General features: G+C 42.5%; 1 protein-coding gene across 1 annotated transcript; it reads left to right on the top strand.

Annotated features, from left to right (window-relative positions):
• The first annotated feature begins 59,803 nt into the window (after positions 1-59,803).
• Positions 59,804-107,538, top strand: LOC124545556. The gene is made up of 5 exons (XM_047124506.1): positions 59,804-59,938; positions 82,067-82,192; positions 88,720-88,890; positions 102,041-102,184; positions 107,190-107,538. The coding sequence occupies exons 1-5, from the start codon at positions 59,860-59,862 to the stop codon at positions 107,261-107,263; spliced, it is 594 nt and encodes a 197-aa protein (XP_046980462.1). The 5' UTR covers positions 59,804-59,859; the 3' UTR covers positions 107,264-107,538.
• Positions 107,539-128,610: the final 21,072 nt, after the last annotated feature.

Here is a 128,610-nt window from a genome sequence, read left to right on the forward strand (position 1 = left end):
ATGCTGTGGCAATTCATGAAGAGTGCTCACTGGAGAATGGTATGAAAAACTATACGCACTTCCTCAAGGCGTTTGTGGTGTACACGGCAGTGTGAGGTCTTGCATTATGCGGCTGAAATATGCTACTTGATACTCATGGAAGGTACTGCAAGAGAGTTTACCATTCTTGTCGCATGATCGCGAGCATTCAGTCTCCCATCAACGATTAGCAAAACAGTCCGGTTGCTATATCCAATGGCTTTCCATACCATGCTTCCAGCAGTTGGGGAGATATGGGTCTCGAGAACCGCTGCCTCTAGTGACCTATTACCAGGTCGTCTACGGACCCATTGACGTTGAACTGACCCCCGCAAACAAACAAACAGAAGAAATACTCAAGGCTGAACACCACTCAATGTCCCATTTGAAACTGGCTCTACACTGTGTAAGTCCGTGTTACCTGTAATGTGACGTCACGGTGAATGACGCATGGCTGCTCGAGACCTCAACGCAGCTTCCAATAATCTGTTCCCACCCGTTCATGGTAACAGTCTGCCTGTAACCTCAGCCCAGATTTTGAATTTTATCATCCATCTATTCGTCAAATTCAGTCGAACAACGCTACAATCTTCTCGTGGTGTAGTCCTTCTGAAGGGACCAGTGGTGGCTCCTGTTGCCACAGTGTTGTTCTGAGTCCATCTCGTCACCACTCGTTCCGCAGTCACTGCACTGCAGCCGATGGTGTGTGCTTTCTGTCGGCGCGATGCTCTCACGTCCCTCATATAAGAGAATCATCTTTTCCAAGCTCTGAAAGATAGCTCGAAACCTATGGGCATTCTGAGTTGCAAAAGCAGTCATTGTCTGTAGGGCGAACGAGTATAAAAGCTAAGTTTCTAAAACAGCCACTAGTCCACTTTGTATTTTTTATTTACCGGTTTCGATCTTCAAATGAATAAGCGAATCATCAGAGTATACAGTTTAAAGTTGTCTAACAGCTCTAAAGATTAAACTCGCTCTACTATAGTTCTTAAACTCACGTTTGTTTAAACTGCAGTAGTCACTGATGACATTGACAGCACCAAAGATGAAATTTTTGGCACTGTCGATGTCATCATTTATTATCGTACTTTAAACGTAGGTACTATAGTACAGCGAGTTTAACCTTCAGTGCTGTCAGTCATCTTTAAACTGTGTATTCTGATGAAGCCCTTGTTCATTTGAAGAACGAAACAGGTAAATAAAAAATACAAAGAGCGACTTGCGGCCGTTTTAGAAACTTAGTTCTGTGTTGCGATCTCGGCCTTAAAAGTTCCAGTAACGTTAGATACAACAAATCATCAAATAGGCGTCACCATACCAAGGACGTAGCAAGGATTTTGCCAAGAGGACCCTAAAAACACTTATGTTATTAATTTATTCTGGAAACAAATTTAATTTTTAATTTCATGTGCGTTATTTGCTATTCGGAGGCATCCGTACAAATAGTATTTGGTCTATAAATTTAAGCAAGAAACATTAAAAAAAAAAACAAGTATAATACACACACACACACACACACACACACACACACACACACACACACACATCAGGCACACTTAAATATTTATTTATTTGGTGATGTGATAACTTCACTCTGCTGCCAAACGAATTAACATTCCAATATGATGTATTACCTCTTTGCTAGTAAGAACACAGCTCAGTCTTCAAATATCTTTCTTCGACAACAGTCTTATATTTAAATTTGTTACTTATCTGAAACCAAGTCAGGGTTCCTTCAATACAACAAAGCATCGCAAGTTCCTCAATTAAATCTCAAATTTTATCAAAGTATCTTTCATTTCACTAAAACTCTTCAGTTTCCTCAAGCTATAAACAACTTTTTAAAAAATTATGTTTCAACAGTTGACGTGAAACTACAGCAACAATACCATGAGCTACAGTTTCGGGATCGTAACACTGATTCGCGCATTGATTTCAACTAGACTTCTAACGTACGCGACCTCATAAATCAGTTTGTATCTATCCATGATAATATGATTACACAGCCTTCATGTTAATAGAGCCCTCTACGATGCACAACATACATTTTCGTTTTTATGAGGTTTATTTACAAATATGAGTTGTGACGGTTAGACTTACTGTTCTAAGGATATTACAAATAAGAAATTTCACAGTAGAACATCTTGATTGCAGAAAAGCTTCAAAACATGAAACATAATTATGTCTCTGGAAGAGATTGTCGAGTCGCCTTCGATGCAACTCTTTTCATTTAAGCGTCTTTAAGGGTGTGGGCTGTAGCACGGGCATTTGCCTAAATTCAAAATGGGAAACCACAGGAAACCGTTTTCAAGATTGCCGGCGGACCTCGCCTTTAGCATAACAACAAAATATGGAATTCGAATATTGTATGTTTCATTTAATTGTGCATGTTTGGTCATTTGATGATTTATGAATGCACGCATAAAAATGGTTCAAATGGCTCTGAGCACTATGGGACTTAACTGCTGAGGTCATCAGTCCCCTAGAACTTAGAACTACTTAACCCTAACTAACCTAAGGACATCACACACATCCATGCCCGAGGCATGATTCGAACCTGCGACCGCAGCAGTCGCGCGGTTCCGGACTGTAGCGCCTAGAACCGCTCGGCCACTCCGGCCGGCTCGGAGGTGGCAGTCGGCTCGAATGAATTCAAGCAGCCAGCTGAAAAAAATCTTTTAGAAACGAATTTGAAGCCATTTTGACTATTTTTCGACCGTGACTGTATCAAGATGTAAAGTTTCCTTTTTTTTTTTTTTTTTTTTTTTTTTAAGTTACCGCTTCCAGTCACAAACTTTGTCAGCTATTGTATTACTTATTTATTTAGCGACATGTTGCGAGGTAAACCTCATCTTCAGACTAAATGGCATTACAAAAGCAACTTTAATATAAGGCTATACTGATGTTACATAGTCTTCTCGTAAATGCTGTGGTCATCTTTTTTCTTCTGGCGTGGCAGTCTCGTAGTGATGCGCTTGGGTGCCTCCATTTCCGTGCCTCTCCTGGTCACTGTTCACAAATTGTCACTAACATAGCTATAACCTGGAAACACGATCACAAACAAATCTGTAGTGCACTGTATTTGTTCACAATCTCTGCAACAGAGCTGGTAGATACCAGATTTTTTGTAATTGTCTGGTTTTGGTTGCAGATTTGGGATGAGCTTTTGTACTGAATTGTTTGTTTTGTAAGAAATGTTTATGTCTTTTTTGTAACATGCTACCTGTTTTACGTGTGAATTTATTATGGTAGGCAACTGTATGTCATTTTTTTGTGGTATTGCAGATTGTATGTGTAGTTGGTTAATTCTTTCATTTCATGGCTACACGAGTGAAGGATAGATCAGTGGTTTAAATGTATCTGAGACGATGCTTACTATCGGTAGCGCTTACCCCTTTTTAGTCATATGACTGAAAAACAAAATGTCTTTCAATTTCGCTACACGGCAGCTAGGTCGTCCGTAATTCCATTCAAGTGATGGGGAAGGGCGGAGGGCCCGGATGCCCTGGAAGCCCTTTTGGCTACATCCTTGACCGCACTCAAAACATTCTTCATCTGCATGAATCACTTTTTTCTGTACTGAAAATAACACGTTGCACAGAAGCTTCAATGTCGGTGCATATATTTAACTTGGAAGTAACACAGATAAATCTAAACAGACAAATTCACGGGGACTCTCTAAGCACCTGGAAACGCGAAGTCCAGGTCGTCATTAAAATTCAGCGTTAAGAACGTGATCGAGCACTATAAAAAAATGTAAGCGCAAAAAAAAAAAGACTTCAGCGTGACAGGCACTCCACAGAGTGTTGCTAAATACTCATGGAAATATATCTACACCTTGACATGTATACACGGGTAACGCTCGTTTCACAGGACTTCCCGCAAATTTGACGTCATTTTGGCGTTACGCGAAATATCGACAACCGCTTGATCAGCTATCGACTTTGTTACAAGGAAGAATAAGAATGTTATTGCTCCTCGATTCACTCGCAGCAATTTAAGCTGTCCTTTAAGGTGCCTGCTTAACCCCACACTCGGAAGTCGTTACATACTAGGAAATAAGGAGCCATAAATTTATGAGAAGAAAAAATAGGTATTTTACTGAAGCTCCTTTTAGTCACAGGCTTTAAAGCTGTGTGCTCTTAGTTTCTCGCCTAACCACACACTCGGGAATCGCTACATATTCGTAAGTAAACAACGAAATATTTGTGACATGGAAGAACATGAATTTTATTGATGCTCATTTCAGTCGCAGCAATTTAAGCTTTCCTCTTAGGTTTCTGGCTAATCATGTACCCGCAAATCGCTAAATATTTATTTCATCCTTCGTTCCCAAATCAGTCTGAATATAAAGAACACCGAATGTTGCAGGACACACTTGTATGACATTCGTTTAAGTCCCAGGACACGTTAAGAACTAACATGAAAAAAAAAAAACAAGAAAATTGCGTCTGACGGAATCAGAACACACAACTTTCGACTCCACGAGCCACGACGTTGTCCATTATGCTAGCGCTAACACGCTTTATATTTTTCTCCTGTCGTGGATGTCATATTCTCTCTTGAAGGCTTGTATCATTACTATGCTCTTAAGTGATATTTAATGATAAAGGCGACATGTTTGTGACAAATTTTAAGTGCTTCGTTACCTCGAAACAGCATACTGCAAATTATAAAACGAGATTGTTTCATGCTTAATTTGTAAATTATTGACGATTATAACTCACTCCTCAGAGAGCACTTTTATTTAAAGTGCTGCGCCAGGAAGGGGCGTTTGAAAAGTCCGTGCAAAGTCCGAATGATGGCACCACCGGTACGTATCGAGGTCATGTTTAGTTAGTAGCATCTTTTGAAAGAACGCACACCACGTTTCAGCCATATTGGTCTATTTCTTTGTGTTTGGCATTGGTGTGAATCAAGGAAGTCGAGTGACGTCAAAAAATGGACGAAAAAGAGTTACGTGTGGTGATTAAACATTACTTTATGAAAGGCAAACACCTCAGGAGACTAAAGCGAAGCTTGATAAACATTACGGTGACTCTGCACCTTCGATTAGAACCGTTTATAAGTGGCTTCAAAATTTTCGGAGTGGCCATGTGGGCACAAGTGATGCTGAACGTTCTGGGCGCCCTGTGAAGTTTACGACTCCAGAAATCATTGATAAAATCCATGATATGATGATGCATGACAGAAGAGTTAAGGTGCGTGAGATTGTTAGTGCTGTGGGCATCTCGAATGAACAGGCACATAATGTTTTACATAAGCATTTGGACATGAGAAAGCTATCTGCAAGATGGGTTCCGCGATTCCTCACGTTTGACCAGAAACGGCATCGTGTGAAGTGTTGCAAGGATGGTTTGCAGCTGTTCAGGAAGAATCCGCAGGACTTTAAACGCCGTTTCGTCACTGTGGATGAAACTTGGATACATTACTATACTCCTGGGACCAAACAACAATCCAAACAATGGGTTACCAAGTGAGAAGCTGCACCAAAAAAGGTGAAGACCATTCCTTCGGCCGGAAAGGTTATGGCGAATGTTTTTTGGGATTCGTAAGGGATAATCCTCAACGACTATTTGGAAAAGGGTAAAACTATTACAGGTGAATATTATTCATCGTTATTGGACCGTCTGAAAACCGTGCAACGCCAGTGATTGGACCGCAAAAAAGTCCTTTTCCATCACGGCAGTGCACCAGCACTCACCTCAGCAGTTGTGGTCGCAAAATTAATAGAAACAGGATTCTAACTCGTTTCGCATTCCCCCTATTCTCCAGACCTGGCTCCCTCGGACTACTATTTGCTCCCCAATTTGAAGAAATGGCTGGCGGGACGAAGATTTTAGTCCAACGAGGAGGTGATTGCAGCAACTAATAGCTATTTTGCAGACTTGCACAATTCCTATTATTCGGAAGGGATCAACAAATTAGAACAGAGTTGGACGAAGTGTGTAACTTTAAAAGGTGACTACGTCGAAAAATAAAAAAGGTTTACCCCAAATACTTAAGTAGTTTTTATTTTTCCACTGACTTTTCAAACGCCCCTCGTAGGTACAGGCGTGGATTTGGGGAATTCTTGTAAACATAGCGCAGCTATGGCTGGACGGAAGTAGTTAAAGGACCGATTGTCACATCGGAGGGCAGGCGCGGGCGCTGTTGATGTTTGGCAAACGGTTTTGCGAGGCACGTTTACGACACCGCTTGCAGGCGAGAAGGCACGGCCCGGCGGGCACGGGCACTGTGTACAAGTGTGAAGTAATCAGCACAGGGCACTGACGTACTGCGGCACTGGCGCTGACCCACGCACACACATATGCAGCGTGGCGCCTTCACCGGGATCAGCGAAAGGCCGGCTGTGTCCTTCGATGCAATAAAGTCAATGACACACTCTCCGGTGTTTCTCTGCCCCCCAAACCATACCTCTCGGTCGTTCTGACATGTTACAACCACTGAGCTGGATAAGGGGAGGGGGGGGGGTTATCACACAGAAGGCATTAATCGTCAATAAATCATAACGTGACATTTTATTATAGCAATAATTATAACAAATCATTCCAAGAATGACGTATTTTTGTAAATCTTCGGTACACGCACATTAGATCTTGTGAGACACATCCGTATGGAACGCTAATGAAAGTTGATAGCCAGTATACGGAGCCATAGAAAGCAAAAACTGTAGAGGAAGACAGAGATTGGAATACATCCAGCAGATAATTGAGGACGTAGGTTGCAAGTGCTACTCTGAGATGAAGAGGTTGGCACAGGAGAGGAATTCGTAGCGGGCCGCATCAAAACAGCCAAAAGGCTGATGACTCAAAAAAAAAAAAAAAAAGAGCTGGTAATTACGATGCACAATGATAACAACAAAATTCATATTTACAAATTGGCAACCAATAAACATATGCGTACATCGTGGATATCCGTGATCGACAGCGATAATTTCATTCCTAGCAAGTATTCCGCGGTACGTAAATTCCTTTCTGAGCATTTATTCATGTCATTACGTCAATGAAAGTATGTAACATTTCGATTCTCAGCACAGGTTTCAGCAGTGGAAGTGTGTCATATCTACATCTACATGGACACTCTGCAAATCACACTTAATTGCCTGGCAGAGGATTCACGGAATCACCTTCACAGTAATTCTCTGTTAATCCACTTCCGAACAGCGCGCGGGAAAACAGAGCACCAATACCTTCCAGTGCGAGCTTTGATTTCCTTTATTTTATTGTTATAATCGTTTCTCCCTATGTAGCTGTATGTTTATCCCTGTATAGCAAAATATTTTCGCATTCGGAGGAGAAAGTTGGTGATTGAAATCTTGTGAGAAGATCCATCAGCAACGAGAAACGCCTTCGTTTTAATGATATCTACCCCGAATCCTGTATCGTTTCAGTGACACTCTCCCCCCTAATTCTCGACAATACCAAACGTGCTGCCGTCTTTTAATTTTCTTGATGTTCTCCGTTATTCCTACTCAGTAAGGATCCCACACCGCGCAGCAGTACTCCAAAAGAGGCCAGACAAGCGTAGAGAAGGAAGTTTCTTTAGTAGATCTGCTACATCTTTTAGCGTTCTGTGAATAAAACATAACTTTTTCTATGTTTTTCTTTCCAATTGAAGTTATTCATAACTGTAATTTCTAGGTATTTAGTTGAATTTACTAGACGATAAACGACAGAATATCTGCAAACATCCTAAAACGGATGCTCAGATTGTCTCCTAAATCGTTTACATACGTAAGGAACAGAAGAGGTCCTATCACATCACCTTGGCCAACGCCAACAATAACTTGCATTTTACTCCATGACTTTCCGTCAGTTTCTACGAACTGTGACCTCTCTGACAGAAATCACAAATCCAGTTGCGTAACTCAGAAGATATTTCATAAGCACGCAATCTTATTTCAAGCCGCTTGTGAGGTACAGTGTCAAAAGCCTCCTGGAAATCTAGAAATACGGAATCAATCTGAAATCCTTTGTCGATAGCACTCAACACTTCTTGTGTTTCACAAGTACGTTCTCTTTGAGATAATTCATAATGTTCGAACTCAATATATGCTCCAAAATTCTGTTGCATATCGATTTTAATGATATGGTCCTGTAATTTGTTGAGTTACTCCCATTACCGTTCTTGAATGTTGGTGTGCCCTGTGCAATTTCCAGTCCTTGGGTACAGATCTTCCGTCGAGCGAGTGGTTGTATATGATTGTTAAGTATGGAGCTATTGCATCAGCATACTCCGAAAGAAATTTAACTGGTATACAGTCTAGGCCGGAAGACTTGCTTTTATTAAGTGAGTTTAATTGCTTCACTACTCCGAGGATATCTACTTCTAACTTACTTTTGTTCGCAGCTATTCTTGATTGGAGTTCTGTAATATTTACTTCATCTTCTTTGAAGGAATTTGGGAATGTTGTGTTTAGTAACCTTTCTTTCGCAAGACTATCGTCGATAGTGTTCCCATTGCTATCGTGCAGAGAAGGCATTGGTTGTGTCTTGCCGCTAGTATACCTTACATGCGAGCAGAATCTCTTTGGATTTTCTGCTAGTTTTCGAGACAAAGTTTTGTTGTGCAAACTATTATAAGTATCGCGCATTGAAGTCTGCGCTAAATTTCGAGCAACAGATCGCCAATCTTAGGGATTTTGCGGTCGTTTAAATTTGGCATGGTTTTTTCGTTGTTTCTGCAACCGTATTCTGCCCTGTTTTGTGTAACACCTCCGTCGTTTGTTAACTTATTTGATACAAATCTTTCTATTCATACTATTTCTTTGAATTCAAGCCACATCTGGTCTACACTTACACTGTAAATTTGGATGGAATTGAGACTGTCTCTCAGGTAGTCGTCAAGCGAATTTTTGTCTGGCTGTTTGAATGGATATATTTTTCGTTTATTTTTGGTGGAGTTACGACATTCAGTCACTCTACAACAACCCTGTGTTCAGTAATCCTTGTATCCGTTCTGATGCTCGTCATTAGTTCAGGATTATTGTCGCTAAGAGATCAAGAGTGTTTCCCCAACCGTTAATTATTCGAGTGGGCTCATGAAGTAATTGCTCGAAATAATTTTCACAGAATGCGTTTTACACAATTTCGGATGATGTTTTATGCGTGCCTCCGGATTTAAACATGTATTTTCGCCAGCATATCGAGGGTAAATTGGAGTAACTGTAAAAGCCAGCAACGTGTTCGATATTAGACTCAAGCAATTGTGTCATATAAGTTGGGATGTCGGCTACTTCTAACAGCAACAAACACGCCACCGCCAACATTATTTAGCCCATCCTTTCTCAACACCGTCAGGTCCTTCACAAAAATTTCGGCTGAACTTATCTCTAGCTTTAGCCAGCTATCAAATGCCTAAAACGATTTGTGCTTCAGTAGTTTCTAATAACACTTGGAGCCCTGGTATTTTCCCAACACATCTACGACAATTTGAAACTGTTCTGTTCGATCTACACCCTTCCTGTGTTCGATTTACACCCTTTGAGACTGAAGCCCTTCTTGTGTTTCCCCGAGACCCTATAACCTAAAAAAAAAAACGCCCTGTTCACGCCACACTGCCCCCGTCATTCGTGGTGCCGCCTCCTGTGTATAATAAACCCTGAACTATTTAGCAGAAACCGATACCCAACCAGCCTATGGCGCAAGTCGAAGTATCTGCAGCCTGCACGGTCGCAGAACCGTCTGAGCCTCTGATTCAGACTCTCCATTCATTTTTTATTTTTTTATTTATTTACTTATTTATTTATTTATTTATTGTTCCGTGGGACCAAATTAAGGAGAAGTCTCCATGGTCATGGAACGAGTCAATACCTGGAATTATAACACGATATTAGAAACAGATAAAATGAAATATAAAAAAAACATATTCATGTGACAAGTCGTAAGTTTAAATGAAGAAAACCAACAATGTAACACTGGAATTTGCTTAATTTTTTAGCTCTTCCAGGAGCTCTTCGACAGAATAGAAGGAGTGAGCCATGAGGAAACTCTTCAGTTTAGACTTAAAAGAGTTTGGGCTACTGCTAAGATTTTTGAGTTCTTGTGATAGCTTATTGAAAATGGATGCAGCAGAATACTGCACTTCTTTCTGCACAAGAGTCAAGGAAGTGCATTCTACATGCAGATTTGATTTCTTCCTAGTATAAACTGAGTGGAAGCTGCTAACTCTTGGGAATAGGCTAATATTGTTAACAACAAACGACATTAAAGAAAATATATACTGTGAGGGCAATGTCAGAATTCCCAGATTTTTGAATAGAGGTCGACAAGACGTTCTAGAACTTACACCACATATAACTCGAACAGCCCGTTTTTGAGCCATAAATACCCTTTTTGAATCAGAAGAATTACCCCAAAAAATAATACCACACGACATAAGCGTATGAAAATATGCGAAGGAGACTACTTTACGTGTTGAAGTGTCACTTATTTCAGATACTGTTCTAATGGTAAATAAAGCAGCATTTAGCTTCTGAACAAGATCCTGGACATAGGCTTTCCACAACAGCTTACTATCTATCCGAACGCCTAGGAACTTGAATTGTTCCGTCTCACTTATAATATGCCTATTCTGTCTGATCAAATTATCGGTTCTTGTTGAATTGTGAGTTAGAAACTGTAAAAACTGAGTCTTACTATGATTTAGCATCAAATTATTTTCCACAAGCCACGAACTTATTTCATGAACTACATTATTTGTTACTGTTTCAATATTACACACAAGATCCTTCACTATCAAGCTGGTGTCATCAGCAAACAGAAATATTTTTGAATCACTTGTAATACTACAGCCGGCCGGTGTGGCCGTGCGGTTCTAAGCGCGTCAGTTTGGAACCGCGTGACCGCTACGGTCGCAGGTTCGAATCCTGCCTCGGGCATGGATGTGTGTGATGTCCTTAGGTTAGTTAGGTTTAAGTAGTTCTAAGTTCTAGGGGACTGATGACCTCAGTAGTTAAGTCCCATAGTGCTCAGAGCCATTTTGTAATACTAGAAGCCATATCATTTACATAAATAAGAAACAGCAGTGGCCCCAGCACCGACCCTTGGGGAACCCCCCACTTAACAGTGCCCCATTGGGACTGAACATCACTATCATTCTCAATATTGCAGAGAATTGCCCTCTGCTTTCTGTTCTTAAAGTAAGAGGCGAACCAATTGTAAGCTACTTCCCTTACTCCATAATGGTCCAACTTCTGCAGTAATATTTTGTGGCCAAAACAGTCAAAAGCCTTCGTTAAATCAAAGAAAACACCTAGCGTTCGCAACCTTTTATTTAATCCGTCCAAAACCTCACAGAGAAAAGAGAATATAGCATTTTCAGTTGTTAAACCATTTCTAAAACCAAACTGAACATTTGACAGCAAATTAAGTGAATTTAAATGCTCCAGTAACCTTGTATATACAACCTTATCGATAACTTTAGCAAACACCGATGGCATAGAAATAGGTCTAAAATTGTCAACATTATCAGTGTCTCCCTTTTTATAAAGTGGCTTCACTACCGAGTACTTTAATCGGCCAGGAAACCGACCACTCCTAAAGGAAAAGTTACAGATATGGCTGAGAACTGGGCTAACATACATGGAACAATACTTCAGTATTCTGCTAGATATCCCGTCATATTCATGAGAGTTCTTGGTCTTTAGTGATTTAATTATTAACTCAATCTCCCTCTTGTCAGTATCATGGAGGAGCATTTCAGGTAACAGTTTCGGAACACTTTTTTCTAAGAGCGCTATATGATTCCCTGTTGGGACTAGGTTTATATTTAGTTCACCTGCTATATTCAGAAAGTGATTATTAAATACTGTACATATATGCGACTTATCAGTAACACGGACATTCCCACTACGCACTGATTCTATATCCTCGACCTGTCTCTGCAGACCAGCAACTTCCTTTACGACTGACCATATGGTTTTAATTTTATCCTGAGACTTTAGCTATTCTATCTGCATACCACATACTTGTTGCTCATGTTCCTAATAACATTTTTAAGCACCTTACCATACTGTTTGTAATGGGCTGCTGCATTTAGATTTTGACTGTTTCTAACGTTTTGATGTAATTGCCACTTTGTTCTACAAGATATTCTTATCCCTCTAGTCAGCCACCCAGGCTGCCTGTTTGTGCTAGTACCCTGTTTTAAACGTTCTAACGGAAAGCAACTTTCAAAGAGCATTAGAAAAGTCTTGAGAAAAGCATTATATTTATCGTCTACTGTATCAGCGCTATAAACATCTTGCCACTCTTGTTCCTTTGTAAGGTTTACAAAGGTCTCTACAGCAACTGGATCAGCTTTCCTGAACAGCTGATGACTATATTTAACACGTGTTGCAGCACAAAAATCTTTTAAAGTTAAAATTTGTGCATCATGATCTGAAAGGCCATTCACCTTTTTGCTAACAGATTGCCCTTCCAGTAATGAGGAATGAACAAAAATGTTGTCTATGGTTGTTCTACTGTTCCCTTGCACTCTCGTTGGAAAGAATACGGTTTGCATAAGATTATATGAATTAAAGAGGTCTACCAGCATCCTCTTCCTTGCACAATCACTTATACAATTAATATTGAAGTCACCACATATAACTAACTTTTTGTATTTCCTATAAAGTGAACCAAGAACCTCCTCTAGCTTTAACAAAAATGTTGTGAAATCGGAGTCTGGGGATCTATAAACAACAACAGTTAGAAGTTTAGCTCCGTTAAATTTAAGCACACCTGCACAACATTCAAACACCTTTTCAGTGCAGTACTTTGAAACATCAATTGACTCAAATGGGATGCCATTTTTCACATACATGGCTACTCCCCCACACCGCAGAGAACTCCTCGAAAAGCTGCCAGCCAACCTGTATCCTGGTAAAGGAAGCCTCTGAATTATCTCCTTATTTAAGAAGTGTTCAGATATACCAATACCTTTGTACCAGAGGTTCACAATAGGTCCTGCAGATGGTGAGCTCTGTTTTCATCTTGCAAGCAAGACTATCAGCCTTAACCATTTCAGATAGCCACTCGAAACCAGAGAGAATCTCTTCCGATCCAGAGCAGCACACATCGTTGGAATAGACGTGAACCACCACCTGCAGCTGACTGCACTCTTTGCTCTTCATGGCATCTGGAGGGACCCGTTTCACATCTAGAATGATTCCACATGGTATGTGCACGGAGTGCACACTGGCTTTCTTACCATCATTGGAGACTGTGTCCCTAAGGGACCACGTAACATTTGAGCTCCCAAATACCAGTAATCCCACCCCATGTGACTGCAGGCAGAGTAAGTTCCTCTGAAACAGGGCAGGAACACCATCTGGCTGAGGGACTGCGTCATCCACAGGCAATACATGGAATCTATTTGTGAAACTAACTGTGGAGATCTTACGTTAGACCCTCTGGGAAGTCTTTTGCAGCCTGCTATGTCCCGAGGCGACCTCGTACTCGCCCACAGGTGAAGAGTCAAACTGAATGCGAGCAGTAACTGGGCTGGCCACTGGTGCGGACCGGTCGGCAGACCCGTGAGACGTTCTTGACATGCGCTGGATCCCCACTCCCAGCCCACAACAGTGATGCTCATCCTCTGAAGCCTTCAGCTGTGTAACCGAAGCCAGGACAGCCTGGAGCTGAGAGCAAAGTGTCACGAATGCAGTTCGCATCTGCACGCAGGACTCACAGTCTCTATCTATACTAACGACTGTGGGAAACCACACTGCACAGACAAACAGACGACTATCGAAAGCTGCTGTGGAATTCCACTGTAGACACTGACGTAAACGCAAGAACTGTTCCTAATAAATTAGATTAACACACCGAAATTCAAAAACTAAACTGTCAAATCAAACAGGTGAGACTAAATAACTCACTCCTGGTTAGAAACTTGTAAAATGTCGCAAAATCGGTTCGCTTTCCGGCACAAACGATGACCCAACAACTGTGTCTATTAAATATTATTAAATTAACACACAGAAATGCAAAAACTAGACTACGAAAGCACACAGATAAAACTATGTAATTCGCTCCTGGTTAGGAACTCGTAAATTGTCACAAAATGGGTTACTTCCATGTTGCTGCTGTTTCTTAGCGGTGGCTGCTGCCTGAGTGACTGACTAATGCCGTTTCATTCATTTTGTAGATTTGCCTTTTGCATTTTTTCGCTATGCATGGAGAATTATACCTATGATAAGTACATCTATAAGCAAGCGACAATTGTGAAAAACTGCTTTACCCTGCAAAACTCCCAACTGCGCTTTGTATTCCTCCAGATCTTCCCCACATATGAGATACTAAGTACAAAAGTAATTACATTATGGTCAGTGATGAGTTTTAAATACAATGCTGTTTGATTCACTTGTAGAATTGTGGAAATTCACTGTATGCACATATGTCGACTGTGGTGTCACCGCCAGACACTACACTTGCTAGGTGGTAGCCTTTAAATCGGCCGCGGTCCGTTAGTATACGTCGGACCCGCGTGTCGCCACTATCAGTGATTGCAGACCGAGCGCCGCCACACGGCAGGTCTAGAGAGACTTCCTAGCACTCGCCCCAGTTGTACAGCCGACTTTGCTAGCGATGGTTCACTGACAAATTACGCTCTCATTTGCCGAGACGATAGTTAGCATAGCCTTCAGCTACGTCATTTGCTACGACCTAGCAAGGCGCCCTTATCATTTGCTATTTATCTTGTGATGCATGTACCGTCAGACCGATGTTCACCAATTATGGATTAAAGTTAAGTATTCCAGAAGCTACGTACCTATTTTGCTAGTCTCTATTCCTTTAACTGTTCCAGACCTCACGCCAGCCTGCGTGAGCTTAAAAGCATGCCCTTTCGGCTACCTCATAGTGGCTTGGCTGTCTCGCCAAGTCACAACATCGACATTTTGCTTAATAACTACTGTCAAATGGAAAGCGAAGAAATTGGAAATTTGTGGTAAGGTCTTATGGGACCAAACTGTTGAGGTCATCGGTCCCTAAGCTTACGCACTACTTAATCTAACTTAAAACAACTTACGCTAAGGACAACACAGATACTCACGCCTGAGGGAGGACTCGAACCTCACACCGGGACAGCCGCGGAAAGCGAAGAGGTGCAGAGATTATTTAAGAATATAAAATTAAAAAATATTATGTAAGGACAGCTTTTAAGCAGATAAACTAAACATAACTATACAGAATTTGAATTAGTAGAGTTTTCTACTTCCTGCAGTAAATTGACACTTTTATGTGTTCGCATTCGTTCGTCCTTAGCTCACAGAAATAAGAGCATGTACTGTAAGTTTGTTTGGGGGAAAGGTTTCAGCTTTGATCATCTGTGACCTGTACTGTACTGTAAGTTTGTTTGAGGGAAGGGTTTCATCATTGTCCATCTGTGATCCATTTTTTCCGAAATATGTTCAGTTCGTTTGAAAAAGATTTGGTTTTGTGTTAATGATGTAAGGTAGTTTTCCAGAAGAGTGAAGTGTCTATTATTACCATTTCTCATTATTTACGTGTGTGGTTATTTATTGTGATCGATAAAGTTCATCACAAGTTCTAATAATGCCAAATGCGTTGCACTTTATGTACTGACGTATTCCTTGTACAGTATGTCAGAAGTTGTGGTGACCACATCCAGATGAATGAATGTCTTGTATTTCTGATAGCTGGCTTGGCAGGCAACTACTGCGTGACTCAGAGAGTCTATCAGCTATACGAAAATTGAGGTTCATTTCCGAATACTCCACACACAGTGTCGACTTTGGGCTGTTAGGAGTTGGCTAGAATTGTGCGTTAATAAAATATACAGAAACACAAAGTAAAGGATAAATGAGTAATCTGATAATAAGGGTTCTATTGTAATGTCTTTAATTTATGTAGACGACAGAGAATTGTGCTGAATAATGTTTATTCAAGAAAGGATCTCTCAAATAAACAGGAAGTGGTTCTACAATATTCACTTAAAATACACACAGAAAATACGCTTACCAATTGCATTAAAGTTACGTTGGGAGCATTATGAGAATGGTAGCAAAATCCCCAAACTAAATAGGCATCGAAGATATGCGAAAACTAAGTCTATTTCGTAATCACAATACTGGCATAAAATAGTTCAGAGTGATTCGCACTCAAGTATTTCAAGGAATAAGAACTCATACACTGTCTGTTCTCAGTTCCGTGAATCAAGTGGCAAATGTTAGAGTCCTACTTTGCAGCACATTCACACCTCTCGAAATATAAAGTCCCTTGACAAGGTAAAGTATGATAGCGGCTGTTCATTGCCCGTAATCAAACACCCACCCGACCAAATCACACACGTTACACAGGCAGGTCTGTCTTGTTCCAGATCGAATATCAAAGTGAAGTCACAGTGTCTACTTGAATCCCATTGTGTTCCGCTACTGTCTGCGTTTCTACTGGCTGCAGGGTGTACCCACCAAAGTACATTATCTTTAAGTTCTACAGACATCATTTGACTCATCTTAACCACTTGCCCGACTAAACTAGAATATTACAACAATATTCAAATATAGAAATGTTGTAAATATTCGGTCACAATCAGATCATTCGAATAATTACGGATAAAGAATTGTTGATACATAAATGAGCTAGTATTCTTGCACAGTAACACTCAAATTAATTGACAACGAATTGTCGTTAAATATTGTTTAAACAATTATTTATACCTTCCCGACAGACGCGTCTATTGGTTCTCTTTTCAATTGTGGTGTCCACTAACATATGCGACTGAATCGTAAAATATTCGGCCACATTCAGATCATTCAAAGTAATTACAAATGAAGGGTTGTTTGTACATAAATTGGCTAGTATTCTTGCACAAGAATGCTCACATTAAAAGGCAACGAATTGTTGTTCATGTTATTTAAACAATTATTTATACGTTAATGACAGACGCATGCATTGATTTTCTTTCCTACTGTGATGTCCTCTAACACTTGCGATTGAACAATTTTAAATTAGCACAGTTTTCTTAATAGCACTTGCACTGGACGTTTAAATAAATTTATTGGCAAAATAATAAACTGTTTATTACATAAGAACAAAAGTATGATAAAATATGAAATATTAATGCAGTGTTAATTTGCTATGTAACTGTGGCAGAGTCCGCAGCTCGTGGTCGTCCGGTAGCGTTCTCGCTTCCCCCGCCCGGGTTCCCAGGTTCGATTCCTGGCGGGGTGAGGGATTTTCTCTGCCTCGTGATGACTGGGTGTTGTGTGATGTCCTTAGGTTATTTAGGTTTAAGTAGTTCTAAGTTCTAGGGGACTGATGACCATAGATGTTAAGTCCCATAGTGCTCAGAGCCATTTGAACCATTTTTTTGAACTGTGGCAGATACGATGTTCTGACAAACATCTGCATAACGAAACTCATGTAAAAGATATTGTAAATCAATAAATGAATGAGATACAGGTATGTAGCTTTCAGCGATGATAGTTACGGTGCAATCCTATCACCTGATATATCGTTTGTTGAAAGTGCCAGAAGCGATTAAAAGCTGTTAATTCAGAGGATCACTATGTAAATGTACATACGCTTTGAAATATTAACTTCTGCGGTTCTAAAGTTATTGAAATCATGGTTGTGTCATTTATCTGGGATTGCTGATGTATTCAGATTTGCATTAATACGTGATTGTAAATTATTACAAATTCTCAAAGAGCTGTATGAAGCCATCTTTCAGCTCGTATAATTCTCCGCCATTTCTTGGAGCATTGTCTCCTGCACAGCTGTCCAAATCCCAGCTTTTAGTTTTACCCATTTCCAGTGAGGCTGCTCGTTTCTGGACCTGGCTGGCCGAAACGGTCAACTACCCGGACTGCCCGCAGGGCGGCCTGTGCTCTGGGCCCGCTAGCGTTTAGCCGTGCAGCGAATTCATCTCTCCTCAATACCAGGCCTACGTGGACGAACAACTCACCCACATACTCGTAACGTTATACACCTCTTCTTCATGTGGGTCATTAACTCGCTAATTTGCACTTTACGTCGCAGCAAATTTTACATAACGCAATAAATAAATACATACGAACATAAATAGAGAACCCTACTTGCTTGTCAGAACAATAGCGTAGACACTTTTATGGTGGTGTATGAAACATGACGTACCTCCTAGGATATATCATATTATCAGCTTAAATTTTCTAAATCTCTAAAATGAAATGATTGCGTGACACTGATGGCTGGCAGGCGCCATCCGCGGAGTTCGGCCTCCGAGATGTAACTCTTACGTCACATGGGGCGACTTGCCTATCGGTGATGATGAGGACAACACAACACCCAGTTCACAAGCGGAGAAAACCTCCACAACCCGACCGGGAATCGAATCCGGGCCCACATCATGGTAAGCAAACACGATACCACTCAGCTAATCAGGCGGACACAGATCGTAACATTACGGCGTATTGGTAAATCCCAAAGAAACACATACATTTAAATAAACTCTCGAATCAGCTAGTTCTTTTCAAACGTTTTTTAGCGCTTTTGCGCTCGTTTGGTAGCACCTTTTGCTTTAACCACTATATCATAGCACTTCACCTTCACAGACACATTCCATGACTGGCGTTCTGGCATCAAAGCTTAGATTTTTTGCGGTCCAGCTACCTCTCCAGAATTTTATGATCTACTTGGCCACGTACTGCGCCGAGCACTCGTCGATCTGCAGTCACTGCCAGTGCTGAAGGACGATAGCTGTTGAAATACGACTGTGGTACGGTTGCCAATAATCATAAGGCTTCCCGAATCCGAATAGATTAGGCACTGAACACCCTCTCCAGTGGAATCAATACATTCACAGACAGAATAGCAAGCATGAACTGATTTATAGAGTAGGCAAAAAACATTTCATTCAGCTCGACATTTCAGACAATTTATCCAGGTTCCCACTAGAAAACACGATTTTTGTGTTATGAAATTTGTTCGACACAGTATATCAACTAACATTTTATCATTTCTCTACAGTTTTGCCTCATCCAACTAGAAACTTTAAAATTAATTCTACACTGTGCAGAAATCGCTCCTGTTCACTGTTACTTGTACTACAATATTATGAAAATGATAGTTGCTACTCATCACATAGCAGAGATGCTGAGTCGCATTGATAAGAACAACAAAAAGACTGTCAAACAAAGCTTTCGGTCAAACAGGCCTTCATCAAAATCATACAACAGAAGCACACACACACACACACACACACACACACACACACACACACTCCTTCACACAAACACAACTCACCCACGCATGACCACAGTCTGTAACTACCAAGGCCTGAGAATGTGGTTATGTGCGCCTGAGTTGCGTTTGCGTAAGTGAGTGTGTGTGTGTGTGTGTATGTGAGAGAGAGAGAGAGAGAGAGAGAGAGAGAGAGCGTCTGTTGTCTAATTTTGATGAAGGCCTATTTGACCGAAAGCTTTGTTTGACAGTCTTTTTGTTGTGCTTATCTGCGACTGAGCATCTCCACAACAACATGAGCAGCAACTATCCTTTTCATAATACAGTCCTTATTCCATCCTGGATTTTCCCTAGTTATATTTGCACTACAATAGGATTTATCTCCAGAATTTAATCTCATAATCATATGTCGAACTTGTCCCCTGGGTTTTACATTCATAAATCTATTCAAAACACTTCCAAAATAATAAAATGGGACTTAACTGCTGAGGTCATCAATCCCCTAGAACTTAGAACTACTTAAACCTGACTAACCTAAGGACATCACACACATCCATGCCCGAGACAGGATTCGAACCTGCGACCGTAGCGGTCGCGCGGTTCCAGACTGTAGCGCCTAGAAACGCTCGGCCCCTCCGGCCGGCCCAAAATAATATACATTGTATAATTACTCAACGAAATATACCCGCAAAACTCAGCTGAGACATCGCGCGCAACTACACGTTTTATTCCCACAAGCAATTAATATTTTATTGAGGTCTATTGACCTCCATGCACCAAATTTTGTGTGAACTACAGTTACAAATGAAATACATCTGGTACATGAGAAGCCTAGGCACAATACCACAAGTAAACGTAAATAACCCTTTGAAATATCTCCTCAAATCTTATGTAACGGCAATTCATATTTCTCTCTTACGTAAAAATTAATTATGTTCTGCCGACCTCTGCGCACCAAGAGTCTTGTGGGCATCTTCGACACTCCACTTGCTCTACCTTGTGCCTCTACACATCTTACATGTATCCTAAATTCAGCAAGTTTACCCTTTGCACCAAACAGAAATAGGCTCCAAAATTCTTATGTACAGCACACGAAAATGCGCTTATCTACAGGCTTATATTAATACACAGGTGGTTCTTCTTTTACAAAGTGCAACTCTGCCATCGCTGCCTCTTAAAGTATTCTTCTCGGCAGTGTGAGTACGGTTTGGATCTCATCTTTTTGCGTTTTTTGAACTGCCCAACTCAAGGCCTCTTTCATAGTTCATCAATCGACTCTTTAAGTTCACATACAAAATTTCAGACTACCACTGGGACACGATTTTTAGTTTAGAGAGACACACACTTTCTTCATCGACATCAATTCTACTTATAGGCTACACATTTTCAGTTTCACTGCTCAACGTACACTGCTCCCTCGAAAGATAATTTTCAATATCCGTTCCTTTCTCTTCCATGTTTGTGCTACACATTATAATTTGAGTACAATCCTAAGTCACATTATCCATTCCTAGATTATCCTGATCTGCCTCCAACTTATCTGTAGGATTTAAATCATCCTAAAAATCAGCCGTTTCATCATCATCCTAAACGTAAAATATGCTGTTCTCTTCCACTGAAGGTACAATATCAGCAGATGCAACATTCTCACAATTAACCACACAACTTAAACCTTTGTCTCCCTTACACCAAACCTCACTTGTTTCCGCCGAATTACAACAAACTTTACCGCAGTTAACTCCAGTAACATCCACATAAGACTCATTACTTAAAACATCGATTACATCCGTCGATACATTGTAGAAATCACGAACGAAATCAACCTCCTCCGATACACCACTCAAACTACCTTACTGCATCGTACCACATCAGAATTCACAGCATACTCGAGTTCTGCCAAATTCGTAACTACCCCAGTAACATTTTCTCTCCTCTCAGATTTCTCCGACATTTGCATTCTGATCCACTATCTAACACACTACTTTCACATTTATTCTTCCACATCCACCCAGAACTCATGTTTTCATCGAGAGTCATTGATTATCTTCCAACAGAATAAATACACAAACTCTTTTCTCCGAGATATCTAAATTAATAGCCTTAACTTTCGCAACTTCAGCCTCTAAAGCATCACCTTTCCTTTCCTTTAACAATAACTCACCCACTTCCGCCGATACTTAATAAAATTCATCACTAGCAGACGAAACTACTCCTACGCCGCCTTCACAAATACTTTCACATATTGCCTTCGATTTGCCACAAAATTCGTCTTCAGCAGACGAGCCTACAGTTTCGCTGTCTTCACATATCACTTCCCTTATTATCTCCGGCACAAAATTAGCTATATTACTTAGACCTTCATTACTATTACTGTTGCTACTGACTATTGCTTCATCAGCATTCGTCATACATTCCATCTCCGCCGATTTCAGGCGTACCTGTGCTACTCTTCTGATCACAGAATTCTCCGCCAAAGGTGTGATCAGTCTATCACTCACCTCCCTTTCACAAAATAAATTTTTCAGCGCCATGTCGTCATAATCACTTTTCTATACACATTTTATAATATTTCTTGAGCCCTCATTACGGTTGTGCCGCTTAAAATTATTCCTTACTTTATTCTTACTTCCTATAACCTCAATCTCCAACATTTGTGTCGTCTTTGCCGTGTTTTTGACACTCACAGAATTTTTAAAATAACGTGTCCTTTTCAATGCCGGTTCATTTCACCACCTCCGGACCTGAGATGCGGCGATCTCTAATTTCCCGAGCTCGTATTCTGGCCTGTGTGACGCCCAGATCAGATTAGAGGAAACGCAGATTCCAATTCAACACGCGAAGAACTGTAAGCAATTACTTATTTACATAAAAAACGTGACGTGAACTGCTTTGTAATCTAAAGATGACACATATCAGAACAAAACTGCATCGTTCTAGATCCCACTGAAGATGCTTTATCGAAAAAAAAAAAAAAAAAGAGAAAATAAATTACAGTGCAGCAAGAAAAGGCGGTTTTTATTTACAAAATATAAAGTAAATATTTGTTTTATTTGCAAGTCAGCTCCCATTATTAATCTTTTGTTTTCTTCCTAATAATAATAATTCTTTTTGAACAATGGTCAAATAAATGTTTTAAAAAATATTATAAATTCATAACGTGACTTACTTTGGTTGTATGTTTTAGTATTTCCAGCCGATTCAGTGATTCCATTGTGAGCAAAATGGAGCCTTTAATTCAGCTAGAATATCTAAAAGATAAGATAAGTAAGGTCAATATATCTTCACGAATAACGTCACTCGCTTTATTCGCTCACAAAAACTATAGAAATATGGAAATGCACATCTGATTTCAACGAATGAAGTCGCTCTGGAGTTCCAAGGAAGCGACTCAAAGAGCTACGTGGTCAGGTGGTCTCACGCGTCTGCCTTCTTACTCAATATGATTACATCACTCAACGGCGGCATTCCACACACGGTGACAGTACAACTCCGATAACACAATTACACTCGACTCATTCCGTACTTGGAAAACGGCGGTTACTGTGATGACATTCACGGACTCCTCGATCTTCCTCTCGCCACCCACTGTGATCCCTCAGTCTACATCGTCACTGCCTCCAGTTCTCAGAACACGCGCAGTGACTGAGACACAGGTGCCGCACTCTGGAGGAGCGGGCTTCAGAATCCCGTAGCGTAATTTTTCGAAATCACTGGGGGCAAATCTGACTTCCTTTCACAACCCAGCCGAAATTTTGTACCATCCATACCGATGACAAGTGTTCAATCTGTAAACGTACTTTGTATTATCCTTTCTCCCCCTCCCACGCAATGCCTCTATTGCCTTGCACCGATGACTCTCTTGGTAAAACACTCAACACCTAGTGTTTTGGCCGGCCGAAGTGGCCTCGCGGTTCTGGCGCTGCAGTCTGGAACCGCGAGACCGCTACGGTCGCAGGTTCGAATCCTGCCTCGGGCATGGATGTGTGTGATGTCCTTAGGTTAGTTAGGTTTAACTAGTTCTAAGTTCTAGGGGACTAATGACCTCAGCAGTTGAGTCCCATATTACTCAGAGCCATTTTTTGAATCTAGTGTTTTCGTTGTCTTTGAATACGCCACGAGATTTATCTGATATTACAGTAACAGTAACATACGCCACGAGATTTATCTGATATTACAGTAACAGTAACAATGTTGCCACCAACTGCAACGTTGTATCTTAACAGTGTCGTGAATTTCCCGATATTGGGCGTCACGTTTCCGCTACCATCCCGGGCTCCAAGAAATCCTCCTCTGCTTAAGACAGTACTACTACTCAGGGCAAATATTCGCTGAAAGCACCGATGATGGCTGTTAATCAGTTGCCGGCCGGGGTGTCCGAGCGGTTCTAGGCGCTACAGTCTGGAACCGCGTGACCGCTACGGTCGCAGGTTCGAATCCTGCCTCGGGCATGGACGTGTGTGATGTCCTTAGGTTAGTTAGGTTTAACTAGTTCTAAGTTCTAGGGGACTAATGACCTCAGCAGTTGAGTCCCATAGTGCTCAGAGCCATTTTTTGAATCTAGTGTTTTCGTTGTCTTTGAATACGCCACGAGATTTATCTGATATTACAGTAACAGTAACAATGTTGCCACCAACTGCAACGTTGTATCTTAACAGTGTCGTGAATTTCCCGATATTGGGCGTCACGTTTCCGCTACCATCCCGGGCTCCAAGAAATCCTCCTCTGCTTAAGACAGTACTACTACTCAGGGCAAATATTCGCTGAAAGCACCGATGATGGCTGTTAATCAGTTGCCGGCCGGGGTGTCCGAGCGGTTCTAGGCGCTACAGTCTGGAACCGCGTGACCGCTACGGTCGCAGGTTCGAATCCTGCCTCGGGCATGGACGTGTGTGATGTCCTTAGGTTAGTTAGGTTTAACTAGTTCTAAGTTCTAGGGGACTAATGACCTCAGCAGTTGAGTCCCATAGTGCTCAGAGCCATTTTTTGAATCTAGTGTTTTCGTTGTCTTTGAATACGCCACGAGATTTATCTGATATTACAGTAACAGTAACAATGTTGCCACCAACTGCAACGTTGTATCTTAACAGTGTCGTGAATTTCCCGATATTGGGCGTCACGTTTCCGCTACCATCCCGGGCTCCAAGAAATCCTCCTCTGCTTAAGACAGTACTACTACTCAGGGCAAATATTCGCTGAAAGCACCGATGATGGCTGTTAATCAGTTGCCGGCTGCGGTGTCCGAGCGGTTCTAGGCGCTACAGTCTGGAACCGCGTGACCGCTACGGTCGCAGGTTCGAATCCTGCCTCGGGCATGGACGTGTGTGATGTCCTTAGGTTAGTTAGGTTTAACTAGTTCTAAGTTCTAGGGGACTAATGACCTCAGCAGTTGAGTCCCATAGTGCTCAGAGCCATTTTTTGAATTTAGTGTTTTCGTTGTCTTTGAATACGCCACGAGATTTATCTGATATTACAGTAACAGTAACAATGTTGCCACCAACTGCAACGTTGTATCTTAACAGTGTCGTGAATTTCCCGATATTGGGCGTCACGTTTCCGCTACCATCCCGGGCTCCAAGAAATCCTCCTCTGCTTAAGACAGTACTACTACTCAGGGCAAATATTCGCTGAAAGCACCGATGATGGCTGTTAATCAGTTGCCGGCCGGGGTGTCCGAGCGGTTCTAGGCGCTACAGTCTGGAACCGCGTGACCGCTACGGTCGCAGGTTCGAATCCTGCCTCGGGCATGGACGTGTGTGATGTCCTTAGGTTAGTTAGGTTTAACTAGTTCTAAGTTCTAGGGGACTAATGACCTCAGCAGTTGAGTCCCATAGTGCTCAGAGCCATTTTTTGAATTTAGTGTTTTCGTTGTCTTTGAATACGCCACGAGATTTATCTGATATTACAGTAACAGTAACAATGTTGCCACCAACTGCAACGTTGTATCTTAACAGTGTCGTGAATTTCCCGATATTGGGCGTCACGTTTCCGCTACCATCCCGGGCTCCAAGAAATCCTCCTCTGCTTAAGACAGTACTACTACTCAGGGCAAATATTCGCTGAAAGCACCGATGATGGCTGTTAATCAGTTGCCGGCCGGGGTGTCCGAGCGGTTCTAGGCGCTACAGTCTGGAACCGCGTGACCGCTACGGTCGCAGGTTCGAATCCTGCCTCGGGCATGGACGTGTGTGATGTCCTTAGGTTAGTTAGGTTTAACTAGTTCTAAGTTCTAGGGGACTAATGACCTCAGCAGTTGAGTCCCATAGTGCTCAGAGCCATTTTTTGAATTTAGTGTTTTCGTTGTCTTTGAATACGCCACGAGATTTATCTGATATTACAGTAACAGTAACAATGTTGCCACCAACTGCAACGTTGTATCTTAACAGTGTCGTGAATTTCCCGATATTGGGCGTCACGTTTCCGCTACCATCCCGGGCTCCAAGAAATCCTCCTCTGCTTAAGACAGTACTACTACTCAGGGCAAATATTCGCTGAAAGCACCGATGATGGCTGTTAATCAGTTGCCGGCCGGGGTGTCCGAGCGGTTCTAGGCGCTACAGTCTGGAACCGCGTGACCGCTACGGTCGCAGGTTCGAATCCTGCCTCGGGCATGGACGTGTGTGATGTCCTTAGGTTAGTTAGGTTTAACTAGTTCTAAGTTCTAGGGGACTAATGACCTCAGCAGTTGAGTCCCATAGTGCTCAGAGCCATTTTTTGAATTTAGTGTTTTCGTTGTCTTTGAATACGCCACGAGATTTATCTGATATTACAGTAACAGTAACAATGTTGCCACCAACTGCAACGTTGTATCTTAACAGTGTCGTGAATTTCCCGATATTGGGCGTCACGTTTCCGCTACCATCCCGGGCTCCAAGAAATCCTCCTCTGCTTAAGACAGTACTACTACTCAGGGCAAATATTCGCTGAAAGCACCGATGATGGCTGTTAATCAGTTGCCGGCCGGGGTGTCCGAGCGGTTCTAGGCGCTACAGTCTGGAACCGCGTGACCGCTACGGTCGCAGGTTCGAATCCTGCCTCGGGCATGGACGTGTGTGATGTCCTTAGGTTAGTTAGGTTTAACTAGTTCTACGTTCTAGGGGACTAATGACCTCAGCAGTTGAGTCCCATAGTGCTCAGAGCCATTTTTTGAATTTAGTGTTTTCGTTGTCTTTGAATACGCCACGAGATTTATCTGATATTACAGTAACAGTAACAATGTTGCCACCAACTGCAACGTTGTATCTTAACAGTGTCGTGAATTTCCCGATATTGGGCGTCACGTTTCCGCTACCATCCCGGGCTCCAAGAAATCCTCCTCTGCTTAAGACAGTACTACTACTCAGGGCAAATATTCGCTGAAAGCACCGATGATGGCTGTTAATCAGTTGCCGGCCGGGGTGTCCGAGCGGTTCTAGGCGCTACAGTCTGGAACCGCGTGACCGCTACGGTCGCAGGTTCGAATCCTGCCTCGGGCATGGACGTGTGTGATGTCCTTAGGTTAGTTAGGTTTAACTAGTTCTAAGTTCTAGGGGACTAATGACCTCAGCAGTTGAGTCCCATAGTGCTCAGAGCCATTTTTTGAATTTAGTGTTTTCGTTGTCTTTGAATACGCCACGAGATTTATCTGATATTACAGTAACAGTAACAATGTTGCCACCAACTGCAACGTTGTATCTTAACAGTGTCGTGAATTTCCCGATATTGGGCGACACGTTTCCGCTACCATCCCGGGCTCCAAGAAATCCTCCTCTGCTTAAGACAGTACTACTACTCAGGGCAAATATTCGCTGAAAGCACCGATGATGGCTGTTAATCAGTTGCCGGCCGGGGTGTCCGAGCGGTTCTAGGCGCTACAGTCTGGAACCGCGTGACCGCTACGGTCGCAGGTTCGAATCCTGCCTCGGGCATGGACGTGTGTGATGTCCTTAGGTTAGTTAGGTTTAACTAGTTCTAAGTTCTAGGGGACTAATGACCTCAGCAGTTGAGTCCCATAGTGCTCAGAGCCATTTTTTGAATTTAGTGTTTTCGTTGTCTTTGAATACGCCACGAGATTTATCTGATATTACAGTAACAGTAACAATGTTGCCACCAACTGCAACGTTGTATCTTAACAGTGTCGTGAATTTCCCGATATTGGGCGTCACGTTTCCGCTACCATCCCGGGCTCCAAGAAATCCTCCTCTGCTTAAGACAGTACTACTACTCAGGGCAAATATTCGCTGAAAGCACCGATGATGGCTGTTAATCAGTTGCCGGCCGGGGTGTCCGAGCGGTTCTAGGCGCTACAGTCTGGAACCGCGTGACCGCTACGGTCGCAGGTTCGAATCCTGCCTCGGGCATGGACGTGTGTGATGTCCTTAGGTTAGTTAGGTTTAACTAGTTCTAAGTTCTAGGGGACTAATGACCTCAGCAGTTGAGTCCCATAGTGCTCAGAGCCATTTTTTGAATTTAGTGTTTTCGTTGTCTTTGAATACGCCACGAGATTTATCTGATATTACAGTAACAGTAACAATGTTGCCACCAACTGCAACGTTGTATCTTAACAGTGTCGTGAATTTCCCGATATTGGGCGTCACGTTTCCGCTACCATCCCGGGCTCCAAGAAATCCTCCTCTGCTTAAGACAGTACTACTACTCAGGGCAAATATTCGCTGAAAGCACCGATGATGGCTGTTAATCAGTTGCCGGCCTGGGTGTCCGAGCGGTTCTAGGCGCTACAGTCTGGAACCGCGTGACCGCTACGGTCGCAGGTTCGAATCCTGCCTCGGGCATGGACGTGTGTGATGTCCTTAGGTTAGTTAGGTTTAACTAGTTCTAAGTTCTAGGGGACTAATGACCTCAGCAGTTGAGTCCCATAGTGCTCAGAGCCATTTTTTGAATTTAGTGTTTTCGTTGTCTTTGAATACGCCACGAGATTTATCTGATATTACAGTAACAGTAACAATGTTGCCACCAACTGCAACGTTGTATCTTAACAGTGTCGTGAATTTCCCGATATTGGGCGTCACGTTTCCGCTACCATCCCGGGCTCCAAGAAATCCTCCTCTGCTTAAGACAGTACTACTACTCAGGGCAAATATTCGCTGAAAGCACCGATGATGGCTGTTAATCAGTTGCCGGCCGGGGTGTCCGAGCGGTTCTAGGCGCTACAGTCTGGAACCGCGTGACCGCTACGGTCGCAGGTTCGAATCCTGCCTCGGGCATGGACGTGTGTGACGTCCTTAGGTTAGTTAGGTTTAACTAGTTCTAAGTTCTAGGGGACTAATGACCTCAGCAGTTGAGTCCCATAGTGCTCAGAGCCATTTTTTGAATTTAGTGTTTTCGTTGTCTTTGAATACGCCACGAGATTTATCTGATATTACAGTAACAGTAACAATGTTGCCACCAACTGCAACGTTGTATCTTAACAGTGTCGTGAATTTCCCGATATTGGGCGTCACGTTTCCGCTACCATCCCGGGCTCCAAGAAATCCTCCTCTGCTTAAGACAGTACTACTACTCAGGGCAAATATTCGCTGAAAGCACCGATGATGGCTGTTAATCAGTTGCCGGCCTGGGTGTCCGAGCGGTTCTAGGCGCTACAGTCTGGAACCGCGTGACCGCTACGGTCGCAGGTTCGAATCCTGCCTCGGGCATGGACGTGTGTGATGTCCTTAGGTTAGTTAGGTTTAACTAGTTCTAAGTTCTAGGGGACTAATGACCTCAGCAGTTGAGTCCCATAGTGCTCAGAGCCATTTTTTGAATTTAGTGTTTTCGTTGTCTTTGAATACGCCACGAGATTTATCTGATATTACAGTAACAGTAACAATGTTGCCACCAACTGCAACGTTGTATCTTAACAGTGTCGTGAATTTCCCGATATTGGGCGTCACGTTTCCGCTACCATCCCGGGCTCCAAGAAATCCTCCTCTGCTTAAGACAGTACTACTACTCAGGGCAAATATTCGCTGAAAGCACCGATGATGGCTGTTAATCAGTTGCCGGCCGGGGTGTCCGAGCGGTTCTAGGCGCTACAGTCTGGAACCGCGTGACCGCTACGGTCGCAGGTTCGAATCCTGCCTCGGGCATGGACGTGTGTGATGTCCTTAGGTTAGTTAGGTTTAACTAGTTCTAAGTTCTAGGGGACTAATGACCTCAGCAGTTGAGTCCCATAGTGCTCAGAGCCATTTTTTGAATTTAGTGTTTTCGTTGTCTTTGAATACGCCACGAGATTTATCTGATATTACAGTAACAGTAACAATGTTGCCACCAACTGCAACGTTGTATCTTAACAGTGTCGTGAATTTCCCGATATTGGGCGTCACGTTTCCGCTACCATCCCGGGCTCCAAGAAATCCTCCTCTGCTTAAGACAGTACTACTACTCAGGGCAAATATTCGCTGAAAGCACCGATGATGGCTGTTAATCAGTTGCCGGCCGGGGTGTCCGAGCGGTTCTAGGCGCTACAGTCTGGAACCGCGTGACCGCTACGGTCGCAGGTTCGAATCCTGCCTCGGGCATGGACGTGTGTGATGTCCTTAGGTTAGTTAGGTTTAACTAGTTCTAAGTTCTAGGGGACTAATGACCTCAGCAGTTGAGTCCCATAGTGCTCAGAGCCATTTTTTGAATCTAGTGTTTTCGTTGTCTTTGAATACGCCACGAGATTTATCTGATATTACAGTAACAGTAACAATGTTGCCACCAACTGCAACGTTGTATCTTAACAGTGTCGTGAATTTCCCGATATTGGGCGTCACGTTTCCGCTACCATCCCGGGCTCCAAGAAATCCTCCTCTGCTTAAGACAGTACTACTACTCAGGGCAAATATTCGCTGAAAGCACCGATGATGGCTGTTAATCAGTTGCCGGCCTGGGTGTCCGAGCGGTTCTAGGCGCTACAGTCTGGAACCGCGTGACCGCTACGGTCGCAGGTTCGAATCCTGCCTCGGGCATGGACGTGTGTGATGTCCTTAGGTTAGTTAGGTTTAACTAGTTCTAAGTTCTAGGGGACTAATGACCTCAGCAGTTGAGTCCCATAGTGCTCAGAGCCATTTTTTGAATTTAGTGTTTTCGTTGTCTTTGAATACGCCACGAGATTTATCTGATATTACAGTAACAGTAACAATGTTGCCACCAACTGCAACGTTGTATCTTAACAGTGTCGTGAATTTCCCGATATTGGGCGTCACGTTTCCGCTACCATCCCGGGCTCCAAGAAATCCTCCTCTGCTTAAGACAGTACTACTACTCAGGGCAAATATTCGCTGAAAGCACCGATGATGGCTGTTAATCAGTTGCCGGCCGGGGTGTCCGAGCGGTTCTAGGCGCTACAGTCTGGAACCGCGTGACCGCTACGGTCGCAGGTTCGAATCCTGCCTCGGGCATGGACGTGTGTGATGTCCTTAGGTTAGTTAGGTTTAACTAGTTCTAAGTTCTAGGGGACTAATGACCTCAGCAGTTGAGTCCCATAGTGCTCAGAGCCATTTTTTGAATTTAGTGTTTTCGTTGTCTTTGAATACGCCACGAGATTTATCTGATATTACAGTAACAGTAACAATGTTGCCACCAACTGCAACGTTGTATCTTAACAGTGTCGTGAATTTCCCGATATTGGGCGTCACGTTTCCGCTACCATCCCGGGCTCCAAGAAATCCTCCTCTGCTTAAGACAGTACTACTACTCAGGGCAAATATTCGCTGAAAGCACCGATGATGGCTGTTAATCAGTTGCCGGCCGGGGTGTCCGAGCGGTTCTAGGCGCTACAGTCTGGAACCGCGTGACCGCTACGGTCGCAGGTTCGAATCCTGCCTCGGGCATGGACGTGTGTGATGTCCTTAGGTTAGTTAGGTTTAACTAGTTCTAAGTTCTAGGGGACTAATGACCTCAGCAGTTGAGTCCCATAGTGCTCAGAGCCATTTTTTGAATTTAGTGTTTTCGTTGTCTTTGAATACGCCACGAGATTTATCTGATATTACAGTAACAGTAACAATGTTGCCACCAACTGCAACGTTGTATCTTAACAGTGTCGTGAATTTCCCGATATTGGGCGTCACGTTTCCGCTACCATCCCGGGCTCCAAGAAATCCTCCTCTGCTTAAGACAGTACTACTACTCAGGGCAAATATTCGCTGAAAGCACCGATGATGGCTGTTAATCAGTTGCCGGCCGGGGTGTCCGAGCGGTTCTAGGCGCTACAGTCTGGAACCGCGTGACCGCTACGGTCGCAGGTTCGAATCCTGCCTCGGGCATGGACGTGTGTGATGTCCTTAGGTTAGTTAGGTTTAACTAGTTCTAAGTTCTAGGGGACTAATGACCTCAGCAGTTGAGTCCCATAGTGCTCAGAGCCATTTTTTGAATCTAGTGTTTTCGTTGTCTTTGAATACGCCACGAGATTTATCTGATATTACAGTAACAGTAACAATGTTGCCACCAACTGCAACGTTGTATCTTAACAGTGTCGTGAATTTCCCGATATTGGGCGTCACGTTTCCGCTACCATCCCGGGCTCCAAGAAATCCTCCTCTGCTTAAGACAGTACTACTACTCAGGGCAAATATTCGCTGAAAGCACCGATGATGGCTTTTAATCAGTTGCCGGCCGGGGTGTCCGAGCGGTTCTAGGCGCTACAGTCTGGAACCGCGTGACCGCTACGGTCGCAGGTTCGAATCCTGCCTCGGGCATGGACGTGTGTGATGTCCTTAGGTTAGTTAGGTTTAACTAGTTCTAAGTTCTAGGGGACTAATGACCTCAGCAGTTGAGTCCCATAGTGCTCAGAGCCATTTTTTGAATCTAGTGTTTTCGTTGTCTTTGAATACGCCACGAGATTTATCTGATATTACAGTAACAGTAACAATGTTGCCACCAACTGCAACGTTGTATCTTAACAGTGTCGTGAATTTCCCGATATTGGGCGTCACGTTTCCGCTACCATCCCGGGCTCCAAGAAATCCTCCTCTGCTTAAGACAGTACTACTACTCAGGGCAAATATTCGCTGAAAGCACCGATGATGGCTGTTAATCAGTTGCCGGCCGGGGTGTCCGAGCGGTTCTAGGCGCTACAGTCTGGAACCGCGTGACCGCTACGGTCGCAGGTTCGAATCCTGCCTCGGGCATGGACGTGTGTGATGTCCTTAGGTTAGTTAGGTTTAACTAGTTCTAAGTTCTAGGGGACTAATGACCTCAGCAGTTGAGTCCCATAGTGCTCAGAGCCATTTTTTGAATCTAGTGTTTTCGTTGTCTTTGAATACGCCACGAGATTTATCTGATATTACAGTAACAGTAACAATGTTGCCACCAACTGCAACGTTGTATCTTAACAGTGTCGTGAATTTCCCGATATTGGGCGTCACGTTTCCGCTACCATCCCGGGCTCCAAGAAATCCTCCTCTGCTTAAGACAGTACTACTACTCAGGGCAAATATTCGCTGAAAGCACCGATGATGGCTGTTAATCAGTTGCCGGCCGGGGTGTCCGAGCGGTTCTAGGCGCTACAGTCTGGAACCGCGTGACCGCTACGGTCGCAGGTTCGAATCCTGCCTCGGGCATGGACGTGTGTGATGTCCTTAGGTTAGTTAGGTTTAACTAGTTCTAAGTTCTAGGGGACTAATGACCTCAGCAGTTGAGTCCCATAGTGCTCAGAGCCATTTTTTGAATTTAGTGTTTTCGTTGTCTTTGAATACGCCACGAGATTTATCTGATATTACAGTAACAGTAACAATGTTGCCACCAACTGCAACGTTGTATCTTAACAGTGTCGTGAATTTCCCGATATTGGGCGTCACGTTTCCGCTACCATCCCGGGCTCCAAGAAATCCTCCTCTGCTTAAGACAGTACTACTACTCAGGGCAAATATTCGCTGAAAGCACCGATGATGGCTGTTAATCAGTTGCCGGCCGGGGTGTCCGAGCGGTTCTAGGCGCTACAGTCTGGAACCGCGTGACCGCTACGGTCGCAGGTTCGAATCCTGCCTCGGGCATGGACGTGTGTGATGTCCTTAGGTTAGTTAGGTTTAACTAGTTCTAAGTTCTAGGGGACTAATGACCTCAGCAGTTGAGTCCCATAGTGCTCAGAGCCATTTTTTGAATTTAGTGTTTTCGTTGTCTTTGAATACGCCACGAGATTTATCTGATATTACAGTAACAGTAACAATGTTGCCACCAACTGCAACGTTGTATCTTAACAGTGTCGTGAATTTCCCGATATTGGGCGTCACGTTTCCGCTACCATCCCGGGCTCCAAGAAATCCTCCTCTGCTTAAGACAGTACTACTACTCAGGGCAAATATTCGCTGAAAGCACCGATGATGGCTGTTAATCAGTTGCCGGCCGGGGTGTCCGAGCGGTTCTAGGCGCTACAGTCTGGAACCGCGTGACCGCTACGGTCGCAGGTTCGAATCCTGCCTCGGGCATGGACGTGTGTGATGTCCTTAGGTTAGTTAGGTTTAACTAGTTCTAAGTTCTAGGGGACTAATGACCTCAGCAGTTGAGTCCCATAGTGCTCAGAGCCATTTTTTGAATTTAGTGTTTTCGTTGTCTTTGAATACGCCACGAGATTTATCTGATATTACAGTAACAGTAACAATGTTGCCACCAACTGCAACGTTGTATCTTAACAGTGTCGTGAATTTCCCGATATTGGGCGTCACGTTTCCGCTACCATCCCGGGCTCCAAGAAATCCTCCTCTGCTTAAGACAGTACTACTACTCAGGGCAAATATTCGCTGAAAGCACCGATGATGGCTGTTAATCAGTTGCCGGCCGGGGTGTCCGAGCGGTTCTAGGCGCTACAGTCTGGAACCGCGTGACCGCTACGGTCGCAGGTTCGAATCCTGCCTCGGGCATGGACGTGTGTGATGTCCTTAGGTTAGTTAGGTTTAACTAGTTCTAAGTTCTAGGGGACTAATGACCTCAGCAGTTGAGTCCCATAGTGCTCAGAGCCATTTTTTGAATTTAGTGTTTTCGTTGTCTTTGAATACGCCACGAGATTTATCTGATATTACAGTAACAGTAACAATGTTGCCACCAACTGCAACGTTGTATCTTAACAGTGTCGTGAATTTCCCGATATTGGGCGTCACGTTTCCGCTACCATCCCGGGCTCCAAGAAATCCTCCTCTGCTTAAGACAGTACTACTACTCAGGGCAAATATTCGCTGAAAGCACCGATGATGGCTGTTAATCAGTTGCCGGCCGGGGTGTCCGAGCGGTTCTAGGCGCTACAGTCTGGAACCGCGTGACCGCTACGGTCGCAGGTTCGAATCCTGCCTCGGGCATGGACGTGTGTGATGTCCTTAGGTTAGTTAGGTTTAACTAGTTCTAAGTTCTAGGGGACTAATGACCTCAGCAGTTGAGTCCCATAGTGCTCAGAGCCATTTTTTGAATTTAGTGTTTTCGTTGTCTTTGAATACGCCACGAGATTTATCTGATATTACAGTAACAGTAACAATGTTGCCACCAACTGCAACGTTGTATCTTAACAGTGTCGTGAATTTCCCGATATTGGGCGTCACGTTTCCGCTACCATCCCGGGCTCCAAGAAATCCTCCTCTGCTTAAGACAGTACTACTACTCAGGGCAAATATTCGCTGAAAGCACCGATGATGGCTGTTAATCAGTTGCCGGCCGGGGTGTCCGAGCGGTTCTAGGCGCTACAGTCTGGAACCGCGTGACCGCTACGGTCGCAGGTTCGAATCCTGCCTCGGGCATGGACGTGTGTGATGTCCTTAGGTTAGTTAGGTTTAACTAGTTCTAAGTTCTAGGGGACTAATGACCTCAGCAGTTGAGTCCCATAGTGCTCAGAGCCATTTTTTGAATTTAGTGTTTTCGTTGTCTTTGAATACGCCACGAGATTTATCTGATATTACAGTAACAGTAACAATGTTGCCACCAACTGCAACGTTGTATCTTAACAGTGTCGTGAATTTCCCGATATTGGGCGTCACGTTTCCGCTACCATCCCGGGCTCCAAGAAATCCTCCTCTGCTTAAGACAGTACTACTACTCAGGGCAAATATTCGCTGAAAGCACCGATGATGGCTGTTAATCAGTTGCCGGCCGGGGTGTCCGAGCGGTTCTAGGCGCTACAGTCTGGAACCGCGTGACCGCTACGGTCGCAGGTTCGAATCCTGCCTCGGGCATGGACGTGTGTGATGTCCTTAGGTTAGTTAGGTTTAACTAGTTCTAAGTTCTAGGGGACTAATGACCTCAGCAGTTGAGTCCCATAGTGCTCAGAGCCATTTTTTGAATCTAGTGTTTTCGTTGTCTTTGAATACGCCACGAGATTTATCTGATATTACAGTAACAGTAACAATGTTGCCACCAACTGCAACGTTGTATCTTAACAGTGTCGTGAATTTCCCGATATTGGGCGTCACGTTTCCGCTACCATCCCGGGCTCCAAGAAATCCTCCTCTGCTTAAGACAGTACTACTACTCAGGGCAAATATTCGCTGAAAGCACCGATGATGGCTGTTAATCAGTTGCCGGCTGCGGTGTCCGAGCGGTTCTAGGCGCTACAGTCTGGAACCGCGTGACCGCTACGGTCGCAGGTTCGAATCCTGCCTCGGGCATGGACGTGTGTGATGTCCTTAGGTTAGTTAGGTTTAACTAGTTCTAAGTTCTAGGGGACTAATGACCTCAGCAGTTGAGTCCCATAGTGCTCAGAGCCATTTTTTGAATCTAGTGTTTTCGTTGTCTTTGAATACGCCACGAGATTTATCTGATATTACAGTAACAGTAACAATGTTGCCACCAACTGCAACGTTGTATCTTAACAGTGTCGTGAATTTCCCGATATTGGGCGTCACGTTTCCGCTACCATCCCGGGCTCCAAGAAATCCTCCTCTGCTTAAGACAGTACTACTACTCAGGGCAAATATTCGCTGAAAGCACCGATGATGGCTGTTAATCAGTTGCCGGCCGGGGTGTCCGAGCGGTTCTAGGCGCTACAGTCTGGAACCGCGTGACCGCTACGGTCGCAGGTTCGAATCCTGCCTCGGGCATGGACGTGTGTGATGTCCTTAGGTTAGTTAGGTTTAACTAGTTCTAAGTTCTAGGGGACTAATGACCTCAGCAGTTGAGTCCCATAGTGCTCAGAGCCATTTTTTGAATCTAGTGTTTTCGTTGTCTTTGAATACGCCACGAGATTTATCTGATATTACAGTAACAGTAACAATGTTGCCACCAACTGCAACGTTGTATCTTAACAGTGTCGTGAATTTCCCGATATTGGGCGTCACGTTTCCGCTACCATCCCGGGCTCCAAGAAATCCTCCTCTGCTTAAGACAGTACTACTACTCAGGGCAAATATTCGCTGAAAGCACCGATGATGGCTGTTAATCAGTTGCCGGCCGCGGTGTCCGAGCGGTTCTAGGCGCTACAGTCTGGAACCGCGTGACCGCTACGGTCGCAGGTTCGAATCCTGCCTCGGGCATGGACGTGTGTGATGTCCTTAGGTTAGTTAGGTTTAACTAGTTCTAAGTTCTAGGGGACTAATGACCTCAGCAGTTGAGTCCCATAGTGCTCAGAGCCATTTTTTGAATCTAGTGTTTTCGTTGTCTTTGAATACGCCACGAGATTTATCTGATATTACAGTAACAGTAACAATGTTGCCACCAACTGCAACGTTGTATCTTAACAGTGTCGTGAATTTCCCGATATTGGGCGTCACGTTTCCGCTACCATCCCGGGCTCCAAGAAATCCTCCTCTGCTTAAGACAGTACTACTACTCAGGGCAAATATTCGCTGAAAGCACCGATGATGGCTGTTAATCAGTTGCCGGCCGGGGTGTCCGAGCGGTTCTAGGCGCTACAGTCTGGAACCGCGTGACCGCTACGGTCGCAGGTTCGAATCCTGCCTCGGGCATGGACGTGTGTGATGTCCTTAGGTTAGTTAGGTTTAACTAGTTCTAAGTTCTAGGGGACTAATGACCTCAGCAGTTGAGTCCCATAGTGCTCAGAGCCATTTTTTGAATCTAGTGTTTTCGTTGTCTTTGAATACGCCACGAGATTTATCTGATATTACAGTAACAGTAACAATGTTGCCACCAACTGCAACGTTGTATCTTAACAGTGTCGTGAATTTCCCGATATTGGGCGTCACGTTTCCGCTACCATCCCGGGCTCCAAGAAATCCTCCTCTGCTTAAGACAGTACTACTACTCAGGGCAAATATTCGCTGAAAGCACCGATGATGGCTGTTAATCAGTTGCCGGCCGCGGTGTCCGAGCGGTTCTAGGCGCTACAGTCTGGAACCGCGTGACCGCTACGGTCGCAAGTTCGAATCCTGCCTCGGGCATGGACGTGTGTGATGTCCTTAGGTTAGTTAGGTTTAACTAGTTCTAAGTTCTAGGGGACTAATGACCTCAGCAGTTGAGTCCCATAGTGCTCAGAGCCATTTTTTGAATCTAGTGTTTTCGTTGTCTTTGAATACGCCACGAGATTTATCTGATATTACAGTAACAGTAACAATGTTGCCACCAACTGCAACGTTGTATCTTAACAGTGTCGTGAATTTCCCGATATTGGGCGTCACGTTTCCGCTACCATCCCGGGCTCCAAGAAATCCTCCTCTGCTTAAGACAGTACTACTACTCAGGGCAAATATTCGCTGAAAGCACCGATGATGGCTGTTAATCAGTTGCCGGCCGGGGTGTCCGAGCGGTTCTAGGCGCTACAGTCTGGAACCGCGTGACCGCTACGGTCGCAGGTTCGAATCCTGCCTCGGGCATGGACGTGTGTGATGTCCTTAGGTTAGTTAGGTTTAACTAGTTCTAAGTTCTAGGGGACTAATGACCTCAGCAGTTGAGTCCCATAGTGCTCAGAGCCATTTTTTGAATCTAGTGTTTTCGTTGTCTTTGAATACGCCACGAGATTTATCTGATATTACAGTAACAGTAACAATGTTGCCACCAACTGCAACGTTGTATCTTAACAGTGTCGTGAATTTCCCGATATTGGGCGTCACGTTTCCGCTACCATCCCGGGCTCCAAGAAATCCTCCTCTGCTTAAGACAGTACTACTACTCAGGGCAAATATTCGCTGAAAGCACCGATGATGGCTGTTAATCAGTTGCCGGCCGCGGTGTCCGAGCGGTTCTAGGCGCTACAGTCTGGAACCGCGTGACCGCTACGGTCGCAGGTTCGAATCCTGCCTCGGGCATGGACGTGTGTGATGTCCTTAGGTTAGTTAGGTTTAACTAGTTCTAAGTTCTAGGGGACTAATGACCTCAGCAGTTGAGTCCCATAGTGCTCAGAGCCATTTTTTGAATCTAGTGTTTTCGTTGTCTTTGAATACGCCACGAGATTTATCTGATATTACAGTAACAGTAACAATGTTGCCACCAACTGCAACGTTGTATCTTAACAGTGTCGTGAATTTCCCGATATTGGGCGTCACGTTTCCGCTACCATCCCGGGCTCCAAGAAATCCTCCTCTGCTTAAGACAGTACTACTACTCAGGGCAAATATTCGCTGAAAGCACCGATGATGGCTGTTAATCAGTTGCCGGCCGGGGTGTCCGAGCGGTTCTAGGCGCTACAGTCTGGAACCGCGTGACCGCTACGGTCGCAGGTTCGAATCCTGCCTCGGGCATGGACGTGTGTGATGTCCTTAGGTTAGTTAGGTTTAACTAGTTCTAAGTTCTAGGGGACTAATGACCTCAGCAGTTGAGTCCCATAGTGCTCAGAGCCATTTTTTGAATCTAGTGTTTTCGTTGTCTTTGAATACGCCACGAGATTTATCTGATATTACAGTAACAGTAACAATGTTGCCACCAACTGCAACGTTGTATCTTAACAGTGTCGTGAATTTCCCGATATTGGGCGTCACGTTTCCGCTACCATCCCGGGCTCCAAGAAATCCTCCTCTGCTTAAGACAGTACTACTACTCAGGGCAAATATTCGCTGAAAGCGCCGATGATGGCTGTTAATCAGTTGCCGGCCGGGGTGTCCGAGCGGTTCTAGGCGCTACAGTCTGGAACCGCGTGACCGCTACGGTCGCAGGTTCGAATCCTGCCTCGGGCATGGACGTGTGTGATGTCCTTAGGTTAGTTAGGTTTAACTAGTTCTAAGTTCTAGGGGACTAATGACCTCAGCAGTTGAGTCCCATAGTGCTCAGAGCCATTTTTTGAATCTAGTGTTTTCGTTGTCTTTGAATACGCCACGAGATTTATCTGATATTACAGTAACAGTAACAATGTTGCCACCAACTGCAACGTTGTATCTTAACAGTGTCGTGAATTTCCCGATATTGGGCGTCACGTTTCCGCTACCATCCCGGGCTCCAAGAAATCCTCCTCTGCTTAAGACAGTACTACTACTCAGGGCAAATATTCGCTGAAAGCACCGATGATGGCTGTTAATCAGTTGCCGGCCGCGGTGTCCGAGCGGTTCTAGGCGCTACAGTCTGGAACCGCGTGACCGCTACGGTCGCAGGTTCGAATCCTGCCTCGGGCATGGACGTGTGTGATGTCCTTAGGTTAGTTAGGTTTAACTAGTTCTAAGTTCTAGGGGACTAATGACCTCAGCAGTTGAGTCCCATAGTGCTCAGAGCCATTTTTTGAATCTAGTGTTTTCGTTGTCTTTGAATACGCCACGAGATTTATCTGATATTACAGTAACAGTAACAATGTTGCCACCAACTGCAACGTTGTATCTTAACAGTGTCGTGAATTTCCCGATATTGGACGCCAGGTCTCCGCTACCATCCCGGGCTCCTAGAAATACCTATGGGATATGAATGGCGGGCTCCATGTTGTTCCCAATTTGTGCAGCGACCGTAAACCATAAAATTACCAAATAAGCAGCAACCAGTCGCAAAATCATGTTTTATTTATTCACTTTTGCAAATCGATTTCAACTGATTAACAGCCATCATTGGTGCTTTCAACCAATATGTGCCCTGAGTAGTAATAGTGTCTTAAGCAGAGGTCAAACACGTCTTTGAATACGCCACGAGATTTATCTGATATTACAGTAACAGTAACAATGTTGCCACCAACTGCAACGTTGTATCTTAACAGTGTCGTGAATTTCCAGATATTGGGCGTCACGTTTCCGCTACCATCCCGGGCTCCAAGAAATCCTCCTCTGCTTAAGACAGTACTACTACTCAGGGCAAATATTCGCTGAAAGCGCCGATGATGGCTGTTAATCAGTTGCCGGCCGCGGTGGCCGAGCGGTTCTAGGCGCTACAGTCTGGAACCGCGTGACCGCTACGGTCGCAGGTTCGAATCCTGCCTCGGGCATGGATGTGTGTGATGTCCTTAGGTTAGTTAGGTTTAAGTAGTTCTAAGTTCTAGGGGACTGATGACCTCAGAAGTTAAGTCCCATAGTGCTCAGAGCCATTTGAACCATTTGTTAATCAGTTGAAATCGATTTGCAAAAGTGAGTAAATAAAACATGATTTTGAGACTGGTTGCTGCTTATTTGGTAATTTTAACCTATGGGATAACTTTGTTACTGCCACAGTTTCTCCTCTCACCATGCAACCCCCATTGCACACTCTTACTTTTTCAAAAATGTGTGGGAGTGAATCTCCATGCATCCGCAAGCCACCTTGTGGTGTGTGGCGTAAGGTACTTTGTGTGCGAACGTCACTTGCAGTGGCGAATGATTCGTGGGAAGAACGATTGTCGGTAAACCTCCATGTGAGCTTGAATCTCTCTAGCTTCGCGTTCACAGTTCTCTAGTGAGCAATTCGTACGAGGAAGCATATACTGGTTGAATGTTCTACAAACGGACGCTCTCAGAATTTTAACAGTAAACCACACAGTGACGCAAAACAAATCTCTCGCAGCATCGGCCGCTGCAGTTGGCTGAGCATCTCCACAACGCATTCGCACGTACTGTATGAACCTGTAACGAAATGCGCTGTCCTTCTTTGGATCTTCTACATATCCTCTATCGTTCCATCTGCTACGGATCTCAGACTGACGAGCAATATTCAGTGATTGGACGGAGGAAGTTTTTGTAAGCTATCTCCGTTGTGGATGGACTACATTTCCTGAGCAGCAACTATGGGTACTTCGCGACTGAAAAGAAAAAAAAAAAGAAAAAAATAAAGACAAGTCGTTCCTGTTTTCAAGATGGTTCGTAGGATATATACATATAATTATGAGTCCTATATCGGTGCTGTCAAATACTTGTAGAATTATGGACGTATTTTATGTCCACGTATTATGACGTTCTTAAATAACGAAACTATCCTCTATAAAAATCAACATGAAGTCCGCACACAGAGCTCTTGCCAAACTCAGCTCGCTCTGTTCCTCCTTGAGATTCATACCGCTGTTTCATATCAGTGGATGCCGTGTTCCTTGACTTCAGGAGCGCGTTTATACTGCCCCCTGCTCTCGTTTACTGGAAAAAGGGGTTGCAGAGTATCCTACCATATTTATAACCAGAAGCAAAAACTCAACACGTCGCTTTTAGCGGAACAATAACGGCAGTTGAGAAGTTAATTTCAGAGGCACCCCAGGGAAGCGTGACAAAACCGATCGTCTCTACAATGTATGTAAAAGCCCTAGTAAAAAGCGTCGGAAGCTTTTCAAGACTGTTCGCAGATGATGAGTTTGTCTAGAAGAAGATAGCAAAGTCAGGAACTATAGAGGATTGATGTATGATGCAGGCTCTTGCAGTTGATCTTAAACACAATGCATTCACGTTTGCATTCTTGCATTAACAATGAGGCGGTTATATCTTTATATATTCCCATAATTTCATTACTCTACATTATTTTTTGGTGTTGTGATGTTTTTTCGTCAGTGTATAACAGTACGAGAGCATACAACATGTTCCACAAGTCTACACTAGAGCAAGGACAGAGATACGGCCGTATGGTTTTGTGCGTCTGTCCAATTTACTGAAAGCTCTTATTATTAATGTTATTATTATTTTTGTTAGTTTCTAAATCACGCCAAGTGTTCTGCCTCATTTAATCATTCTTTCTGATTATCCAAGGTTCTCTCAATTTCTTCCTCATGGAGTTTCTTTCTATCCTCAGTCGACTTTCACCCAGGTTTCTTTGGTAGTTCATTCTCTGACCTAGACTTCCAGTTGTATATCTTGTCTCTGTATATGTTCTATCTTGAACTTCTATTGGATTGATTTCTGCTTTTTCTAGGTCAAGTTTAACTTGTGTGATTCATGGTATAGTTGACTTGGCCCACTGTGCGTATGTCAGAATTCTGTTCAAAAATAGTTCAAATGGCCCTGAGAGCTATGGGACTTAATATCTGAGGTCATCAGTCCCCTAGAACTTAGAACTACTTAAACCTAACCAACCTAAGGACATCACACTCACCCATGCCCGAGGCAGGATTCGAACCTGCGACCGTAGCGGTCGCGAGGTTCCAGACTGAAGCGCCTAGAACCGCTCGGCCCAGAATTCTGTTGGTGAGTCTTGCTGGTAGTCTTCTGATCTGCCCTTAGAATTTTAACCTTCTTTTTCTAACTTCTGCTGCTAGGTTTGACACCTTCTCTGTGGTTTTGCTAAAGTGTAATCTGTATCGCTCTTCTGTAAGCATTGGACCGAGAATTTTTCTCATGATTCTGCGTTCTTCCTTCAGTATACTTTCCATATAGCTTTTCTTGTGGAGTATTGTGTCTCACTTGCATACGGTAAAAGCTTTTATATATTTATATATATGGATTTCTAAATTTCTGACCTAACTTTCGGAGACAAAGTAGCATGAAAGTTAATAATCTCCAAAATGGTTCAAATGGCTCTGAGCACTATGGGACTTAACTCCTGAGGTCATCAGTTCCCTAGAACTTAGAACTACTTAAACCTAGCTAACATAAGGACATCACACACATCCATGCCCGAGGCAGGATTCGAACCTGCGACCGTAGCGGTCGCGCGGTTCCACACTGTAGCGCCTAGAACCGCTCGGTCACCCCGGCGGCGATCTCCAAAATGTCAAGGTTTCCAGAAAATTAGAAGTTACATCTTAAAAAGGATAGTTTCCAATTGTTTGCGTCCTGACGAGCCGCAGAAATGCGCCCATTCACGGGCTGAGCCTAATTGGTGCCAGTAACAAATCCGAGTCGTTTCTTGAGTCCAAAAAAGAGTCGGAAAAATCACTGGGTGTTAAGACAAAAACGGAAAAGCCTTACACTAATAGAAAAAAAACAAAGAATGCGGAAGGAAACGACTGGAAGAAACTGCATTCCTCTCGATTTACACACTCGCTCTGTCACAGTCTGCAGATCTATGCTCTGAATGGTAGTGCAAACTGAAATACTGATAACTATATACTGTGTAAATTATGAAGGTGTCAAAGTAGTGAAGTTTTCTGCAATTATAGTTCTTAGAATAACTGCATGACACAGACAATATTCAATTTTTCGGACTTATGATTTTCAAATAATGTCCTTGCCTGAATTGCAATTTCTTGAAAGTTATGTTACAGAGACATTCAAAGGACTGACCTAAACAAACTATTATTTTTACATAGTTGATATTTGCATCCATTCTTTCTCAGCTGCTACTTCAATCATGTTTGTCAAATGGTTCAATGGCTCTGAGCACTATGGGACTTAACATATACGGTCATCAGTACCCTAGAACTTAGAACTACTTAAACCTAACTAACCTAACTAACTTAAGGACAGCACACAACTCCCAGCCGTCACGAGGCAGAGAAAATCCCTGACCCCGCCGGGAATCGAACCCGGGAACCCGGGCGTGGGTAGCGAGAACGCTACCGCACGACCACGAGATGCGGCCAATCATGTTTATCACCCATTACGATCAATGAATTGATTCTGATCGTAGTGAATGATATTCTACATCAATTATAAACCACTTCCGGCGAACAAAAGTAGTTTCCCTGATGTCGATGATCTTGGAGCAGCGACTCAAGGGAGATATTTTGAAGATGTTGAAACCCACTTGATAGCCGCATTAAGAGAGTTGAATATCTATTATTCTAAGAAACAACTTCGTCCAAACTCAGCTAAAACCATTGTGGGTGTGTTTCATCTTAAGCACAATTTGCCATTTTTCGAACTTAACACCACGTGACAAGGGATACTGTTAGCAAATATGAACCATATCTGAGAGTCACTCTGAACCGTAGTATAGTATACAAAGAGCACTTCGAGAATATGAGAATGATGACGGAAACCAGAAATAATATCCACCGCAAGACAGCTGGAAGAACGTGCGTCTCTGGACCAAAAACCCTAAGAACGACGGCACTAGTGACATGTTACAGTATGTGTGCCCAGTGTGGCACAAATCTACTCACGCAAAACCAAACGAACTGTGTAGGCTTTTTACAGGATGTCTGAAATCTATGCCATTTGTAAAACTACCAGCTAGCAGGCATAGCGCCATCAGACATTCGTCGTGAAGTGGCTGATAATGTGAAGAGAACTAGTCAGGCTTATCAGGAGAACCGTTCATTTTACGGCCACATTCCAGCAGCACCAAGGCTGAGGTCCAGAAGAAGTTTCATCAGGACCTCTTCCGTGTTGCAAGGAAACAGCTGTGGATCTTTCAACTTGCGAATAACTCGATGTGGCCATCCCTTTTGGAAACAATCCTACCTGGGCATGAACTGAATGGCATCGTGTAGAGGTCACTCAACTGCCTTCAGTCTTCCGTTGGAAGACTCAAGGAGTAAATTCCAGAAATTGCACTTCGTTGAGGATGCCACCAACGGTGACTACGGAGAAGAACACACCATGTAGCACCTACTGGTCTGTGAGCTATGTTCTGCATCTTGCACAGAACATCTGCTCACGACTCCGAGCGTAACTGATGTTGCAAGATTTTGGGCAACAGTAGTGTAGCTTAATTTTTCCTTTGAGTTGTTTTTAGTTATATTGTACTGTATTTGCTTATGACTAGGATACATAATGATCTATTATGATGTTAACACACTTTATATACTTCAGTCTTGTTACAATTAAAATCATAAGTGTCAATGACGCATTAAAAGTGAGGATGACGTCACATTGTACTTACGGCCGAGGGTCAGTGCCCCCTCCCACCAGAAACCTACCGTGGATACTTGCTGACGTTGTCGTCGAGTCGCGGGTGTTTTTTGTATCGACAGCTGTGCGATATGGCATCGCCAAACAAAAAAATCTGGAAGTGAATGAAAGGGACGTTGCGGTTGCAGTGGTGGAAATTTACGACCGTCCCGACATGTACAGGGAGCCCCTCACAGCAGGATGCCTCTACACCGGGCCACCGTGCAGTTTAGCTTTTGGGAACTCAACAGGGAGCTGACCTCCTCTCCCAGGTGAGGCCAGGCCGAGATGGAAGTGTCGTGTATTTTTATGACCCCTTTTTCTTCAGATGGGGTTAGGAGGCGTTACAAGTGCGTCAACTGCTTTCAAATGTCTGGCGGCTGTAAAAATGAATGATGCGTATTCTCTGAGGCTTCAGCACTGGCAGCACAAAACTTGCGTCTGCTATCTTGTCTAGTTTTGTTGTTCACATAAGTTGCTTGTGCGATGATTTGGTCAAATGAAAATGTTATGTTGCTGATAGAAGACTATAGACATCATGCGTGCTTCTGGAATCCAAGAGATCGACAGCACAAACACAAAAGAAATGAAATGGGATTGGTAGGAAATTTCCGAAGCACTCAAAGGCCCAACTGGAGACATGAGAAAGACGATAAGTTCATTCGATGCTTACACTGAGTAGTAATTGAGTGACTAAGCACAACCTTTCTATTTTTTTATCAAAAAGGAAAAGCACAATAAATGTGTACCTATTATGCTGATTAAAAACACAAATATACGAAAACCTGATCATTCGCTTTGCTCACGTTCATTCTATCTGTAATTATACAGCTGATGTATCTCTGTTATGTTAGATACTTTTTATTACAAATAAAAATGATTTACCCAGGATCATGCTATCTGACCACTAGCAAATTATATTTTGCAAAGTAGCCTGCGTGAAATGTCGTATGTATATTTCACATTTCATTAATCATGTTGTACAGACATTATTTTCATTATATGTACTTTAATGTAATCACTGAAGTGCTTGGCATACGTCACTGCAGACATTAGAAACGTTTTGAGTTACAACAGCTATCGAAAAATGAGACAAATCACTAATGTAAACGTCTCCATTTGCTAATAAGCAGAATGTACGTATCAGCGTTTCTTCAGGTTCATTTGTTGTCGGTAATTAGTGGCTGCTATCAAATTTCCTCATCAATTGAAATAAGAAGTCAGCGAAAATCGTCAATCAACGTATGTGCAAAGCTGTGCACCTACGTTTATTGTCAAAAGTGCGATCACAGGGGGTATCAAGCGAAATTTACAACTGCAGTGAGAAGTTTTCGGTAGAGAGGACGTAGAAAGTTATCTCGGATGGAGATTCATCGGCAGATATTACTATACTAATAGTAACCTCAGATTTTTCGCAGATAATGCAGTTATGTACAATAAAGTACAGTCTGAAAGAAGCTCACAAATATTCTGTCAGATCTTGATAAGATTTCAAGCTGCTGCACATATTGGCAACTCGCTTTAAATATTCAGAAATGTAAAACCGTGCATTTCACGAAACGAAAGAACGCAGTGTCCTACGACCACGGGGTAAATGAATGAAAATTGGATCGCTAAACTCATACAAATACTTGGTGTAACACTTTGTCAGGATATGAAATAAAACGATCGCATATTAACAGAATGCTAGGGAAACGCAGTTAGTCCATAAACCCGTAAGAGTACGAGGGGTGGAGATCTCTCCTGAACAGGACATTGCAAGGCGTCCTAGATATCCTCAACAATGTTCATGTCTGGGAGTTTGGTGGCCAGCGGAAGTGTTTAAACTCAGAAGAGTGTTCCTGAAACCACTCTGTAGCAATTCTGGACGTGTGAGGTGTCGCATTGTCCTGCTGGAATTGCCCAAGTCCATCGGAATGCACAATGGACGTCAATGGATGCAGGTGATCAGACAGAATGCTTAGGTACGTCTCACCTGTCAGGGTCGTATCTAGGCGTATCAGTGGTCCTATGTAACTTCAACTGCACACGCCCCACACCATTACAGTGCCTCCACCAGCTTGGACAGTCCCCTGATGACACGCAGGGTCCATGGAGTCAATAGGTTGTTTCAATACTCCTACACGTCCATACGCTCTATACAATTTGAAACGAGACTCGTCCGACCAGACAACATGTTTCCAGTCATCAACAGTCCATTGTCAGTGTTGACGGGTCCAGGCGAGGTGTAGGGCTTTGTGTCGTGCAGTCATCAAAAGTACACGAGTGGGGCTTCGGCTCTGAAAGCCTATATCAATGATATTTCATTGGATATTTCGCACGCTGACGCTTGTTGATGACCCAGAATTGAAACCTGCAGCAATTTGCGGAAGGGTTGCACTTCTGTCATATTGAACGATTCTCTTCAGTCGTCGTTGGTCCCGTTCTTGCAGGATATTTTTCCGGCCGCAGCGATGTCGGTGAGTTGATATTTTACCGGATTCCTGATATTCACGGTACTCTCGTGAAATGGTCATACGGGAAAATCTCCACTTCATCGCTAGCTCAGAGATGCTATGTCCCACCGGTAGTGCACTGACCATAACACCACGTTCAAACTCACTTCAATCTTGATAACCTGGCATTGTAGCGGCAGTAATCGATCTAACAACTGCGCCAGACACTTGTCTTATACAGGCGTTGCCGACCGCAGCGCCGTATTGTGCCTGTTTACATAACTCTGTATTTGATAATGCATGCCTATACCAGTTTCTTTGGCGCTTCAGTGTATTAGAACCCACCTACATTTTGCTCTCATAGGGATTGTGAGGATGAGATTATATTAAATACAGTACGCCCAGAGGAATTTAAATAGTCAATCTTCTCACACTCCATACATGGATGGAGCAGGAAAAAGCCCTCGTAGCTGGTACAACGGAACGTATCCTCTACCATACACTTCCCAGTGGTTTACAGGGTACAGACGTAGATGTATTTGTTTCGGAATAATGTTGAGGAAAGCTGGCGCTGCGATTCAGTGTTAAGTTCGGTACCTCCACACGCTTCATGCTTACGTACAAATTCTTTTCTTATACCATCTTGCTTACTTCAACGAAAACATTCAGCTTACCAAGCAAAATGATCCTCTCTGAATATCAGACTTTTACATCATGGCTCCAACTATATTCTTGTGCCGATTATTAACGCGTAAAAACAATAACATAACGTTCATAGGCTACGCTCTTCATCTCTTTCGCTTTTTCTAGTGTAAACGGCTGTTCACAGACACAGTCGAATGCTAGTGAGCAGTGGCTAATTGTCTATGAGTGCTCGTTCGATTGTATTCTCTTGCATTTGACGTATTTATACCAGGCTTAATGTGTGTATAAAAGTGCAAAGTTTGGTCAGTTGACGAACAAGAAGGCGAAGGGGAGAAGGGAGGGGGTAGTAAAGGATGGATGCAGCAGGACACTACTAAAAGCAGGACAATCGCCGTGTCAGACTGACAAACAGACTCCCTGGCCCAGTCATAAAGCCATCAATTTGTTCGCAATACGAGATGCCTTACATAACACGAACGTTCTAGTTCAAATGGCTCTGAGCACTATGGAACTTAACACCTAAGGTCATCAGTCCCCTAGAACGTAGAACTAGTTAAACCTAACTAACCTAAGTACATCACACATCCATGTCCGAGGCAGGATTCGAACCAGCGACCGTAGCGGTCGCACGGTTCTAGACTGAAGCGCCTAGAATCGCTCGGCCACATCGGCCGGCCACATCAGTACGGGTAGGTCTGCTGATGAAGGGTTGGCTGTTACACACATCGTGTGTGAGTTCACTGAATGCAGTACATCAGCCGCACAACGGCAGAGAGGTGAGCCGCTGCCGGAGCGACGCCACAGTACTTCTGGATTCGTGGTTTGTTGGTTTGCTCTGCCTTTCGCGTTATACGTTTTGCTGTTTGCATTTTACATGATTTTTCACTGATTTGAAGACATCTGAAACAAAGATAATTATTCCAACAACTCATAATTACATATTAGTTTGCAGTTAAGTACCAGAGACCACGGGGTCCTAATCGTACTAGAATATTCAGGAAATAGCCATGAACAGCCTCTAAAATTTTGCCATGGGCGCTCGGATTCACCTTGTATGTGTTACCACGTGCAATACTTGTCATATTTTCCGAAATAGAAGTCTTTGTATTGTTTGCACGTTCTTCCCTCATTCGACGTCGAGGAGAGTATATGGAACATCTCGTGGTAAATACATGGATAACTTGATCAATGTGGCAGCTGCGGTGCGGATACACTAAAATGATGTAGCAACTATTATTTCATTCGCCAGGTGTGCATATTGTTCCATTCCGTGGTGTTCGAACCAGTTCACCTTATTTCCACATTTGCACTTCGATGACGAATAAAGAAATAACATAAAAGAACACAGTAAATTCTAATTTGGGAAATATGACTATGTGAAGTATATTGTTTCAAGCATTTGTTTAGCTTTTTGTCAGATGCAGAATTTTATGGATAAATGATCTTGACGAGTATTTTAAAATCATTTATACTGTTCGACCTGAGGTAATTTCCTTGTTAACAGCATACGTTCACCCAAAACCGGAGAGGTCGACAAATCACCTCGTTGAAAGTGGACTGGAAGCCACTTAACATTTTTGTTCCTTTGAAGTCACTCGAAGTGCACTCATTAAGAGTGCTTCTTTCTGATGAGTGAAAAGTGGACAAGGATCTCGGTGTCCCTCACTGGGTTACTGTGTCGCTTTTATGATCGACATCAACTAAATCAATTATTTCAGTTATTCAGAACCCATCAATGCAAGGGGAAAAATATTTGTTTACATATACGGCAAATAAAACTAATAATCAAAAGTTGATCCTATGATCAACTTGATGTTTTTGAGTTGGAGCACTTTCTCGAACTCAAGGTAGTAAGTTATAGAGCAGACGTAACTGACCATGACTCAATAATCTAAAGGCTTTTGCAAGAGGCACCTGTTTTCTCAGTTCTGGCGATTACAAGACTTTTGTGAAATGTTGCTTTCGGAAAAAAGTGTCTTACTGCACAAACAAGCTGCTTATTTTAATGATTGGCTCACTACACACAGCCACCGTAGCTGAGTGGATGCCATCACGGCAGGTCAGCGTGTTCGGTCATAGAGCTGCCTGGCCTCTGTAATAAAAGTAACTGGGTGAAGGGATCAACAACGAACTTCAACGCATGTCACCTGACGTCCTCTACGACCAAATACAAAGAACAATTACCAACAAACTACAAAAAAAAGAAAGAAAGAAAGAAAAAGTGGACAGCGCGCCGGCTTGTCACGCCGAGGGGACCGGGCTCGATTCCCGGCTGGGTTAGAGATTTTTTTCGCTCAGGGGCTGGGTGTTTGTGCCGTCATTTATCCATTAATTTGGAAATACATTTTTACAGAATGGCATTGTAAATGAATACAGTTGCTTCTCATTACGTTACATAATAGCTAACGTTTCACTTTTGTACAATGCTGTACGCCATGCACAAAGCTCAGAACTTTTATTAATTTTTACCTTAGTTCCTTATAACTTAAAAGCTATTTGTTGAAGAAGGTCTCTTATCCGGTTCTAATTTTCTTCTGATTTCTTCCTAATTTTAGCAATTGGATGTAACCTTACTCCGAAAATAGCAGAATTATTTCGTTTTGGTGGCGCTTCTTCATCAGAGCTGCTACCATCTGGCACAGAGGAACTGAGTCCATAAGACGGTGATACACCGGAAAGTTTTCTCTCGGAATCAGAAAGTTTCCTACCAGACGCAAAACATCTGGAAGCGGCGTTCCAGAAAAGTGGCTACCCGGATCGGCAGCTCTGTCGACCTCTCCTCCACGAGGACGACACGACATGCAGACAGAAGACAGGGAAGAAATGGCCAAAGCCGTTGTCGCTTACATTGACGTCCCGTCGGTGAAGATTGGACAGACCATCAGAAAACGCTACTTTAAGAGAGCATTCTGTCCAGCGACAAAAACTAGGGCGCTACTCGGGAGCGTAAACGATAATCTAGGTTTACATAAAAGCCATGGTATACACAAGTCCCCTGTTAATATGGAAATTTGAACACCAGTCAACCGGAATGAACAGCAGCGCCACACTCGTTTACTATAGCCATACAACATGGCGGTTCTGCACCATTGTTTGTCTGACTTACGCGCTATGAAATACAAACACATGAGGATTTATTCACCAACTGACAAATATTGGGACTGTGTCACAAAATGAGCCATCCAAATACGAACCGAGGACTAACTGATAAGCCGCGGCTACATACACAGCAAGGTCTGTGAACCTATCCTCAGTAACGATAAGAATAAGGCACTCAGGATATACAACGAGATGAGAGACCTGAGTTTCTCCTGGCATATACAACTTTCAGATAACTTCCAGGAATTCAGCCAGGTGACACTTTCAGCGACCGCCGATATTTCGGCGGGGGAACACCCCGCCATTTTAAAGGCAAACTGTAACGGACAGGCGACGTACATGCAAATTTAAAACCTCGGTTCTCGGACTGAAGCACGAAAAATAACACACACACTGAACACTAGTGCCACCAAAGATGGCCAAAGTCAGAGCTATCGATAATGAGACTACGGATTCGCAGGTGAGGTAGTATTGACTCTGCCCCTCTGTTTTTTGACAAGGGAGAGAGCCGGATTCCAAACAGAGTTTAAACAGAAACCTCCATCCCTGTTAACGAGGTTGCTCGCTAATTTAATCTCACCTGCCTCCTTAATAACACTGTCCCAATAGCTGGACGTGCATGCCTATATCTCGGTGTTATTATATAACATGGGGGGACAGTGTTATTAAGGAGGCAGTTGAGATTAAATTAGCGAGCAACCTCGTTAACAGGGATGGAGGTTTCTGTTTAAACTCTGTTTGGAATCCGGCTCCCTCCCTTGTCAAAAAACAGAGGGGCAGAGTCAATACTGTCTCACCTGCGAATCCGTAGTCTCACTATCGATAGCTCTGACTTTGGTCATCTTTGGTGGCACTAGTGTTCAGTTTGTGTGTTATCTCTCCTGCTTCAGTCCGAGAACCGAGGTTTTAAATTTGCATGTACGTGTCGCCTGTCCGTCGCAGTTTGCCTTGAAAATGGGGGGGGGGGTGTTCTCACGCCAAAATATCGGCAGTCGCTGAAAGTGTCACCTGGCTGAATTCCCGGAAGTTATTTGACAACGAGATGAGTTCCGAGAAGGGGTAAAGCGACAACAACTACGCTGTTTGATGAAAAGTATTTGGACACCACTACGTAATTTGCAAGTAATTACTAGATGTGACAAGAGACAGATCTGCCCGTAAAAATGGAGGCAGGTAGTATTGTGTTGTAGGGAGAGAAGCAGTAACAGCAGACCGTGTCTGTCAGGGATGGGTCCTGTGGGACAACCTGATGGTTGACTTCAATGTTAAACAACTCGGCAACGGCGCAACGTATCGAATATTTTTTATGAACATTTGTTTCTCAGCACATCATCCTCCGAAACGTTCTTACAAGCTTTTCAGACTGTTTCTGACCACCCTGTATTTGTACAATGTGGCTCTATGTAACAGCGATTTGTACATGGCAAATTTTGTATCTGTGTGAAATACCAAATGATTCCTATGTTCGGACTGTAAAGAAGCAATTTATTTTTATTGCTGCAGTGATGTCTTCAAATAAAAGTGTAGCCGAATGGTCGGAGCTGAAGGACGCGGGTTTGATTCCCAGTACCTCCCCATACTTTTTATGAGGTAGGGAGGTCCGGTACGTAGTTGAAGTAGCTTTTGTGAGGCGTAATGAGGAGCTAGTTGAATCAAGAACAGCGTGATCATCAGGGTTTATCTACTGGTAAAGGGAAAGAAATTATTTAAATGATATTTTTGGAACTAAATAGTTTCTTTACACAATAAAAGTGAATTCTTTGCCTGTAACATAGAAAATAAACTACAAATTTTTCTCTTGTAATTTTAAATTTTTCCCAGTCCATCTAATATTAGATTTGAAACCCTTTATTCAACGGTTTAACACCATCCTTTGGCTTTAAGTAAACCTTACTGAACCACACTAAATAAGCGGAGAGTGTCTCACGTTAAGGTTTTGGTTTTCACCCGAAAAGCTAGAAATATTTATGTAACTTAGGGTTATTACAGCTTAAGCGAAACTGTGCTTCCAATCCACATTTGCTTGTTGGGTGACTGAATATGGATTTCATAAATGCTTTCATGTTGTCTGCATTGATCGAAACATACGTCTGTAAATTGTTCAACACTAGCATAAAAAGTAGAAGCAAAGGCACTGAAATGGCTGTCTACAGATAGGACGTAAATAGCGTCCATTTAACACTCTGAGTGCCACGCCGGTACTATTACGCTGTTTTCAATGACGGAAAGAATGCCATGTCCACGATATAACGGGCATTACATCTTAGTGAGGGCTATTGTGGACGCCCATAATAGTACGAGCAGCGTTCCTCATACAACTTTTAGCTCTCGTGAGTAATATTAGCCGTCGAGCAGAGAAGAGAAGACACATAAACACTCCTAGTACACGCTTCTACCAGTTTAGTTCATGACAATGTAGAATGAGATTTTGACTCTGCAGCGGAGTGTGCGCTGATGTGAAACTTCCTGGCAGATTAAAACTGTGTGTTGGACCGAGACTCGAACTCAGGACATTTGCCTTTTGCGGGCAAGTGCTCTACCATCTGAGCTACCCAAGCACGACTCACGCCCCGTCCTCACAGTTTTGCTTCTGCCGATACCGCGTTTCCTAGTTCTGCAAGGTTCGCAGGAGAGCTTTTGTAAAGTTTGGAAGGTAGGAGACGAGGTACTGGCAGAAGTAAAGCTGTGAGGACGGAGCCTGAGTCGTGCTTGGTTAGCTCAGATGGCAGAGCGCTTGCCCGCGAAAGGTAAAGGTCCTGAGTTCGAGTCTCGGTCTAGCACAGAGTTTTAATCATGACAATGTAGTTCGATATTTTTTTCGTTATATATAGAGATTTAAACTCACACGATTTACTCGTAAACTATAAACGAAATGTTGAAATAATTTTTTTTTTTTTTTTTTTTTTTTTTTTTTTTTTTTTTTTGCGACTGAAAAAGGCAATCTTTTCCACGTCCGACCCGGTCGGGAATCGAACCCGCCCCGCTGCATGGCGGTCAGATGCGCTGACCACTCAGGTAAGGGGGCGGACAATGGAGACGGAGATAACACGCCAGCACCGGGATAAGTACATTTACATAAGACTGTCTCTAAAAACACCAACGACATCAATGGATTTCGGAGAAATGAGAAAATAGAATATTACCCTTCAACAATACTAGTCACAACAGGGGTTTTTCATTTTGAATAACTGAGCCAATAGGTTTGAAATGTGAAACTGTCACGATTGGTAATCAAACCTTTCACATCTTTAAAAGTCTCCATTTCTGCTTACTGGCAGCATAATTCAATAAAATCTAACTTCTGGTGTACAAGCAATTTATTACTGGAACTGTAAGATGCATCTTGGTAATATACGAGAAATCATTTAAGGGGGTCGTTGAATAAGTAATGGCACACATTTTTTTCTAGGCCAATTTCGATTGAAAAAAGTGGAGTTTGTTGTGGAACATCGTGGAATATTTCCACTTTAGCCCCCAGCTTTCCTGAAGTTACGGATAGGTGGCTGCACTGTACGTAACCTTCAAAATGGCGTCTGTAATGGAGGCGCTTTTCGAGCAGACGGCTGTCATTGAGTTTCTTTTGACGGAAAGTCAAATCATCGTAGATATTCTTAGGCGTCTGCAGAATGTCTACAGAGAGCTGGCAGTCAACAAAAGCCCGGTGAGTCCTTGGGCGAGCCGTCTGTCACCACACCAACGAGGTCCAGCTTACCTGTCTGATCTCCCGCATGCCAGCCGTCCGCACACAGCTGTGACCCCTGCAGTGTTGGAACGTGCGGACACTGTCATTCGATGTGTTCAGCTGGACGTCTCGGATATAGCTGGAGTCACGATTATAGGTGTCATGTATAATTTTGGTATCTGAATCGATTGTGAGCCAGCAGCGATGTTGTAAGGCTGTATCGCAGAAGTTAGGTTTTTATCTTTGGTGTGTGCAGGCGTAGGGTCAGACAATGTTACAGTGAGGAAGCAATGACAATGTTGAGCTGTATTAGAGTGAAGAAGCAATGACAATGTTAATCTGTGCTAGATTTAGGAAGCAATGACAATGTTAAGCTGTGTTAAGAGTGAGGAAGCAATGGCAATATCATGTTTCAAACGCAAAGTCTCATTTTATCAATGTGTTTAATGAACATGATTACATAAAGATTGTAACGGAAACTGATTTCTGAAGGACGAATTCTAATGGTATATTAGAGGTAAATATTATAATGATGTAATTTTTTTCCACTATTACTGCGACATCGGACTAACTTGGTTATTGTACTGAGAGTTGCTAGATTTGAGAGATAGGAAAATATATTGTTTGGATGTTAAGACGTTCATTAAATTTAAAATCAGCCATGAGTACTTTTCCATAGTATACAAAAAAACTTAGTATTGTGATAAAGCACATATTTCGTTTTTTTACCAACCTTTCTCTTACAATTTTTAATTGATCATGGAACCAAGTGTGTTCGGGGAATACTTCGATTTGCAACGAACAGAGAACTCACTGCACCTCTCCAGTGTCTCTGTGTAGATACAGTAGTTTGCAGCTTTAGCATAGGGCGAGCAAGGCAGAGCAGTACTGCAACGTGTTATCCAGATTTGCGCAGAACAGAGGTAAGGACTAAATACTTCGATTTTTTCAGTCAGGGGCAACTTATGTCATTCAGAGTCAGTTTCTGTGATCAGTTTGTGCAAAACTAATTATTGTAGGTTTCATGTCAAAGTTCATTATTTCAGGCAGTTGATACAGTTCAAAATTCTTGCAGTCATATTGATAACTTTTACGGTATTAAATACTTCCCTTTTCACTAAGACAATTAATTATTAGTACAATGCAGCTTTGCTTTCACAATACGACAATTCATTTATTATTACAGATCAGATCTTACAATCAGAAATAGTACTTCAGTCATATTTTTATTATTTAAAGAGAACTTTCAACAAGCGATGGCGGTCGAGTTTAGGCTTGTTCTGCGCACCTACATCACGCATTCTCCGAAAGCCAATGAGCTTCCAGTGGTATTGTGAGCGCTCTGCTGTTAATTCCGTAGCTAATTCGAGCATTATACGTGATCGTAGCGAGTTGTTTAGTGAATTTCGATTCCATTTGTTGCGAACTGAAATCGCTGCTGGTGGTGGAAAGTTATAAATTCTGCACAAGCAAGCGAGGGACATACGCTTTCTTCAAGCGGAAAGCATGCACATGTGCGTATCGCAATCGTCAACAATGCAATCCCCATCTGTGCTTCGATATGCGCGAACCGCCCTCGTTCGTGGATCGGATTGTAGTGGTGCTGACACACTTGTCCAGCAGTTGCGGTACTCAAAGTCATGTACCCGCTGGGTTTCTCACCATCTAAGACCGTAAAGAGCAACTAAAGAATTTCGTGCTCTTTACGATGCTGATGATGACAGTTTTTTGTGGAACATCCACACAGACGATGAAAGATGGGTTTATAATTTTTAACCGGAAACAAAACGCCAATCAATATATACCACATAAATTAATACGTGATGGTACTCATCTCCCATGGTACACAAAACGCGTCAGATCGTTGTTGCAGAAGCAACGACAAAAGCATGCCAAATTTAAGAGAACGAAAAATCTCGAAGATTGGCAAAGTTTTACAGAAGTTTGAAATATAGCGCGTACTTCAATGCGAGACGCTTTTAATAATTTCTATAACGAAATTGTGTCTCGAAATTTGGCAGGAAACCCAAAGCGATTCCGGTCATACATAAAGCACACCAGTGGCAAGACGCAGTCAATACCTTCATTGTGCGATAACAACGGTGAAGTCACTGATGACAGTGCCACTGAAGCAGAGTTATTAAACACGGTTTTCCGAAACTCCTTCACCAAAGAAGACGAAGTAAATATTCATGAATTCCAGTCAAGAACAGCTGCCAAGATGAGAAACATAGAAGTAGATATCCTCAGTGTAACAAAGCAGCTTAAATCACTTAATAGAGGCAAGGCCTCCGGTCCAGACTGTATACCAGTCAGGTTCCTCTCAGAGTATGCTGATCAGATAGCTCCATATTTAGCAATTATATACAACCACTCGCTCACAGAAATATCCGTACATAAAGACTGGAAAATTGCTCAAGTCACACCAATACCCAAAAAGGGAAGTAGGAGTAATCCGCTGAATTACAGGCCCATATCACTAACGTCTATTTGCAGTAGGGTTTTGGAACATATACTGTATTCGAACATTATGAAGTACCTCGAAGAAAACGATTTATTGACACATAGTCAGCACGGATTCAGAAAATATCGTTCTTGTGAAACACAACTAGCTCTTTATACTCATGAAGTAATAAGTGCTATCGACAGGGGATGTCAAATCGATTCCACATTTTTAGATTTCCGGAAGGCTTTCGACACCGTTATTCACAAGCGTCTTCTAACCAAACTGCGTGCCTACAGAGTATCGTCCCAGTTGTGCGACTGGATTCGTGATTTCCTGTCAGAAATGTCGCAGTTCGTAGTAATGGACGAAAAGTCATCGAGTAAAACAGAAATAATATCCGGCGTTCCCCAAGGAAGTGTTATAGACCCTCTATAGTTACTGATCTATATTAACGACATAGGAGACAATCTGTGTAGCCGTCTTAGATTGTTTGCAGATGATGCTGTCATTTACCGTCTTTTAAAGACATCACATGATCAAAACGACTTGCAAAATGATTTAGATAAGATATCTGTATGGTGCGAAAAGTGGCAATTGACCCTTAATAAAGAAAAATGTGAAGCTATTCACACGAGTATTAACAGAAATCAGCTAAATTTCGATTAAGTGATAAGTCACTCAAATCTTAAGACTGTAAATTCAACTAAATACTTAGGGATAACAATTATAAATAACCTACATTCGAACGATCACATAGATAATATTGTGGGTAGAGCAAACGAAAGACTGCGATTCATTGGCAGAACACTTAGAAGGTGCAATAGGTCTACTAAAGAGACTGCTGACACCACGCTTGTCTCTATTCTGGAGTATTGCTGTGCGGTGTAGGATCCGCATTAGGTGGGGACTGACGGATGGCACCGAAAAAGTACAAAGAAGGGCAGCTCGTTTTGTATTATCGCGAAATAGGGGAGATACTGTCACAGACATGATACGTGAATTGGAGTGGTAATCATTAAAACAAAGGCGTTTTTCGTTGCGACGTGATCTCCTCATGAAATTTCAATCACCAGTATTCTCCTCCGATTGCGAAAACATTCTGTTGGCACCCATCTACATAGGGAGAAATGATCATCACGGTAAAATAAGAGAAATCAGGGCTCGCACAGAAACATTTAAGTGCTCGTTTTTCCCATGTGCCGTTCGAGAGTAGAATGGTAGAGAGACAGCCTGAAGGTGCTTCATTGAACTATCTTCAAGCACTTTATTGTGAATAGCAGAGGAACCATGTAGATGTAGGCAACACAACATCTCTCCTCCGAAGAAAAAGTTCAAAGCCGCGCCGTCACCGGGGAAGGTCGTGGATGCTGCCTTCTGGGACCCTGAAGGGATTATCCCATTTGGTGTCCCCGCTTACGGTACAAAGATCAAATCTGAAGTGTACTTTGCTGCCGTCAGGTAACTGAAGAAACGACGTCAGCGTATTCCTCGCCATAAAAGTGCAAACGGACTCGTCCTTCTCCATGACAACGGAAGGCCTCACGCAAGTCTGCGCACCCGAGAGGAGCTCACAAAACTTCGTTAGAGTGTTCTTCCTCGTGGACTCTGCTGCCCGGGTCTCGCACAGGATGACATCCTTCTGTCTCATTCAATTAAGGACGCGTTCCGCGGGAAGCAGTACCTGAATGATGGGGAGGCTATTGATGCAGCAAGACATTGGCTCCGACGTCGACCAGTAGAGTGGTACAATGCGGGCATACAGGCCCTGCCAGTAAGGCGTCGTAAGGCCGTTATGTTGAAAAATAGGGTTTTGTAGCCGAAAGAGTGGGGAGTAATATGGTGTATTAGAATCCTGAATAAAACGAATCTGCTTTCAGAGAAAAAACTGTCGCATTGCTTATTGAACGTCTCTCGTATTTCCAAGCGTTGTGCAACAGTGTACTGACGCATCTCATGACAGAAAAAGGAGCAGCACGTGACTCACGAAACATGGCGATGCAGGTTACTGGGGTTTCACAATCACGTTAGGAAAATCACAACTGTCGTGAAGTTTTAAAACACGTTCCGTGGCTGTGTGTGTTCCATTAAAACAATGTTGGTGTCTTAAACAACGTCGCTCCATCAGTGTTATTTTATTTGCTTGTTATTTCCGTTATCTTTCCGAGATGAACTGTAATGGCGACATCGCCTGAGAGAACCTCGATAACGGTGTCACACGGCGCGCTCGGAGCATTTGTCAGCCTGCTTAGCCGTGTTCTTGGAAGGTGATGCGTTGTCAGATATTGTCTGGAATTGGCCAGTTAGGTGATAGGCGGTGGATCACTGATAAGGTGGGACCACACCTGCCCACGGGCGCGTCTGCCGCAGTCCGTGTTTGCCCGCCGTACGCCCAGCAACCAGCACGATGCGCGCACACACGCCCCTTGTTCTCGCCGCTGCCTTCGCCGTCATCGCTGCTGTCTGCACCCACGCGTCTGCCGCCAGTAAGTACCTGTGAAAGCCCAAGTAGGTGGTGTTTCCTGCTGAGCGAAGAAACGGGGAAGCGAAGGGTTTTAACCCCTCTCTCCCGGTCCAGGTTGTAACAGACGGAGCTTTCGTACAGCTCTGGAAGAAGGCAGAAAGGAAGGGAGAGTGAAGGAATACCTATCAGAACACAAAAAGGTGAATATCCTCCTGTTTCTTCTGCTTAAAAGGTAGGGTATTATTTGCCGATACTACCTTACTCAGCGTCTTTAAAAATATTCACAAAAATTGTGGTTCAAATGGCTCTGAGCTCTATGGGACTTAACATCTGAGGCCATCAGTCCCCTAGAACTTAGAACTACTTAAGCCTAACTAACCTAAGGACATCACGCACATCCATGCTCGAGGCAGGATCCGAACCTGCGACCGTAGCGGTTGCGCGGTTCCAGACTGAAGTGCCTAGAACTGCTCGGCCACAACGGCCGGCACAAAAATTATGGCATGCGAACGTATTCGCCCTCTTTTTAACAGGAACTCACTCCCATAAATTCCACGGCCTTTAATTCGCTCACACCTAATAGCCCACCGTTGTAAGTCGCTCATACCCATTCTCCCCCACTTGCCCATTCTCACAGCCCAACACAATGTCATTGTCTCTTTCTCTTTCTCTGTCACCATCTCCTGTCTTACTACTACTGTCTCCTCTCAATGTCACTATCTCCTTCTTGGTCTCACTTACTGTTACTACTTTATTCATCCCTTCCTACTGCTGCTGTCTCTTCTCACTGTCACTATTTCTCTCTTCCTCACTGTCATTGTAATACACTCCTTCTCTCATTATGGGTGACTCTCGCCCACTTCCACTTCCTCTTTCTCTTTGTTCGTCGCTCACTGGCATTGTCTCCTTCACGCTTTACGAAGCATTGTCATCTCATTGTCAAGTATGTTCCATTGCCACTGTGTCCCTCTCTTTCTCTCACTCTGCCATTGTCTCCTTCACTCTTTCTGTACTGCAACAACTGGCTGCTGCCTTTCGTTTCATTCTCATTGCCACTCTCTCCTCTCTCAGCATAACAAAGCGCGAATATATTTGCATGCCAAAATTTTTGGAAAACTCTTAAAGAAGCTGAGGAAGGTAGCATGAGGTAGCCGGCATCCAACCATTGAGCCACTCCTTAAAACACCAGCATATTCGCTACCAGTCACAATAAAAGGTTATTTATTTGTCACACGACCGGATTCGGGCTTGCGCCCATCCACAGGTGTTTATACAGTGATCTCCAGCAGTATAAACATGAACATGAATGTATAAACACCTGAGGATGGGCGCAAGCCCGAAATCGGTCGTGTAACAAATAAATAACCTTTTATTGTTTCACCAACTGCGACATAATCGCGTGTACAAACAGTGATCCAATACTGTAAAATGCTTATTAATTCCAGTCTCTGATCGCAAATGAATCATTCATTTGTGATCAGAGACTGGTATAAACAAGCATTTTACCTTTTATTGTGACTGGTAGCGGATATTTTTCTACACTCTATAAAGGAACAGTCACGGAGTTCGACAGCATCCATTATGGATAAAATTCACCAGCATATTCGCCGTTTTTGTTCTCTGATAGAATCTTTTTTCCACTGCTTCAGGTATTTTCCCTGCCTCAGTAGCGCATATCACTCAGATGAAAAGAGCTTTATGGGTCAGTAAAATTTTGATAGTTTACTCACGTGAAACTCAAATAATGCAAAACTAATTTCACACCTCTGAACCAATTGTACGTGCAAAAAAGTTTTGGATGTGCTTTTGTACTACAACTTGTGGTTCCCAGAAACCTTTTGATGATAACGTAGACGTTTACAGAATATTTGTCAGTGCTACGTCACTTTATAAAATACGTTTTAGCGCCACATCGGATTTTACGTGAGTATCCTATGCGTACAAATAGGATAACTTCGAGCCTCTGAATCTCTGAAACGGTAAAGATATCAAGAAAACGTTCAAGGTTGATCGAGAAAGGGATCTTAGTAATACATTGTAAAACTACAGCCTTCTTGTGTGTAGGCGTTTTGGAATCTGGGGCTCGGTTTTGGTAACCAGAATCCATGTTTTTTGGAACGTTTCTCGACAACAGACAAAGATTTTTGAAAGAAGGGTTATGACACTTTTAGATAAATGTCCAGAGGATATGCCGATAAAATTTGAGCAACTTTCTGAGTTTATTTATTATTTAGATTTCGTCTCACGCCGGATTTTATATGTATGTTTTATGTGTAAAAGCAGGGTAACTTTGAACCTCTGTATCTCGGAAACGGATAAAGATACCAAGAATATTTTCAAGTTCATTCGATATAGAGATATTAGGAATATATCTCAAAAATTTCAGCCATTTACTGTACATTTCCGTTTTGCAATCCGCGGCACGGTATTGGTACCCAAAAGCCATGTGTTTGCGGTATTTCTCGATATTGGATAAAGATTTTTGGAAACAAGAAGATGGCACTAATAGTTAAATGCCCCAGGAAACATACAATCAAAATTTGAGCAATTTGTGTTAGATATTCGCTGCTGATGGTGAATAAATGGTCAAAAGACCCGCTGCTGAGGGCGAGAAATTGGTGTAAAACTTTGTTTTTAGGTTTTCTCAGTAACCGCCCATGAACTGAACGGTGCTTCTATAATCCACTTACGGCACACCCAGACAACATCTAATGCAAAAAGAACCAAGCGATTTGCTTCATTTGCCTAAGCTGGAGGAAGTGTGCTAAACTCAAACGTTGACAATGTGCTGTTGGATAGTTTCAGTATGACGGGAATATAAACAGATACTAGTCCCAGGGCTATCCAAAACACTTGGGCCTGCCTTTCTATCACCAACAGGAGTGAGGTATGAAGACCGGAAAAATTCTGTTTTTATGCGTGCCGTCTTCGAACTTATTGGTAGCTCATGCTGTCGCTTGCGTACCGATTAGGTTGTAACGTCCCTTGACCTGGAGATCGATACAGACAGAGCATAACTCGGAATGTTTCAAGCGTGGGGAAGAATATGTGCTGTGCCCCTTCAAAGCAATCATCCCGAGATTTGCCTGCAGCTATTGAGAGCATCCCGAGATTTGTCTGCAGCGATTTAGAGAAATAAGAATGGTCGGACGCCTATTTGAATCGTCGTCCTCCCGAATACGAGTTCAATGTGCTAACACCGCACCGTTCCGCTCAGTAATGCGGGAAGATATTGGCAATGGCTTTGTCAGGTGCGAGTCCAGGGTTCGTATCTGGGGAGGGGTCAACGGGAGGTGGGGGGGCAGTGGTTAGTTTATTTTGTTACTGTCTCTCTACGATCCCACTCCAACGTAAATATAAGTTGCCGTCATCTCCATTTCTATCGCGTGACAGATGCCTGCCATATTAATAATAATCAGAATAAAAGACATAAAATGTTTTAATATGATACTATAAAACTGTTCCTCTTCATCTCTTCATCACTGCATACACTCATTTGAGACTGGTTACCATGCTGAAACCTTCGTCTCCTCCAATTTTTATCTCCCCGCATTTTCTTCCTTTACCAAATTCAAAATTCCTTGATGTTTCAGGATGTGTCATACCAATCGAGGCTTTCTTTTAGTAAAGTCATTCTATAAATTTCTTTCGCACCCAATTCAAGTTAATAAATCCTCATATTTTATTAATTCTATCCACACAATCTTCGTCATTTTTTTTCACAACAGCACGTTCCAGGAGATTCAATTCTGTTCCTGTCTGGACTGCTTATCACTTTCTCCAGACAAATACCTCCAAATTAGACTTACTAGCGTTTAAATTGATGTTAAATGTCAAAAACTGCCTCTTTTTTTCTGGAATTATTTTATTGTTATTATGTCTGCATTTTATATCCTCTGTTCCATAGCTATCAACCCATACCATTTCCTCGTTTTCTTTTTGTCAGTATTTTTCCTACGATCTCATTTAGAGACACTATACATTTCGTTCACCTCATCTTAAAGCCTTTTGCCGTGTCTGACAGAATTTCAGTGTCATCGGCAAACGGCAAACTTTCCATTGCTTTCCCCTTCAATTCCCTTTCTACGTTTCTCTTTGATTTCCATTGCAGTTTGCTCAATGTACTATCGAATAACATGGGGTATAGGGCACAGCCGTGTTCACTTCTTTCTCAACTGCAGCCCTCTCATATTACATGCCTCTAGTAAACGCCGTCCAGAATCCGTCCAAGATGTCAACCTTTCGATCCATCCATTTTATCGCTGGCACCTTGAGAATTTGAAAGATTGATTTTACAAGCACCTGTAAGAAATTGCAACTTATAGAAATACAGCACTAAAAATCATGATCTCTAAAATGTAAGGAGTACATGTATTACAAAAGATTTTACTGTTAATCTAGTCTGCATTCAATGTTAAAGTTGTACCTTTTTCGTTTCATCATGAAACATATTCAATAAGCTGCCAGATGGTCGCGAATGGAACAGTGATTCAAAAGGAATGGAATAAATTTCTTCATTTCACATGATCACAGACTTGTACGTCCTACAGCTTAAAACAGTAAAATAGGTCATGATGAAAAGCGTTATTGACATATTTGTGAAAATTACGCCCTTTAATTATGACGAGACATACCAGTTTTAAAAACATGTCCTAATGTAATGGAGCCATAGTGGCATTGTCAAATGATAAACACAAAATCAGCACCAGCATCGTCACACATACTGGTTCACTCATTAACCGGGTCGGATCATAGCTACAGTCAGCCTGTGGAAGGATGCCTTTACCTGGCGGCATTCTTAACAGCACATTCAAGCAACAGAAAAATGTCGTGTGTTACACGTATCCGCCTAATTCTAGAATTACTCGCCATTGCTCTTAGTAATCATGCTTCTTTACTCTCCGATGACTGTGAAATTTGGAAACTAATGTGCGTTAAATACAAATATTTTTAGCAATATATTTTACGGAGCTCCATGCCCCTTCTCCCCCTCTTTTCCCTCCCCCTTCCCTCCCCCTCTCGCCATTAGATCCACCCGCACCTAGCCTCCGTTAAGTAATCATCTCAGAATACGCAACAGGGAAACATCCGAAGCGCAAATCAGCTGGATGGTGATTAGGCCACTGGTGATCCCTTTTGTGAGTACAATGCTCCAGCAACTGCAACATCGTGTTCTGAGGTGCATTTCCTCCCCCTACCCCCTGGCGTCTCCCAGAAGCCAGCAACCGCTTCCTGTTGACAGAAATTACGCGTTACATTAGCAGTCGCATTTATCCTGTTTTCCAAGATGCATTTCGGTGAATTATACCTCCATCATGACGTCAATTTATGCCAATAAGGCAAGTACGCATTGATGCAAGATTTTGGGTAACATATGAAACTGTCTAGCTTTTTGATCGCAGAGGTGAACACTAATGTAAATGTAGATCCATCACTGGCCACAGGCTGATTTTCCAGTCGGATTTGCATCATACGCACTTTCTACAAGACTGAAATAAGCAAATATGGCGTATTAAAAACGAACAGGTGCGAAGAACATATAATAACGATTATGAAGTACCATACTGCTTGACAGTAGTTTGCCATTGTCTTCCTCCGGTCGTAATGGGGATGAATGATGATGATGAAGACGACGTAACAACACCCAGTCATCTCGAGGAAGGTGAAAGTCCCTAACCCCAGCGGGAATCGAACCTGGGTCCCCGGGCTCAGAAAGCGAGAACGCTACCGCGAGACCTCGAGGTGCGGACAGAAGAACAGATACGAGTAAATTAAAACAGTTGTATATGAAATATGTCATTGTTGGCAGCGTTATGTGATCAAAACAAAGAGCTTTCTAAAGAAATACCTTTTCCGGTTTCTGCCGCCAGACAATGTTATAGGTTACGTAAATACATCCACGTTTTATTCTCATAAATCTATGTGATGACACAAACAAAAACCTTTGACACAGGTTGTCAGCGGTGGAATAAGTTAAATGTGACTAGCTTCAGAAATTTGTTGTTTCAGTTGGTATTCACAACGGTTAACGTCAAGCCTAATTTTTCGAAAGTTAACGTTTAACATTGCTTTGAAGTCACGAACGTTGAGAGCATCGTTGAAGGCATCGTTCTTAGAACATTAGAGCCTAAGGACCCATAAAAAGAACATTTTAGAATACTTCCAATAGCGCTTGATGACAGATATCCAGTCAAAAAATGTGTACATCTTCGGAATGGAGATCGCTGTAGTTAAGCAGTTCTGATTTGTGTCCAATAATACCAATCGCCTGAAACTGACGTAATCTGCTTTTTTTTCCTTTCCGGAAACGTGTGATTCATATTACAGAGTTATCAAACGGGGTCAACGACATGCACGGGCATGCAAAGAACTTGTGACGTCACACTAGTCCGCTTGTCCGTCACACTCCGCGAACGCTCGGCTCCGTGCAGGACCCACGGGAAATCAATATGTAATTGAAAAGGCACCCACTAAAGGTCTTAATTTTGTCGTGTTCTATCAAAAGCTTGCATGCATTTAAACACGCTGTCAAGGATTATTAAACTCGTCTGAAATAGTTACACGCTCCCTGCCGGAGACGGCTGCTGGTACTCGTAAAACCTGCGGTGTCACGTGCTGTGACGTACGCGCCATGGCCTGTCTTTCTGGTGGGACTGGGTATCAAAGCGGGGACGACAACTTAACTGTTTCCTCGTGTAGCCATAATTCAACACCAGATGAGTTGATGTGTATAGGAGGGCCATAGTATGATTCAGTCTTTCCGAAACGCATCACATATGTAGTTGATATTTGCTGCCGATACATTACAAAAATTGTAGCTTCCCTTAAAAACCGGTCTGAACTTATAATTGCTTTAGACAAAAGCATCTTAGGAAGTCTTGTATCGATCACGAAAATAATTTTATTTTTCATACCACGACGCATTTCGGGAAAACCCCATCATCAGATCTATTTAATGTAATACATCTTGTCAGTTCCTACGTCATTCCGTAGCACTATCAGTTTTATCCTCGAAGAAATAAATAAATTTCTGGACTATTCACTATCAGTCATCATCATCCTTTCAGCCTCAGTCCATCTTAGCCTTCTTCTTCCTGAGTCTCTCCGGCGAAAACGTCTATGACAGTGCCATTTTTGGGACCTTGTATTGCCCACTCTCTTCCAATTGCTTCTGTATTCCTCCACTTTTTCCCGTTCTGCAGATATTTGTACTTCATCCCATTATCCCATTTTCTTCACTTATTAACGTGTGTATCCCAGGAGCGTTCCAAGGAATTCGGTTTCTGTAGCTCGTATATGGCTGAGGCCGCTCTGTCTTAATGCCCACGTTTCAATTCCATATAGAGTAACCGGCACTGCCATATCCTTCAGCTTTACTTCGGTTTCGGCGTTGTCAATTTTTTTTTCTAATGCTTTTACGGATTGCGTGGTACCTTCCTAATTTATTATTTGTATCTCTGTTGTAATTATAGGAGATATCACAGCCTAAATAATTAAACTGTTGAAGACTGAAGGTCAGGATTTACGTCAGATTACGTCGACTTCTTGCCACGATATTTCGGCTGACAGACATTCACCCATCGTCAGATGAGTATTTTGCCAAAACACTCACCTGAATGGTTGTCAGCCGAAATATCATGGGAAGAAGTCGATGTAATCCAACTACAATCCCGAAACTCCATGGAATACTCTTTACGCCTGGAAAATTTCAAAAACTGCAAGTCAATGCTTTTTACTAATGCTTCGTTCTTCAGGATTAGTAGAAAGATCTGCCTTAGGGTTAAACGAAATACTTTTATAGTGTTCAATTCATTCTTCATGTGTTATCACGTCTGTTGTCTCCTTCTGGTTTATTTAAATGCTTTAATAATTTATAGGAAGTTTTGTATTTAGTATACATCGTCTTCCACATTACTCAAGAATTTTTCCCAGTTGATCTTGTTAGAGATTCTGCAATATATATTACCAGTTATTGAGGTTATTACCTCGGCGTGTAAATCTGTCCACTTCATGGGATGCGGGAAAACTTGAAAATGATTTTGTTAATTACAGTACTATGTCTGTAACGCTCAAAGTGATTTTCATAGTTTCTGCCTCTAGTCACGCAGGTCTGAAACACATCTGCCTTTTCTTTATCTGCTTGTGAGAAAACTCAAACCCGTGTGTCTTTATTGATTCATCACTAATAAGTAGTCGATGTAGCCAGTGAAAAATTATGGTTTTTGTATGCCGACTGATCTCAAAACATAGTAAAAACTATCCGTATATCTACTGATTTAATATAATTCATTGTTCGATATCTACAGAAATAATCCCACAAAAAAATATGAAGTGTTAGATTTACTGTTGTCTATTCTGAAACTTCCAAAATCTGAACTGTGTGCTACATTATCAGTTACGTTCCCAAGCTAACTTCCCAAATAACTGTTATAACGGCCTTCTGTCTGAATAGTGCAAGATCATTTGGATTCGTGACCACTTCAAAACACCCGGTCGTGCCGTTTAGGGGTGGTTGTGTTTCACCAAATGAGGTCTAGTGTTTGAAAGTACTTGAATTTTCATATCGTTTTTATACTCCCAAATGTGACTTTTAGTGATGGACAGATAGGTGAAGGTCACTAAAATTGTGTCTCCACTATTGATAGCTTACTCATATTACCTTGCGTTATGCAAACATGAAATATTCTGTTAGCTTTTCCTACCCGCTCTCATTATTATTTTCGACCTTTCTCTCTATTAGCATCAAAACATCTTTTTTGAGATCGACGGCTATGAAAAAGGGTGTCGACTATGATTCTTGGTACGAGCGGTCAATAGGAAACTTATGCGGCTGAGATATACCGTAGCGATGCTTCGAGTTTTGATTACAGTGAATAGGATAAAAATACAGTCTGAGAAGATGGGCGGTAGGTTTTGTCATTGCCTTTTCATAGTAACGATTACGAGTGAAAGGACGAAGTATTCGGGAACAGCAAAACGAAAACGTTTGTGCAGTCATCCATATTTGGATTCTCTGTCTTCAGGTAATAAATACTCCCACCCGTTATTCTCTGTCACATCTGTTCCAACTGAAGCAATGGTCCTTGTTTACTAATAAGGAAGTCGGAGACATCGGAAGTTCTGATATTCATATTTTTTACTCCGCTTTTTACCATAGTGTTTAGTAACCCGTCAGCTTACCCACGTGGACGTGTGTTATAGAAGCAACACGACATGATGAAAAACAGCTTAGTGCCTACACTGGGAACCCAAAACTTCTATAGATCTCTAGGTTAAATTACAATAGTTCCCAGATATATGTCCAGAGCTGCGACTGCATGCTTCGAATATCCAATCCTCTATGCGTGTTTCAGCAATAATATGGTCTGTTCTCCCACGCATATCTGCATCTGGCTGTCTTCATCTGCTGCAGAATGAAGTTCCCGCCTCTTACATTCTCTTTGTAGAATAATGGAGGGTAAAGCAAGTCTTTGCTATAAGTATTTGCAATGAGCGGGAAAATGCCTCCCGTGGACACTGTTGCGACAGTGTTGCCAGCAGTTACGCCTCCGATAAGGCCGCACCCATGCTCCGACAGTTTGTTGCCAAAGTCTGCCTACGTGGCCAAGGCTGGACTAGCAGCGCTCGAAATCGCTCTTATCTTACATCCTGATAAGGCCCATTCGTTCCAACAAACCTCGTTTTTTTCCGCTCTCTTCGACCATTGAGACGCAGACCGAATTTCAAACATTTGGACTGATTGTATGGTTGATTTGGGGGAGAGGAGCAAACAGCGAGGTCATCGGTGTCAGCGGATGAGGGAAGGATTTCGGCCGTGCACTTTCAAAGGAATTAACCCAGAATTTTCCTGAAGCGATTTAGGAGAATCACGGAAAACATAAATAACGATGGCAGAACAGGGCTTTGAACCGTCGTCTTCCCCAATGCGAGTCCCGTGTGCTAACCACTGCGCCACCTCGCTCGGTATACGTTTGGAGATGACGACCCCTTCCACCAGTTTACTTTTCTTAACAGTGAAACTGACATTATAAACTGTGTTGACGGTATTGTTTCCCATGATCTTCATAACAGGGCCGCATTGAGACTGCGTTGTTAGTCATTAAGAACTGTAGTATTATCGTCCTTAATGTGTACTTCTTCAGTGTTAAATGACAAAGAAATCAGTGTGTAAAGAAAGAATGTTGTGGCTCAACATCGAAGTCATTAATACACGGAATGGTAATTCAATAAGTTAATCTATTTAAGGAATTATCTCTGAGTTCGCCTGAAGCGATTTCGAGAAACAACATTCGAATTATTCTCGAACGCTGTGCAACGTCCACCACATGGTGACTTTCTTACTATAAATATTTGCACTGCACAACACAATGAAAGGGTCACTTTTTCGAAACCCCTTAATTGCCTCCCCTTTTTGAATGGCCCCTATTGGTTCCACCCTGTACACCATAGCAAACGTTGGGGTGACACTCCCTCCCCCCCCCCCCCCCAAAGGGTTGCCATCACATTCAGTGTGATTATTGAGCCGTGATGTCCTAAGAGAAGGATTGAATCGTCCGGGAAGGGGGGGGGGGGGCTTCAGCAGTGTCAAAGAATGTGAAGAACATCGTGCTGTTGCTCATCGCACTGCGAATTGTCGTTTCCGACCACGGAATGTGAGGGATTCAACGCACCAAGAAAAGTGATTACACTGACGTCCATTTTGCCGCCGATTCTGAGCGGCGATGTGTCTGAAATATTTTCCTCGGCCATCCATAAGAAAACCGCGTGATTTCAAGGCTGGGCGTCGCGGTTCTCACCTCCATCGCAGAGGCGTCAAATGAAGGGTTGAAAAATGTGGGTTAGAGGGGCTGTGAGGACATTGCCATTTATGCGATTGCAATCTTTCTCGGCGTATTCCAGTGATGAATTCTTCTCGAGTTATCAGCCGAGTGGTGGCGTCGTCTTATCGCTACGTTTCAATAAGTTTCGTACCCAGCATCTTCTGGCGAAGATGATGGGTACGAAACTCATTGAAACGTAGCGACAAGACGACGCCACCACTCGGCTGATAACCCAAGAAGAATTCATCAGCGAAACTGCCATTGTGTGACACGTCCACAGTGAACTGTGGTGAAATTTGGTGCCAATGTGATATCATTAAGCCAACCACCTTAACAGCTCACAAGAACGTCTGAGCTTTGATTTTTTTTTCCCCGCATGTCTATATTTTGCTGTTTGAGGCTTCACTCAACCCTAGGCTGACGTCGCAGGTCGCCACGCTTTTGCACCGTTACACAGTAACGTTCTAGGCACATTTGAACCAAATTTTAAACTTCCACGTCGCAATAGGACAGAATTAGAGGGTTTAGAGACCCTTTAATAGGGTTACACAATGAATGTAGGTTAGAAACATATATGAAGATGGTCGTCTGGGTTCATGACCCAGTCCAGATTAAAGTTTTAATCTGTCAGCATTTTTCAAAACAGTGCACACTCGGCAGTAGAGTGATAGGTTCAATTTGGATATAATCCCTGGCTTGAGCGGAAGCTATTTCTCCGGTACGATGGCTAAGTATGGGGAAACCATTCAACTCTTCCTCCTTTTACTTGAACTGTTCCTGAGCTTTCTGATACTCAATCGATTATTAGCCTAGTATTTGTTATTGAATTAATGAGTTATTTCAACACTCTCAATGATTATTTACAGGGAAAGGGTCAGTTAATTGTATCTCTGTTTTCTAAAATTTTCTCAATGCAAATGAAATTGGAGATACGGGGGAACCACTGCCAGGGCTATAATTTCATGTATTTTCCGAATATTACGAATTTCACAACTAACATTAACAACGACATTTTTTAATAATTATCTCCGTCTCTCGATAGTTTAGATGCAGCATTCGTCAAAATATTCGAAGATCTGAGGTCACTTGCTCTGGAATTAATATTTTCATGTCACCATATGCGATTGAGAACAGAACTGTGCGCAATTAGAATTAAGGGTCTGCAATGTGACCGCATTATTAAGGAGAAGTTTAAAATGACGAATGAATTCGTATACTAATATTATGAACAGGATCATTACTACTCTCCATCCAGCGGAGATGCTGAGTCATGGATAGGCACAACAAAAAGGCTGTCAGAAAATTAGCTTTCGGCCAACAAGGCCTTCATTGAAAATAGACAGCATACACACACACATTCATGCAAACACAACTCGCACACACATGACAAGTATCTGGCTGCTGAAGTCATTGTTTAATTGATATATCATGCATTTATGTGCTTGCAGTTTTAGTTTGAAAAGGATGGGACAGGTAGTCGGCCGTCATAGTATGGACCACCCTATTAGTAGTGTATCAGTGGGCTTTCAAGGTCATGATGTAAACTGATACCCTGCCCATGCCTCTGGGGAATTATGTGTGGTACATTCAAGATCAGAGTGTAAACCTGATACCTGTCGTGTCCGTCCACACATCTCAGGCAACCGTACAATGTAAAAATTGCACAAAATTAAGGACACCCATCCATTGTGATGCTTCAATCACCAGATTCAGGATCACCAATTGTAATAGGTCACCCTCCTCTAACATTACCTTTCTTTTTTATTAATTTATTTTATTTTATTTTTTATTTATTTATTTTTTATAGAAATTACCTATACCATGTATACTATCAATTCTTGTATAGGTGAACATTCTCAGCTGTTTAACTAAATGAACTTCATATGATTTTGTATATGGTGTACTATATTTCAGGCTGAAATGTATAAAAAAGAAATTAATTTGTTGCAATCATTACGTACTAATATGTATATGCAGTTACAATTACTCTTGTTTTAAAAATATTTGAAATTATGAAATATCTGACTTATTTAAAATTCATATTATTAATCGCACAATCTAATGCTAATTATTAAATTTATTTCTGGATTCATTTATAAAATAATGATATAACTTAGTAAAGATTCTTCTTTTGTCAAGAAGATTTGTAAACTCTTTTGCTTTGTAAACTGTTTGGGAATATAGTTATTACTGCAGAATGTAAGGGAATAGTGAGCATGCCTCTGCTGGAAATGCACATGTTTTTTAATTTTGTCATAAACACTTTAATTGATTGTTGTATGAAAATGGAGATTAGAAGTCAGTGTGACATAGAAGAGTGGGATAAAATAAAAGAACATCATGACAACAGATAGTACATCAGTTATTTAGTCACCTGGAATCACATAAGTCAAAATTCCAGCCACAAGAATGTACCCCTAGACACAAGAACTGCAGCCAACAACAACAACAACAAGAGAAAATGATGATAAGTAAAAAGTTTTTCTTTCTATATCTTACGCCTCTCGAAGACTTTGAAACTAATGAAGACACTAAGAAAAATTTAATAGGTATGTGTGGGAGGGTAAGATTACAAGTGTGGGCATTACCCATGATTTGTTGACTGATAATGAAGTTTTGTCTGTTGCAGAAGAAGAAAGGACAATTATTTGTGTATTTGCAGTTTTTATGTTAGTGGACTTCAATCACTCGATGAAAGCAGACCTGAGAGCTGACCACCAAAGTCATACACCATTCAGTTTTATTCTTACTTTCCACGGAGTATTTTTGGTTCTAAATATTAAGTGAACATCTTTTTTCAGCCTTACAGCTTTGCAAATCGAAACATCGGTCACAAATGACAGATAGACATCTGAGGGCCGCTCTACGACTCTGCATTACAAGTAGTACTAGCCCAAGTATTCCCTCGCGTACAGCAAAACAGGAGATATATATATCGTAATATACATAAATGAGAAATACCAATACCTGCGGTTTGTATGTAATTTAAATACATTACATAATAATAAGACAGTGTTAGGTTTAACCTGCCGCCACTGAATCCCTATCCGTCCAGGTATGACGCAACACCCGCAGTGCCTGCCCGGTTAAATGTTCAAGTGTGTGTGAATTCCTAAGGGACCAAACTGCTTAGGTCATCGGTCCCTAGACTTACACACCACTTAAACTAACTTATGCTAAGAACAGTACACACACCCATGACCGAAGGAGGACTTGAACCTCCGGCGGGAGGGGCCGCTGCCCGGATAAGCTGGGCACCCTCTGTCGCTCGGCCTCGCCACCCTGTGGCTGTGCTTACAGGTAAGTTACCCGCGGTTACGTCACGTCCGCCGGGCTGCTTTGGCTTGGGTAAACGGGAGCCCATCTGACCACATCTAGAGGGTTCATCGGGGCGCGATAAGGGGTGTTTTTCACACCATAACTTGCGCCGAGTCATTCACCTTGCTACGAACATGAATCAAGATGTTTTTTCAACATTCTCGGTGAGCAAGTGTCACGTTTGCCACTCCTGTGACACGACAAAGCACTGGCACAACTACCAATGTATATGCATAACAAACAAACAAAGGTGATGCCAAGACACTGATATATTTACTTAAATGTACAGTAGTAAACGTAAGGTTCTTCCAGTATAACTGGTTCCTCACAACAAAAATATTAGTTTACAAAAAGAAAACAAAACAGTTGCTGTACACGTCAAAAAAATGTTGCCATACCTTCACAAAAATGAAGTTAAAATCTCTATAATTCACGTAACTCAGTTCTAGTAGCCTTTGTGTATACCGTTCACATTGATGACAGTTTGTAGACGTCTTGGCTTGAAGTGAATCAAATTGCGAGTAATATCTTCGACCATTCCTCTTACAACACCGTCTGAAACTCCTGCTTCCTTGTACAATGACGTTTTCTTGTATCCAAGTATGTCCAAAGACGCTCCATCGGGCTGAGATCAGGGCTCTGTGGTGGAGTAAAAAGCCTTCTTGGAACATTCTGTAATAACTACACTCGAGTTCTCAGAGCCGTATGTTTAGGATCGTAAGCGTGTTGAAAGTAAAAGACGCCATCAAGACTCAGTTTCTATACACTGCTATGTAAACCACCTCGCAAAATATCGACTTATTTACAATGATCCATGACCACCAACACCAGAAGGTGCCATGCATCCCCAAACCATTACGCTTCCAACCCCCCCCCCCCTGTTTAATTGTAGTTAGGACATGTTGTGATCGGAGCTCTGTATTTGGTTTGCGCCACACTTCTCTCTTTCCGTCAGGGCCAAACAAATTACACTTGGGTTCGTCAGAAAATAGCACAGCATTCCAAAACTCAATCGATTTACGTAATCCTAGGCGAACTGCAAGCTTTTTTTCGGTTAACTTCCGAAATAAATGGCTTCTTTCTAGGAGATCTGCCACGAACAGCAGTTGCGTTCAAAACATTCCTAATAGTCTGACCGCTGACCCATTTGTTGGACGTTGACTGGATGCCCAATACAAACGACCCTGCACTTGTATAGGGCTCTTTTTGAGCAAGACGAACTATCCTTCGACGCTCCCTTCTTGTAAGTACTCTTGGACGCCCGGACCTGCCTTTGTCTACTATACCGGTCTCTTGAAATATCTTGATGTTAGTCTGCACTGTAGTATAACTAACAAAAAATTCTGTACCAATCTCACGGTAACTTTTACACTGCGAATGCAATAAAACTACCTTGTTGCAAAACGACACTGAATGCTCCTGCCCCTTCGGACTCATCGTAACGCGTGAATGCACTTTACACCGGCCGTCAGGCAAGCGACTCAACTGTTTGTTAACTGCTATTGCACAAATCTGGTATGCGCAGCGCTGTCTGTTATGCACAATAACAAATGTGGTACAGTGTGCCAGTACTTTTTCTGTGCAGGAGCAAACCTCATTTAATTCTGTTTTGTTGGAAAAATACTTTAATGTGGAAATTATTTCTTTTCTGAGTCAGAGTTAGTGGTATATATACAATGTTCCTAGTATTTATACATTTTGTATTAGATGCACAAGGTGTCTGCACCAACTTTTTTTTTTTTTTTTTTGGTGCCACTGTACATCTTTATGAGGAGGATGCCATGGATACTTCCGTCTTCCAAGGTGAGAGCAGTGGCGTACACAGATTATCTAGGACACAGGTGGTGTTACACTATTCGCACAGTCCAACACGTACAGTCACCACACTCTCGTTCATTTTTCTTATATGCAGCGAGAGCAGCTCTCCAAGCGGATAGAAAGCTACACTTCTGCATACGATATCGGATGAGTTGAGATGAGTTTAATAGTAACGTTTATATTGATTTGTAGCACAGTTTTTACAGTAGGGAACGTATGTAGAGGCCGTAAAAATTAGCGCTAACTAAAAGAACAACGACACATTTGTCATTCTTTAGTTCCCTAAGATCCCTGGCACGTATGGTAAGGTAAATTACAGGACAGTTTATTTGTGACTCTCTTCTCAGCTACAGGTACTTACTGAAAAAAGTCATATTCCTCTAAAAAAATAATAAAAGCTAGTAAACGTACAGGACATGACCTTCTGCAGAAAGGCCTCGTTTATCTACTCAGTGAGATGAAGTTTTCGTCAATACACCTTCAGTTAAATCAGTGAATGTGAAACGTGTGAAACTTATATGGAACGCAGTATCTACTTTATTTAGTGTACGAAATAAGCCACCACAACTTCATCTGAAGAGAAATCCACACAAACGCGTTAATAAAACGTCGAAAGCAATAAAACAGTTTTTCAACATACAGAAACAAATTACAGAATTGTTGCTATCTCTGAGCCACAAACAGCAAGAATCTTCAACACATTCGCTTTCGAAATATTGTTGTATTAGATACCGAGTGACGTGTAAGAACTTGCGAAACATTAGCCTCTATATGAGATAGTTACATGTCAAGGAAAGTGCCTATTATAATCAGAACAAACAGAAATATATGCATGTTTATTTTCTGTTGTTTTAAACGGAGTAAGCTGCTATTAGACACATATTCGAAAGTTGCAGCTTATGTCACTGAATCAGTGAGATTCGGCTGTTTTTACATCTGTTTGCGATCACTCACATCTCTTGATAATTTAGTAATGTGGGCCTCTGTTAGTAGCTATCCGCCTCAGTCACAAGTTTAAACAATCAGCAGCTCACTAATTTATATTTATTTAAAACGCACTTGGCTCAACCAATCTTTTGCTTAGCTGTTCATATTCCTACGGCGACAGATCATTTGGCCATCTTCCCACCCATTTACACTACTGGGCATTAAAATTGCTACACCAAGAAGAAATTCAGATGATAAACGGGTATTCATTGGACAAATATATTATACTAGAACTGACATGTGGTTACATTTTCAGGCAATTAGGGTCCATAGATCCAGAGAAATCAGTACCCAGAACAACCACCTCTGGCCGTAATAACGGCCTTGATACACCTGGGCATTGCGTCAGAGCTTGGATGGCGTGTACAGGTGCAGCTGCCCATGCAGCTTCAACACGATACCACAGTTCATCAAGAGTAGTGACTGGCGTATTGTGACGAGCCAGTTGCTCGGCCACCATTGAGCAGATGTTTTCAATTGGTGAGAGATCTGGAGAATGTGCTGGCCAGGGCAGCAGTCGAACATTTTATGTACCCAGAAAGGCCGGTACAGGACCTGCAACATGCGGTCGTGCATTATCCTTCTGGAACGTAGGGTTTCGCAGGGATGGATTGAAGGGTAGAGCCACGGGTAGTAACACATCTGAAATGTAACGTCCACTGTTCAAAGTGCCGTCAATGCGAACAAGAGGTGACCGAGACGTGTAACCAATGGCACCCCATATCATCACGCCGGGTGATACGCCAGTATGGCGATGACGAATACATGCCTCCAATGTGCGTTCACCGCGATGTCGCCAAACACGGATGCGACCATCATGATGCTGTAAACAGAACCTGGATACATCCGAAAAAATGACGTTTTGCCATTCGTGCACCCAGGTTCGTCGTTGAACACACCATCGCAGGCGCTCCTGTCTGTGATGCAGCGTCAAAGGTAACCGCAGCCATGGTCTCCGAGCTGATAGGCCATGCTGCTGCAAACGTCGTCGAACTATTCGTGCAGATGGTTGTTGTCTTGCAAACGTCCCCATCTGTTAACTCAGGGATCGAGACGTGGCTGCATGATCCGTTACAGCCACAGCGATAAGATGCCTTTCATCTCGACTGCTAGTGATACGAGGCCGTTGGGATCCAGCACGGCGTTCCGTATTACCCTCCTGAACCCACCGATTCCATATTCTGCCAAGTCATTGGATCTGTACCAACGCGACCAGCAATGTCGCGATACTATAAACCGCAATTGCGATGGGCTACAATCTGACCTTTATCAAAGTCGGAAACGTGATGGTACACATTTCTCCTCCTTACACGAGGCATCACAACAACGTTTCACCAGGCAACGCCGGTCAACTGCTGTTTGTGTATGAGAAATCGGTTGGAAACTTTCCTCATGCCAGCACGTTGTAGGTGTCGCCACCGGCGGCAACCTTGTGTGAATGCTCTGAAAAGCTAATCATTTGCATATCACAGCATCTTCTTCCTATCGGTTAAATTTCGCGTCTGTAGCACGTCATCTCCGTGGTGTAGCAATTTTAATGGCCAGTAGTGTGTATTAGCAGGGGGAAAATAACATTTGGGTGCTCAGAACGTAACGCTTACCGACTCGCACCATAACAATTTTTTTGTTAAATAACTAGAAAGTAATTAAAAACAAATATTAATCTTACGGCTGGCTTTCTCACCACTAGGTCGCTAGAGTCGTTTCAACTGCCAAATGGCAACAAATTTTCGTACATGTTAGACTGTGATATTAGAGCGATGTCTTCTGGTACTTTCTAATTTTTTCTTCAATTTGTTTGTGAGTACGTGTGTTTGCCTCGCGACGTAGGTACTGTGCGGTGCTGAGCTAACGCCTCGCAGCCACTCATCGGCTGTCGCGTAACGTGATAGACGGGTGTCAGGGCAGATAACGCTATCGGCGCAGCGTAGACCAGCACTCCATCTGGCAATGGCGTCCGTCGCGGCTGCCAGGCACACTCACTCCACATTCATTACTTTCTGTATTGGTATATTTGTCTATTACTGTGTACTTTGCGCTTTCGAGTCGTGTATTTATTTACTCAACCTGAACATATTAGGACCTTCGGGCTCTCTCTTACATCGGACCAGGATTTCGTACCTACAGTGCCTTTTGTTCATCTCTGTTAGCTAAAAAATAACAATAATTGTAATATGACAAATAGTAATAAAATGACTTTACTGTTTGTAGAGACAATGTGAATAAATAGTACTGACTAAGAGTTAATGAAGTTAATGATGCCAGTACTTCTACACCAACTAAGAACTCTGCGAAATGGGAAAGATCTTATTGGAAAGAAGGATGTGAAGGCATAGTAACTGAGCACAGGGACAATGTCAGTCACCATTATTGATTTAGCAGATATTTCACCAACTGTATTTTGATACTGGAGATGTTATTCAATTCTCTAATACAATGAAGGAGGACAGTGAAGTGGGAGAGAAATAATTTTGCTCTGATGGGTATGAGTGTTTCTGCCGTACTGTTCATATGAGGACAAGGTCGAGGACAGATATGAGGAACAGTGTGCGTCGATAAGACAATATAAGAGACAATGTATACGGATAACTGAGCCTATAATTGTCAAATATGATCAAAGAGTTGAACGTCACAGATACGTCGAATACAGGTGTTCATAGCAAATTACAAGTGCCATGAGCTTCCCTGAGGAAGACTTTGCAGGATAATATTGCTGTAATCAATAGCTGGAAGTGTCTCTGTCCGGTGGCTCTTCCTTAGTTTGCTGCTAACTTCGACTATTTTCACAGTGTTGAAAATCCTCTTTTTCTTCCTCTTTTTCATTCCTTTGCAATCTTTTTTTCGAAGACTTCGCTGCAGGAAATTTCTTCGCAGTATGTGTCTCAGCCAAGATGTTTTCCACATGCTTATCATTTCCATTCTCTTTCTTCCTTCTCCTACTCTTAGGCTAAGTTCAGATGTAATGCCAGTTGACGCACGCTAACGTGCGATCGAATTTCCAAAGGGCTCAGATGACGAGTGGTAGAGGGCGTTAGTCCCTGCAGTTTGCTGGCACAATCTGTTTCGGTTTTGGATATCTTGTATGCGGATGTTCAGTGCTGGAATTACTCTGTTCATATAAAATTGGAAAGTTGACTATGTCTGGAATAAATCGCCAAATATGTAAAGTTATCTCGATGGAAATAAAAGACATTGTGATGCTAATACAAGATGATGAATAATGGATTGAAAGATCTCAAGGACTTGAACAGTAAGCAATTTTTCCTCACTGCATTGGAGCGTTCGACGGAAATACTACATCCTGAGCATTAAAGTTCCTTAAGCTTCACTTAGAGACATTTCTTTCTTCTGGAGCTGTTGGTGCTACGTGACTGACTATCGCTTTATCTGGGTTGACATCTGCACTTATAGAAGAGCTTGTGACTCAAAATTTTCAGGGATCTCGTTCTATACGAAAACCTCACTGGAAAATCTGTAGACAGTGGCCTATACTGAAACAAAGACCTTTAGCAGAAAACCATCAGGTGGCACATCCTTACGTGAGTGTATGTGATAAAACATTTGGGATGGCGGAAAATTTAATGAGACCCTATGGCGGAAAGCAGCTGCTTATGAAAAAACGATGTTTAACAATCAGCCAAATTTAGCATGTAGCCGTGCTGGCTGTACTTTTGGTGTAGCGTGTAGTAAGTGAACAATATTGCATCGCCCATTAGATGTCACTGTGGATTGTACGGAGCATATTGTAAGAGCGAGTACAGAAATTTATAACTATGTTCTAATGAGAGATGAGTTTAAACGCGAAGATACTTCACAGGTATAAACGGAGGACCCACTTTGTCGGAGGACCCACTTTGTTAGCGGCTAAGTATACCAACTATTTCGCTAAAGCAAGTATACTTGAACATGCAGATTATATGATGTGAAGGAAAGTCTACTTGTTACCAATAAAGTTTTACTTATTTATATTTTCCCTTTCTTCTTAGGGAACTCACAGAAGATGAAAACCATGTCGTTCCAAGCTTGCTGTTTCAAAATTCTATTTTATACGATACCGATGCAATATTCCAAAATGCTTTTTTTCCCCTACTTCGTCACCTCATATGCCCATTTCAGTATTCTCACCTTCGGTTTCATTCATTTTTCGCAACGTCCAACAAAGTAAAATACAGAAACAAACAGAAAATATGTGTGGTCACGACGGGAAACGTGGTCAGCTTTCTCAGACAGCGCACACGGCTGCTATCTATCTTTGTAACAGCGCGTTTCTCTCGATATACAGACTTTTTGCGTAAAAGCTGCGTCAGCACGCGCTCATGTGACCGGTTGTAAGGTGAATGGTAGATGTCTGAACGCGCAATTCGAAAACGCGTATCCATTTTCCGTCATGTGAACATAGCCTTAGAAGTAACGTTTCATACGCCGCTCTGTCACTTCATTTAACTTTCATCATTTTTCTCTGCAATCACATTTCAATATCAAATCAAAAATCATACAGACAACAGTACTGGTTACATGTTGTTTTACAACCGTCATCAGGTCTGAATGAGAAGAATCCAGGTGAAAGTATTTCAAAATTTGACGAACGTGACCACAAACCTACCACATACAAACAGAAAGCTCATTAACTTACATAGCAGCGACTCAGAAGACTCGCAGTCGTTAACTGTACTTACAATTTTACACGTGCTGCTTACATAATGAGTGAAAGCTATGAATCATCCCACTACTGGCGGTTGTGGACAGGGGCATAAAATTTTTAATATTTATTAAATTGCAGAAGGTGCAGTAGAAAGTGATGTTCATCTATTTACTAATCACAGACAACAAATGTCTTAGTAAAATGATAGAAGGAAACGTAGCACAATAGCTCTTATGCGTGTATATCACCAGAGTGTTTATTTCCTTCACTTACATACTTGATACTAGTGGAGTTTTACAGTATAATTGTGGAAATACGGATCTTCTTATTTAACACCCAAAAATGTTCGGGCAAAGTTTTAACATCGTCAGTGGGGTTCATTTAATTTCTCCCAAATAACATGTAAAGATATTTTGTATGAAAATGTACACATTTGTCAGATTATGACATTTAACATTTACAGCATTAGTAACAGCTAAAATATACATCTTAGTATTAGCTACTGATAATTATGCGGCTGTATGTGACTGGACAGCCGGTGTTATTTCCTCTGTTTATGTTTCAGATCTGCGCGAATACTGCAGCTCCACGAGCGACTGCGCGGCTATACAGTACGCCAACTGCACGGATAACAAGTGCGTGTGCGGCCCGGGTTACTTCCCCAACTACAACGGCACCGCATGCCATCACAGTGAGTACTGTACATGACGCTGCAACTCACTAGACGACAGTTATAATACCACATATTACTGTTATTTTTACCCTTGGACGAATGTGTTCACTTAGTGCACTCAGATAGCGCCGCTTTACTGTACCCACACAACACGTTGCAGAAGACCAGCTCAGATCAGTGAGAATATATATACGTGTATCAGCATATTTGGAAATTCAAGCAGTAAGGGGGTAAAATAGTGGGTGAAAGACTTTTTGAAAATAACTACTTTTTAAAGAACTACTAAAGTATTTTAAAGCTATGTCTATGAAAATGGTATCTGACTTCTCAGTTAGAAATATAAAAATACATCTTTCAGTGATTTTGGAAATTCAACTCCCTATAGGAATGAAATAGGGGATGAAAAGTATTATGAAATAAATCTATGAAAATTGGTATTTGAATTCTCTGTTAGATATAACGGAATGTGCTTTAGGGGATGAAAGTGTCTTTGGAAAAATCACTACGAGAACTCTATATGTACGATTAACAAAAACTTCTCTACTCCAGCTACCAGAAACGCCTGTGGTCAGATGCACATTCGGAAAAGGCCATGCTTCTATGACTTTAACTAGTCTGAAAAGTTTAGATGTTGCAATTTGCGAGCAACATAAGAACTTGATTAAAGAAAAACAAACAAACACAGAAAAAAAATCTGTGCAGACTACACAATCCACACGAGCGAAGCAGCGGGCGCGCTAATCTAGTTCATGTAAGAAAAATTGTGAAAAAGTGAGTTTGTTTGCGTGGCCATCCTCCGCAGCAAGCACAGAAATATTTCTTTTGTAAATGAAAATCGCATCTCTTGCTGCACTGTACATTCTTTCTCCCAGAAGCGTTTCGCCTTCTCTCACTTTAAGGCGTCGTCAGTGGGATCTAGAATCATACAATCTTGTTTTGATACGTATGATTAGTAGATTCAAAAACAGTTGACATCTGCGTTTTCTCTAACCTGCTAACATGCTACAGGTCGTACAAAAAAGGGAAACAGTTCATAGAAGAAATATCAGTCAGCTCAAAAAACTCCAATCACAACATAATAGCTATATACACAACCTAGAAAATCACTCGCACAAATTCTGCTCAAGATTAGTGAACCTCACAGACGAACAGATAAACAATAAAGAAAGACAGCTGTTGGAGGAAGGGTTAAAATACAATGTAAATTCAGAAATAGATGAAGATTACGTAGAAAGTCTAATTATAGAAGCAGAAAGTGTATTGACAAGGGAGAATAGGAGAGAAATCAGCAGTGTCAACAATGGACTAACTCGAGAACTAGGAAAAAAGAAATTCATAATATAATCAACAATATGAAAATACAGCAACACACAAAACCAACAAAAACACAGAATCTGTAACACTTAAAAAACTTAGGAAAAAACTTCAAAATGTCATTATTTCAAAATCAGACAAGGGGAACATAGTAGTACTCACAGACAAAGAACTATACGGCGACAAAAACATAAGAATTCATCTCACAAAATAACATTACAAAATTAAAATCAAACAAAACAGACAAATTTCAGACAAAAGTAAAAACAGTCTAAAAATATAGGCATCACACTGGATAACACAGAAACAAGAATGCTGTCACTGATTAATCCCACTGCAACTATCCTGTGAAGCCAGCCAAAGATCCACAAACCAAATCTTCTTGTGAGACCAGTACTGGATTTCAGAAAATCCTCCACTTACAAGCTTGCAGGATACATGCTAAAATTACTGCCTGAAAAAGTACAAGAAGATAGAACCATTAAAAACACTACACAGCTAATACAAAAAATAAAAACATGTGAAAATTCCAGACACAACAACACTCTTCGCATTTGACATAGAAAGCATGTATTCCAACATATTTGTACCAGAAACAATAGAAATGATAGATAAAAACCTGAATACACATAGTCAGCTCCCTGATGGACAGATTAATGAAATACTTTAGTAAAACTCATAACAGAACCAAATTAGTTCCAATTCAATAATGAATTTTATTTATAAGAAGATGTATTACCAATGGGGTCACCAGGGTCAAGAGCGTTAGCAAATATTTTTATAAATCACACTGAACAGATAATTTGCACAAAAATATTAGCAAAAGACTACAACATAATATATTGGTTCATGTATGTGGATGACATCCTCTCATCAATAGATGAACCACAAACAAAAACTGAAAAGTTACATACTGGCATCAACAAGATTCATAAAAATATAAAATTAAGTATGGAAAGAGAACAGAATAACCAAATTAACTTTCTGGATATAACAGTCCAAAAAACAAAATGGTAAGCGTATGTCTGAAATCTACTGTAAAGCCTCTGCAACTGACATTATCATTCCCCAATGCTTGAACCCCTACATCCACCAAAGCAAGCAGCACTTCGACACATGCTCTGTAGATACAACACAGTTCCACTCAACAAAAAAACTATCAAAAAAACGGGACATAATAACGCAGATAGTCCGAAATAATGGGCACAATAGCAACATGGTCACAAAGCTAAACAACAAAATTAAAAGTAAAATAAAAACAGAAAGCACAAAACCATTGACAACATCACAACAGAGCCAAACACGATCACAAACATTCAATACCATAACAACTACACACAATAATTGAAAAAATATAAGAGAAAACACAAGAGGGTTCGCAATGACATACAAACACAAACTCGGACATATATCACCTTCACCGTCAAAAGAAAGGAATAAACATATCATACACGACAGATAATTCTATCAAAAAGTACAGCTCAAAAAGACAGGAAAATAAAGATATATACCAGAGAGGAGGTATATATCAATTATAGGATAACACTTGCGATGGCAGATACATAAGACAGTCAGAACATTTGATGTCAGATACAGAGGACACATGTGAGACTGCAAGTACTGGACAAACCACTCCACATTTGCAGAACACATAAGAGAACACAATCACAAACTAACCACTAGAGGAGAAGACATGAAAATAATTGTAATCAACAATAAAAGACACCTCCTAACCATGTAAGGAAATTGCCACGTATAGAAAACCAAAGTAGAAAGAAAACCCTGTTGAATGATCAAGTACACATGCCAAACAACTCATTGTTTACACTAATAGATAGAACAATAGAGTAACACTACATAAAAGGACTATTACCATAATAATAATAATAGTACCAGCCAACCCCCTTTCCACTTACTTGTGCGTTAAACACTCCACGAAACATTTAAACAGAATCCCAAACCAGCTCAACACCAATACTTTCTACCATTCAACCACCACACACACACGGGTAGAAACGTAACACAAATGAATAGACGTTAGTTTTCAGGATGTACTTCGTTTGGGTGGCCACATGTGCGTAAACAAACGAAACAAGATTTGACACACAGTGTCAAGACATACGTCTTGATATCACAGATTTCGATCAAATATATGTAACTAATGACAGAAGACTAATAGTGCATCACAACAACAATTGCAAACAGGACGAAAAGTGGGAAGGGAAAAGTTCAGAATATGAAAACGTGCTTATGTTTCGTAAATAGAGCCATAGTACGACCTCCAGCACGTGAGTAGGTGAGAGAAAACGCACATGTCAACTAAAACGCTAAAAACTGTAAGTAATCACTTATTTACATAAAAAAGGGACGTGAAATCTTTTTTAATTTACTAATAATACATATCAAAACAAAACTGTATCATTCTAGATCCCACTGAAGATACTTTAAAGTGAAGGAAGACGAAACGCAGCTTGTATAAAATAAAATGCAGTGCAACAAGAGAAGCCGTTTTTTATTTACAAAATAAATATCGTGAAAAAGACTTCCCTCATCAGTGGGAACCACCGCATTTTGTGACGTAAGAGAGGCGCTTATAACGTTTTAACTATCGCCTCGAAAAAATGAAGTTATTATGCAAATAACACTTTGCTTGCATGCCCCAATCCTGGTACACAATTAAATTCAAGCCCTACAATTCCGTACCAAACAGCTAGAGGCGCAACAAAAAAGTTACAGATGCTTCCAGCGTAGTGAGACAAGCCTCAATGATGAAGAACGAACTGACAGACCGTTCATCTAGGAAAAAACAGAAATAGCAAAAGATAGGAGGCCCTGGCTCTTGAAGACCGATTTGTTACAATCAAAATGATAGCGAATGGAGTGAAAATCAATCACGGCTCAGTTTTTAACATCTTGCACTACCTTCTGAACGGGGCATAAATTGAAGTCTTATGTACACGAACACTCTGACTACTTCCAATGAATAAAAAGACTAACACGTACTAAATCACATTTCCTATTAGCTAATCGGTTCCGACCTTTTCTCTGGTCATCTTCAGATCCATAAATTACGAATTTCTGCGAAGTGCAGGTCGTCAGTTAACAAAAACTAGGTTTAAAGTTAGTTACACGTTCCATAGATCCTTTGAACGATTGTTTTATCGGAATGGCATGGAACGAGTCAGTTAACAGTACATGTATACATGATTAGCGTTAACATCAATAAAGAAATTTTTTCAGTCTTAACTAATGCAACCACACTCATAAACTTTTTTTTTATTTTTTAACTAGCTACCAGTTTTCAAGTAGAAATCCATCGACGAAATAGAAGATATTGTTCAGGAGAAATAATTTTAGGTTAGATTTGAAACTTGCTTTGCAACTTATGAGACTTTCTGTATTAATGAAAAATGATCAAAAATTTTCGTTTCCGTGTACTGAACGTCTAGTGTTCCGGATATGGACATCATTATTCCTCTCAGAGTGTGATGGGTTATTTAAGATGAATTTCATTAGCGAATATAGACTGTAAGGCAAAAAAGGGGCGCACCTAGAAGGAACTATCCAAATGGGACGGAGTTCGGTAGATGTGATGGGCATGCATAGACAAACAAATGATTACAATTTGAAAAGTATGTAATGTATGTATGTATGCATGTAAAAATATGGATGTTTTATTCAGGAGAATGAGATACAGAAATCGATCGGTCCAATAACGTGTTGGTGCACCTCTGACCTGTATGCAAGCAGCCACTCAGCTTGGCATTGATTGATAAGTTGTTGGATGTCTTTCTGATGGATATCGTGCCAATTTCTGTGCAATTGGTGCATTAGATAGTCAAAATCCTGTGAGGTTAGCAGGGTCCTGCCCACAATGCTCCAAACTTTTCAATTGACGGGAGATCCGGCGACCTAGCGGACGAAGAAAAGGTTCTGCAAACACGAAGACAAGCAGTAGAAACCCTGCTACGTGTGGGCAGGCATTATCTTGCTGAAATGTGAGCCCAGGATGGCTTGCCATAAAGGGCAACAAAACGGGGTTTAGAATAATGTCAGTGTACCGCTGTGCTGTAAGTGTGCCGCGGAAGGGGTCCTGCTATGGAACTGAATGGCTATCCAGACAGTCATTACTGACTGTCGGGCCTTAGGGAGGGTGACAGTCAGGTTGGTATCCACTTCTGTCTGGGGCTTCTCCAGAAACTGGTCGATGGGGTACATTTCGAAGCGGGACTCATCACTAGAGACAATTCTACTCCAATGAAATTGCAAACCGGAGACGTCTCTGGAGACGCCCCAAACAGCGGTGGGATACTGACCTGACTGTCGCCAACCATATGGCCCGACAGCCAGGTGTGATGGCCTGGCTTGGCATTTCTTTGCGTAGTGTGGCCCCTTTGGTTGTCATCCACGACATCCCTACAACACAGCGGTACGTCGACGGTATTCTACTTCCCATTTTGTTGTCCTTCAATCTTGGACTTCTGTTTCACCAAGATAATGCCGACCAGCATACGGCGAGAGTTTATACTGCTTTTGTTGGTGCATTCCAAAGCCTACCATGGCCAGTAAAGTCGCTTGATCTCTTCCCAATTCAGAATGTTTGGAGCATCTCCGGATTTTGACAATCCAACGCGCCAATTGGACAGTATTTGGCACGCTATCCCTCAGAAGGACACCGGCTCTATCAGTCAATGCCAAACCGAATAACTGCTTGCATAAGGGCCGGAGATGGAACAATATGTTACTGACTTGCTCAGTTTATGAAGCTCTTTCTCTTGAACAGATCGTCCAATTTTTCTGAAATTGTTATCATTTGTTTGTTCGTTCATGTACATCACATCTACCGATTTCTGCCCCATTCGAATAATTCCTTCATGGTGCGTCGTTTTCTTTTTGCGTGAAAGTGTACTATTATTGTTATTATTTTATTATTATTATTATTATTATTACTGTTATAAAAACGCCGTCCAGGTCACTCTTTTACACTTTATGATTAAACTTTTGCTACTATGCAAAAAATTAGAGGAATATTCTATGAAATGGAATGCATTGTTCGGGAACCTATTTTTGTTACCTCGATGAAGTGGTATTAGCTACACGATCGATGCAGGTGCTGAAAAGTTGTTACAGCTGTAAAGCGTGGAAAGTATAGCAGTTTCATAGTGGAATGAAAAATAAGGCAGCTAGCTGCTTGTACACGGTTCAGGGTGATAGCTATTGTTCTGTTGCAGGGAGCGAGGCGTACGAAGCGCCGTGCCGTGATACGGGGGAGTGCCAGCAGGTTCTGGGCAACAAGTCGATCTGCCAGAAGAGACTCATGGCCAACGACACGACGGAGCGCTGCCTCTGCCTGATGAGCAACCACTACGACCGCCAGAACCACACCTGTCAGAAGAGCCTGCGTAAGTACAGCTGCGTGCGTGAGTGGCAGGTTGTACGCGGTTCCTATCGGGCAATATTGCAAGGACGTGAGTTCGGTTGCAGATTGGTACCGTGCTAAGTAACCACTGCAGGCAGTTCACAGTGGTTTGTAGTGTAGGTATGTTAATGTATACGTGTACAAAGAATACTTGAAAAGGAAAGGTGCTTTTGGTAGCACCCACTGGTGGCCAGGAGAATCACTCCCACAATAATGTTCACATTGCTGACGAATCAACTCTCAGTGAAAAAAAATGTGTGTGAAATCTTATAGGACCTAACTGCTAAGGTCATCAGTCCCTAAGCTTACACGCTATTTAACCTAGATTATCATAAGGACAAACACACACACCCATGCCCGAGGGAGGACTTGAACCTCCGCCGTGAGCAGCCGCACAGTCCAGGACTGCAGCGCCTCAGACCGCTCGGCTAGTCCCACGCGGCAACTCTCAGTGACATGATGAATCTACAAAAGTAATTTACCTGTCAAGAAAGATTTTTTCTAATGTCTCAGTGCTCTGTACTAGTGATTCCCAAACACTTTCTCCTCTGGAATTCCCCCCCCCCCCCTCCCCCCATCCCTCCAATTCATGAGGAAAAATAGTATCAAGCCCCCCATCCCCAGCCTATTTTATTACTAAAATATTCATTTTTTTAATATCAGGTTGGTTCATAAGTCTATAAAGTTTTTGTCTTGCGTGTTGGTATTCTGGTTGCTGTGGGTTCGTTTGTAGATCGTCATTTTTTATTCACTGTTCCTATTTGAGGTTACATATTGTCATCTTGTCATTTGGAGATGGTGAGTGGAGCTATGGACTCTAGAAAATGGAGTGCCAAGGATAGAAATCGCAAAGTTTCCGACATATACTTCTGTTTGAGTTCAATAGGGGGGTGACAGTAGCGGATGCCGCCAGGAAGATTTGCGCATTGCATGCGGATAGTGCTATTCGGCAGAACACGGCAAGGAAATGATTTCCCGTTTTAAGGAGGATCGTATTGACAGTAGTGACTCTCCAAGTCCTGGAAGACCCCTCGGGGTTTCGATGAAGATCGTTTAAACGTGCAATGGTCCACGTTAGTGTACTCGAGAACTGGCAGTGTGATGAATTGTGATCATTCCGCCATCGTGCGACGTTTGCATGCAATGGGGAAGGTTCAAAAATCGGGTTTATGGATACCGCATGCGCTAAGCCAAAATCACAAAAATCAGCGGATTGCCAGTTGTATATTTCTGCTTGCTCGTCATCTATTGGCTCGTGAACAACGCCGGCCTTTCCTATCCTGTACCGTTACTGGTGACGAGAAATGGTGTCTTTACGCTGACGTAAGGAAAGGAAAGTACTGGTTCAGCCCAGAAAAAGCAGCATCTCTCCGTACAAAGACCTGCGCACATCCAAAATAGGTAATGTTATCATCTGGTGGAACAGTGACGGGGTGGTGTGCTACGTATTGATAACGATCATTGCTGGAATTTACTGTCGACAACTGAGACGCTTTGAGACGCAGTCCAAGAACAACGAGCGGGAAGACTGTAGGAAGTGCTGATGCACTACAAGGCCCGTCCGCATTCTGCTAGACCGACAAAAAAACACTACAATAGTTGGGTTGGGAAATCGTCCTGCACCCGATTTATTTACCAGATCTTGCGTCCTCAGATTTTTATCTTTTCCGCTCTCTGTCGAACAGCATTCAAGATACTTCCTTCACGAATGAAAATGCGCTCCGAACATGTCTCAACGAGTTCTTTGCCTCAAAATCGCGTGATTTCTACAGTCGCGGAACCAAGACGTTATCCCAGCGTTGACAGACTGTTGTAAATAGTCAAGAAAATATATTACTGATTACTAAAATCTCTGGTATGTGTATCTATTGTTTATTTAACTTATGGAAAAACGCTATGAACTTAAGCACCAAACCAATATGTTCTTTGCACAATTCTGTTCTACCAAAATCGCTTTATCTTCAGACCATTGAGTAGGAACCTTTTTCTGTTGATTCTCCAACAGAAAGAGGTTCCTACTCAATGGTCTGAAGATGACCACAGTAGTGGTCGAAACCGGTCACCTTGATAAATAAATCGTGATCAAGACTGTTTTTAATAGTAATATTTGTAAGACATTGATCACTGCCTTTCCCGTAATGTATTCAAAAGAATATTAGCTGTGTTTAATCAAAACACTGCATCCGATTACCTTAGAGGGAAGTACTGAGAATATTTAGTTTCCCAAAAATGTCAGCGAGGTAAGCTATTCTGAACAGAAGACCTCAGTTGCTGAAACAGTCTACCATAGTGCGGCTTTTCCTCAGTCCACACATTATTTTTGCTACTTTACCCTTGAAAGTCGTGCAACACTGCTAAGAAAGCACAGTAGAGTGTGTACAGCGGCCATCCCTCACATAGAACTTTAAAAAGCCTTGAATTTATCGTCATTGCCTTAATGATATCAACTGTTCCTATAACCTTTTGCATCACTTCCTGAAGAAGTGGGCTAGGTTCTTTAGCGGCTAGAGCATCCCCATGCATCATGCAATGAGCCCATACTGCATCACTGCAATCTACCATGTATGCCAGACACTGAGCGAGATCCATCTGCGCATACTCCGCTCCACCTATTCAATGAGCCCTGTTTTGATTAAAAAAAGGAATTGATCATGTCAAATAGACTTTCAGCTGTAGCTAGTTTCAGTGTCGGCTGACAGAAAACCGATTCTTCTCAAATGTTAAACTCACACAAAGAATCAAATGAGCATCTTTATGAATATCAGTCGCTTCGCCAACTTCGTCCTCTCGAAGTGAAAAACAGTTGTTACGCAATTTCTCGAGTAACTGCTGCAGTAAATCGTTAGAAATGTCTAAAATTCCTCTACACCCTGTGTCATTATAGACAAAAATACTTTTCAACTCCTTGGAAATGAGTCGCCGAACATTGTACATACTATATCAATTGCTGGTGGTAGAACCAGAGTGTCTGCAACCCCATGTGGTTTCTAGCACTTAGCAATCCCATACGAAATCTGGCAATAGTATAAAAGGGCCTTAGTTCACATTCGCTGTTGTAGCAAAGTTCTTCTGGATGGACAATAAAACATTTACTTTTCTGGCAGAAAATTCTATCGGTCTTCCCACTAATTCAGGATGTTTGATTTCAAGACGTCTCTTAACTTATTAGGCTTCATGCTATTAGCACCTAAAATTGTTAAACACTTCGGGCATTCTTCACTATTGATTGTAGTTTTTGTGAAGAATAGTTCTCATCGTACACTGACGGAAAAAAGTTGCAATACCAAAAACGAGTTGGGGGACATAAAGGAAAGTTCTACATCTTAAAGATGACGTCTATTCAAATTGCAGGCGAGTCGTATAAGAGTAGCGCAAGCAGCGTCAATATGACGATGCAGATCAGGTCTGCTTTAAATATACGCTGTAACGGTCGTGAGTGTCAATTACGTTTCAGACTGGACGTGCTAAGCTGCTGTTAGTCAAGAATGCCCTGAAGGCGACAAAGGTATCATTACCAACACCTCAATGAAATTTACCAAGGTCGTGTAATAAGGCTACGAGAAGCTGGCTGTTCCTTCTGCGATAATGCAGAAAGACTTGACAGGAATGTAGCCACTATACATGATTGTCGGCAGCGGTGGTCACTAGAATCTACGGTCGCAAGACAACCGGGCTCCAGACGGCTACGTGGCACTGCCGAAAGGGAAGACCACAGTGTTGTTGGTATAGCTCTGGCCCATCGTACTGTGTCTGCAGGAGTAATCTGAGCAGCAGCGAAACACTTTCTGACAGGAAATCGCGACTCCGGTCGCACAACCGAGACGATGCTCCGTAGGCTCACAGTTTGATTAGAAGTCGCTTGTGATGAACGGCGTGGAAAGCCTACTGGAAATATAAAATATGGAATCAATTTGAGGTGCTCTTTCGATGGAACTCATTACATTATTTTGTCATTGTACAAAAAATTAGTCACTTCCTTAAAAGAGCGGACTGGTCGCTTTGGATCACTGTAGGTGGTGCAGAGCTGGTACCATGCGGTCACGTGACCCTCCAGCACTGGCGAAACCGCTGGCTTGTCTGTGCCAGTCGGCTGTATGGAATCAGAGTACTAAGGTAGGTCGAGGTGGAGTCTTGACAGAATGGCAGAAAGCAGCTATCGTGTTGGACGTGCTCATATTCACACCGTGAACAAATTTTCCCGGTATGTGTACCAAGACGGACTGCCCATCGTGTCTGTGAGGAGTGACCTCGTAACACGGTGTAAGAAAAGAGATCGTAAAGATATCCCAAACGTTAGAGATCGGGAACGTCTGTCCCCTCTCGTCAGTGAATGCAGAGCCGCCTCAGCCGTTAACGAGCGAAAATTGCGAGGAGAACTGCATGCGGTGGACCTCGCAAAAGGCAATGACTCAGGGCAGCACATAAAACTTCACATCTTCAGTGGAACAAACAACACAGCAATGCACAGTAGCTGACTGGAAGCGTGAAGTGTAATCTGACAAGTCGTGATTTTGCTTTCCTTGAAATGGTGCAAGGCACGGAGTGCAAGGGCGGCGTAATGAAGCGTTTAACTTACCGTGTTTGGAGAGTGTAGTTGAGTGTGGATGTGGTTCTGTAATGTTTTGAGGGTGTTTTCCGTGCCGTCAGTTGAGGCCACTACACGGATCACCGTGAACACGAATTAGGGTGTTTATCTGAACATTCTCATCGGCCAAATGTTGGCTTTCGTTCCACATTTTCATGATGAATAAGCTATGAACACTCGTGTCTTCCAAGATGACCACGGCCATGCTCACAGGGCTGCACGCATACGTTTCTCGTTTGCTGACTACCCAGGCACCGTTGTCGCACCCGACTCATAAGCCACCCTATCTTGATCGCACGTATAGAATTGCAACAGCCGGTGAAACTTAAGAATGAACATCCCTGCGATTTGGTAGTTATAAGGTATCTGCTGAGTGACTTCAGCACATATTATCACGTATCTGAAAGAATGATGGCGACTCTCCTCCTAGGCGAACTGAGGCCATTACCAAGGCTAGAGTCGGTTTTACGGTGGTCTCTCCCGGACGATGGTTAACTTTATGGGGGAGGCGATTGTATCTTTTAATTGTAGAGTTTGAAACAATGATATTCATCCGTGAGTGAGTGGACATACCGCATTGGCAGATGAATTCTGTTTGCGGAATGATACAGTCGTACATTTGTCTCCATGTGTAATTGCGACTCTGGGATGAAGAGGTTGGTACAGGAGAGAAAATCGTGGTGGTTCGCTTCAATACGAAGATTGATGACTGAAAAAAAAAATCATCTCGAGATGCAGCCATTAGAATGACGTATAAACAGAACAGTTTGATGGGAAAAAGGGTCAGGTATGCTTCCACTGTGAGGAGGCATTACGTTCATTGAACATATGGAATATCGCAGTTTCGCTAGTGATTGGAGGCTTCTATGACTGTCCAGAGGATCGGAGATTACATCCACGAAACTTACGTACGAGTTTTCTGAAGAACGAATGAGCGAAGCAGAAAGGACGCCTCCGCATCGATCACCTCTAGCGCATGGTATATAATTTCACCCGACGTAGGTGTTACGCCAACGCCATCGACAAACGACACCGAAATCGGGGTCATGTTTTTGGCATGGTTTGTAAAGATCACGCGTTAATGTAAGCGTATGAAATGCTGGTACATTAATAACCGGTTTAACCACCGAAATGTTGAATTTATACGATCAAACGTTCATACAATGTGTTGTACAGGTGTCAGATGTCAGTTTTTTTGGGTAGAGTTCCATGCCTGTTGCACACGGTCGGTCAATTAAGGGCGGTTAATGCTGTTTGTGGACGACGCTGGAGTTGTCGTCCGTTGATGTCCCTACGTGCTTGATTGGAGACAGATCTGCCACTCTGTAGAACATCAACATGCTCGGTTACAACAGCGAATGTGGGCGAGCGTTATCCTGTTGGAAACGCGCCCTGGAATGCTGTTCATGAATATCAGCACAACAGGTCGAATCAGAAGACTGAGGTACAAATTTGCAGTCAGGGTGCATGGAATAGTCACGAGGGTGCTCCTGCTGTTATATGAAATCGTACACCATACCATACATAACTCCAGGTGTAGATCCAGTGTGTTCAGCATGCAGACAGGTTGGCTGTAGGAACTCAAGTGGTCTACTTCTAACTAACGCACGGACGTCACTGGTACCGAGGCAGAACCAGCTTTCATCAGATCTCCACCCTCTCCTCCAGTGAGCTCTCTCGTTTGAACCACTGAAGTTGCAAAAGGTGGTGATTTGGGGCCAGTGCAATGCACGCCAGGGGGCATCTGACTCGGAGCTGTCCTTCAAGTAACATTTCTTTGTGTCAGAAAGATCACAGTTCGTAATATCTGACGGAAAGCTATCGAGCAAAACAAAAGTAATATTTTGCGTTTCTCAATGAAGTCTTATAGGTCCTTTCCTTTTCATGATGCATATAAACGATTTAAGAGACCATCTAAGCAGCCCTATTGGCCTGTTTGCAGATGATACTGTCATATATCTTCTTGTAAGGTCATCAGATGATAAAAACCAATTGCAAAATGATTTAGACAAGCTATGCGTATAATGGGAAAAGCGGTAATTGACTGTACATAATGAAAAGTATAATTTCTTGATGTCATCCACATGCGTACTAAGAGGAACCGGCTAAATTTCGGTCACACGATAAGTCGCACAAATCTAAAGGCTGTAAATTCAGTTAAGTACTTGGGGATCACAATTATCAATAACTTAAATTGGGACTATCACATAGACAATATTGTGGGGAAAGCGAACTAAACATTGCGAATTATTGGCAGAACACTCAGAAAATGCAACCGGTCTGCCGTAGAAACTGCCTACACTACGCTTGTCCGCCGCCCTCCTCTGTAGTACTGCTGCGTGGTATAGGAGATGGACATCTTCAGTTGCAGTACTTATTTTTAGCACAGAGTATTAAATTAATTAAGGCTTGTGATGGTGTCCCACGTTCAGTTGCACATTTAAATGCAAATGCAAATACTATTATTAATCAAAGTCAATTTAGTCCAGTGAAACTCAGAAAAAATGCCTGTACCTTGCAAAAGGTGGGGTAGAAGATTTTATTTTTTTAACTCGTTCATATTGTTGGAAAGAATAGAAAACCAAGTTTTGCCAACAAAATTTCTCTTGGGAAAACTTTCTGCAGTCAAAAAACTTCGAAAATTTCGTACTTTTTTCAGTTTTTTCAAAATGTCTCACTTTCATTTGCTCCTGTCGCTTTGACGTCTATTTTCTTTTTTAAACAGCACAAAATTCTCAGCAAATTTGATTCTTACCATTTTTTTGCGCGTCAAAGAACACAAATTTTTCAAATTTCGAGCAAAGTGGCAAATTACCTAATGTTTGAACACTGTCATTTCAGTTTCTATTTGTGTAGTATAAACACATTACTCATCATGTTATTCATTGGAATTTACCATCTCACTCTGCTGAAGGGCCAGGACAAACAGCTGTAACTACGAACACATTCACGTCAGATTGCGTGAAGTTTGTGTTACAATATGTAATACGATTGCATGCAGGTGCCGTACATTTTCTACAGTTGATTGACGTTAATGATCAGTTATAAGAAAAAGTGGCCACCTCTACTTACAGGATATGTTGAGACTCGAGGAAAAAATGGATTTATCAGAATATGAGAAGTTCACAACGACAGGACGTTTTACAATCCAGCGATCAGAAAAGTGTTGGTCAGGGGTTCCTTCTGACATGACTATAGAACAAACATTGATGAGAACCATGAAGAGTTCTGGAGGACTTACTTCTGGCCGAGGAATTACGGATAGTATATTAACCAGATGGACATTGGGTATGATTCACATGCAGAACATATGTGAAGACGTATTGCGAAGTGGCGCAGTAACATCAGAACAGCATGTAGATGCAAGAAGTTGTCGGATCGAACGAGATGGCATAGACTTGCGTAAGCTGCGTGATTGATTTTCAGTGCACCCTCCCTTCCCTGAAAGTGATTTTATAATGTCTATCAGCAGTGGTGTTGTCGGTACGGAGGATGTTAATTGTCATATGTGTCACGAAGAGGGAGAAAAAGGCATGAAAAGAATAGTTGGTGACAATTTACATGATGTAAAGTTCCGTAGAAAAGATAAAGTTGCGACTCCCCTTTCTGCGTTCAATTCTGTAAAAGCTTGGAGCACTAAAATTACTCCTGTTGATCTTTAACTCTTTTCCAAAGGATTTGTTTAATGAAACAAAGTGAAGAAGAGTTAAAAGCCTTTCTGAAATATGAACTTGCTCCTTACCCAATGTCCCTATTCTCAGAAAAAGGCATGCGAAAAGGAACATAATCTTCATTCTATAATGCCTTCGTTCCAGTGGAAGATGTGAAGTCAGGTGGACCGAGTAAATTTTTTGTCATTGATGGAGGGTACCTTATCCACAGAGTGACTTGGAACTCGAAATGTTTGCATCAAGTCAATAGCCCAAAACTATGTTTCTTACCTGCAACGTCATTTTGGATCTCAATTTGCTATTGTATTTGATGGGTATCCATGTGAGGGAGACAAATGTAGCACAAAGAGTGCTGAGAGGATTCATAGGTCCAAAAAACATTCTTCGGTTGACATTGTGGTTGAATCAGAGATGGTGAACCAAGTGCCTCAGGACAAGTTCTTGTACAACGAACGAAACAAGATGCGTTTGATCACACTTCTTAAAAAGGAATTTCTGGAGTGTAGCATTGAAGTGCACCAGGCACAAGAAGATGCTCACGTTATGATTGTAACATCTGCCATTTCAAAAACCAAAGATTTTGGAAGTGTTGTCATTGAAGGGGAGGATGTTGACCTGCTTGTGGTCATGACCGGTTTGGGGCAAGGCATTGAAAACTTATTTTTCTTAAAGCCAGGAAATGCTGAAGAAAAGTGGTTTTCCACTGCATCTTACAAGTTTGACAGTGAATAAAGGAAAAATTAAGTGCTGCAATACTGTTGCGAAAAAATGAACCCCTAAGCTCAGCGCTTTGCACGTTCAATAAACCACATGCAACCTGTGAATAAATAATAACAGCAGGAGAACAGGTTACTATTGCATTGTATAGTGGAGGTGTCAGTAGTTCCCACACACTAGACCATTTGCGGTACCAGCTATTCGCCAAATCTGCCACAAAAAGCAAACTGAATCTTGCACGGTTGCCACCTACACAAGATGCTGCACAACATCATTCGTTGCGGACTTACCAACAAGTCCATAAGTTGGATGGGAAACTAGAAACCTCCTGAGAAATGGGGCTGGAATCAAAGTGACCACGGTCCAATACCCGTTATAATGAGCCAAGATCCAGCACCTGAAGCACTTCTTCACATTGTTTCATGCTCATGCAAGCTGAACTGTGGCGGAGCGTGCTCCTGCAGAAAAGCGGGTTTGAAATGTTCTTCAATTTGCAAGAAATGTATTTGGGTCGACTGTGAAAAGGTGCCAAAGTTTTTATATGAAGACAGTGAAGAAGATGTTATGGAGGATGTTGAGGAAACCGCTGACGAAATCAATGAACTTGCTGAGGCTGATCGCTGTGTAAAGAAGAGGTCACTCTGGGATCAACTCTATGTACAGACCCTGAATCCGTAACTCAAGGTATTTATGGTGACACTGAGGAACCTGGCCATCAAAACGTTGGAAGTGATACTCATATCTGTCTCAAGTGCGCTAAATTGCGATATTACAAGTATTACACACCCAGAACTGTCAACATTTTTTAGTAACTGACAATGCATTTTAATTGTAATAAAACTACTTATTTTTAATTTCAACTGTGTGGCTTTTATACACAAGAATAATTACCTACCTAATTAGGTTGCCTATTGCAACTAATAATAGTTCAGTTTCCTGAGACAATTTATTTTGTGTGCGTGTGTATGTGTGTGTGTGTGTGTGTGTGTGTGTGTGTGTGTGTGTGTGTGTGTGTCTTAATGATGTATTTTTATATTTATAGTTTTACAAATACCACGGCTGAGTTGGCCCATAGTGAACTTCAGGCAGTGATGTAAGAATCACAATAGTTGGGTGCCCAGGAATCGTCATGTTGCATACAGAGAAACTGAATACCTGAGAGCGAGGTGGTAAATTCCAACATATAACATGATGTATAATGTATTTATACTACACAAACAGAAACTGAAAAAATAGTGTTCAAAAATAAGGTACCATGCCACTATGCTCAAAATGTGAAAAATTGGTATTACTTGAGGCGCTGTAGCGCCTTAGCTATTGGGAGTAGAAAAAAATGGCAAGAATCAAATTTGTGGAGAATTTTGTGCTCTTTAAAAAAGAAAATAGACGTTAAAGTGATAGGAGCAAAAAAACTGAGATATTTTGAAAAAACTGAAAAAAGGCCGAAATTTTCCAAGTTTTTTGACTGCAGAAAGTTTTCCCAAGCGAAATTTTGTTGACAAAACTCGGTTTTCTAATCTTTCCAACCATATGAACGAGTTGAAAAAATAAACTCTTCTACCACACCTTCTGCAAGGTATATCTACTATTTGACTGAACTAATTGAACACATGATAAAATCAACAACACTTCACTACGCTACTATATCTCAAACGTTAGATCGGTGAGGCGAGCAGCAATATGAAACAGGGAACAACTGGCGCAATGTGTTCAGACTCATGCCGACTTTTAACGATCGGTACTTGGGAGCCGGCGGGCAGTTTACCGCAACCTTACTGTAGCTACTCGACTGAGGACTCGTAACATACTGATTTATGTATGTAACCAATTAATGTGGAAGATAGCTACAAGCGCGGCCCTAGTTGCTGCCCAACTACGTCAATATTGGCTCTTGAGCAAACACGTCTGATGGCAACTGCTTTAGTCCGACCTGTTTAGGATCCCAAATGCTCGATCAGCACACAGTGGTGCCAACGTCACAGAGTTTCTACACTAAATCACTCCCTTTCTCTTGTAAATACACTACTAGAAAATAATAACCTCTGTTTTCGTCTTTCTTACCACCGTACAGTTATAACACGTGTAGGATGTTCAAAGTCACTCGCAACACCTGTAAGAGTCCTAAACACTATACCAGTGAGAATGTGACAAACTAACAACCATGAAAAATTACTTCCATTATTTTCAACGTGCTTGTCAGAGTTTTTCTATAGTAACCCTTGATCACAAAAAAAAAAAAAAAAAGACAGAAGCTGGGGTTTGTTGAAAACTCTGTGCAGGTCACAGAACTTGATTTATGAAGTTATGGCTACAGCTCGTAGGACGTCTGTGGTTGTACTCTATTTATGTTCCCTACTGACGTGGATGAATGCCAGTTTGCTCATAGTTCCATTGATTTTATAAGAGGTTTATTAGTTATATAAGGGGAATCAAATAAAAATGAGACACATGGGAAAAGCAGTGAGTAAATTCTTTATTATTACAAAACTAATAGGCATAAATTATAATACGTGAGACAAGACAGGAAGCGCATTCATGAAAAAATATTTGCGGTTGCCTACGGCACAATGATTGTACCCATCAAAGCAAAGCGACAGCCAGGTATGTCTTGCTTTAGAGTTACAAAAATATGGAAGTATGAAGGATGTGTTGCCAAGATTGTTTTAGACTACAGTATACAGGAAATCTGAAATTAAGTGATCTCTTAATTTGTTTCTAAATGTGTCCGTCTTTTCTATTGTATTTATTATTTGCGATAGCTTGATTTATACGCATAACCGAGCATTTATGCGATGCTTTTCGCTTCACTAAAATCGTTTCATTTCACAGTAGTACTCACATTTTGTGGGTATGTGACTATTTATGTCTCTCTTTACCAACCCTGTATAGTTGTTCTTAAACTACAGAGTTATTTCACAGACGTGTAGTAGCACTTTACATATTAAGTTTTCTTACTTTACTTTCTCTGTTATGTCTTGGAAGTGACATTTCAATTAACCCGACAGCTCTCTTCTATAACACTCCTAATATCTCTGTGTATATATGGGCTGCTTTTTCCCAAACTGTGCCACAGCGTATTGTAAACGTATATGTTGATACTTTGTTAGAGGCTTCTGCTCATTTTAATACGCTAGCGGGGAAAATTTTTATTGCGTGTATTTATGTCATGTTATGTATTTATTAAATGTAACGCCCAGGAAATTTTACTTCTATGCTTGTCATAGAAATGAGTCTCCAGGTTTAAGATCGGTATAATTCGACTGTACTGGCTGTTTGCATGGATCTGCATGAACGCTGTCTTGCTTGCATCTACAAGAAAAACATTCTTACTGAAATAACTAACAACGCTGCTTTGTATTTAGAGAACTCTTATTCATAGTATTTTTATGGTTCAAATGGCTATAAGCACTATCGGACTTAACATCAGTCCCCTAGACTTAGAACTACTTAAACCTAACTAACCTAAGGACATCACACACATCCATACCCGAGGTAGGATTCGAACCAGCGACCCTAGCAGCAGCGTGGTTCCGGACTGAAGCGCCTAGAACCGCTCGGCCACAGCGGCCGGCAGTATTTTTATCGAATGTGTACATCAGTTTAGTTAAGTGTCTTTTGTATACATTGTTACACTATCAATTGTCACTGGAGGCATATAAGTCACGTACAGAATGAAGAGGAGGGATCGTTGCACTGCACCCTGAGGTTCACCATACTTGAAATGATGAACATTTTATTTCACACTTGCGTTGTATCATCCATTTCTTGCTTTGTTCAATTCACTGTTATGGGTTTTCCGCAAATGATCTTATGTTGTCAGTTGCTTCATCACTCATTCTGTAACAACAAAGTTTTCGTTTTAGTTTCGTACAGGCCAAGAACGTGTTATATCACACTGCGCAAATTAGCTTGTAATTTACCCCAGAAAAAGGCTCCCTTTGCTTCGTTTTTAGTGATAGTTCTGACGTACACATTCCAGTTGCTTATAATCTTCACAGGTAATGCAATTTCGTAGTGGAGTGCTATTTATTGCTATTTGGCACGGATTACAGTGTTATCGAGAAAGTACTTCAATGGAACAGCGTTTCGTCGTAGATCCATATCAAATACGAGCGGCAAGTCAGATTCACAGAGTGTAATGACGTGGCGCGGTGTTTCAGGTCTGAACGACAAGTGCACGGGCGGTGTGGAAGGCGTGTGTCACCTGGAGCTGGACGGCGCCAACCAGCACGTGCGCTGCGCCAGCAACGGCACCTGCGCCTGCGAGGACGGCTACGTGCCCGACTACCTCGTCATGAGATGCAGTGAGTATCGCAGGCGGCGCTACGGTGTCCGGCCGCCGTGACACTCCATGAATGTGCTGTCGCTGCTCGTTACGCTTACTGAACAGATCAGAAAAGGTTTTTCACCACCCACATATCTGCGAATTTATGTGGGCTTAGATTAAATATAGTGTTGCTGCCTATCCCCAATGTTGTTCAATCTGTACATTGAGCAAGCATTAGAGGAAACTAAAGACAAATTTGGAGTAGGAATTAAAGGACTTGGAAGAGCAGTTGAATGGAATGGACAGTGTCTTGAAAGGAGGATATAAGATGAACATCAACAAAAGCAAAACGAGGATAATGGAATATAGTCGAAATAAATCGGATGATGGTGAGGGAATTAGATTAGGAAATGAGACACTTAAAGTAGTAAAGGAGTTTTGCTATTTGAGGAGCAAAATAACTGATGATGGTCGAAGCAGAGAGGATTATAAATGTAGACTGGCAATGGCAAGGAAAGCGTTTCTGAAGAAGAAAAATTTGTTAACATCCAGTATAGATTTAAATGTCATGAAGTCGTTTCTGAAAGTATTTGTATGGAGTGTAGCCATGTATGGAAATGGAACGTGGACGATAAATAGTTTAGACAAGAAGAGAATAGAAGCTTTCGAAATGTAGTGCTACAGAAGAATGCTGAAGATTAGATGGATAGATCACATAAGTAATGAGGAGGTATTGAATACAATTGGGGAGAAGAGGAGCTTGTGGCACAACTTGACTAGAAGAAAGGATCGGTTGGTAGGACATGTTCTGAGACATCGAAGGATCACCAATTTAGTATTGGAGGGCAGCGTGGAGGGTAAAAATCGTAGAGAGAGACCATGAGATGAATACACTATGCAGATTCAGAAGGTTGTAGGCTGCAGTAGGTACTGGGAGATGAAGAAGCTTGCACAGGATAGAGTAGCATGGAGAGCTCCATCAAACCAGTCTCAGGACTGAAGACCACAACAACAACAACAACATTAAAGTTCAAGACGAAGAAATAAAAACTTTGAGGTTTGCCGATGATTTTTTTATTCTGTCAGCGAAAGGGAAGTATCTGGAAGAGCAGTTAAACAGAATGAACTGTATCTCTAAAAAAAGGAGTAAGATGAAGATCAACAAAAGCAACACAAGGATCATAGAACATATCGAATTGAATCAAGCGATGCTGAGGGAATTAGATTAGGAAATGAGACACTTAAAGTAGTAGATGAGTTTAGCTATTTGGGTAGAAAATAACTGATGACGGCCGAAGTAGAGAGGATATAAAATGTAGACTGGCAATGGCAAGGAAAGCATTTCCGAAGGAGAGAAATCTGTTAAAATCGAATATAGATTTAAGTGTTAGGAAGTGTTTTATGAACGTATTTGTCTGGAGTGTAGCAGTGTGTGGAAGTGAAACGTGGACGACAAACAGTTTACACAAGAATAGAAGCTTTTGAAATGTGTGCTACATAAAAATGCTGAAGATTATACGGGTAGATCACAAAACTAATGAGGTGGTACTGAACAGAATTGATGAGAAAATAAATTTGTTTCACAACCCGAATAGGTGAAGCGATCAGTTGATAGAACACATTCTAAGATATCAAAGGATTTAGTTTTTTTCTGGAAGTGTGGAAGGTAAAAGTCGTAGAGCGAGATCAAGGGATGAATACAGTGAAGAGATTCAGAAGGATGTAGGGTGCAGTAGTGGTTCGGGGCTGAAGGGGCTTGCACAAGATAGAGTAACATGGAGAACTGAAGGCCACAATGAAGATTAAAGGCGAGCAGGAAAAGTCTGTCACTGGTCATTGCCATAACGACGAGACTTACAGAGAGGAAGCCGGTTATTTAAAATTATCCAGTAAGGTATCTTCCAGCAGTTCGAATTTACATTTCCTGAGCATAAACCTAATATTTCTGTATGGCTTCTACCGAACTGTTCTGGTCATAGCAGAGTATCCTTGCATTCTTTCTTTATCTTCTGTTAGGTCCCCTTGTTAAGATTCCTGTACGCAGGACCAGTATTCTAGTATTGGCCACCATGGAGTCAGTTTCGATGTTTTATCAGTAGGTTCACTGCATATTTTCTGACTTCTGAACTACTCGTTGCATAGGTTCTTTTCGTGTCGCATCCTTGCGTTTTATTAGCGCTGCGTATTTGATGGATGCGACAGGCTTCGTACGTTTGCCACTTGTGATCCGATCTTACACCATCGAGTTCATGCTCTTGTTCATGTCCAGTACTGTACACTCAACTACATTTAATGAGAGCTACTATCCAGTGTATCGAGTGCAAATATTGCCAGATTTGTTCGGTATTATTCTTACAAACACGTAGTGGCAATATTTTTCGGAATTCAGCAATGTCAGAGAAAAATTTATTTCAAGGTACCTATCAACCATTTTTGTGGTTTTATTCGTAGATTTTTAACCATCCCTCAAGTCTGTATAAAATGCAGGGTGGATAAACGCTCTACAGACATAACTTCAGAGATAGTTCAATAATGATTGTTAAGTGCCTTGATCCAAGAGTCCTGTGACCTCCAGTGGTAAGCTAACGAGTTAATTTAATGTTAAAATTGGGAATTTATTGTAAGGTCTTCCGAGAGAGGACTCAAACCTCCGACGGGGGGTGGGGGGGGGGGGTGGGGGGGAGGGGGGGGGCAGCAGCCGCGCGGACCGTGACAAGACGCCTCAGACCACGTGGCTGTAATATGTTAAACGAAGAGTAGTTTTACCACCATCAAACATGTAATTTATGTTTAAAATGAATCAGTTAACGATTCACTATGCTCCGACAACAGTAATGTTACATATTCAGGAGCACCTGTTCAAAATTTGCTACAAAATAAAGGGGTTACAGAAAACTCAGGAAAATCACGTTCATATTTGTACTGTATGCACTCTTTAAAGTGCTCCTTTGTCCCTTGTTTACAAAAGACGGTATAGTGACGCTCTACGTCCTGCCTTACACGCTAAATAATCGCAGAAAATCATTCACATAAATGTTTGCAGTAGCACAGAAGAATCACTTCTGGACATACTGTTTGATCTGAGGAATAAATTAGTTAAATTAACATTTGAAATTGAGATAAAAACGGAAAGAGAAAGTCTAGGAAAGTTGATTGTGTTCGCAATGTGACAGAAATACTGGTAGGCTGCTGAACGAGAAAAAGTCGTCTGGAGGAAATGGGGATAATAATCATAGATGAAGTTGAGGCTTAATGTGTCTCTGGAACACGTAATTTCACATGATCAAGCCGGCCGGAGTGGCCGAGCGGTTCTAGGCGCTACAGTCTGGAACCGCACGACCGTTACGGTCGCAGGTTCGAATCCTGCCTCGGGCATGGATGTGTGTGATGTCCTTAGGTTTGTTAGGTTTAAGTAGTTCTAAGTTCTAGGGGACTGATGAGCTTAGAAGTTAAGTCCCATAGTGCTCAGAGCCATTCATATGATCAATAGAAAATTATTTTCACTGATCAGCTATCGTATTCAAGAGTGTAGCTTATTGGCTGCTTGAAGCACTTGTGTCGCAGTATACAGGGTGCCTCCGTGATGCTGTACCAATTTGAGGCAAGTGAGCCGACCCGGAAACGACAGACTCGAAAGTACAAGCGAGAATCGTTCTGATACGGAGCTTCTAACAGGGAATACATGTACTTACGTTGTTGTGATTGTAGCATAGGCAACTTTCCGAGGTTCATAAATTTAGACAACACTGTCCGTGGAGCGCAGCGATCTGGTACTAATTTTGATTAAAACGGCATTTGTTTATTATGACCGTTTTCGGCATGTGTTAAAGCCTTCTTCAGACTTTTTTGTGGGACGGTGGGGGGTGGGTTGGTGGGGCTATGGGCCATGCCCGGTGCTGGCGACTCCTTGGTTTTTCACGTGATACTACGGTCATGTTGTCGAGCGGAGTGGCCGCGCGGTTAGAGGCGCCATGTCACTGACTGCGCGGCCCCTCCCGCCGGAGGTTCGAGTCCTCCCTCGGGCATGCGTGTGTGTGTTGTTCTTAGCATAGTTTAGTTTAAGTTAGTTTAAGTAGTGTGTAGTCTAGGGACCGACGACCTCTGCAGTTTGGTCCCTTAAGAACTCACACACATTTGAACATTTTTTGTACGATCGTGTTATTGCTACCTCGATTGATATTTTGATCAGACTTTTCGAGGTGATAGTATGGACCAAAACAAGAAAAAAATGGCCAGTAAATACTGGCACTAAAATGCACACTTAAGAGCTATGAGCACATAGTATGCCTTTTAGAGCTTATGTTTACTAGACCCCTTTTGTTTTTTTGATCCATACTACCACTTCTGAAAGTTGCTTACCCTACAGTCTTAGTGACAATAGTACCGGTACATCTATCCCACTGACAGAGGTATCGAAACGATTATCGTTTATAATAAGTTTTTTTTCATAATGCGGGGCCACAGTCATAATATATTTCCTTAAAGTCAGTACCGCCATTAGACTGTTGTTTATTTACAGTGTTACATTTACACTTACACAATCATGATTTCGGCTTCAAAGTGCCATTATCAAGTGTTCTAAGTGTCATAAATTGCCTACGATGGCATACTGTCGTATTAAGATACACCATTAGACACATTGTCTAAGACTCTTAGATAATGTCTCTAATAGTATCCTTTAATACGACAGTATGCCATCTTAGGCAATTTATGACACTTAGAACACTTGATAATGGCACTTTGAAGCCGAAATTATGATTGTGTAAGTGTAAATGTGACACTGTAAATAAACAACAGTCTAATGGCGGTACTGACTTTAAGGAAGTATCATTTATAACTTTTGACTCGGTTGTTTCCGGACCAGGGTCCCTCACCTCAAATTGACACATTAACGATTAGCCCTTCTCTTTCATCCCTGAAAGTTTGCAACACCATCATGGGATCAGCCCGTGTAACAAAAATGAGCTGAAGTGTGATAAATAATGACCGCACACATCAGGCTATTGCGCTATGAATGTCGGACGTTGTGTTCGTGTTTGCAGATTCGGCCCCGCGGCTGGAGTGGCTGTCTCTGAGCTGCTTGCTGGGACTGTTGGCGGTGGCGCTGGCGTCGTAGGGGCAGGAGCGGCTCCACAACGCGGGACGTGCGCCGGACGGCGTGTGACGGCTGTCTCAGCAGCTACACCTGTCTGGACAGTACTGCTCCCGACAAGACCAAGCACAGCGTAATCGCCTGCGAACATTTCATCACCCATCACATTACTACTTTTATTATTTAGAAATGGTACAATATAGCTGTAGGGTTTTCGTATATGTACACTAAGGAAATCACGTGGCGCAGGTAACGTTGTATGTTTCAAGACAATAAAATTTTTGTGGAATAAATGTGAACATGGTGTTGGTAAAACGAGGAACATCCTCCACCAACAGACCTCATATCTCCAGTGTGCAGGGTGTTTCACACAAGGCTTGGCACGCAACCGAAACCAGGGAAGAGACTTCTGATCACCACAGCGTCATCAGCGGCATGAGATCGAACGAGTAAGTGAATCGGTTAGCTAGTTTGCACTTCCAACTGATGTGCCGTTAGTATCTCCTTGTGAACCTACGTACGAATTCAAATGGAAACGTTACAAAGCAGCTGTAGTGCATAGACTTACCAGTTCAGATGCTGTTGCTCGATGTTTGAACTCTTACAGCTCACACTATATACGCGTCAGTATTACTAGGACAGTTCCTGGCATCAAAAACATGTCGTAATCCTATCACAAAATCGTTGGCTGTGACTGCAGTTGCGTTGTCCTGCATGAAAAAGCCGCTAGTATTTTCGATAGTTACACTGCCTGAAGGCAAGGGGAAACTACGGCCGTAATTTTTCCCGAGGGCATGCAGCGTTACTGTATGGTTAAATGATGATGGCGTCTTCTTGGGTAAAATATTCCGGAGGTAAAATAGTCCCCCATTCGGATCTCCGGGCGGGGACTACTCAAGAGGATGTCGTTATCAGGAGAAAGAAAACTGGCATTCTACGGATCGGAGCGTGGAATGTCAGATCCCTTAGTCGGGCAGGTAGGTTAGAAAATTTAAAAAGGGAAATGGTTAGGTTAAAGTTAGATATAGTGGGAATTAGTGAAGTTCGGTGGCAGGAGGAACAAGACTTTTGGTCAGGCGAATACAGGGTTATAAATACAAACTCAAATCGGGGTAATGCAGGAGTAGAATAAATAATAAATAAAAAAAATAGAAATGCGGATAAGCTACTACAAACATCATAGTGAACGCATTACTGTGGCCAAGATAGACACGAAGCCCACACCCACTACATTAGTACAGGTTTACATGCCAACTAGCTCTGCAGATGACGAAGAAATTGATGAAATGTATGATGAGATAAAAGAAATTATTCAGATGGTGAAGGGAGACGAAAATTTAATAGTCATGGGTGACTGGAATTCCATAGCAGGGAAAGGAAGAGAAGGAAACGTAGTAGGTGAAAATGGATTGGGGGAAGAAATGAAAGATGAAGCCGCCTGGTAGAATTTTGCACAGAGCAGAACGTAATCATAGCTAACACTTGGTCCAAGAATCGTGAAAGAAGGTTGTATACGTGGAAGAAGCCTGGAGATACCAGAAGGTATCAGATAGATTATATAAGGGTAAGACAGAGATTTAGGACATTTCCAGGGGCAGATGTGGACTCTGATCACAATCTGTTGGTTATGAACTGTAGATTAAAACTAAAGAAACTGCAAAAAACGTGGGAATTTAAGGAGATGGGACCTGGATAAACTGACTAAACTAGAGGTTGTACAGAGTTTCAGGGGGAGCATAAGGGAACAATTGACAGGAATTGGGGAAGAAATACAGTAGAAGAAGAATGGGTAGCTTTGAGGGATAAAATAGTGAAGGATCAAGTAGCTAAAAAGACGAGGGCTAGTAGAAATCCTTGGGTAACAGAAGAAATATTGAATTTAATTGATGAAAAGAGAAAATATAAAAATGCAGTAAATGAAGCAGGCAAAAAGGAACACAAACGTCTCAAAAATGATGAACATCAACATAAGCAAAACGAGGATAATGGAATGTAGTCGAATTAAGTCGGATGATGCGCAGGGAATTAGATTAGGAAATGAGACAAAATAGTAAAGGCGTTTTGCTATTTGGGGAGGAAACTAACTGATGATGGTCGAAGTAGCGAGGATATTAAAAGTAGACTGGCAACACCAAGGAAAGCGTTTCTGAAGAAGAAATATTTGTTAACATCGAGTATAGATTTAAGCATCAGGAAGTCGTTTCTGAAAGTATTTGTATGGAGTGTAGCTATGTATGGAAGTTAACCACGGACGATAAATAGTTTGGACAAGAAGAGAATGGAAGCTTTCGAAATGTGGTGCTACAGAAGAATGCTGAAGATTAGATGGATAGATCACATAAGTAATGAGGAGGTATTGAATAGAATTGGGGAGAAGAGGAGTCTGTGGCACAACTTGACTAGAAGGATGGATCGGTTGGTAGGACATGTTCTGAGGCATCAAGAGATCACCAATTTAGTATTGGAGGGCAGCGTGGAGGGTAAAAATCGTAGAGAGAGACCAAGAGATGAATACAATAAGCAGATTCAGAAGGCTGTAGGTTGCAGTAGGTACTGGGAGATGAAGAAGCTTGCACAGGATAGAGTAGCATGGAGAGCTGCATCAAACCAGTCTCAGGACTGAAGACCACAACAACAACAACAACAACAACAACAACAACATTGCCTGGCAAAAAAGTGAAGCTCCCAGGATGTAGGGCAGGGGAATAAATGAAGCTTTACGGGGTCAGATGGTATGCGATATTATTTCAGTGACTTAAGAATCGCGTCAAATAGACAAAGAACTTTTTGCACCCCCTCTGACCTGGGTGCATAGTTGGAAGGGTATCATAAAGCAGTTGTTTCCTCTCCCGAGTAAATATGAATTGTTGTAACTGGTCCTTGATATTCCGAATTCTGGCACGGAGTTGACATTCGAGATGGTTACTCACATGTTCTATTGGGGACAGACCTGGGGATAGCGCTGGCCACAGGAGTGGGGCAACATTCTGCAGACATTTCATAAAGATAAGTCCCACGTATGGACGAGCATTGTTCCTTTAGGAAATGACCACACAATATTGTCACACTAGCAGTAACATGTGACGACATAGCTCATCTGTGATGTACCGCCGTGCTCTCAGAGTTCCCTGAATCACTGCCATCCGTGGCCTGAAATCATGTTCGATGACTCCCCACAGCTGATGGTGGCAGTTACTCCGCTGTGTTTCTCCAAAACATTGGAAGAATGGCAGCACTCTCCAGGTAGCCGTCACACTCGCCGACGATGCTCATCCGATGAGGAACAGCTGTTCATCGCCGAATACAATGTGACATCATTCAGCAGTAGTCCACGTTTCCCGGTCACGGCGTCAATCCACACACAAGCCGTTTGTATTATGGTGCTAATGGCATCCCTACACATAGAGCACATAATTCCCTAGTCCGGCTGCTGCTAGTCTCCAACCAGTGGTGTGGGATGACACATAATGTTCCAGGGAAGTCTTCATTTGTTTTCGGTTGGCAAGCGTGGATGTGAAATGGTTACGATGTGCTTGTCGATCATCCACAGCGGTAATTATTTGGAGGTAATCGTGTAACCGTAAGATGTTTCTTTTCAGTTAAAAACAGCGTGTAGTGCAACACGCTGATCTTCCCTTGCGGTCATCAGACATAGTCACTGGAAACTTGACGGTTATGCCTGCCCTCACGAACTCATGCGTTCCAACACCGCGCAGCTGCCACATCCGAATGTCCCATGAATCTGGGTATTCCACGATTGACCAGGCGGACAAATTGAGACCCACACTAAAGCCCGTTTCAACTCTGTCAGTTGTCGTCAACGCTATCTGTTGTAACTGCGACAGAGACGGTCGCGCGGCTGAAAAGACGGAAAGCGCGGCGGGACCCGTGGAGAGCCCCGCGAACAACAGCACAGCGGGAGAGGAGGGGCGCGACCAGCGAAGGGAAGAACGAACAACAACAAGGTCGAACAGCGGAGTCACAGGGAAACCTAACAAACACGTCCACTCGTACACAGAACAAGTAAGTAAGCGGTCTAATGAGAGACGATGTGTTAACAGACGTACGCGAGATTAGACTGGCTAGCTGAGCTTTTTTTTTTTTTTTTTTTTCGTTTATTGAATTTCAATTCCCCCGGAAGGGGGCGGGCTGGCAGCAGCTTAGTATGCCGCTCTTCAGCCTACAGACTTTGTTAGAAAGATGAAGAGAAGAAATAATAAAAACAGGCAATTACTGTGATCTTGTTGATGGTCACCACAACCAACTTCAACTTGAAGTAATCATGATGGAACAAATGGAAAGAAATCCGCTACCCCAGGCCCCAGTCAACGGACTGGACTTTCCTGGTCATCGGATTCTGGGGGACCAGGAACATCATGAGGAGAAGAGTCGGAGCTTCTCAAAACCTCTTCGCAAGCACTACCTTGGCACTCTCAATGCAAACACTCTGTTCAAACTTGGAAAACTAAAACAACTGACAGACATGCTAGATAAATTTCACATCAAAATTCTTGCCATCCAAGAGACGCGCTTCGTAGATGAACATTACAGGATTTACAAAGGTAAACCTGCTGTCAGAAGAGGAACACCATTATTGTTTGGTACAGGGTTTGCAGTACACAAATCAGTCATGGATAACATCATAGACTTCAATTCAATATCAGAACGTATCTCGACACTGTCCTTCAAATCAGGTAATAAAGCATACACAATTATCAACGCACATGCACCTAAAAATGACCATAACAGAAAGAAGCCACAAGAAATTGAAGACTTCTGGGAAGACATGAAGGAAGTAACTAACAACGTACCAGAAAGACATGTGAAAATTGTAATGGGTGATTTCAATGCGCAGCTTGGTAAGGAGAGAAAATTCAGAGAAATAACAGGCCCATACTCAGCACATATTCGCACGAACAGAAATGGGGAACACCTCATAAAATATTGTCAAAACTTTAACCTCAAAATCATGTCAACACAATTTCAAAAACCAAGACGAAAACTTACAACATGGAAAGCACCCAACACAGTGTGGGGAGAATTTCAGATTGATCATGTGGCCATATCCAAGAAAAATTCGCGGGAAATTCTAAATGTCAGAACACGTAAAGGAGTCTTCGAGTCTGATCATTATTTGCTACAAGTTAAGATTAGGCCAATCCCAAGACTGAAACAGACAGCGCAAAACAAAATAGTCAAACCTGATCCGGAATACTTGAAGATAAACAGGGATAAAATCGTTGAAGAAATTAATAGGCACTCAATAGACACATGGACAGATCTGGCGAAGGCAGTTCAGAAGACTATGTGCTGGGGACAACCACCTAGAAAACGCAAACGTAGGTGGTGGAACGCAAAGTATGATGAAGCCATTGAGAGAAGAAAGCAAGCATGGGACAAGTTCAGTAGCTACAGAAATTCAGAAACATGGAAAGAATTTCACGAAGTTCAGAAACTAGCATCGAAGGAAATCAGAAGGGAAAAACGAGCATATGACAATAACAGACTAAAAGAAATTGAGGAAGATTTCAAAAGAAATAACACAAGAAATTTTTACAGAACTTTCAAAGAAAATATTAAGGGCTATCAACCCCCTAGCCTCTGCTTCCGAAGAACATATGGATCCCTGGAAACAAACACAAAAGAAAACTGTAAAATTCTCAAACATTACTTTGATAAACTTCTTAATTGCAAAAAACCTACAGGAAAATTAACATTCCAAAAGACCACATCTAATGCCGATTCTGATCCACCCACAATAGAAGAGATAGAGGAAATCATAAAACAAATGAAAAATAACAGAGCTGCCGGAGAAGATGGTATTATCGCCGAGATCTGGAAACTCCAAGATGAAAACATCACCAAAAAAATCCATGATTGTCTCCGAAATTTGGATCACAGAGAAAGTGCCAGAGGAATGGAAATGTGCATTGATCCATCCGTTACATGAAAAGGGTGATAAGTCAGATCCAAACAATTACAGAGGCATTTCGCTAGTACCAGTTACATACAAAATTTTCTCTAAGGTGCTATTAAACAGACTAGAACCACAAGCAGATCTGCAAATTGGGGAATACCAGGCAGGCTTCAGAAAAGGGAGATCATGCATCGAACAGATCTGGAACTTGAGAACACTTTTGAAAGTCAGACAGGCAAGAAACACTGTAGTTACCTTTGTGGACTTTAAAAAAGCATATGATTCCATAGACAGACAGACACTCTTTGACGTACTGGAAGAATATGGTATCGACAGAAAAACCAGGGCACTTATACAACAGACGCTTACAGACACTACCTCCAAGATTAAGTTCATGGGAGAAATTTCGGAACCCTTCCACATACACACAGGTGTCCGACAAGGAGAAGGGCTCTCACCAATCCTGTTCAACATGGTGTTAGACAAAATTATCAAGCAGTGGGAGGAACAAGTTAAAGGAATACAGCTGGGAAGAACACGTGAAACCAAAACAATCATAAAATGTCTGGCATTTGCAGATGATATAGCCATACTCAGCAATAATACACAGGAGGCAAAGGAAGCACTGGAATGCTTGCATGAAATAGCTGCCAAAACAGGTCTGCAGGTATCTTACGAGAAGACACAATATATGGAACGACAGACCAACAATGTACACACCATGCATACGGTATATGGATCCGTAGAAAGAGTCGAAAAATTTAAGTATTTAGGGGAGTACATACAAATGGGAGGATCAAACAAGGCGGCTAACATGGAACGAACGAAGAAACTCCAGAAGGCATACAAACTCACATGGTCACATTATAATAAGAAAAGCATATCGAGGCAGGCCAAACTTAGGCGCTACAAAACAGTTGTATTACCAGAAGCATTGTACGCGTCAGAAACAACCACAATTGGAGCATCAGGCATCATAGACACAGAAAAAACAGAACGCAAAATTCTCAGAAAAATATTTGGACCAATTCACAGAGATGGCATATGGATGAAGCGACCTACCAAAGAGCTGTACCAGCACACTGACAGACTAACAGACGCGATCAGAAAACGCAGATTAACTTTCTATGGGCACATACAGAGAATGGACAACAACCGACTTACAAAGAAAATTTTTGATGTAGTAAACAGCTCAAGCAAGAAAACAAATTGGTATCATGAAATAGACGAAGACTTAAGGCAGATAGGGATCAAGAGGCAAATGATAGGAGACAGTAAATACTTCAGAAACAAAGTTAGGAGTGCAAAATTTATTGTAAAGGAGAGGAAGAAGAAAGGAACATTATGGACAGAGCAAAGGAAACAGGAGCACAGCCAAAGGATGAAGAGATTTTGGGAAGAGAAGAGGAAGAAAGGAAAGAAGCGAAAATTGTGTCATCATGTGATTTTCGAGTTCAAACACTGTCCATAAGGGCAACAATGAAATGAATGAATGAATAAAAACAGGCGATAAAATCGGAGACTTAAAGAGTAACATGGCGAAAAGAAATCGTGGAACTTAAAACAAAGAACAGAGGGATGATGACGCTAAAAGAAAATACATACAAAGCAGACAGGTAAAACAATAGACAGACAATTAAAAAAAAAAAAAAACACGGCGACAGTCTGGTTTCTGTTCGCAAAAGACGGAAAATTCACACCCAGCGACAGCATGGTTTTTGTTCGCAACACGAGAAAGACGACCAACACTGAACAGTCACTGGAACACTGCACTAAAAAGTTGGCAAACGTGACATACCACAGCCGAGAGCAGGTGGGAGGAAACTGGACAGATGAAGGGAAAATAAAAAAAGGGGGGGGGAGCCGGGAAAGGAGCTGATGGAGGATGAGGACCCACAAGAGGGGTGGGGGGCGCTGGGCAGACGCGACAGGGAGTGGGGTAGGCAGAGGAGGGGAATGCAAAAGGACTCGGGGGGGGGGGGGAGGAGAAGGGAGGTAGGGAGAGGTTTAGTGGGGAGAAAACAGGATGGAAGGGGGGAACAGGGAGCCCAGGGAAAGGACAGAGGAAAGGAGGGGGAGTGAAGATCAGAGTTGATAGGAGGGATAAGTGGAGGGAGAGAGGACATATTCTGGGAGGGGGAGTTGACGGAAGCCACCTTGTGAAAGGAGATGTAGGGTGTAGAGATGGAGGGTAGGGGGGACACAATGGTGAAGACATGGCAGGGGGCGGGGATGGGAGAGGAGAGGAGCAACCAGGGGGTGAGGGAGTTCAAGACGGCGGGAGGTGTAGAGGATGCGAATATGTTCGAGAAATAGGAGCAGATGGGGGAAAGGAATGAGATCAAAGAGGATCCGCGTGGGGGACGGGAGGCGTATACGGAAGGCGAGGCGGAGTGCATGACGCTCAAGGATCTGGAGGGACTCATAGAATTTGGGGGGGGGGGGGGGGGGCAGATATCCAGGCAGGACTGGCATAACAGAGGATGGGACGGATTAAGGATTTGTAGGTGTGGAGGATGGTAGAGGGGTGCAACCCCCAGGTCTGACCAGAGAGGAGTTTGAGGAGTCGGAGGCGGTTGTGGGCTTTGGATTGGATGGAGCGGAGATGAGGGATCCAGGTGAGGTGACGGTCAATGGTGGGGCCAAGGTCTAGCTGAGCGAGAGGCAGGCGCTTAAGAACGCTATCGGGGCGCCGCTATTGGCCGTTGGAACCATGTGTTCCATTGTGGCGCCCTCACACTAAAAGCGGGCCAGGAGGCGCGCGCCGCCACAGCTTACGGCTCGATGGTGGAGAGACCTCTAGGGGCCTTCGACGTCTATGACGTCTGGCGCGGATTCAAATTCCGCGGCGCGCGGTGCCAGACTATCTCACACGAGTACTCGACGTCTCCGTGTCCTTCACAGTGACCACTCCTGACGCCGTTCATGTCCTTTACGTATCCTACCAGGCCTGATAACAACACTGAACACTAACAGCACTAACACATTCTGGAAGCCGTTCTAAGCGCCATACAGAATTGCATTTACATGTTTGCCAATACTGTTTAGGTGTACGAAGTTTCGTTGGCATCACACCATGTCCTGTGAGTGCTTCAGTTTTTTGTCATACAGTGTATTGGTTTTCTGGCAAAGGATTTAGAAAACAATGTTGACACACCTATCAGAAGTTACGGTTTGGTGGGGAATGACCCGTCTAACAATTCGTGTTGTTCTAATCGATACATTTCTGTTTTCACATCACACAGGGGCTCTTGATGTAACTACTGCTTCACGTATCCTAGTGAATGCGACCATGTTTAATCAGTAAAAAGATCTTTTCAGGGTCAACCTCTCCAGTCAGTTGCGGTACTGACGTAGGACAACAATACCTGAAATGGACTCCCTATGCACTATTGATACTTTGAAGGTTTCAGTCTGAGTCTGTGCACAGCTCTGTGAGCAGATGCTGCTATTTTATGTTTCGGCGATATAGATATCATTTCAGATTGAATGTTGAACTAGCTGGAAAACGATTGGCGGAGTGTTCTCAGCGATCTCGTTCACGCAGCCACGCTAACGACAGACCACTATGAAGTGTCAAATTGTCAAACGACAATTGGTATGAAAGCCTGTATCGTTTCTATTGCTGCTGCACATCGGAAACTTGAGAAAATAAATTACTTAAGAGCTTCTATTGCGGTTACCCCAAACCTGCTTATTCCATACTATCTCAGATTTACCCTTTCTTCGCCATGCGTAACAATTTTCAAGGAAATTTGTTTCTGGACAAAAATGAGCATCAGAATTGGCTTAACAACTTTTTTAAATAAATCCTTAAGACTCAAACAGGTGTACAATGAGGAACGTTCCTCAGTCTTGGCAGAATATTATCGACAGTTCTGGTGACTATATAAATGATCTTTAATTTCTCCCTTGTGTTATCGTTCATTTTATGTAAAATTCTAAAAGAAATCAACCAAAAACATGTGTCCATTGTCGATCATCCAAATTGGTAATTATTTGGATGTAATCGTATAACCGTAAGATGCTTCTTGTCAGTCAAAACCAGCGTGTAGTGCAAATGATCATGAAGGTGTTGAGCCATTCTGCGATAGATTGTTCCAGTCATCTTGCGCCTTTGTTGCAATTCGGCAACGGTTCTTGCAACAACTGGAGAATAAGTCCCCGCTTCATCTCGCCCCAAACGTATTCGGTTGACAAGAACCTGGTGATCTGCTGTTGTACACAGCGAAAGGCACATTGCATCGCAACAGCATGTAGCGTGGAAGTTCACAGTCCTACTAAAAAAGCATATCACCTTCCTGTCGAAGAAATGGCAGTATCAATTAGATAAACACCTGCGCAATGTGCCAGGCCCTGGTTACTTTGGCCTTCAGAAACACCAAATATGACCCCCCACATCCTGAAGCCTGGTATGAGACCTGTGTGTCAATGGCCGAAGGACTCTGGATTAGTCAGCTCACCAGGTCTACGCCATACACGTGTACATCCACCACTAGCATACAGACAGAAACCATTCTCGTCGCTGAAAACAGCGAAGCGCCTTCCATCATGCAATCAACTCTGTCTCGATAACAGTCTTAGACACATTGTGTATTTTAAATACGACAGTATGTCATCTTAGACACTGTATAACGTTAAAAAACTTGATAATGGCACTTTGAAGCCGAAATCATGATCGCGTAAATGTAACACTGCAAATAAAAAACAGTCTAATGGCGGTATTGACGTTAAAGAAATATATTATGACTATGGCCCCACATTATGAAAAAAATATTAAATGCTTGACGATGTCGTGGTAGCAGTAGCCCGAACAGAGCCACTGGTGATTTTGATCATGCTAAAAGTAGATGGTTTCCACTCGTCTCCGACGGTCCAGTAGGTGCAACAAGTGTCCAGACTTTGTTGCTGCATGGTGTACGGTCGGACACAGCTATTCGCACAAGTGCCGGTCTTGACATGCGGCTGTACTAAGTGGACGACCAGAGTCTGGTCTACTGGCATGGAAACGTTCCACTGATCATTGCTGAAACCAGAGACACACCATAGATGATACATTGTGCTCAACATGTGAAGCAATCCGTCTATACGAGTATTTCCATCCACTTTCTCCGGCGTCTGGAATTCGACCACTTCCAAATGAGTCGAGCTGTACAGTAGGAATACGTTGGTTGCACCCTAGAATGAATGTTGCAAACACTGTTCACCCCAAAATTGAGCACACTTCGTGCATACAGAGTCAAAACAAAGGGTCGCCATCAGGTCGCCGTTGGCCGTGCTAAATGAATCACTAACGCTATAACCCTACAGTATTCATATTTTACAGCCAGGTACGACTGAACATAGCCCTTTTGCGGACAAAGTACATTCTTATTTCCGCTATAAACCCAAATGATTTATAGTATATACACTCATTTGTAAATGATAAACATGCGGCCATAATTAATTAGAAATTACGTCCCGCCAACAAATTTCCTCGTTGTGCTCCATTATACGTTTTGCGAAAATCACAAGCGCAATCTTAAATAAACTATTGAAACTGAAGAAGTGTCCATATTTCGTCCCTATAGTTCAAATTCAAGTATTATTTTTATTTATACGTCTAAAATCATCCGATAACCGTTATTTCTCAGCCAAATTCCGCCTGAATCACAATCAAGAGCGTGTGAAATTGATGCACAATCGAATACTAAAAGGTAATTGAAACTGACTGTGTTTCGAGTGCTGCGGTGCTAACTGTATACATCACAGAACGCTGAATCATCATTCACTAAACGGTGCATTCCCAGAGTATGCAGGAAAAATTATAGTTCCGCTTTCTGCCACCAGGTGAAAATACAGCGCTGTAAGCATTCAGGACGTGAAGTGTTCCCTGTTCTGAAGTCAGCGTGCTGTTTGTCAATTGGTGACGCGTGCTGATTTCATTTGTGAAGCGGCTGCTGGTGTAAAGGGTTAAGAAGATTATAGTTTTTCGTAAGAAGAAATACGGTGCACTGTGGGGAAAGTTGCTTTATCAGAACGGCAGCAATAGCAGTATTGCATTCTGAGAATGTTGCCGACAGAAACAGCTGCGAAGAGGCCCCATGTGGATAAATGGGCTAAATAATTTCACCAAGAAATTTGAAGAAACAGGTGAATAAGGTGACCAGTAAGGAGAAGGAGGCGGCCCATTCCCATGGCGGCCGTTAACTAAATTGATACAGCTATAGCCAACCACGGAGGACATGTTTCAGCTCTGCAGCCAGTGCCCGAGCTATGTCACGGGAATTGTCTCTCTCTTGGATAACAGTTCCAAAAGTTTTTTGACGCATTTCGTACTGGTATCCTTCAAAATCCAGAATGAAGCCCCGGGGTAAGTTACGTACCGTGACTTCGCCCTTTGTTTTTTAGCACTCATGGAAATGGATGATATGTGGCTAAAGAATATTCTTTGGACGTATGAGGCACATTTTACTCTGCACGATGTCGTAAATACACAGACCTGTCGCATGTGGGGTTCTACTCCGGCACATGTTGTGCAGGGAATTTCATTGCACTCATCTTATGTGACTTTGCAGTGGTTTCGAAAGCTTTCCCATTCTCGGTCTGTTTTTCTTTGAAGATATGACACAGTGTGGATCTGTTAGGTGTGTAGCGAATTCTGCACGTTATAAGCATCTTATGTGCAATAAGTGGTTCTAGCTTTGCAAGAACGCTACTGTGTCCACACCTCTATTTTCATGTAAACGTCGCTTGCTTCGAGAAACCTTTGGCAACGACTGTATCACCTCTAAGCAGTTTCAAGATGCGTGACCTTCCAGATTCCCCAACCTAAATCCATGTGACTTCTGGTTGTGAAGATACGCAAAAGGTCGTGCCTATCAGGGATTTATCCGAGTTCTTCCTAAGCTGAAGAATGGCATACGACGACATATCGCTCTGATCACGCCAGATACGCTGCGAGAAACTGTCAACCTTGCCGTGCTACGGATGTGACATTTTGCTGCTGAGTCGGGAGACCTTATTGAACACATATTGTAACTTGTGACCAGAGCCTAATAAAAGTGCCATAACCATCGTTATCAAGTGTTTGATCGTTCCTCCCCTTTTCCTGCACCCACTCCGCATTCTGACTGCTTACAGCGCCTTATTTTCACTCGGTGGCAGCATGTTGAATTATTAATTTTTCATCGTATTCCGCGAGCGCACGATTAATGAACGTACGTGCGGTGTTTCAGCGTCTTACGATGTATACGTCTCACACTGCAGCATTCGGAACACCGTCAGTTTAACTATAACTACCCAGCATAAGACCTACTCGCTTTTTTATGAGCTTAATGTTGAATTTACCTACTTTTTAAAGAGAGTTACCAGGACATTCCATTGTTATGGACGTAAGATTTTTGCAACTGGCATCGAACTATTAACACGAAAAAATGATATATCTGAATATGAACAATATACAGCGAAGGTTTGATGATGGGAGATGTGTTGAATTGCCGCTAAACAAGAGACTGACTCTGAGCACTATAGGACTTAACATCTGAGGTCATCAGTCCCCTAGAACTTAGAACTACTTAGACCTAACTAACCTAATGACATCACACACATCCATTCCCGAGACAGGATTCGAACCTGCGACCGTAGCGGTCTTGCGGTTCCAGACTGAAGCGCCTAGAACCGCTCGGCCACACCGGCCGGCTAAACAATAGAACAGGAAGCATTACAAACGTGATAAAACCTTCACTTTTCAAGGAATAACAATGACATTGAAACACACAATGAAAATTCCGTCTAACGGACCAGTTTTTGTTGTAGTTACCACCAGTCCAGAATCAGAATCATGTCAGAATGCTTCACGCGTATTGACAACATTAATGACACTACAACAGTTCACTGTGGGCGCCCTATGTAACATCCTCTTCTGTTGAACATTCGTCACCCATTGCAATCTACTGCATTGTATCAGCCAAAAAAAATTACAAGGCAGTCACACCAATACGAAGATATTTCGTATGAATCTTCGATATTCGGAAATCGGGGAATATAGGATTTATTTTTTCACCTGCTTCTACTATTATCCAGGTATGTATGAAAAACTTGAGCTGTTTTTCATGGGCGTAGTTACTCTTAACCCAATGCTGCTTACCTGATAGATCGCTACATTGCTTACAAGATCATCATAGAGATCGGCGATTATTCTTTGTGTTTGTACACAATTGGTCTAGGTAGCAGAGTGCTTATTATTCCCGATGACGCCTTTCGGCCATACCTATCGTCAGATCAAAATGAAATCTAAAGCACAGACACGACATATCTCGTCAACGTCTTCACTGTACATTACAGTGATACGTGCCAGACTAGTAGCAGACAGCAGACAACTGACAGTATTGTTTCGGCGCTTAACGACGAGATATTAAGTGCCTGTACTAAAATATGATGGTACGAGTATGGTCAAAAGGGTTGAAAGTTAAAAAACTATACTGAATTAAAAATAAAATAGTTTCTTAAAGCTGTTATATGCAAATTTAGACATGTGTGTATGTCAGATGTATGTAGTTAGTTGATCACTAGACGGGAAAGGATGGGATAACCACTCTGCAACACACTAAAACCTCCAAACCAAGTCCTTACGTTGAACTCGAACAAAGCTCAAAATTTTAAATGCTTCGTAACACTCGCCTAATCGGTACCTAAAATAGAGGACAGCACCCTAGTTACAGCAGCCGCTGTCCTCTGGCCCGAATATAAAACGCTTTTTTAATAAGGCGTGGTTTATCATCAGCAGCATACGACAAGTATGAGAGACTACTCGATTTTTCCGACAACGAAGTAGGAAGCCATGTGGGAGTGTCCTGTTCAAAGGCGGGTCAGAGTTGTTTCATCCCGCCGGAGTGACCAGTATGGGGCACGCCTCAGCTGGATAATTGGCTTCCCCGTCCGCAACTTACTGGCCCTCGGGCCTTTGCACTTCCCCTCTCGCAGTTGTATGGTTTTTGACTAAACAGCGACATGGAATCCTGCGGGGAAATATTCTCTGGTAGGCTCCCTTTTATTTGAAGGAAGAGTAGTTTTCCCTATATGAACCGCCTAAGTTTCTCTGCAGGGAACCATCAAGATAAACAGAGTGAATGGGCCACTCTATACTCTGATGATGCCTCATCAGCTCCATTGCCTTCAGCATCGCATGCAGTACAGCACTAACATCAGCAAACTGATCGGGGAGTCGATAACTGATACACAATCAAGGAAGACTACTGAGTAGCCCATTCTCTTCTTTAGAGCGTCTGAGTCTATTTCAGCAAAATTATGGTGTTTATTCACAATATTATAAAAACAGTCTTAAAATAATTCTGAAACTCTTAATAAACCAAGAGGGCCTTTTACTCCAATATTGGTGTAAAGCATCAATATCTACCAGTCTACTCTAAAAGGAAATCTTTTGCACATAATCGCCAATGGTTTCGTTCCTTGAACAGTTTTCAGGAAAGCAGGCGAGAAATAGTGTGGTAATCAGATGTGAAAAGAGAGGAATACATATTCCTGCCTGTTGTATCAAGAGGAGTTGCCACCTGATGTGAAGCGGAGGCTCACCAACCTCAGCACAGAGCCTCGGAATCAGGCTTCCCTAAATGCCCCAGTGACCAACCTAATTCCCTCGTTGTAGAAGGTATTCAGTAGCAATAAATACGATTCTCTGACACACCCACACACCATACATCTATAATCGAGCTGGAAACGAACAAAGCTTCGTTGAAAGTGTCGCAGGTAGTTCTGTCAGCTCCCAAAAACCTGTGACTAATATATTTTAAGATAGTAAGCATTCTGGGACAACTTGCCTTTAAATCTTATTAGATGGCAGTCCATTCGTTTTCATCAATGGACACTACATCGACACTTCAAAATTTAACACTGTGTCCCTCCGTCACGATTTAGGCAAATTGAAAGTACAGAGCGAACTGTTAAAAAGCACACATACTAAGTATTAATTGAAATTTTATAGCTGTTTTTATCTGCCTACTCCTATCACCGTCTAATTGTCACCTGTAAGTGACGCATGGTATCTACACTGAAAAGAAAGTGGTACGCTTGCCTAATACCATGTAGGGCCCCCGCAAGCACCCAGAAGTGACGCAACACGACGTGGCATGGACTCGACTACCGTCTGAAGTACTGCTGGAGGGAACTGACACCATGAAACCTGCAGGGCTGTCCAAAATCCGTAAGTGTACGAGCGGGTGGAGATCTCTTCTGAACATCACGTTGCAAGGCATCCGAGATATGCTCAATAATGTTCATTTCTGGGCAGTCTGGTGGTCAGCGGAAGTGTTTTACCTCAGAAATGTTCGTGGAGCCACTCTGTAGCAATTCTGGACGTGTCGGGTGTTGCATCGTCCTGCTGGAATTGCCCAAGTCCGTCGGAATGCACAATGGACAGGAATGGATCCATGTGATCAGACAGCATACTTATGTACGTGTCACCTGTCAAGAGTCACATCTAGACGTATCAGGTGTCCCATATCACTCCACCTGCACACGCCCCACACCATTACAGTCCCCTACTGACATTCAGGGTCCATGGATTCATCAGATTGTATCCACACCCGTACACGTCCATCCGCTCGATACAATTTGAAACGAGACTCGTCCAACTAGGCAACATGTTTCCAGTCATCAACAATCCTATATCGATGCTGACGGGCCAGTCGATGAATAAAGCTTTGTGTCACGCAGTCATCAAGGAGGGTACACGAGTGGGCCTTCAGCTCTGAAAGCCCATACCGATGACGTTTCGTTGAATGGTTCGCACTCTGACACTTGTTGATGCCGACCATTAAAATCTGCAGCAATTTGCGGAGGGTTGCATTTCCGTCACGTCGGATGATTCTCTTCAGTCGTCGTTGGTCCCGTTCTTGCAGGATCTTTTTCCGGCCGCAGCGATGTCGGAAATTTGATGCTTTACCCGATTCCTGATATTCACGGCTATACTCGTGGAATGGTCGTACGGGAAAACGACCACTTCATCGCTGCCTCGGAGATGCTGTATCCCGTAGCCCGTGCGCCGACTATAACACATATTCAAACACACTTAAGTCCTGATTACCTGCCATTGGAGCAGCGGTAACTAATCTGACAACTGCACCAGACACTTGTTGTCTCATATAGGCGTTGCCGACCGCAGCTCCGTGTTCTGCCTGTTAACATATATCTGATTACCAATTTCTTTGGTGTTTCAGTGTATAAATACGATTATCGAAAACTAGAGAAAAGTACACGAATATCGAGCGCTGGACGGGATCTCTTATGGCGGACATATTACTGTTAATATTAATTACAAATACCGTCGCATTTAAAAGACTGCCTAATTAGCATATAAGGTGGTGACTTATTCCAGTACACGTACAAAAATCGCCGTTTACCTTCTGCCTCAAGTCAGTTTAGATCAGCCCGAACTTTTGCAGAAACAACACATGTTCTAGCAGTGTGCCGTCGTGCTTGCTCCTAGTGTGCCACTACATCGTCGGGTATAATTGTCTTGCTGGTGTAGAAAGTCTCGGTATTTGTAAGCTAAATTCGGGTTTTTGGAACTCGCTTTCTGACAAACAGCGATAGCATCTTTCTTTGCGTTTTTTTTACTATAAAAGGCAAACAGCAAAACAAAACAATCGCCGACAAATGAAATCTGGACATTGTCCAATTGGAGTTCGTGATCTATATAAAATGCACTCTCTTAATCGCAAATGACCTTATCGCGTTTGACGTACTTATGGCATTTAACCGGTTTCGATTCTAGCAAGTCATTATAGAAACCACTATTTTGTCACGGAAGTGCCATGTAATGTGGTCACCTATCGCTTGATGCTTGTTCGCTTCCGGTAGCTGAGGCGTCAGCACGACAGAATGTCAATCCTGAGGACCGGGGTTCAATTCCCGGTTACGTCGGAGATATTGTCCTCCCAGAGACTGGATGTTGGGTTATGCTAATCATTATCATTTCATCGCCATCGATGCGCAAGTCACCGAAAGGGTGTCAAATCGAAAAACTTGCACCCAGCGAACGGTCTATCCGACGGGAGGCCCTAATCACACGGCACATTTACTTGATGATTTACTTTCGTGATAAAATATTAGTCCTACAACTAAATCCAAATTATACTATGGAAGTTACCTTACGGTGTGCAATAGAGACTACTTTTGTTCCCCTCTTCCCTGTTCCATTCGCGAACGGCGCATGGCAAGAATGACTGTCAATAAACCTCGTTATTATCTCGGAATTTGACATTGTGGTCATATGGCGAGATGTACTTGAATGTAGAAGGAATTAATATCTTGCCCGAGTCCCCGCAGAACATCCTCTTTCACAATTTCAATAGTAAATCTCTCCGTCATGCATAACATTTCTCTTGGAGCGTCTGCCACTAGAGTTCGTTGACTAGCTCCGTAATGCTCTTCCATCTAATAAACGATCCCGTGACGAAAGATGTCGTTATTTGTTGGATCGTCTCTATCTCTTCCATTAATCAAAACTGGTAAGGGTCCCAGATTGATAAGCAATCCTCACCAATCAGTCGAACAAGTGTTTTTCTAAGCCACTTCTTTCGTGCATGAATAATTTTTTCGTAAGATTCTTCTAGTCAATATCAACCTGGAATCTGCTTTTCCTACCATTTGTTTTGTGTCCTCATTCCACCTCAGGCAACAGAAGGAAGAGACATGAAAATTTATCTGACAGCTATGTGGTGAATGCTAAAATTAAGTTTGTTCTGTTACTTCAATTAGAAACGGACAGCAGTTAGGCAATAATTGTTGTAGACAGGACACAAGAAACATTCATCAATAAACTGAAAAATAAGAATATAGGGAAGCCAGTACGGAGAAAGAAAATTTTGTCTTCGGGTAGGTCTCCTGCTAGAGGTGTAAGTCAAATTTTTCAGGATGAAATAGGATCAAAATACCAGATCATCATTTTTTTAAACCTAGTGCTGGTCTGGGTCAAGTGACAAATGATTTAGGCTCACTTTGAAAGACTTCATCAAGGAAAGCACCGTGGTTATATTGAGTGGAATGGGGAATAGTACTAACAGAGCTCCTGGGTACAGTACAGAGCGTGACCTGGTAAACATTGCATCAGCACCGGAACATAGCAGCGTTGAGTTTGTATATTTTTGAGACCCCGTTACTGACCTTGTTGAACTTTGCTGCCAGGCTAGTTAATTTGGAGTTGCATCGGCTGCCGAGTCACATATTGGCGCGGTTCCTGGGGAAGGGGGCTGGGGCCATGTCGTGAGTCGTGAAATTCTAGTGGTTACAGATGTGAGAGCATCACCATTTTTTTGGATAGGTAGGGCACAAGAAAACAGTTTCAAGAGAGGTTAGTGTGAAATATCAGGTATATTAAACTTCCTGGCAGATTAAAACTGTGTGCCGGACCGAGACTCGATCTCGGGACCTTTGCCTTTCACGGGCAAGTGCTCTACCAACTGAGCTACCCAAGCACGACTCACACCCCGTCCTCACAGCTTTACTTCTGCCAGTATCTCGTCTCCTACCTTCCAAACTTTACAGAACTGAGCTACCCAAGCACGACTCACGCCCCGTCCTCACAGCTTTACTTCTGCCAGTATCTCGTCTCGGTCCGGCACACAGTTTTAATCTGCCAGGAAGTTTCATATCAGCGCACACTAAGCCATGTCTCCGCAATATCCTTCCTTTCAGGAGTGCTAGTTCTGCAGGGTTCGCAGGAGAGCTTCTGTAAAGTTTGGAAGGTAGGAGACGAGATACTGGCAGAAGTAAAGCTGTGAGGACGGCACGTGAGTCGTGCTTGGGTAGCTCAGATGGTAGAGCACTTGCCCGCGAAAGGCAAAGGTCCCGAGTTCGAGTCTCGGTCCGGCACACAGTTTTAATCTACCAGGAAGTTTCATATCAGCGCACACTCCGCTGCAGAGTGAAAATGTCAATCAGGTATATTTATTGGATCAAAATATTCGAGGACTGAGAAGTCGACGAATTAGAGTCATCAGACGCAGTTGACATAATCTGCCTCTCTGATCACCACGTGCGTGCTGGTACAAGTATAGTTGTTTCATGAGTTACAGGATTTAGTTAGCATCTCACTTCCGTAGAGCAAAAATGGAGAAAGTATGTGTTTCCACATTCATCATAACAAATCCTTTGTAATGGTAAATATGTACCGAGCACCTGTAGATAATTTTGTTCTGTTTATGAATCATCTTGATACATTTTTAGCCAGTAATAGAAAATACAACAAAGAAATAGTTGTTGCTGGTGATTTTAATATAGATTTTTCTTACACATTCTTCTACTAAGAATTTTTTGCAGCCAGTAACATCATTTAATTTAATCCCTTCTGTGAACTTCCCAACTGGGGCAGGTAATTGCTGAAACACGGACATTGATAATACCTTTATAGACACGTTGAAACGTTTCTGTTATTTGCATGGATTCGTTTCAGAAGTGAACAGCTTGTCACACTACTGTTTTCCTAATAGTTACGCTCTTTTAGAAGCGCTACCAAGTACTGGCTACTTGTGGCTCCACTGAACGAGGCGCACGTGACATATCTTACTTGGGTCAGAGACTGAGCCAGTCGGACATGTGGCCACGGAATGTCGGTTTTGTGAAACCATCGTCAGCCAAAAGGGAAACTCTGGCGTTGTATTCTGTTTAACTCCGATCTATCTGGGACCGACTTCCGTAATGTGAAGTAGTGGCTGTTTTCACCAGGCTGCATCACACTTCTAGGACCAAATCGCAACATGCTCTACATTAAGCAATGCTTTTTAAGCGTGACATAATGTATTCATGTAAACGCGTTTGTTTATCGAGTAACAGTTAGCCGGAAGAAATTCTCGTGGTGTGCGAGTGTCCAAATTAGAGTGAGCTTTAGCTTTCCTGTGTGATAAGTTCAGAATTACGTGTCCATCTTGATAATGAAATCGAGATATACTTCATTTATCCGTTAGCATTCATGGCATTCAATTCCTCTGTCATTCCATTATATATCAGTTAACAGCTTTAGTGAGATTATTTTAGGAATATTGTAAAAACTTGGTATATGATGCGTAGTCGTCTGCGTAAAGCTATTTATTACGTATCTCAATACTCAACATTAGACTGAATTTGCAACAGTATCCTCATTCGTCTGCTTGCTACGTCGAAGGACCCTTTATTCTTCCTTGGAACCATGTGGTTTACATTTATACGACTAACAGCAGTCATATCCTGACTCCTTGTCCTATTTCACTTTCGCCAGCGTTCTCGAACATTTTGGAAGAGGTAATAAACAATCGGCGTCTTAACCAACTGACTACAAATAATATATTGTCAAAGTCACAGTCTGAATTTTTAAATTGTTCCGATATTGAGAATGTTATTTACACACACAGTGAGAATGTATTTAGTTCATTAGACATTAAATAACAGGCCACTGGTATATACTGTGAGCGGTTAAAGA

Source organism: Schistocerca americana, chromosome 1, assembly GCF_021461395.2.
Source record: "Schistocerca americana isolate TAMUIC-IGC-003095 chromosome 1, iqSchAmer2.1, whole genome shotgun sequence".
In the NCBI taxonomy this organism is placed as follows: Eukaryota; Metazoa; Arthropoda; class Insecta; order Orthoptera; family Acrididae; genus Schistocerca; species Schistocerca americana.

What these genes read in the sequence shown, in the direction of transcription:
- LOC124545556 (XM_047124506.1), top strand. Translation starts at nt 59,860, where the DNA reads ATGCGCGCACACACGCCCCTTGTTCTCGCCGCTGCCTTCGCCGTCATC. An exon ending in CACCCACGCGTCTGCCGCCA is followed by an intron (nt 59,939 to 82,066) that starts GTAAGTACCTGT and finishes TTTATGTTTCAG; the next exon opens with ATCTGCGCGAATACTGCAGC. An exon ending in CTACCTCGTCATGAGATGCA is followed by an intron (nt 102,185 to 107,189) that starts GTGAGTATCGCA and finishes TCGTGTTTGCAG; the next exon opens with ATTCGGCCCCGCGGCTGGAG.